Raw genomic sequence first — 144179 nt, forward strand, 5'->3', positions numbered from 1 at the left:
CTGCTATGGTGATCTACTACTACTTCTGCTACTACTGCTGCTACATTCATGGAAATCGTTTTTCTGCAGGGTGGGCGACCCGCTCGGATTGCACCAAGGGGGATAGTGGGCGAGCAAATTGTTTTGTTCACCCATGGTTTTTTTGTTTGTTTTTGGCTATAGCTACTCTGCAGGAAACCTTTACAATCTCTGGGTTGCTCTTATTCAACAACTGCTATCCATATAATGTCTGTGTCTTCCAACCTAAAACCGAACAGGGTTTCACTACTAAGGATGGGGCTCAAACATGTGCATGATGACAAAGCAATGCTCCAGCAATGATGATATCTGACTCATATTCTTACTCAGATGATAAAGTTGGGAGTTTTTTTCCCCCACATTTCTATTACTGTTGGTTCTTTTCTTTTTTTTTTGCAGTTGTTGAGTCTAAATATCATCAAGGGTGTTGGTTTAACTGCTGGATACAGTCAAAGGCTTTATAAGGATTCTGTGCAGTCAAACTAAGTACACCACATGATTAAGTAGCTTAGAATCACCTTTAGCAGTAATAACTTGAAGTAACTTTATCAGTGACTTTTTGGCCCACTATTATTTACAAGGTTGCTTAAGGTCATTGAGCTGTGTGGGATTCATTTATGTGCAGCCCTCTTCAGGTCCCACCTGAGTATTTCAATCAGATTGAGGTCTGGACTGTGACTGGGCCCATGCAGCACCTGGATTATTTCCTTTTTCAGTCATGCTGTTGTAGTTTTGCTGCTGTAATCCTGATTTTTGTCTTGTTGCATGATCATGGTCCAGTTTGGCCCCAACTGTTGGCTGTTGGCAGATGGCCTCACATATGACTCTAGAACTACATGGTCGACTAAAGTGACTGCAAGGTACCAAGAGCTTGTGGCTAGAAAACAAGCCAAAATCATCACCCCTCCACCACCGTGCTGGACTCAGTATGAGGTGTTTGTGCAGTGCATTATAGCCAAACATCTCCAATTTTCTCCCATTTGTAAAATGACATTGTTTCTGAACTCTCATGTCCTTTCAAACCCTTTTGAGACTAGTCATACTTGTCTTTTTCTGATCTAACATGCTATCTGAGAACGAACAAATTTGCTGGGGCATCCACTTCTAGGGAGATTTTAGCACTGAGTTAACACACAAACCAAAGGGCTCCAGATCAGAAAAGTGCAATAATACTTCTGCTTTTGCTGATCATCAATTAATCAGCATCCTCAGAATTTGTGTGGAAGCAGTACGGATGTGTTTAATTTTCCTAGGACTGCATAAAGTGCTGTGAAAGCTCTTCTTTCACATGACTGTATATTATTTTGGAGTACATTAGTTAGTGTTAGAGATATGGTTAGTGATAATAATTAAGTGTAGTCGGTAAAAATTGTGACCAGAAATTCCAAAAAGTGGAAACAGAAAGGGGATGTGGTTATCAGTTTTTGTTGCCTCAGCAAATGGCAGTATGACGCAAAGTGGAGATATGGTCAACTAACGAAGACGTTCAAACTGTAGTTCATATGTGAAAACACCAGAGAAGGATACAAAAGTAACTAATCTGACTATGCCCATAGGTTAAAAAAAAAATAAGAAAAAGAAAGTTTAAGCCACAGAAGCACGCGGCTTTATGTCTACGTCAGCACTGACCACAGCTCAGTCATCACCATCACTCAGCTGGTCACTTGGGAGTGGCTGGGTCTCAGTAGTCTGCTGTCACTGTGACTAATAAGAAGCATCTGCACATCCATAAATATAAACAGACACACAGACTATTTTATACTGCACACAGAGTGACTGGTGCACATAAAACCTCCTAATAGTAGGGGTTACACAGTACATCCACATATGTGTGCAGGAAAAAATCATATCCAGAATGCAGCTGAGATTTGTGTGAAGACTCCAGTAGTTATTGGACCCAGAAACCAGGAGAATAGTGAATCACATAAGCTGGATTGAATTGAGAGTTAGAGCAATCCATGAGAAGCTTGAATAGTCAGAGGGCCCGGTGGCGCCAGTGTCCGGCAGCCTCGCCTCTGTCAGTGCCCCACAGGGTGGCTGTGGCTACAATGTAGCTTGCCATCACCAGTGTGTGAATGTGTGTGTGAATGGGTGGATGACTGAATGTGTAAAGCGCTTTGGGGTCCTTGGGGACTAGTAAAGCGCTATATAAATACAGGCCATTTACCATTTATTTGTAACTTTATTATATTTATAGCACGATCATTTCTTTTTAGGCCAGAGAAGAGAAGAAGAAAAATCAGCTTGTGCATCGGATATTTGGGGGAACATAAACTGAAATGTAGAACATAAACATTGTATGTATTACAGTTATGTAATTAATGTGTATTCCTTTATTTTCACAGTGAAGGAAGAGTCACGTTGTTAAACATGTAGCTGCATGAAGGAGAAGGCAAGCTAATTATAATATTAACACTGCAAACAGTGGCTAACAGCTAGCTTGGCTTTCTCCAAAGGTTAAAATAAAAAACTCACTCTGTAGTGACAGAGTGAATATAATACTGTTTTAAATAAATAAATAAAACTGTAAGAATGAAGTAAAGAACATATAGCGTGCTAAAATTTGAGTGTAGCCAGGTTAGCTTTTTCTACTTTTTACAGTGTTTATGCTAGGCTAACTAAGCTAGCCCTTTTAACTGGACAGTGTGTGTGTTTGTGTGTGTGTGTGTGTGTTGCACAAAGTGCTTTTTCAGCAGGTTAATACCATTTCGGTGAGCATTGTTGCTGGGAGCTATAAAAAGGTAAGTTCTGTCACCTTGTCATGACTTGCTGGGTTTTTCCTGGCAATCAAGCTAGAACCCAAAGTTAACTTACCTAAATTTAACAGTAATACTTTAACTATTATTAGTATTCTTAACCTCCTAGGACCTGGTGTCCAAATATGTGGATATCACATTTTGGGTTGTCTAGACCAAAATACACAATTTTGCCCTACAAGGGCCTGATATCCACTTTCGAGGACATTATACTGCCACTGTTCTATCGAAATTTGAAACAAATGTCCTCATATGTCTCTCATTTGTCTCAGAAAAATAAATCAGGGAAAAAAAATCTGTTAATTCTTTGTTTTTACATTCATCAGGTCCCAATCAGCCCAACTAGCAAAGAGAAATTAAAAATGCATGCCATGAAAAAGTTCAGGTCTTAGGAGGTTTTAAAGCAGAGTAGAGTCAATTCTTTAACTAACCTTTTTAAGAACTTGCGTTATTTTTAATAAGTGTGCTACTGCTGCTAGACTACTGGAACTACTGGACAGATGTGGCGGTTTTCGTTTAGGACAGTTATTATAGTTGTTTCTACTCTACATTCATTTTATTGTTGATCTAACTGCATCGTATGGATCATTTTAGAAGACTGAAGTCCTAGACTCCACCTTTGTCTAGGGCACTGTTATTCTATGTGTGTGCAGGCAACGAGTCAAGGTCCCCCATCAAAGAGGAAATGACTTCAGAAGACCCGAGGGCCTCTGCAGGGCCAGGAGGGAGGCTGGTATGCACACACAAACACACATGAACTCACATGCACACCTGCAAGCCCATGCAAGAATGTGCACAACAGCTTCACACATACTAAAAGGTACTTGCTGGACAGCACACACATACACACACACTGTAAGCCACACATATATGTACTTTAAATACACTAACCCCAGCCTGTCATCTCCTGGGTCTGTTGGGTCTGACTGTGTTATTTGTTTTAGCTAGCCTGTGTGAGAGTTAAAAATGGAATGTTTCAGCTACATAAAGCACTTCCTGTTTTGATGACTCCCTCACTGAGCTGTTCCTCCAAGCTAAACAGTCCCAGAGCAACACGTAATGATGGTCGCAGGAAAAATTGTGCTTATTTTCATCTAAATAAACTAGACTTTCACTCATGGTTTTCCGCTTCCATCAGTGTGTCAAAGCACCTTCTCCCCATTGGTCTGCTTGCTTGCGGTGATGGAGGTCTTGTTCTTGTTTGTGTTGCACGGGGTCTTGTCTGTCTGCACTTTGAGAGTGTTATCACAAGAACAGGAAGTAAGCTCTGTGTTTTATTTGAAATCTACCTCAGGACAGATACTTTTATGGTACTGCACAGGGATGGCACAGGGGGTATGTTATCATCACAGTTTGTCTGTTTGCAAAAGAAACCCTACCAGGCCTAAACACAGTACTTTATACGCTGTGTTTAAATATTTGAAATAATGCATAATGTCCTTGGACGAGGACATTTTCTCTGATATATCTTTTCCACTAACTCCCATTATGATACTGCTGTGAAAGTTCTGGCGTGGTGTCTTTTGGGACTGGGCCCACATTTTAGGAATGGGCAGGTTTGAAAACTGACCTAATACAGTGGTACAAGGCAAAAGTTGGGGTAACTGGTAAGATGTGGTAAAGGGGTATAACTTCCCTTCTAGCTGTCACCATATTTAAGTTAGAAAAGCTAAATTAATGATTGTAGTTTCATTAGTATTTTCAGTACAGGTGGGATACAGTTAGACTCTTGCTAAAATCCCAAGTGTTTCTCTTTAGTCAGCAATGCTGCAGTCAAACTAGAGAAAAAAATAGACTGCAGTACAACCAAAAATATTGCAACCTTGTGCAATGAACTTACCATTTTGTTGCCTTTGAAATGGTTGCTTTAAATATGGAGACGGGGCTGCAACCATTAGTCAGTTGCCATCTTCAAAACTACTTTGGTGCATCAAGACAGGAATAAAACAACAATAAAATGGACTCAGTCTAATCAGTTTGTGATTAAATTAGGTCCCAGATGACAAATACATGCAATTTGTTTGTGATAATTCAGCTATTAACTCTGATAAACTTGCCGTCTGCAACGTGTTGCTACAATATGACCATTTAACTGTGAAATGGCATAGGTGCAATGGAACTCTGCTTTTATATAGCAATATAACCAGAATACAACCAGCTGGCAACCAGGTGAGTCGAGTTCCTTACAGCAACGAGATTGCAGAGTTACACTCATTGATGCAGACTGACTCAGATTGATTGATTGTTGTCTGCATGCATAAATTGCACAGCATTTATTTGCAAACCTTAACCACTTTGTCTAAGAGTGACTGCAGTGAATCCAAGTGGGACCATGATTGCTTGGAGACAGGCAACCTGTGCAATAGACTGGATCAACAATGGTCAAGTGTTGCATGCTCAACCTCTGGGCGACCAGCTGTGTGTCATCTGTCCCCAAATATGAAAAAACATTCAGTGCAATCACCAAGCAACCACAATTTTTTCCTAATCACAAGGAGGCTGCTGTCCTATTTTTACTCTAGTGTGAGTGAGGTAAGAGGCACTTATCATATTTCTATGTGATCTATCAGATTTTTCACATTTGTAAGGAAAATGCATTTGTGGGTTGAGCAGCAGAGTTGAGTATGTGAGTTGTGCCCATGAAAAACTTCCCAGATCTTCTCTGCTAATGCTTAACAGCTTATTCTGCTGTTGATTCTTGTTCAACATTTGTTGGATTGGATGATTGAAGTTTGAAGATTTAACAGTTTATTTATTTGACAATCAGGGGCCTCTGTTGTAATATGTGGATCAGAATTCATCACAATGAGTGTGATTGTCGCTCTGGCACAAAGAGCACACCCAAGCTGATCCTACAGTATTCAATGGGGTTGAGGTCAGAACTGCAGGCAGGCCATCCCAAAGTCTGGAGGTAGTCTCTGATAATCCCAACTCTGTGGGGGTGAGCATTTTCATGTTTGAAGACCGAGTTTGTTCCCAGGCTGTGGAGATATGAAATTGCCAATGGTTGCAGAATCTCTTCCAGTAATGCTTCCAGTGATGACAAGCCTTTTCCACTGCTGCCCTGTACCATTAAAACGGTCTCCACCGAGAGCTGCTACCCTATTGGTGCAGCAATCAGCATAGCATGCTCAGTGTTTTCTCCACACTTTGACCCTACGATCCAACTACCATAGACTGAATCTGGACGCATCACTGAACACAATGATTCTCTACATGTTCAGGTTCCAGCGCAAACGGGCCTGACAATGAGAGGCAGCTATTGCAGGCCTCCTGGCAACCCTTTGGGACCGACCGGTCATTGGCTGCGTCTAGTCTGTTGTGGATTGTCTGGGCAGAGAGCCGTTGGCATTATCATTCTGCAAACATTGACTGCAGTCTATGGTTCCTAGGTGCTGACAGAGTGATGAAACTGTCGTCTTGTGGATCTCATCTTCTTGGGACTCCCACTTCATGGCTTGTCTCTGACATCCCCTGTTATGTTAAAAGTTGGTCTTCAATTTGGAAATGGTATGAAGGCTCAGACCAGGATATGCTGCAGCTGGGTTTTGCAGAACACCAGCTTGAAGTCACCCTATGGCACTGGCCCTATCCAGATCAGTGAACATGCCATACTTGTAGCAAACACCAGCTGACCGCTGTAGCAGGCTCCATGCTCCGAGGTGCTGCTAATCAGGCACCTGATTGTCAGCACTAGAAGCTCAAAACAAGAGTCAATATTTTGTGCTAACATTATCTTTGGTGGCGACACGACGTCATGTTTTCCATGCACTGAGAGAAGCCACTTAACTTCTACACAGATAGGACCTTATCATAGCTTGTGCAAATAGCCTTTGTGGTTGTTTTCTCACATTTACCTATGCTCATTTTAGAATCATCTATTAGTCTGACATGCATATTTCTGGACTGTGGGAGGAAACCTGAGAGCCTGAAGGGAAACCCACACAGGAACAGAGAGAATATGCTCACTCCACACAGAAAGACCCCACCACACTGAGCTGAAGAAGAAGTAATCCAACAGAAAGCCTAAAATAATGAAAAGCAAGACATAAGCAGATTGCAAACATAAAAAAAATTTCACCTAGAGCTAATAATTAGCTCACTCATTAGGGGAGTTTCAAAGTGATGCTTGTCTTTGTGGTATTAAACAAAATAGCTTTAGAGTTGAATAAAACAAGGCCAAATAAAACAAACATCTTAGGTTGTGGAAAATTAGACACTTTTAACAGATTTTGAGCGATTTCATTTATTGTGTTTGTCCAGTTGTCATGGAATCGCATTTTTCTCCGATAACTTCAAGACTACAAGTACCAGTTTCACCTCTGAGTAAGGAATCCTATCAGTGGACCTTTTGGTGACTTTAGGTGAACATAACCAAACAAAAGCTCCAGTTTCCAGTTTCACTAAATTCAAGAAATCATCGCACTCTGTATCAGACTCATTAAACATGCAAACGTCCGCTGAGTAACATTTGTAGCCGTTATCCCCACTCCCCTCGCAGTTATGATTAAAAACAGAAAATCGTCTAATGGCAGAAATCCACGCTCCAGATGTTTATTCGTGATTTTTGGCAAAATACCAGCTGTTCTGTATTCTCATCACACCCAGGTTTTTCTTTCTTTTTTTTCTGACGTTCTCCTGACAAACACAAACTTCTGCAGAGAGAAGTGAGCTGCTGCAGACGAGAGCTGATTACATCTCTGCGCTGCGACATTGTTGATGTTTGGCTGAGTGAAATTACAGGTGTTTCCAGCAACAAAGTACATGCTTTCACACATACACACACATCTCCCACTCACTGCTCACTAAACCACAAACCCTCCCCCAGCTGAAACAAACCATTATATAGGTGCTTGCTATAGATCTGTGAGATGTACAGGGTCTGTGGTGGAGCTGCTAACACACACACACACACACACACACACACACACACACACACACACACACACACACACATATTTGAATTAACACACAAGTTTGTTCGTTCTCTTTTCTGTTGTCTTTCTCACCCACAACCACTTTTTTGTATTTTCCCTTGCACACACACACTTATAAATTCACACACACCCCACTTTGAAACATTTTCTCTTGTCCAGACTCTACACACACACACACACACACACACACACACACACACACACACACTCCCACTCCCTCTTCCTTTTCCCTCCCTTGTTTCTAATCCCTGCAGCTGTTGCTCTTACTCACATTGCTGCCTCCTCCAGACAAAACCTCATCTGTGTGTGTGTGTGCAGATGTGTATGTGTATGTATGTATGTGTGTGTGTTAGTTTGTGTCTTAGAGATAAGGAAAGTTACGTGTTAAATCAAGGAGGAGGGACAGAAAGAGCAAGGCTGCAATGAGAATGAGAGGATGGGAGATGGAGAGGTGAAGGAAAATCCCCCTCCCCACAACACACACACACACACACAAATCCCCCCTCCCTCACAGTCTCGGGAGAGCCTCCGTCTTCCCCTTCTCCCAAACCCATTGTGTTCCCCCTTCACCTCCTTCCTCCGTCCATCCATCTCCACATCCTCGGGGTTCTGCTTTCGGATATCACAAATCTATCAGCCGCATCTGGCTCCATCATGAATGTCAAGTGGAGAGTTGGCAGTGTGCAAATAGTAGCTAAATATATAACAGGGATATTACATCTCAGAAAGACGGCTGTGGTTTGGACAGGGTTCATTTCAGTTGTGTCAGAAGTGAACAGTCTGATGAAGGAGATTTGTTTCCGCACTGAAGTTACAGTGACACGAGAAAAATATTTTTATTCTGCTCTATTTGTCTTCAGGCTGAGAAATATACTAGAAAGTAACCCTATTTCTATCATTCTGGCCACATTATACTTTTAGAAGCACGTCCGTCTGACCATAGCCACTGTGGTTGCAAGGGATATAGTAGATAGTCACCACTAAAGGGACAGTCAACCAATTTTCACATGTCACGCTAATAGTCGAGTCATGAGAAGTGCCGCTCAGTCTGTGAAAACAGTTAAGCATCTACATCTTAACGGTTCTGCAGGAGCTTTGCCACATTTGAGAAAATAACCCCTGACGATGACATCAAAGTTCTCCTGGTTTGAGTACTTGATACGACAAATGTGTAACAGAAAGCTTGGGTTACAAACTTGCAGCATGAGGGTTGGAAACATGTAGGATTATCAGTGTAATGACCCAGAAGTGTCTGAGTGGCATCAACGATGCACTCAAAAAAAATGAAATTGGGTGGTTGTTGCATGTACAAGATTCAAACTTGTAATTTGAACTAAATAATTTCATGTTTCTATGGTGAACGTAATTAAATCATGTAGCATCTGCATGAAATTCAGAAACTTAATTTGTTCTTGTTGAGATGACATGATACAATCTAGTAAGAGTGGTTAGTTGCCTGGACTCACGAAATTCGCAAGATCACATTAGATGTCAAATTGGAGAAAAATCACTGGAGTTTTAAGAGGCTGACAACTACACCCACACCACGTGTATGCTATCGCTATTTATTGTGGTTTAACCTGTCAAGGACAAAAACGTACAGAAAATTCTGCATCAAGCCTTGTAATCATAGCTTTTCTACTTTTGGTAAGCCTGGATTGACAGCTTGGTGGTGTGATGGTTAGTGCTGTTACCTCACAGCAAGAAGGGCCTGGGTTCAAATCCACAATCTGGCTGGTTTGCAGTGTGTAATTAGAGTTGGGTTAATTGGTGATTCTAAATTACCCATGAATGTAAGTGCAAATGGTTGTTTTTCTCTATGAAATCATCAACCCCCATATTGGTTCATTAAGCAAGACTAGCAGTAAATGCCTTGATTAACAAAGTAGTTGTTCAAACAACAAGATTTCATTGCATTTTCCTAAAGTTTTTAACTTGTGTAGAATGAATTAAAACAAATTTCACTCTACATACTTAAATAAATCACTTCAAGTTAATGCAAGTATACTACGTTGATTCAGCATAATCTGATTACATTAAACCACCAAATGCCAAATGTGTTGGTTTGACATGGTCAAAAATGGGTTATTGTACTTGGTTAAATCACGTGGAAAAAGGTGCCATGATTAAATTGTGTTTATCCAACAACAGATTTTTTTGAGTGTGGAAGTCCGTCAAATTCTCTGAATGCTTTAAATACTCGTTGGGGCTTCCTCCTTCCTCCTTTAGTCTGGACAGATCAGAGTGTGTGCATTCAACATAACACAGCATTGTAGTGTTTGAATAGCGTACAGTGTCTAGGTTTTACTGAAACTTGGATGACTTGTAAGCATATGGTGGAAGATTTCTAAACCAAACACTTGCCTATTTATTTTTCATACATGTAACAATTGCTTTCAGAAAATTATATTAAATGGCAGGATGCGCAATGAGCATGAGAGTTGGTTTGTGACCGGTAATTCCGATGTTGGTAATGAAGTCACATTTCTCACCAGGTTACCGTCTTTATGACCTGCTTAAAACACCGCAGTGTGCACAGGGTGAAGTATCTGAGCGGTGCTTTTAGGTTCACCGCTCTCGAGCCACATCAAGAACACCTGCCGCAGCATAATTATGTAGCCTAGTGCATGAGCAGTCAAATTTTCTGAGCAGATTTTTGTTTTCTTTTAGTCTTCTTTGACTTCACAGTCACATTTCGTTTGTCTTGACTTTTCCATCAAGCTCGAGAGAAGTGTTTAGAAAAGAGACAGGATTGTGGGAGTGGGACTGACTGTAACTCTAATGTATTAGAATTATTTCTAATATTATTCAAACTCACTACACAGTGTTCTGAAATGTGAAAGTACATATATGGTGTTATTACTATATATTATTATAAGTCTATCAACTGCAATTGTCCCCTCAATGGTCACTCAGATCTCATTTACACATTTTATCACAAACTTTTTGTGTTTGAATAACTTATCTAGACAAAGGAAACCCCATGCCAAGTATAAATGTAAATGCATCTGAGCATAGGAACCTCTACAGTGTGTCTCACAGGTGTTATATGGCTGAACGAGCGACTCTGTTCTCTCTGATGCCTCCCTTGCAATTACATTGATAAGCAAGGAAACAACAAAATACAACATCAGCCGTTGCATAATGCCAATACGTTTGTGGCAGTGTGATGAGTAAGGATTTCACTGTAGTAACCAAGAAGATCTTCGATGTTGCAGTTATTTTTGTTAGAGGGTGGATTCTTACCAAAAACCAAAGATCGTTCAAACTTTGAAAGTTGTGTTTTTTTTTGCTACTGAGTAAAAATAAAAATGTATGCAAATAAGAAAAGAGCAAATGTGACCCATTCCTCTATGACTAATCTTCAGTGTGATCTTCAGGTGTTCATTACTCAAAAAAAGTAATGCATTACACATAGGCTACCGTTTTACACACCAACACAAATACATATCCTAATGAGCACACACATGTGATCTTTCTGTAAGCTTTTAAGTTACAACACAAAATCGACAACACGAAGATGAAGATGAAAACCAGCGTAAAGAGGCTTCAAAACGATCTCGGTCTGCATTCACTTAACTTCATTATCATTTTGAGTTCTTGGCTAGCTTTGTGTTAGCATGCTGTCTGCACAGATGCTATCAAAGAGCTTAAGTTATGTTAGCTGTACAATGCAGCTGTTTCTGAGGTGAATGCAGTTTGCACTTTAGTTTGAAATGCATTACCCCCAACACTGCTCATCTTTGAAAGGTGGGCTTTCTTACTCCTTATCCTACCTCTACCTACTTTCTTTTTGGCAGAAACATAGCCATCCAATAGAGGGTCTTGGACAGCAAATCTGCAAAGAGTCACATATGTTGCCACTCTTTTGACATTTAGGTACAGCAGCAAGTTGGAAAAAATAGCAATGAATGCGGGTCTGCAACTCCTTTTGTGCGCTCTCTTGGCAATTCATCGAGCAAATTTAAATCCAGTCACAGTGTGGACAGGTGCTGAGCATGTGAACAAATATCTGACAGATAATATTCAAATAATAGATGTACAGATTACATGATATAATCTGTAAATGCACTTTTATAAGGTTATGACAGGTTATGTCATGCAGTTTTGCATCTGTCACTTTAAGTATTTGAACCTTATGGAGGTTATAATGCTAATGAACAGATGTTCATGGGCCACTCATCTGGAAATAAATAAATCCTTCCTCAGCTTTTGAGTGTTACACACTCTGAAACGACAATCAACATCAAAATCTATTTAAAATCCATCTGGGAAAAAATATTAACTACCATCCTAAACTGTTCCGTAGTGGCAAAAACTATTTTTAAAAAAAAGGCTGTGAGCCTCAAAATATCACTTCATAATTTTGGGTCTCAGTTAAAATCACCCACACCCACACAGGTGTTACCAGTGTAAACACAAATTATAGCCATGTGTCACTTTAATGGGCTTAATCAAATGTTCACGTCATACCCAGATGTCCATTGCACACATGATCTTGTGCTGCGTCTAAAAATACACAAACACACATCAGCCTGTCCGTGTGCAGCTGCTTGCAACTGTGGTTTATGAATACTCAGGGTAACACAGCTGTTAGTTGTCCTAAATTGGTAATTGTTGACATTATGGTGACCATGTGCCATTTTATTTATACTTGTGATTTTGCAAAAAAAAAGAAGCTTCCTGTTATTTTAGAAAGGTTTCCACAGCCATTGTTAATGAGGATTTTGAAGGTATCAATTTTAATGTTGATTCAGTAATTTTGAGTATGCTTCATCTCTCAGTGTCTGTTATAAACAGTTTTAATGAGGTGGACAGAATGAACTATCCACACAGCCTCTGTCAAGCTTGTATACATCTCTGGCAGCATCATGTACACACTGATGTTTGGATAAAACTAGGGTTTATTTATATTCACTTTAGGCCATAACAACAAGCTGTTAAATACACTGAAATATGGCTGTTGACGCAGACTGTGGACTCTTAACAATGAGGTTCATTCTGTTCTCCAATCAGCTGATCACAATTTCTTCATTCTAGCTGGCACACATTTGGAAGACTGCAAAGAATAGCAAAGAGATGGACTGCACTGTTTTAAAAAGTTAGCCTATCACATGCAACTGAGAGCTTAACTGCAAACAAAATTCTATGAACTTCCTAAAAACATTAGATCTGATGTTGCCAAAGAACTATACAAGCACCCCGTATCTAGTTAGCTTTTACAAAGCTAACGGTAGCTATACTTCACTTTCAGTTTACTCTACTTAGCTAGGCACGTCCCAAAAACTACTCATAAGTCGGAATTATCCTAATTCTGTCATAAAACACTGTATAAAAAATGCTTTAGCATAAATTAACACCTTAATAAAATTAACAACAGGTGCACTGGAGGGGCAACAAAGACCCTGTCATCAAAACAGAAATGATGTTACAGTTGGAGGACACTGACATTTTATCTCTCCTTATGTTTTCTCACTGTTTTTTCACCAGCTTTGCATTTTGCTGTGTTCAGTGTGACTACTGGTTGCAGGAGCTGATGCCTCAGCTGTACAGAGGTCACACAGGTAGTTCATCTACTCCACGATGGCACATCAGTACCCGGCCTCATTTGGCAAGAGTATGCTCGCAGTTCCTGAAAGATAAAGGATCGATACCATTGCATGACCTCCACACTCACCTGACCAGCAGAACACCTCTGGGACATCATGTTTCAGTCCATCTGACATCGTCAGGTTGCACCTCAAACTGTCCAGGAGCTCATCTGGGAGAAGATCGCCCCGAACATTATGATTAGGAGCATACCCTGATGTTGTCAGGCATGCACACAAACACGTGGGGGCTATGCAAGCTAATGAGTACCATTTTTAGTTGCTGCAGTGAAATGGACTAGCCTGCTGCATCATTTTTTCACTTCAGCCCTTTCATTTTCATTAAACCATGTAGCATCCTTTTGTTCATAACACATTGCCTAGTCCATATCAGTATAGATATCCAGCATGATTTCTTTACTCACTGACATATGATGTGCTTTCAAAGTGGGTTTTTTTTTTTCAGAAGTAGTAGCCTAATACCTCTCGTTTTATTCTTTTCACTTGTTGCCACTACTGACTTTTCATGGTCTAAAAAGCTTATTTTTTTGGTAAAGCACTCCATCCATCCATGTTCTTCCACTTATCCGGGGCCGGATCGCTGGGGCAGCAGCCCAAGCAGAGAAGCCCAGATCTCCCTATTCCCAGCCACCTCCTCCAGCTTGTCCGAGGGAACACCCAGGCGTTCCCAGGGCAGCCGAGAGATATAATCTCTCCAGCGTGTCCTTGCTCTGCCCCGGGGCCTCCTCCCGGTGGAACATGCCTAGATCACCTCACCCAGGAGGCATCTTCGTCAGATGCCTGAACCACCTCAACTCTCTCCTTTTGATGTGGAGGATGAGTAGCTCTACTCTGAGCCCCTCCCAGATGGCCGAACTTCTCACCCTATCTCTAAGGGAGAGGCCAGCCACCCTTCCACTTGTATCCGCTTGTATCTCGTTCGTTCTGTCACTACCCACAGTTCATGACCATAGGTGAGGGTAGGGACGTAGATTGACCGGTAAATTGAGAGCTTCACTTTTACACTCAGCTCTCTCTTCACCACAACAGACCGCACAGCGTCCGCATCACTGCAGCACCAATCCGTCTGTCGATTTCCTGCTCCCTTCTCCCATCACTCGTGAACAAGATCCCGAGATACTTAAATTCTTCAACTTGGGGCAAGAACTCATCCCTGACCCTGAGTGGGCACTCCACTATAGCACTCCACTAAAGCACTTCAGCAATAGCTTATTCTGGGTTCCTTAGATTTTTAGTACCCCAACATATAAAAGCATATAGGCATTTATTAGTCTCTTCTTAGCAGATGTTCATGGAGAGCTCTGAATCTCCTCCAGTTTGGGCTGAATACACTCTGTCCTTGTGCTGGCCGTTTTATGTGGCACATTTCAATCTGGATTTGTGAATACCAACAAAGTTTCCTGAGAGACAAATCTTTCATCATGATGTCATCAGGAAATTAAATGCTGGATACGGCTAATTTGAAGTGTATGAACAAGTGCATGGCAGCTTTGTTGCCACAGTGACAGCACACATGCATAATTTGGACACAAATTTGGACGGGGCGATTGTGGCTCAAGAGTTGGCAGTTCGTCTTGTAATCGGAAGGTTGCCGGCTCGAGCCCCGGCTCCGATAGTCTCGGTCGTTGTGTCCTTGGGCAAGACACTAACCCCGTTGCCTACTGGTGGTGGTCAGAGGGCCCGGTGGCGCCAGTGTCCGGCAGCCTCGCCTCTGTCAGTGCGCCCCAGGGTGGCTGTGGCTACAATGTAGCTTGCCATCACCAGTGTGTGAATGGGTGGATGACTGAATGTGTAAAGCGCTTTGGGGTCCTTAGGGACTAGAAAAGCGCTATACAAATACAGGCCATTACCATTACATCCTTTGATTCATAACTCATACTGTCAGTCCAACATTTACTCTCAGGCCAGCTCTACATTCTTCATGATCTCATATGTGCTATATGTTCAGAACTGAAGATCTGTGTGTGTGTATGCCCAATGTGGTTTAAGGTGAAGAAAAAGACATGACCCATGTTGGAAAGCTGCTGCGTGAGAGGCCAGAACCATACCACTTAACCTCTGCATGACACACACACACACACACCCAGAGTCCTCACCACATCCATTCACTGTAAAATCCCCCAACATATGGATGCTATAAATTCAGCCAGACCTATAAATTCTTGCAAAATGCATTTGAGTTCAAACTATTCAGACTCTTTTGGGTTTGTCACTGTTTTTTATAAGATGTTAAAACCGTAATTCTTTGCAAAAAGACAGCTGGCATGTTAAATTGACCGTGATCGCGACGAGCTCTGACACCCGGGGCTCCAACAGCCCTGCCACTCTTTGAATAAGAGGTGAAAAGCGTGGGCTGCATTTTTCTTCTAGCGCTTTGTCGAAAATAAACAGTAAACTTCTGAAATGTTACTTTTATGAATGAATGCATGAGGTTCTAGAAACTGTATTTCATTCTTTGCTAATAACAACCTCAATGAACTGTGCAGATACTTTACCGAAGCCCCAGCTGGCAAAAATTATTAGTAAAATAATCACGAACGTAAAACTAATCAGAAAGGGTTTGAAAATTCAAAACAATCCCTCTAGCCAACGTTTTCCTTCCAGAACTTCAGTTAGTCAAAACCATTTTAAGGTCCTGCTTCCTAAATTATGTGGTCTTTCAGCAAATGCTAATAAAACAAGATGACAAAACAGCGTGTGTCGCTTTGCATTGGATAGGAAGTGAGTGAGTGAGTGCTGGGAAGCCGGGGGAGTATTGTATGTCATCTAACACTAACATTCTTTAAGTAGGTCAAGTAGAGAAGTGATGCTCAGCCTTTTCCATAAACCTACTGATGTAATGCTGACCTACAAAACAACAGCAGCTGCTGGGATCAGCGGTCTGGACCCCATCCTTTCCTTTCCTTTCCTTTCGTTTCCTTTCCTTTCCCTTTTTTAAACTTATATGCAGCTTAGTCATCCATATCATTACATCACTCTGTCATCACAGCATTAAGCATCCCAACCTTAACAGTATTGTTTTAGCTGCCTAATCTTTACCATAACCACAGCAGCTCATTTGTCTTTTTCTTCAGTTTGAACTTCATAGCTGTCCTGTCCAAACAAACACGGATTACTTTTCCATCACGGTTCTGCTTATGCATATATTTTGATTGAACTGATGTAAATACCTGTAAAGATGTTGTACAAATCTTCATTTCTAGGTATATGGGACTGAGCCACGTTGTTTACATCTGGGTTTCATTGCTGTTGCTCTGAGAGGAAGCTCTTATCCTTTCACTTAATAACAGCCAGAGTCACAGATGCTCCCAATAACAGCAGTAGCGAGAACACTGAGCAGCAACGGGATGCTTTATTGTCCTTGCAGGTGATTAAACAGACTTTTTAAAAAATCCATTTTAGGGCCATACGGCAAGTTTTAAGATGATAGTGGCATGCTAACACACCGTGTTCACCTACTTTTAGTTTTGAAACTGGTCTCCACCAATTTCTAAACTAATAAATTGGTCTCTGCCTTTCAGCAAGCTTTGTCTTTTTCATGTGCATCCATCTAATAGTCATAACATTAGTCTCTAAGTTATCATTTTTATCGGTCTTTTAAAGGCAAAACACAAAAAAAAGGCCAACACAGCACTGAAACAAACACAAAGAGCTTATGCAATTAACATGATGATATATTCAGCACTATATAAGAGACTATTTTTGCATCAATAAGGTGATACCTTGTTCTTTGCGATTCCTTGGTGAGAACTAATAGCTAAAAACTTTAAGAAATTAAAAAGCATAAGTGGAAGGCCGAAAAATACCTACTGCAGATGAACAGTATCTGAAATGTATGTTGTTAAATAGGAGAAAAAAATCCAGCAAAGGCCTGAGAGATTCATCTGGGACTAGTTGCTCCATCTACTCTTTGTTTAAGGCTCATCAGAAATGGCCTCAGTGGAGGGATAACTGTTAAGAAACCATTCTTAAGAAGATAAACAGGGAGAAAAGAGTGAGGTATACCAAGTTACACAAGAACTGGGTGATTAATCCAATGATGAATCCAAAATGTGAAATGCAAATCACCCTGAGTGTCCAAGGAGAAGGTCAGGAGAGTGGTACAACAGTGAATGTCAATAAATACTTCATTGTGTAGTATAAAGACAGCATTGACGGTATACTGTCAGTGCAGAGGACGGAAATCAGAAAAGGTAGCTTGTGAAGCATCTGCTTACATTTTATTTAATTCAGTTGTGTAAATCCACAAGGAGCAGCAAACCTTAGAGCAGCATCAGCAGCACGGGTCAGCTGATTATAACCTGTACACAAACAAAAACTACTGCAGTTCTTAATACAAATTACTGTGAGATGTGATTCCAAACACAGTGCCAGAGAAGAAAATGTAAAAGTGGTCACATCAAATTCTGACTGACTCAAGCCTGCCCATATTTTAATAAACTCCTGCCCTTATTTCTTATTTTCCTTGCAAAGTATAAAGGAATGGGGGGTTTCTCATGACTTTTGCACACTGTACATGCAACAATAGTGGTAATTGTTTGAGTTAATTACTGTCGTTCACACTGCACACTTACTGTGCCCTGCTCACAAAAAAAGATCGGTGCTTTATTGTCATTTTTTTTTTGTTCATTTTATATGCAAACCTGTATTTCCTGAACAGAACAAATTCCAAGGTACGAATGAATAGCAGACAACATGTTGAACTTGAGGCTTCCATATGCTCTCATTTAATACATTTATGTTGAAATTAGGCCCTGACCTCAGCTCATTTTGTCTCTCTCGTCCCAGTTTTCACCAGATCTGATTTCTCTTTCCCAGAATATTTTTAGCAGCGTTTGAGAGAGTACAGTTTTCTCCAGGAGTTACAGCACCATACGATCAACTGCCAGTCAATATGGGCTGCTCATGAATATCTTGCTTAATACCTACTAAGCATGAGCTCAAAGAGCTTACTGCATATGATTTTTGTTTCTGTAATGTCTTTGTTCTTTTGTATGCTGAACAGCAGCTTATTTAGACTGGAAATTTACTGTATGAAGACTGACAATATGGAGTGAGGACAATGCTCCGAGTCACAAGCAAGTTCACTGTATATGATATGTTCAGGTCTTGTGTTTCTTCTCTGGACCCCAGAACTGCTTAGTGAGGCTTAGCAGACCAGGCTGGTAACCAAAACAGAGGAGGGGAGCTGAAAACATACAACACAGTGTGCTTGGTCACTAATCACTGTGTACTAGCATCACACCCACATCTGAAGACATCTTTCCACGCGCGTGTGAGCGAAAGGCAGAGTGTGAACAGGAGTTTAGTCAGACAATGACAGAAAAGGTGTGTAACGGTCTGAGCGTGTGCGCTTTTGTAATTGTTAAGTCTGTGGTTAGAACAAAGAGTTGTTTGTCTGAGGTTTCAGAGAGAAGTTAGAGAGGACGCTGGTTTGATTCCCAGGAGAGATGTAGTCAAAGGTAGATGAGGCAACATCGGCGTGAGGCGCTGGAAAGTAACATCAGCTAAAACCCCAGGTTTGTGCATATGTGTGTGTCTATGCTCCAGATAGACACACACACCCCTCCAAAGGGACCTCGCCCTCATATTCAGTCATTTTAATGACAACCATATTCTCTGCTTTTGGACACACACACACACACACACACAGTCCTAGTCACGCACTTGCACATGCACACACACTCACACCCTTATGTTTGCCATGCATTTGACAGTGAAGCACAGCATTGTTTTATTTGGTCAAAATGGGACTCAGATGTTTTGAGCGCGTCTCATAAACAACCTGCAGCAAGCCAGCCGTCTCATCAGGCTGCATTACCCAAATCATTGGAGGAGCCCAACAGATCTGACCACTCGCTTCAAATTAAAGCAAGGATTTTTTATTAAAATCTCATATCCTCCGTCTTACTGTGGGACCCAGGATTACATGTTGCTAGCTTGTGTTCTGCTGGGAAGCCTGCAACCTATTTGGGCCCCTATCCCAGGTTTAAAATATAAATTAATAAAAAATAAAAACCTGGGAGGGGAACACAAAAGGCCAAAGAGCATTTGAGGCTTTCATGAAAAAGTCAGACCAACGGCTGATATAGCTCTGCATTCTGCATCTCCACCCTCATTTTAGTGATTTTGACTCATTGTAGCATTTTCTGTGGAGGCTGTAATAGAGACCTCCGCAGAGCTTTAATTAGTGTTTAGTGCTCTTACAGCTGGACTGTAAAGGTATAAATTAGAAGTGTGGATGTAAATACATAAATATGGTTGCCCGCTCCTTAGTTTGTGGCTATTTTATACTTTTCGTTTAGTTTGTCACAGAGCTTGCAATAAACAAGCAGCAAATCTAGATGTCAGAATCTTGCACACAGCTCTGCAATCCAACCTGTAATGTACTGTGGTGTGGTTTAAATACAGTTTTATCTTAAACAATCTGCTAAATACAGAATCTGCAGCTGACAATGCTTCCCCTCGCTGAGCATCATCTGAAAGAATTACTAACTTGCAGTGTTACTGTATTGCACAGCTTGCATTACTTTGATAATGAAGATCCAGTTCTTAACCAAAATTGGTGACACTGACTGTATAAAAAAGACAGACATAGCCACTGTGATGTCACCTACTGTTTTAAACCTCTGTTTTAATGTGAGAAAGAGGACGAGGAGAGGAGGTTGAGGTACAGATTTTAGTTTTGGATAAAGGTAGGAGAGGAAGAAGAGCAGTGGAGTAAAACATGGAGAGCCAAAGTCAGAAAGTAAAGGTTTATTTAGGTCTAGAATATTAAGTGTAATACAGCAGCCAGGGTGAGCATGAGCTAAAACATTACAAAGATTACTGGATACGTTTCTATGAAGTTCATCTCCAAAGTGCTGAATCCTATTACCACTGGTGATCCCACATAGCTTTACCTCAAATCTCACCATAGGTGATGAATGACCCAGTTTAGGCCAAGTTTTAGCTGTCAGACCTCACGTTTCACTCCAGAATACTTGACCTGGACAAGTTCATGGTCAGGTGCCCTTGCCCTAGTCCTGCGGCTGCAAAACAAGCCTGGATCATCACCACTTCATCACCGTACGTGACAGTTGGTATGAAGTGTTTTTGCTGATGTTCTGTGTTTGCTTTTCACTAAATTTGGGACTGTGCATTAAAGCCAAACATCTCCACTCTGGCCTCATTTGACATGCTACCTCAGGGGTGGCTGTAGCTCAGGTGGCAGAGCAGGTCAGCCACTAATCAGAAGGTCGGTGGTTCGATCCCAGGCTGCCTCCTGGCTGCATGCCAAATATCCTTGGGCAAGATACTAACCCCGTGTTTGCCTACTGGTGGTGGTCAGAGGGCGCCAGTGTCCGGCAGCCTCGCCTCTGTCAGTGCACCCCAGGGCAGCTGTGGCTACAATGTAGCTTGCCATCACCAGTGGGTGAATGACTGAATGTAGTGTGAAGCGCTTTGGGGTCCTTAGGGACTAGAAAAGCGCTATACAAATGCAGGCCATTTACCTCTGCTTTTACAGAGGGGCGGCTTACATTTTGTGTGTACTTACTGTGTAAATTAGGATGTGCTTAATTTTTCTAAGGACTGTGAAAACTTTCTTTTTCACTTGGATGTATCTTTAATTTTGGAGGTATGAAGTGAATGATTTCTATAGCTTTTTCTTGTGACGTGCTATTCTACATCTGATTTCTTTTTCTGTGTTATTGCACTACTGGAAAAAAAGTAAAAATGTCCACATTATAGCAGCAATGGATCCAACTGGTTCCAAAAAAAAAGCATGTACTTTAGTTAAGTACTTCTATATAACACAGTATCACTTGTTGCTTTTAGAACAAGACTTACCTGACTCCATTAAATATTTGCTGTGGCGACTGGGCCATCGTATTACAGCACATGGAAACAGTGAGCAGCAATCTGTGAGTGCTTTAGGATCCCAGTGAACTGGGATATTTTTTTTCCAGCACAGAACAGCTTTAAGTGTATTGTTTGAAATGCAAAATTGCAATAAGTGGATGAAGAACACGCACACACAGTTTGGATCTTGGTCTCTTCATCAGGTTCTTAATCAGTTCCTCCTTATGGACTCACATACACACATAAACTCACACAAAGGTTGACCCCGAGGGGAGGAAATTGAATTAGCAGTGTGTAATGCAGCTCCTTGTGTGTGTAATCAGCGCAGGCTTAGAATACAGGACCATTGTAAGACACTGTGGTCGGTGCCTGGAGAACCAGTAACCGCTGGGGGAAGCTGCTCGTATCACCAGATATGATTATAGCTGAGGGAATGTGTGTGTGTGTGTGTGTGTGTGTGTGTGTGTGTGTGTGTGTGTGTGTGTGTGTGTGTGTGTGTGGGAGTGGTGGTGAGATTTGTGTGGGAGTCATGACTGCGTGGGGAATGTGTGTCTACATGCCTGTGATGGTGCACAAGTACACAACTTTTAAAATGATGCAAATAAAAAAGAAGAAGAAGCTGAGAACTGTCATCCCCCCCCCCCCCCCCATGAGACCCAGCAATGCACTTTTTTATAATTTTTGCATCCAATGTTGCGCCAACAAAAATAATAGCGGCATTTTTTTACATTCGTTACAGCTAATGCTTTTGATCTGTGTACATTTTTTCTTTTGTTTTTTTTCTTATAGTGTTTTTATATCCTGTGGTTAGAATAACAAAAATACATTCGTTTTTTTTTTGTTTCCACTATCATTGTTCGAAGCAGGCTGCAGGCTGTGTTTTCCACTGTGGATGTCATTGTTTTTCAATGTCTGTTAATTATTTTTGTGCTGGTATTTTGCCTCCTGATATAGTGTTTCCTGCTATTGTCTTTTTCTACCAGGCTAGCTGCCTCTGGACTTGAGCCAGCCAGTCCCTCCTACCTTAAAATACACAAGCACACATACACACACATCATGACCATGAGTGTGCGCACACACACACACACACACACACACACACACACACACACACACACACACACACACACACACACACATTCTCTGTCTCTGCCCTCCCTCTGCTCTCCCTTCCTCCTCTTGGCACTTGAGAGAAAACACAAGAAGTCAGTGATACGGCAAAACCAACTCTGTGTGTGTGTGTGTGTGTGTGTGTGTGTGTGTGTGTGTGTGTGTGTGTGTGTGTGTGTGTGTGTGCGCACACTCATGGTCATGATGTGTGTGTATGTGTGCTTGTGTATTTTAAGGTAGGGAGGGAGGGAGGGAGGGAGAGAGTCCACCAGTCAGCTCAGAGGGGTTAATCTCTCTCTCTCTTTCTCGCTCTCTCTCCCTCAGTCTCTCCCTCCCTCTGTTGCCTTTTGTTGCGGCCCCTCACTTTCTCAACTCTTGGACAGAGGGAACTGATACTGTGCCTTTGCATGTGTGTGTTTGTGTGTGTGTGTGATGTTGGAGAATCCTCACCACTTTCTGGAACTGTACATGAACATGACTGATGGGACTTTGTGAAGCACTCCTCGCGCTGAATGTTTACAAGGCAGACTGGTAAGGCAGTCCTGTTCTTGGGAAAGCTGTCTGATTTCATGCAAATGCAAAAGTGTCCGTGTGTGTCTATATGTGCGTGTATGTGTGTGTGTTTTTGGGTCTGCGTGTGGGGAAATGCTGTCAGCAATCCAGCAGATTATTTGCAAATGTGTGGTGTGTTTCTGCGTTTTTTGAGCTTTGCGAACTTTTTTTTTTAATGTTTTCAAGATATAAAAACGCTTGCAGAAGGTTCCTCTGTCTTTTTGCTTTCCTTTCATTCCACCTCCTCTCCGTATCCCCCTCTTTCTGCCCGGCCCAACTTACTCATGTTACCGGCTTCCTCCTGTTGTTATGAGCCCCGTGGTTTCTCTGCAGTACTCTGAGGGCGCTCCCACGCTCTCTTAAAGAGAAAGAAAGGAAGGGAAACGGCGATAACTATTTCAGAGCCACAAAAGAAGTGGGAGAAGCATGGTACGGTTTCGCTCCACGTCTCTCTCTCTGCACCTCCGTGCAAGTTTTTGTCCCTTTTAGCACTGAGCAATTTGGAAAAATGGATCTTCCTTTTGCACTGGTTGCTTACTTTTTTTTCTGGACAAAAGTTTTCTCTTTTCTTCCAAGGTGGTGGGGTAGTGAGAAAATTGGAAACAGAGCCACCCACAGTGGAAGTGAGTCAGCCCGGCATTTAGTGGTGTGTTGACTTTGGAAATGGCAGGGATTGGGGGCGGTGGTGGTGCTAGTGCAGGGGGACAGAAGAAGTTGTCAGAAAAAGAGAAAGAGAAGAAAAACAAAAAGTGTCAATTTGTTCATATTTTCTGGTGAGGGTCCCAGAATCTGTGCAAAGTGGGAGCTGAGTTGTGGATAACAGGCATTATAGGAGAGGAGAGGAGAGGAGAGGAGAGGAGAGGAGAGGAGAGGAGGCTGTTTATAAAGGGAGGGAGCGGCTTGTGTCCATCTGGGACAATCCCAAGTGCTGAAAGCTTCCCCACCCTGATCCCAAACATCTCTCTCCCCCTTCACTCCCTCTGTCTTTCTCATTGTCTCTCTCCTGCTCCTTCACCATAAAATGCAAGTGGATACATTTTGATTTCAGTCTGTGGAAGGCATCCAACTTGTTGCATTTACAGACACATGCCACTATTATTTTCCTTCTGCCTTTTCTTTCTTTAAATATCCTTTGTCACGTCCTGCCTCTGTTTTCCCCTCTGCTTCCCTGTGGATAAACTGCCAGCATGTTAGATGTAACATGACAACATAAAACTAAGAGAATGGGGAAGCCCTGCTGCATTTTTGAATTGCATGTTGCATAATATAAAACAGTATCAATGCATTGTGGAAGAAGCACAGGCAAAGCACAGACTGTGCAACATTGTGATTCAGTCACAGCAAGTCACAGCCAAAGGCTATTGTTTTGTCCCATGGGAGAGATTATGGCTGATGGTTAACAAAACAGGCAAAAAGCTGATATCACAAAAAAAAAAAAAAGAAAGAAATTTGATTTGTCCATCAGCAGCGCCTTACAAGCCAGTAACAGACATTTTACACATGTTCTCCTCTTTCTCATCACTCACCACCTTTAAATATTTACTGCTTTCTAAGTAATTTAATGCCAGAATGTAACCCTGTAGAACATAAGCCACAACCCAGTCAGTCTCTTCAGTCCTCTCCCTTTGTTTAGCCTGCATGACCTTCCTCCAGCTCCTCTACTTCCTCCTCTTCCTCTTCCCTCCCTGCTCTGCCTTCCTCCCTCTGCTCTGCCTGGATACCCAGCGATAAGGGGACAGCGACGGTAGCACTTCCTCTCGCCACAGGAAGCAGGAAGTGTTGATTTCCACCACAGCCTCCCTGGGCAAACTCTGCACTGAGTCCACTGGGATCCTCATTCGCACTCTCAGCCGTATAGCAGCGAGCCTGGGATACAGGCAAAGAAGCGCATGTGTTGTGATTGGAAGCTGTCTGCTCACAATGACCCCAGTATGCATTTGCTTCGCAGCTGTGCCTCCTGACTGATTTTCATGGGAAAGCACCTGGGAAGCAGCCTGGTTTGCGTCTCTTTGACCTCAGGCTTGGCTTGCAGGTCACAGGATGATTGGCTAATTATTTCCCTAATCACGCTGCATGTTTTGTTATCACCCTCTGTGGCCACTGATGTGGATGGAGGCGCTGTTGAGCTTAAAAAAACACAAACAACCATTCATCAGCTAATGGATTCCAGTTACGCTGGTGGGTGGGAGGGCTGGGTGTGAGCCAGAGAGAGAGAGAGGGAGAAAGAGGTGACATAAAGAGAAGATGGGGAAGACAAAAAGTTGTGCATTAGGGCAGAAACGATACCTGAAGGGTTATTTTTCCGTTTTCTTACTTGTTTTTGTTCTGATTATGTTAAGATTATTATGATGTTATGATATCTTTGTGTGTGCGTGTTTTAAATTTGCACTGCCAAGTGAGGTCATGACTTCTTTTTTTAAAGGTTGCTTGAACAACATCTTCATTAACTGAAAACAAGGTAAAGAGGGAAAGACAGATGGACACAGCAGCAATACTGAGAAAATTATATTTGATTTGGGAAAGTATTGGCATCAAATAATCCTAGACCCACTCAGTTGGGTTTTTTAAAAACTTGTTCCAAGATAGTATTAGGAGGATATTATTTTTCAGCGAGTGACGCACATGGCCAGAAAAACAAGTGGAATTATTTTGAATTCTGAATCAAGGATTTGTAAGAGAAAGCAGGAACACAGCGGGCGGAGGGAGGTTTGGAGTCTTCACACACCCCCGTTCTCTGCTGCCTGTTGGAGCGGGGGGGCTAGGAGGAGGAATTGGCCGTCCGATTGGGGTCTGGAAAGTGGGGCCTCCCTGCTGCTGCCGAGTCGGGGCGGTCTGCTTCTCTCCACCCCAGGGAAAAGGGTAACACTACCTGGGTCTGGGTGCAGTTTCCCCCCTCCAGGGGCAAGGGTACCTAGACCCAGTTCGTTGGGGAGTGTGATTGTGTGTACAGTGTCTATTTATGTCTGTCTCCACGTTGGGTGAGTGTTGAGTAATTGCATATGAGAGCATGAGGGTGAGAATGGATGTCTGTATCTGTGTGTGCCTGTATGTCTGTGTCTATATGTCAGGTTGGGTATCAGACGCCACCTCTGTAGGGACATCTCAGGCCCTCCAAGGTATGGAGGCCTATCTCCCCCCACCACTTCCCCTGCCAGTGGCAGACACCCTCAGGTGTCGGTGCATTGGTGGTTCTTTGTGTCCGGGGGTGGGCGTCCAGGTACACACCGGCTCACTCCTGGTGGCTGCTTGTCGGGGCCTGGAGCCTGGGGCTCGCTCGGGCCACTTCGGGGGTGGGGTGCCCCCGGCCTCTCGGCCTGGGGCTCGGTCACTCTGGCACAGCTGACTGCCGGCGGAGCTCACGGACACGTCACTGCAACCCCCCTGGCTTCTGCTCCGCGGCTGCTGAGTGACCCCTTATCTGGGGCTCTCCTCAGCTCTTTCTGGGACAGTGGCACGGCTGCCCCTCTTTTGGTCTTCCTTGGTCTCTTGTGTTCTGAGGGTCTCTGGATGTCTGGAGTTCTGATCTCCTCCATACCTGCTTCATGCCCTGGAGGACGGGGCTGTGGCCCCCCCACACCCTCTAGCAGATCATTACATGAAGGAACCTTTTAAATACAAGCGCGTCCATGCTCACAGGTGTACACACAGGTGATCACACCCACAAACTACACCCTTTTTGGCTCCTACCTCAAAGCACACTGTGCGCTGTCGATCTTACGTGCTGCACAATAATGTTTAATATTTAGTATTTACTGTTATATTCCCATAGATCATCGCAATGATGTTGTTTATTATATTGCTCTTTTTTTTCTTCTGCTTGTTTTCTCTTTTTTCTTTCTCAACAGGTGATCCAGGTGATTGATATATGTATTTTTTGTCTGCTTATTTTGTTGATTTTTGCCCTTTATCCCCGTCCCTCTTCCCCACTGTTTTTCTTTCCCTCTTTCTTTCTCCACTTTCTTTTCCCCAGTCAAGTCTGTCCCGTATTTAGCAAGTGAAAATAAAATAAAATAAAATAAACAATAAAAGGTGAATCAAATAGACCATTATGGCAAGGCTGGGATGGTCCATTTGGTAAAGTAAATCCGTTGGGCATCTTTCTTTGCCTTTAGACAACAATTCTGAAGAGCCAAACGGGACAGGCAAAAAAAAGAAAAGAAAAGAAAAAAGAGAGAAAGCAGGAACTGTGAAAGTCAGAGCGACTAAGTATGAAACACCACACACACAGAGTTTTTATAGTGCTGCTCTTATTATTATTATTTTCCAGTGTTTTCTGTGTGTGTGTGTGTGTGTGTGTGTGTGTGTGTGTGTGTGTCTGTGTGTGTGTCTATATATCTATGAAAATCATTCATCATCTCTCACGCAAAACCCTTGCATGGTGGAAAATGAGTTGCCTAAGTGACAGAAGTGGATGAGGTCTCATGTTACTAAACTTTACGAGCTAGAAATTTGCATAATGAGAAAAGGACACATCTACTTTTTAAATTAATTCAATTAAATTCAATTTTATTTATATAGCACCAAATCACATCAACAGTCAAGCAGCTTTATATTGTAAGGCAAAGACCCTACAATGATACAGAGAAAACCCTGTCAATCGGATAACCTTGTAGCAGTCCGAGCAAGCACATGGAGAAAGTGGGATGCAAAAACTCCCTTTTAAGAGGAAGAAAGCTCAGATGGATTCAGGCTCAGGGAGGAGCAGCCATCTGCCATATACTATGACTGTCTGCACTTTCCAGATGGTGAAAAAAAAGATAATTTGCACCTGGGATGTGGATTGATGCTAAAGGTTGTGGCCCTTGTCATTAAATGTTATGGATATTGAATTTAAAGCCTAGCATTATAACTTGGTTTTTCTCGTAATTAACCACACAAGTCAGAAGGGGGAAAAAACATTAATGAAATAAACAGAAGAGTGGCAAAGGCAGCTACTTGTGAGTTTGACTAAGCAGCTGAGTAGAAGAGAAAGCAACAATGCCATAGCAAAGGATGCTGAGACATTTGGGCGATTAGGAAACAGCGGAGATATGAACCTAAATTGCGGTCGGGTTAAGGGTCAAGAGGGGTGAGGAGGTCAGATAGAGCCCGGCTAGCTCAACTTATAACAGGATATCCTGCAAGGAAAAGCCATCTGGTTCTCCTTCTCCCTCTCCTTCTCTGTCTTAAATTCCCACAAAAGGCACAGCAGTAAGCAGAGGTATAACCTTTCCATGAAAACCCCTGAGAAAACACAAGTTCATCAGTCATCGGTGGCAGACAGCTGATGTATGTGCCTACTTCATGTTCTTCTTCTTCAGCAGAACTCGGAGCACACTGAGTGTTTTATATAAGTGTGCGATGACAGCTGTATGATGTTTTTATCCACTTGTTTCAGGGGCTTCAGCAGCTAGAGGGAATTTTCCTACAGGGGTAGCAAAGTTGATCTTATCTTAACCAGACAGTGTCTAAAAAACACAATGAATCATCCCTCTTCTGTTTCAGTCAGTCATGCCTTAAACTGATATCAACAACTTACTACTCAGAAAGAACTGTTATTCAGTCGCAGTTAAGCCCCATTTATGGAAGAGGAAAATGAATTAATGGAAATTTGTCATATATTAAAGGTATTTGTATCAGACGGCACTTGGCACTTTTATACATGTTTTCCTTCATTTGAACCGGTGTGAACAATGACTTACAAGCACAATCAATGCCAGAAATTGTGAGGCAATTCTAAGAAAACCAGTACTGTGGTTTGTCAAGACATCTAATAGCAGGAAACTACCGAGAGCACAAGATTTTTGGTTTTGTTGCTTCAAAGGTGTCACCATCTCATTTGCTTCTTTGCCACGTGTTGTTGTGAAACCAATGAAGGGAGAACGTCTGAAGCGCATTTGTGATAGTAAAGTATGGTATACCCTCACGGCCACTTTATTAGGCACACCTGTTCAACTCAGACATGCTCACACGGCAGCACCACAATGCATTGAGGCATGTAGACGTTGGCCAAGCCGAATTTCAAACTGAGCATCAGAATGGGGAAGAAAGGTGATTTAAGTGTGTGAATGTGAGTGTGAATGGGTGAATGACTGAATGTAGTGTGAAGCACTTTGGGGTCCTTAGGGACTAGAAAAGCGCTATACAAATGCAGGCCATTTAAGTGACTTTGAATGTGGTGGTTGTTACCAGGCAGGCTGGTGTAAGTGTTCCAAAGACTGGGCTTTTCCCACATGACCATCTCTAGGTTATACAGAGAATCGCCTGAACAAGCGAAAATATCAACTGAGCAGGAGTTCTGTGGGAGAAAATGCATCGCTGATATCAGAGGGTTAAACTTGTTCAAGCTGATAGGAAAGCAACAGTAACTCAAACTGCATCCAAGGTTTGCAGAAGAGCATCTCTGAACACACAACATGTCAAACTTTGAAGCAGATGGGCTACAGCAGCAGAAGACCACACCGGGTGCCACTTCTGTCAGCTAAGAACAGGAAACTGAGGATACAAGCAGGTTCACCAAAACCGGACCAGAAAAGATGGTCCGATGAGTCTCTGTGTAATTCAAATGATACAGTCAGAATCTGGTGTAAACAACACCAAAGCACGTGTCCAATGTGCCTTCAAAGATTCAGGCTGCTGCCATAATGGTGTGGATATTTTAGTACCAACTTTGAATGCTACAGACTCTCTGGTTATTGTTGTTGACCATGTCCATCAATTTATGACCACAATGTACTCGTCTTTTAATGGCGGCACATCTGTCTAGCCATTTTCTTATCCAGATATCCAACTTTGTCCCATCTGGCACGGGGCAGCACAGCGGTGCAGTGGTTAGTACGCTCACCTCAAAGCAAGGATACTGGCTCAAACCTGCTCTGTGTGGAGTTTGCATCTTCTCTCTGTGCAGCTAAAAGGAATGCATGATTCTGTGTCTGGAGATCACACTATCAATATCAGTATATGGTAAAGGCATATAGTCAATCTTAACATTAGCTTCTCACAGATGATTTTTATGTAGATGAGAGGTCTAAATGGTACATACCCCAGCCGTCTAAAAATGGATGTGACCAGACAACCACATATGTTCTCGGGGACATTGATCTGTATCTGCATGTAAATGATGTTACTGTCTCGTTCTGTGCTGCACGATGAGCTTATAGTTATGGGCCTTAGGATCTTCGAAGCTTCTTGTTCCAGATTAGACAAGTTGTAAACATTCAAAGACTTTTTTCTTTCTTTTTTTTTTTCTTTTTTTTTTTACCTTGAACTGAAGTGGTTCAAATAACCAGGTTAAACTCTGGCTTGTTTACAACCCATTCTGTTGTTGGAGCTCCCTTTTGTTTTCACATATTTACTGTAAGTGAGGAGGATTCTACTATAACAGAAAGCAAGACCCTAATAATTCAAAATGATGCTTTAAGCATACACACAGCTGGCTTAACAAAGCCCAGGCTGACACTGCCCGAGAAACAAAACGATGCCAGCCTGTTTTGCTTATTTAACAAGGACTGCAATTATATTTGTTTAAAAAAAAAATCAGTAACAACGCAGGATGACAGGTTACTAAAACTGTCCGGTAAACACCTCGTGAGTCCATGTGACTTTTGTTTACAGGGGCTGCTTCACTTGTAATTGGGTATACTAAATCTAAACAAACTGACAAAGTTGCCACAATGCTTTGGACCCCGGTTAAATATCCGTGAGCGTGACAGCACTGTGAAAAAGATGCAGGAAAACACAGGCCAATCATAATTTACTGTATGTGCATGGCCAGAGTGTGCCAGCAGCTATTTTAGTCTATCCTGGATTGTTTTATTTTGACAGGAATTTAGAGGGGAAAAAAAGATAAATACTACTTTATGATCTTCTACAGTTTCTTCAGAGAACTGCCTCATTTGCTCAACGTGTCAGACAGACTTCAACCAACTAATTCTTCCCATTTTGTGAAAACCTTCATGTTTCCCCTTATGCAACAGTTATGCCAAAGTATAGTCATTGTTCTCTCCGTTCGCTGAATCACATACTCAGCCTGATATTCTCACATTCGAGTGCGCTCTTTAAGAGGGTGACATTTTCCATATGGAAAAATTAACTTATTTTTTTCCTACCCGTGGTTAATCATGACACAAACAAGACACACAGAGAAACACAGAGGGACAGACGGAGAGTGAAACGAATGAGCGAAGGATTGAAAGCGAGAGAGGGGGAACAAGAGTAGAGCTATTTTTGGCCTGTCTGGGTGTTTCCTACACACACACGCTCACGCTTCTCAGGCTTGTTGTTGTTCAGAACGGTGGGTGTTATAAGGCTGAGTTTTGATTTGATTTGACTTTACGTTTTGAGGCTTTGTATATGTGTGTGTGTGTGTGTGTGTGCGTATGTGCTTGTGTGTGTGTGTGTGTGTGTGTGTGTGTGAGCTGGCTGCTGACATCCCTGGGATTTTCTTGTGGTAGCTATGGTTTCTTGTGGTGTTTTGAATAACTTACCATAACTCCAAACGTCCTCGGGGTGTTAAGGGATCCTCGGTCCTTCATCATATACTCCTCTTGTGCCGTCACCGGAGCTGACCTCAGTTCACTTTCAATCAAACCAGATCAAACGTCCAAAAGAGAGGCTGTAATTCATTTAGTCAAAACCGTCTTTGTGTTCAAGTACTTACCGCCATCTTTTGTTGCTCTGCATTAAACCTCTCACAGATCTCTTAGTTTTTTTAATGGCTTTGGTAGCGCTCGGATTTTTAAAATGCTGATAAAAGTTTCTCTGCAGTTTAAAGATGCTATATGTATAGTTTGTATAGATAAATAATGCTATACGACTGGTGTGTGTGGTAATGCCTCTTAGACCGAAGTGGATGATGAGATATTGCACATAAAGCTGGAAAAAAAGTAACACTGTTTCTTTGTTTTACCTTTCAGTGGTGGTTAGTGATGACTGCACAAATGACACTGTTGCTATTTTGCGGAAAATGCCTGTCAGCGATCCATTGTGTTTCTGTGGACTGCATATGTCACCGAAGCTTTCCATGCACTGAGTCCTTTCAGACACTGGTTCAGCCTCAGTCTTTTCACACATATCTGTAATTTGAAAGTAGAAAGATGTATATTAATTTCCTGGAACTTCCCTCACTTTGATCTTAATCAAAGGGTTTTTTTTAACTAACAAAAAATGCAAGTCCCCAGAACAAAGACATCCTATAATGTGACTGGATAAATACAGTCCACACAACATGAATAAAACCTGAAAGACTTTCAAAGGTCTGTACTGTATATAATGTATGTGCTTAGCTTATTTATGTATTAGGATTCTGCTTGAAGATGCTAACAGTCTCATGTAAAACAACGGGACTAACAAACTGATGCTGGAAAAAACGTAAATATTTAAGACTCACAGCAAAATTAAGTAAATTAAGAGTAAACCTAAAATAGACTTTATAAAATAAAAACATAAATCTTTAGTAAATGATAATATATAAAGGTAACAATCTTCACAAGGGAATGTGTTCAGGATTCTTGTTTTGCCCAACTCTTAATACCCAAAGACAACCTAATTAACTAACAATAAAGAGGAAGCAAACTTCTCATGTTTATATTTATTTCTAAATATCTCTATATTTATCTCTTATCTCTATATCTATATTTATGTTTTTTTACGCATTTTATTCTCATATCATTAAGAGTTCTTTCAATTAAGAATGATTTTGCAATCAACGCTGTGCTATCGACCTACAGCTTGGATTTCCTAATACATGGTTTCCCATGCAGCTCATTGTTACTCACTCCTCATATGAATTGGTCCACAGCACAACAGCTAGACCGCTAACAAAAATCTGCAAAACCTGCCACTCCATATCAGCCTTGATCCCTGCTTCCCATCTCTGCTTCCAGTGAAATTCAGAATTCATATCAAAATTTTATTAGTGCACATGCCTTTTCATGGCCTTATCCCCGCTTATACAGGAGAACTGCCAAAAGCTTATTACAGCAGTCGCGCTTTCCGTTTATCAGATCAAGGTCTTTCAGCTGTTCCCCATTCTGCAACCACACTTTTTAGGTTGTAGCTCCTAAAATGTGGAACAGTCTTCCTCGGTGCATTAAGTCGGCTGAGTCTGTGGTTTCTTTCACATCTGCTGACATTTTTTATAGGTTTTGCTTTTTAACATTGTGTCCTTTTTTGTTTTAGTCTAGTCATACTGCCTTTGTGTGCAGGTATGTACAGTATGTTGGGCTAGGCAGACCCATTATGACGACTGCAACATTTGTGTCTGCTCCTCCTTAACTCCTCCTAGACAGGTAATCAATCTGGATTAAACTTATATTATATACATTGCCCAGGTTACCAGCACTGTCGACATCTAAATAGCTTTTTAAAATTAATTTTATAATTTATATAATTTGAGCTTTTCAAATTATATAAATTTGACATTCACATATATATATTATGTGAATGGTGGCTTAAAACATTAGATCTACATTATACGTATATTGTGTACATTATGTGTACTCTGTTTCTAAACTCATGTTGATAAAGTACTTTTAGTACAGTGAAACTTTGGGGTCTGAGAATTGTGTTGTCATCTGTAAATAAGTGTGGAAAAAGTGGCGCTAATAATGCCTGTACCCTGATTACCAATGAATATGTAGCTTGGAAGAAGAAGAACAATAAATATATAAATCAATTATTTAGTTATTTAGTATTTATGCACAGCCATTTTTGCCACCTCATATACCTATATATAGTGATACAATGAACATAAAAAGAATAACATCGTAAATCAACGTACATGTCCGTGTTTTAATACATGAGCGAAATGAGGAAACAGTGAAAGCTCATTGTTCTAATTTCCACATCCATATTTTTACTCTTGTCCTTTACTAAAATAGCTTTATATGGTTTAGAGTTCAAAATAATCCTTATGTGTCATGAATGGGTCTCAGTTTATCATCTGTCTTGAAAACAACTACTTTAAGCATCTTTTCTCTGATTGGTTGCCCCTCACAAGCTTAAATAGTAGGTGGGCGGGGCTTCTGTTTGCCTGAGAAGACCATATTAAGCAGCGGTCCCCAACCCCTGTGGTCCCGTGGCCCATGGACCCGGGCCATATATCTGGCCCAGATATCGGGCTGCGAGAGTTGAGGCTCGGGTGTGAAATGTATGGTTTTCAGGGTTTTTATTGGTTTTTAGCATTTTTTTTTTTTTTAGCATTTTTATCATTAACTTGGTTTCCCCGGGTCTTTTTCTGTGTGTTATGAATAAATCTTCTTTTTTTGGTACCGGTATTGGTTTTATTTTGTTTATTTATCCACAATACCTTAAAGGCCGGTCCGTGAAAATATAATCGGACATAAACCGGTCCGTGGCACAAAAAAGGTTGGTGACCGCTGATTTTAAGGACATCTCATCCCTCTAAAATTAGGACATCTGGACAACTGGAGCAGTTTGATGTCTGAGTTTTCAAATCATAGGGATTACTTACATATACATTGACCTTTTATAAAAGCTTCTTGTTTTATGCTTTGAATGTGTGGCTAATGCATTTTTTTGTGTGGGTGTGGGTGGGGTATTGGCAGTTTCTGGTATAACTCAGAATGCAGGCTCTGAGCTTAAATTTGTGAAGAAATGCATTTCTTCTGTGTGCTCAGTTTGGTGGAACTTTAAAAAGCATGTCTGAAGGTTTCTGTCTTTATATCATGATTAGAAACTGATGATCACCAGACTAAGGCAGACTCAAACATGGTGGGGGGAAGCATTTTCAGTATGTTACACATATATAATTTTAGCTGCTTAAATTACTAGCAAAGAGAATTCTGAAATGAAAATATGTAAACGCACACAAACACATGGCTGTGTGCATACATCTATGTCCGCAATATTCACAAAAATAAAATCCCAGTGCTTTTCCTACCAAATATTTTCCAGCCTTATTATTTTTATCCTCTTTGTTCTTGTGTTTACACAGCCCCACTAAAGATAATACATCTTTTCCTCCCCGTCTGCCCCTCCTCCTCCTCCTCTTATTACCCTCCCTCTTCTGCATCTTCCCATCTCCCTCTTTCCGTCTTCATCTGGATACCTTTCTTTGCTTCCTCCTCCTTGGCTTTTCTTCATTCCCATCATCCTCTTCTGTTTTCTCTCCCTCAGCTCCTTCCCTCTTCTCATGCAGCATTCCTCACATTCTTGTTGGCTTCATAAGGGGAAGGACCCCGCTGGCAGACCAAGGCCAAACATTATTACAGTGCTCCCAGCCTCTCTCTCTGTCGCTCTCTCCGTTTCTCTCATCCTATCTGTCTTATTTTTTTCCCCTCGCTTATCTCCTAAACCACACTGCTCAGGTCCTCTTATCCTCTTCCTGACTTTCCTTTAACTTTTTAATCCCTTCCCTTCAACATTCACTCCTTTATTCGTTTTCTCTTAAGCCTCCACTAATTCCATTTTACTGATAGTATCTGTAAGCTCGGACTTTAACTATGTTAAACCAGTTTACTGAGACTGCTGTCTCTCATAATTAGTGGAAATAAGGGTCATACCATTCCCTCTTACGCACAACAGACTCATTTGTGTTTATACCAGAGCATGTGCTGTTTTTTAACGACACACTGTCTGCACATGGTAGATCAAGTATCAGACACAGATGCTCACAGCAAAGGCTCCCCCAAGTTACCCAACGCACACATACACACAGACAGACATCCACTTTACCTGTAAAGTAGATGACATTTAAAGCATCCTAAATGAATTTAATCAGTTGCCTTTTATTTTGTGAGGACTCCAGTTTAGTTTTGCACATTCTTTATTTTTTTATTGTTGTTTTTGTGAAGAATCACTTCTTGTGTCAAATGTTGTTGCTTTAGCAGTAGCACATCCCTGCAGGTGGGAGGCAACTTTGTAGCACACATTTGACCACATCCTGCCCCATATACTAAACTGACAAAAAAAAGAGCCGTACGTCAAACTTTTCTATGTCATTTCAAATTAATTTACATCTTAAAGGATGACTGATCATGTTTCTAAAAAAAAAAAAAACCTGATGTGCATTGCATCATTTTTCTGCACTGTCTTCATAGCTGTGTTATCCCCTGTTGTATCTTAAGAAGATAACATGGATTATTTGATTTCTTACAAAAGCGTTAATACATGCGATGAGTTTTACAAAAATGTGAAATCATTTTGATTTGAAAATCTCAGGAATCAAAGCATAGCACACTGAAATAGACGCCAGTTCCTATTATTGTTTGTGAAAAATACCAAGTGACCAATGCTGGACAGAGTGTGTATGCATATGTATCTATTCCTCTCTCCCTGTGGGCGGTTGCCTGCTGCGCTGCTTTTCTGTCACCCTGTGGTTTGGTTATTTTCAGCTCGAAACCGGATGTGATTCAGACTGCATGCTAGATTGTGTAATTGAATGGACTAACCACATACACACACACACACACTTTTTGAACGCGCACAATCGCATAAACGATGCAAACACAAACACACAGGACACAACCCTCTCTCACACACACCGTTATATCGTTAGATACACCCACACACTGAGGGTTTCTGGGAACAGTGCTGGGTTCCCCCCGTTCAAAGAGCCACCCGAGGGTGAGCGAGCGGACGATGAAGCACCACCAGCAGCAGACAGAGCGCTCGTTTCTTGGTTTCAATATTGGTCTTAAACATCAGTTGTTGACCTGGCTTACGCTGAGATCGGAAAAAGGATAAAACGCTTGCACACGCTCGTGCTCTGTGGAAACAAAAAGGACGGTTAAAAGTGGGGAAAAACATTGTGAAGTGCTTGTGAAACTTATTATAAATGTCAGTTTCTGACTCAAAAAAAAAAAATTTAAACGGTACTCTACAGATGGTGCTGAATTAAGAAGAGTGAGAAAAACAGGGAGTAGATAGCGTCTCCAAGCACCTCCGCCATGCATGAAGACATTCCCTGCGGCCTTATTTAAAAATAATAATAATAATAATTCAAACTAATTTCTAGCAGTTTGGTGTATTAGTTTATGTTTTAAAATGTCTTCTAAATGTGAATGTTTGACAGGAAGTTCTGGGAGGAAGTTTGTTTTGCAGGTACAAACAGAGGTTTGATTTTTATGGTGCTACCCTGGAGAAATTACAGATTTGCAAATTATTGTAGAAAAGGGCCAGAGAGGTTTACTGAATCATGCAGACCACAGTGGAGTGGTTGTGACGCGAGGATGTGTGCGATTCACTGTCAGTGGCCTCTACCAGAAAACTGCCTCTTGATTCTAGGAAGACTTTGGGCTATAAGATTTGACAAGGCAATGTTCCTGCGTCACGCAGGCTTCCACAGCAGCGTGTTGTACTGCAAGTGTGTGCGCTTGAAAACTGACAGGATGCTCTACTTCCTTGGTGGTCTGAAAATGTCAAGAAAAAAATGTGTATCTGCACATCTGAACATTGCACAGAACTTAGTGTCTTTAATCTCTGAAAAAAAAAAAGTAGTCTGCATTACCGCAGGAGAGAATTACAAACATTCAGTCCTTCGTTATTATGAGGGAAAATAAAGATAGCTAGACATCGAGAGCATCTATTTGGATAGTTTTACCCTGATTTTAACTGTTTCAACTGTAAAAGTCTATTATGACTCAACTTTGTTAAGGATTATGTCAGCCTGCTTTATTTACTGCCACATCCCTTGTTTAACCGTAACTGCTCTTAATTACCCCCGTTTTCTTTTGATATTAGCAGTATCTGCTGTATCAAGGCAAGGTGTGCACCGATTACAGTGGAGTTATTTTTACTGTTATGCCTGTAATACTTAAAAGTTCATCAAAAACAGCTGACAAATGATGACTGAAAGCAAAGTTCTTCGTGAAAATTAAGCATTTTAAAGAGAGGATTATGGATAAAGTCTTTTCCCATAAATAGCAGGACTGATCACGTCAAGCCACCAGCAACCATGATCTCTCTTTCTGCACAACATACTTGAAAGCACAATAGGAAGCTTGTTCACACTTAATACTCAATTAGCGTGAACAAGCTATTGAAAAACTACACAAAATGTCCATGTTTCTACATGACTGCATTTTCTTTCATAACAGACTTCCTGCTTGCTCTACCACACGAGTGAATCGGGTGCAGTTTTAAACACACAGATTTACATTCTTCACGTACAGGAGCAAGTAAAGTCATTTGTATTTGTAGAATCGAGACTACAGTATATGGCATTGGTAATTTGGCACATAGAAACTATCTGAGACATTTTTTATGAGGGCCCCTTTAAACAGCCTTACTTTGTTTTTCCTGCTGTTCTTTGGGACAGCAATGAATGTTATTCAGCTTCAGCTCCAACTGCAGATTAATTTCCAAAGATTAATGTAAAGTTATTTCCTGCGCTCCCACAGTTCAGTTTTGTTAGGAAATATCTCTAATACTTACCTTTGTGATTCTATATAATACTGTGATAGTGGTCTATATAAGTTATTTAGGAAACAAATCTGAAATAGCTTCATAACTGAGCACTGCAGGCAGGAAATCAGAATAAAAAAGGAAACCAAACCAGGTTCAAAAATTGTTTTTGTTTCCTGAGAAAATACTTGCAGCTTTTATGGTTTTGTGCAGAAACTCACACAGACTCGAGTTTTAATGTGCACCCAAACAAGCTAATTTGTTCGGTGCTATAATGGTTTTCATTGCACATTAGCTCAATGGTGTATGACTGTAATCAGAGATTTTCTTGTCCACACCTACACCACAGACAGACAAAGTTAATGGAGTGGGGGGTATGAGGCGTTTGATAACGCTATTCAACAGTATGTAATTTACTGTAAGTACAAGCTCAGGAATCAATATGCAGGACAACTATTTATATTCACTGTACTATAAATAAAGTGAGCGCTAAGAAAGGTATTGCACAGCAGATCTGTGCAAGTCAGTGCTGTAGTGATGGAAGTTCCATTTTGACCAACATCTGTCTCATCTTGGAGGGTCACATGTTGCCGTATCCTGACATGAATAACACTGTGTGGGTTGTTTGTTGTTTTGGAAACATTTAAGCATTTATGACAAATAGTAAATGTTCGCAAAAAGAGCCTAATTTTGTTTTGGTTTTTTTTCTGGGGGCCTCCAAAAGAACCCTGGAGATCCCAGAGCCGAGTCACTCTGCTTGCTGCTGGAAGTTCTTGACAGCAGATGGAGCCACAGAGAGGGAGCTATTATTTTATGTGGCACAAAATCCCCATCTTATTTGTAAGAAAAAGTAAGAAAAAAAAGAAAAAAAAAGAAAAGAAAAAGAAATAAAGTTAAGAACGCCATACAAGTTACGAGCAGTCAAACGCGGAGCGTGCACTTAAAGGGAGTGAGTCGGTGCGGGAAAACAATAGTCAAGAAGGTCCTGTGTGAAGTCAAGGCTATTTTTGGTGGGGCCCGCCTCGCCTGCTATTTCTGTCAGCAGGAGAGCGAAGGGGAGGGAGCAGGGCTTCGAGGGGGCCGGACTTACTTCTCTGTAACTTGCCTCCGATAAGTTCCTGTTTCGGCTCCTCAGTCAGTACAGGCTTCACTGACAATACCAGCGGACCTCTCCATCTCGCTTCCATCACGTTCCGTCAGCTTTTTGGCTCTTTTTACTTGTTCAACGTTTCAAAAACAGACTCCGATACAAGTTGGATTATCTTCAAGTGTGACTGGACGCTTTGAAGGGGCGGTTAGGTGTAAACGGGCTCCAGTTTACAAGGTAGGCAAGCGCTGGTGGTGACACGGTCCGAGCAGCTGAAAGTTTGATAAATGTTCTTAAATTTCGGGCTGTTTTGAGTCGGGCTTTCGACTCGTCGGGCAGGTGCAGTATGGCGTTAAGCTACGTGCGCAGGTGCACTCTTTTAATTGCTCGCGAGCGCTTGGAAAAGTGTCACGCGCGCGCATCTTTGCCGAAAACTTAAAAAAAAAATGTGGTACTTTTCTCGAGCTTTAATTTATTTCATTAGTCTTTTGTACATATATGTTACATAAAGTCACCATCAACTCCAACAGTCGTTTTAAAACATGATTTGCATTACAGCTCAAGTCATTATGAAGCAAGAAAGTGACTTTAAAGCAAAGTGCCGTTGACAAGCTGTAAATCGCGTAAATAATGTCTGCCTTCCTAAACAGAGTAAGGAGTGCTTTGTTGAAACTGCCGGAGGTGTGTTAACCACAAACCTACGTTTCTTATCAGTCATTTCTTAAGATAAGATTCAAATATTATTTACTTTTGGCCCCAGTGAGGTTGAGCAGATGTCGGCCAGCATCACAGTTTAGCAGCAGCACCTCCGCAACCCAGTTTAAAGTGCAGGTGCACTGTTCGCGTACTTTTCTACGACTGGGATTATCGCGCGCGTGTGTGTGTGTGTGTGTGTGTGTGTGTGTGTGTGTGTGTGAGTGTGTGTGTGCGCGCGCGCGTGCTTGCGTGGTACAGCCCAGACCACCACACACTTTTCTCATCTTTTCTATCCACATGTGGGTCAAAATAGTGCACTAGACCTGTGGTTGATACATCACATGAGCAGCTCACATTGTGCCAAGTGCCAGCACATGGCAGTGGTGAAATCTATTAACACACACCTGCAAGAAACGTTGTCACCTCTCTCTTTAAGGCTGGTATTAAAACTGCTTTGTTTATTGTGACATTTTTAGGAAAGGTTCAGAGGTGAAAGCTGCCAGTTATCAACTGTGTTTGTTTTGTTGTTGTTGTTGTTGTTTTGTTCATTGTTGTTAGATATTGTGAATATGAGCTCCAGTTCAGTGATATACTTTTGTCTTTGTCCCCACAGATGGAATCGGCACCTCTGGGAACATCGTAAAGACTGACAGACAGGACAGCGTACTTCCCACAGTGGCAGGTTAGACCTTAAATCTCTGCTGAAAATGTTCAGAATGCAGTTCTGATTTAATAAGTAGTTGGGTTTTTTGGTAATATTTTACTTGAACCTCTTAAAGTTAGGCAAAAGCCATTAGCGCTGAAACGCTCTTGTGGAAAAAGATGCTGCTGCTCTCCAGGCAGTCCCTGCTCACGACTACATCTTGTTTTCTTTACATCATTTTCTTTTTAACATGTGCGCGTGCGCGCGCGCACACACACACACACACACACACACACACACACATTGTATGCAATTTGGGTGACAGCAGTTTTTCCACAATGATCTAAGCTGCAGTAAAAGTAGAGAACAGGTGCTGGCCTAGTTGGAAAGACGCAGCCTCCTCGGCTGTGTTTTTCATGTGGGTTTAGAAGTTAGTTTTGCTGCAGGTCATGCAGAAGTTTAATTGAACATGCGTCACGCAGTCCTACAAAAATGTGTGAATGTAAATTTACCACATGAGCTATTTATTGTTTAGTAAACGTCCAATAGCATCCAGTTTTAGTTAGTTTCCTACTAAAACAAAAGACTTAGTTCTGTGTTCGAATTAATATTAGGAAATCACTGGTACCAGTGTATAGTACAGTAGAGGGATTCACTTCACTTTTTTATATTTTCACTTCCAGGATTGTGTAAGAGTCATCAGTAAGGATTCTGACGGTCATTCTTCTTGGCACAAAAGCTTCTCACATAAACATCTGGAGATATCAAAACATATTTCCTCCTAATTATGGCTGATTGCAACTGTTTCTTTCACAATGTGGTCATGGTTAGATAATGAAAATGTTCGCTCTGACTACTAGTGTGATGCAGGACGTGAACTTAGGTTAACCCTTTAGCACTCATTTCAAGATGCCACCATCTTTCCAGTAAAATAAGAGCTGGCTTGTTACTTTTCTTTGTAATCGTGTCAAATTTTCAACAATTTTCAGCAACCCTTCCTGTCATGTATTCATCTGTTGTGCCTCTCTTTAACAAAAAGCCTAGTTGATGCTTTTGTTCTTAAACCTGAGCTCAAAAAGTATTTGATCTGCTGCTCCAAGCATCAGAAACAAGTGACCCAGGCTGGCACTTTTAGTCCTGCATTTTTAGTTTAGATTAGCATTCTCTGCTGTGAAGCATGCCTGTGTGATCACGCTGTGTAGGATTACAATGCATGACTCTCTGAATGAAAGCCGGCTCTCGCTGTGCCAGGCTCTGCTGACTGCATGCTAACCAAGGACCCACTATGGGCTTTGTGTGTCTGCGTGCATGTCTCTGGAAAAAAAACTAAACAAAAAAAACCCCATTGAGGTCATGGCCGTAACTGCAGAGTCTGGTTACATGCGTGTTGTCCACACAGGGCAACTGGCACTGGCTCTCTATCCTTTGTCTTCCTCTCTCTAATTTCTCCATCTCAAACATGCACACCTCGCTTTAAATCATTTGGCCTGTGGAGTGCATTGCCCTTACGCCAGACGTCTGAAGTCGGAGATTGGTTAGCGATCTAAGGTGGCGGCGGTCTGCGCCAGATGTGCATAACATGTGAAACCACCATTTTAAAAGCCTCTGGAGCTCAAACAGCCCTTTAAACTACACAGAGTGCTATAATAGACCTGCAGGGTTACGTCCCACTTGTCCTGCTGTGTCTGTAATAGCCTTGAACCCTAATTTTCCACATACGTGAAACAGAAAACACGCAGAAGTGCTGTTCACTTAAAGAATAGCTTGTAATACTTGGCTCCTGTAGCAGTTACCAGAAGTGAGAGCATACAGGTATAATGATGATTTCGGACAAGTTTCACAATGGCTTTCAAAAGCTATGTCTATTAATAAAAAGACCTTCACCTCATATTCAACTTCTTCCTCCAGCAGCCTTTTCCTCTACACGCCCTAGAAATGAAAAAAGACACAACTCTTAATCCTGCAAACAGAGATATTTCAAAATAGTTCAGTTTTTTTTTGTTTTTTTGATTGACCATAGTAATGTTATTTTTCAATAATTGTTTTCCTAATAAGGAGTGAAAAAACTGCCTTTTTCAGGGCTGTCAGTGAAATCAACAAAAATTCCTTACAAATTTCTTCATAGAAAATACGACTTATTGCAGTTTGCATGTGTACTCTGCTCATTTTCTCAGGCCTTTACTCTATGGATCGCTAAATGGAGTAACTCCAACAGTCATGCAGTGGAGATCACATATCCTAGTTGTGGTTTCCAGCCACATTGGTCAGCTGATCTGGGCACTGTGTTTCTTTTAGTTACCGGTTCCTGTTGAATTAAAGACTCAACTGGAGGAAAGTTGATAAGCAACAATCAATCAATCATTACCTCTAATGCTGGTAATCGTTCTCACTTATTTGTATATCTAAGTAACATGATTCCTATTGAAACATTTAATCAGCAGGTTTAGCCTTTTATTGAGTTGATATATCACTAGAAGACTGTAATGTTGCAGCTGCTAGACTGTTTATTTAGAGCTTAATTGTGCTCCTTCTTGAATTTCCAGTTTGCGCTTTGGCACCCAAATAGCATTAGGTCATTCATCCTCTGCACCTGAAAATTCAAAAACATACTGACATTTTGTACTAATGAACAACATATACATTAAGGTGATTTTGAACTCTAATACCCGTTAAAGCCAAATGGGAGTGCAGACACAAGCTGTTCAGTAGTCGAGGTAGTAATGGTTGTAACAGTAGACGGCGTTGGAGGTTTGGCGGCTATTTTTGACCTGCTGAACAAATGGCTCAATTGTCCTGCCTCGAGGTGCATGAAATCACTTGATATGTCAGGGGTAATGTTATATAATACTCTCCAAGGGGGGCTCACAGGACTGTGTTTGTGTGTGGTGCAGTTGTCTACTTTTTATTTCATTTTAGAGCGTGTGTGTGTGAGTTTTTCTGTGTCTGTGTGACAGGCTGCACATATTTAAAATATTTTCTTGCAAGGGGACTGAGAGACTGTAAGAGTGTGCGCTGTGGCTTGAGGTAAGAGTGTCCTCAACATTTTATTACTGTGTCAAATCAATTCACGTTGCATTAACCTTTGAGCTAAAATCTTTTTGCTGTGGTCTGCTGGGTAACTGGTCTCTTATTGGCCTCCAGCCTCACTCTGATACCTCCCCCTCCCATTTCTCTCTCACTTCCATGCACACAGCCGTGTACATGCCGAGGCACGTAATTCGGATTAAATTTACTGAAGTCAATGGAATTCTTTCTTCTAAGGATTTATTCCTGTGGCATTCAGGGTATAAAAAATCCCGAAACACTCAATTTTCACCTCAGTTACAGCAACTGTGCCAGACGAGAAGCCCTGGATCTAAATCTGTTTCTGAGTTCCAAACTTTAAGGAAGCTGGGGTTGTTCCCGTTTCCCACTATTGGTGAGAAACAAATACACGGAAAGTAAGATGTCCTAGCTTTAATTAGTATCCTCTTCTTTTTTTGTTTTATCTTTCCCTCACCACCAGTGGCTGGGTTTTGCTGGAGATTTCTTCCTGGTAAAAGGGAGTTTTTTCTTCCCACTGTTGCCTAGTGATTGTTTCTAGGGGATCATCTGATTGTTGGTGTTTTCTCCAGCTACTGTAGGCTCTTCACCTTGCAGTATAAAGCACCTTGAGGTGACTGTTGTTATGATTTGGTTCTATATACATGAACTTTCATTGAAATAAACTTGAATCAAAGGACACATTTTACTATTTGTGTACCATTTATTTTAAAGCTAATTTGCTTTTGTTTATACAATTAATACTTAAGTCACCGATCCTAAAATATTCAGGATCAGTGACCTTGTCTTTGTTCTTTTTTCTTTGAAATGGTTAGTTGCTGACTAAACATTACATATGTAGAAATAAAAATCAAGAACATTCATGTAACAGCCCTGAACAAAAAATAAATTTAGATGTTAACTGAAGCATTAAAGTTCTTTGGAGATACAGGTCCATCATTAATGCTAATCATCTTGCTCATAGATAATAAGTTAGCCTGATTCCTGATACTGTAGAAGCCACATATCAGTCACAAGTTCTCCGAACCAGATGATACCGTCTGACCTAAACAGCTCAACCAAGTCATGATTCAGCTCACACCGACTGATGCTGACCTCGGATCAGATGGCTTGTTGTAGGTGCGGATGTAATAGGATCTGACCGGACTCCTGACTTTACATGTGACTCCGTGTGTGTGTGTGTGTGTGTGTGTCTTGATTATCTTCAGTGACGTTTACAGCTTCAGGCTGATTTCTTTGTAATTGAATAGGAGAACCACACGATACAGGTTTATACAATGCCCATCTGTGGTCAGTGTGTCTGTCTGGGTGTGTGTTTCAGTATATGTAAGACAAGTTTCTGTGAGACACCCCTTTTCACCGAGGATGATGAAAACAAATAGTACTGCAACAGAGGTGAGAAGAGCTGCTGTGTAGTTTGAAATCTCCAGTAAACTAAAACCCGACACGTACAGGAGTTTTGGGCCCGAGGCAGATGCCTATTTTTAGAGAGTAAAACATTCCGATATTGAAGGGTAAAGTGAGGTTGTGCTGGAATTGCATTGAAAGGGGAAAACAATGGTGTTGCTGTTTGTTGACTTTCCAGAAATGTATTTCCCGAACTAGTTAGCAACTTAGGGCAAAGATGCCACTTGACTCCATACCACCATTTGCTCAGCTGTGATGCTTGCAGCTACATGTCCTGCAGGAAGTGCTGAGAGCCAGAGCTGCTCTGTGGCAAAAAGTATGGGATGGCTTTCTGCATTATGTAGTGACGTTTTTATATTGCACACCATAGACGTTACTGCTGTTATGTCTGTCATACCATCCAACAGCCAAAGAGGCAGGCGTCACATGTTACCAATCTCACAAAAATGAGTACAAAATCATCTACAAGTATTAGCTTTTTTTTCTTTTTTCTTTTTTTTTTTGTCCAATGGGCAGAACAAACATCTGTTTATTTAAAGAAATCAAATGAAACCAGAAAATTTCCACATTTGATCTACTAAAATTAGAAAAAACAAAACAAAGAGACTTTCTTTTAAAAATATGATCAACCCTTGATTACCAAACAATTTCTCTTTTTGAACATCATCAACTTAATGTTTGGCCTCCATCTTTGTGTACGATTGAGAATGGAATTGGGTTTTTCCAGAATCAATGTTTTTTTTTCCTTTGTTAGATACGCGCATGTGTGTTTGTGTGTTCATCCCTGACCAGAGTGCAGAGCATGTGCAGGAATGTTAATGCCTTCTTCCTTTGTTATCTGTGCAGACGGCAGAGTGTGATGGTGCATATTCATGAAGCTGCTTTCCTGGAACATGTTAACTACTCCCATGAAATGAAGAGATTTAAATTTAAGAGAAGCAGATAGAGCGATACTGTAGATTCTCTCTCTTCTCATTTTGTTTCTTTTCAGTTTTTTCCCAAATCCTATTTCACACATGTACTTTATTGTAGTTCATTAATGTTTTGCAGTTGCAACAGGCACCAAAGCTGGGTGCTCTGGCAGTCAGCCACTCCAGCATGTTATCACCGTTCCAAAAAATCTCCATGTGAACAGGTCACGCAGTCAAGCTTTGCATCTTGAAACCTGTTATAAAACAAGTAGAGGGGGAAACCAAAGTTGCGCCGATGTACACAGCATTTCAGCAGCGTTCATCAAGTAATTAAATTGGGAGTCTTTCTTTATCCTTCAGGAACGCTCATCAAACTTGTTTACGCTGAACTGGATGTTGATGTAAGTTTTGTCCGATTTTGCTGAGTTAAGTCAAACTACGTCTTCCATGCAAGACGGGCTGAGGCTTCAGCCAGATAAGCAGATATATTGTGTTGTTCTTATCAGCCAAAGGCCTTTGCTGCAGATTGTAGCCACCAATCTCACTACCACAGGCTTTTTTTCCCCCCAGATATGGCAACAGCCACAGGCTATCAGCATATCAGTCACCACTGTCATTTTGATGACTCACTGTTTTCACTTACAACCAGCAATATTAGTTTATTTTAAATAATCGTGCTTACAGTATCACACAATATTTGAGAGAAGAGATATGAGCAAGACACTTAAGGCATTATTATTTATTTCCCTTACCTGGCTCTGTGTTTAAGAAATGTGTGAATTCTGTGTTTTGTTTTGTTTTCCCCTTTTCTTCTGGCTTTTTATGGTGTGTGTGTGTGTGTGTGTGTGTGTGTGTGTGTGTGTGTGTGTGTGTGTGTGTGTGTGTGTGTGTGTGTGTGTGTGTGTGTGTGTGTGTGTGTGAAACGTGTATTATAAAAGATAAAGAGGGAGATCCCGTCGAGTGTGGTGTTTTTTTTTTGTTTTTTTTGTTTTTTTTTTTGTTGGGAAATGTGAAGAATGTGTTTGATGTGAAGGACAGCAGGAGTGTGAAGGAGAAAAGGAAAATGTATACAGATGTGCAACAGAACTGAAGTTGGATTGATCTCTAAAGTAGAGTTTGTGAAGATTAGTGCAATGAATTCTTAAAATTCTGTGAGAAATTACAGAAAAAAATGATTTAAAAAAAAAAAAAAAAAGCAATTTGCTGTTCTCGTACTGTAAATGCAGATGGCATTGAGGGGAAAAATACTGGCCACAGTTGAGTAATCATTCAGGCTGCAAGGGAGTGTCATCCATTTATAGTTCACAACAGTTTGTGTTGGTGTGATGTAGGAACACTAAAACAGCAGTATAATGGCAATCAAACAGTTATTGTAGTGTAAAGTTTATATTTTATACCACATATTGCTGTGTTTTTTTTTTTTGTTTTTTTTGGGTTTTTTTTATAGTAGAGAAACTGTAAAATAGCAGCTTAAAGACTAGAAATGCAGCTGCCGGTACTTTACTGTAATTTTACAGGAAATGTTATTCCTGTGTGGCTCAGCACACAACTTTTAAATGTAATCGTATTTTTTCGATGGTGAATAGTTTCCTCATGTTACACTGGGAACAGGAACATGCCCAACACAACCAGTGCTGCTTTTGGAAGGTGAGCAGCTGTATTTCATCAGCTGGAGAAGTGCCATTCAGCAAATAAACGGTCCTATTCCTGTCAAAGAAGGAACTCAGTTTCTTAAGTCTCCACATTACCCCAGTCTCGGAGTATAAGGATTTATTTATTTTTCGTTTGTTTCATAGTTTAACCTCTGGTCTCCTGAAAAGTATGACACAAGGAAAAACCAAAGTGCCTGTATTGAGCAATGAAGGTGTCCGATGTCATACAAACAAAAACTCAAAGAATCTGAGTTCGTGCAACACAAAGAGAACCTTTCCTCACCTGTGTTATGATTAACATGTTGCAATACCAACTTGGGCCTTAAGAACATTTGTCAGTCAGTCATAGTACTCATTTCCCAAGTTACAGTTCTTCTGTTTGTTGCAAAACAAAGCAAACACAAAAAGTATCACTTTCCCCGTGCTAGAAGAGTGTTTGGAGTAATATCTTAACCGACAGTATGTAAAACAGCAATGGGGAAAAATGGCAGACGATCTGGTGTCTTTTAATGTGTCACTGAGCTAGTGTGTGGCATTCAGCGGAATACAGGAAACGGAGATAATGTGGCTCTCTGAACCACGTCTGTGTCGACTGTTATTTGTCAAACAGGAGAGCACACCTGGTGTCACCTCTGTGACAGACGGAGGCATTCAGATGAGTGAGTTGTTTCCACCTTCAAGCAAATTATAATACTGGGTTAAGATAATTAAAAACAAAAAAACAAAAAAAAAAAAAACCCCAAAGTGACAGAGATGCACTCTGTCAGAGTTTTTCTATCTGTGTGACCTGTATGTGAGTTATGTAAATGGGTGTATTGCTGGTATGCTGAGCTGGTGGAATCCCAAAGCACCTGTTTAGATGAATTGGAACAGGATGTAATGACTTAGATTCCTCACACGATGTTCATAAATCTCCTGATGGAAAAAGTGAAATGAGACAAATTTTAAAAACGTGTAATTAAAAATAAAGTGGCTTTTGTTTCAAATACCTTGCCCTTGACTCAGATTTGGAAATACTCGGTAATGACTCTGTTATGTCCTTAACTTTAAAACTGTTTCCATCTTCACTGTGATTCAGGAGGTGGAGCTCTTTCTGTCTGTTTGTCGAAGTCCCTTTTTCTAAAGACTGTCCCAGATGTATCATCATGTGAATGTAAAAGAAAGAATTACCATGTGTGTGGTATAAGAAAAATGCCATGTGGCAGATTAGGCTACTGAAATATATAAATTCAGTCAGGTTTAGGGCTAATTGGCGAACACAATATTGCTATGGTGAAAGTGGTAAACGCTGTAGCTGTATAACGTCATTGTAACTGTTGTTAGCTTGTGGTTGGTCCTGTCGAAGCTGCTAGTATAGTTTATTTGTAGACTTATTATTTCAGTGGCAGCTGGCTCTTATCTTATTTTTGGAAAAAAAATATAAAAATTGTGATGTTGCATAAACACGCTGATTACAGAGGCAATGAAAACTTCATTTTTGAACGATCAATAAATTATTCATCAGGCTGGTTTTTGTTTATATAAATAGAAGTCAAACCTCACACACTGAACCATTATCATCTCATTTTAATCCCACGCCAACTGTACGGGGGCTGGCAAACAGGATTCTTAGGTAACCTGCAATCTAAGTATCAAAGCGGGAAGAAAATCATGAATTATTTATTGATTTATTACAAAGTAGTTATGTATTGAGCTTGGCAAATGTTTTGGAGGAGGGTGAAACGAATCCAAGTGTGGATTTTTCCTGTCGTTCTCACATGAAGGCCTGCAGCCAGATATCTTTCAGAGGCTTGTGGATGATTTAGGTGCCTCTGGTGTCCTCACTTAACACTCGGTGATGTTTTCACTTCAGAGGGTCGTCCTCATTTTTGCTGTAACACATGCATACGGACACACACACTTGCATACACATAGCAGAGGGTAGTTCCTAAACTTGTTGACAGCCACACACACTAGCATTTACACTTGGATACTCCAACTATGCACCAGCAGAGCGAGATCATAAATATAGAAATATTTTGGCGACAGTTGTAGGCAGGGAGGCCCACACCCATACACGCGCACTTGTGCACACACGCACACACAAACCACAGCCTGGCCAGCTGCTCTGGGAAGACGAGGTTTTGAATGGGAGTGACAGCTGTGGATTCCTCTGGATGAAGGAGGGAGATAGTAGATAGGAAATGTGAGCAAGGAAGGGGGATCAGTTGCTGAAGGAATGAGCGAGTGAGAAGAAGTGGTGGAAAAGGAGAGCGGGAATGACAAAGAAAAACACAGATGAATGAAAACCCGTGGGGTGCATCAGAATTCCTTTTTCCTCAACGAACTCCCTGCAAATTGAACCGCACTCTATGGAGCAGAGTAATATCAAAGCTGATCAATATAACCTACCCATGGCCCTAAAAAGTATCCTAGTATCAATATGTGTCTCATTTTAAAATAAATGTATTATTTCAGGTTTGAAAAAGATTAAATAATGAGATGTAAACATGTCCTGGCAGCAGTTAACTTTTTGATGTAGCACACAGTTGAGTTGGTACTCTTAGAGAGAACAAAGAAACACAGAGCGTTCCCAGAGTAAAGAGCATGTGATTCTAACTGTCAGTACCAGACTATTTATAAAGATCCTGTGTTGCACAAGGCTGATTTAGCAACTTCGTGGATTTTTCTTTTTTTGTGAATACACCCCCATGTCTTGTGCTTTTTACTCTGTTTGATTAGCTGTTACTATTGTTGCTCTGTACTAAATGCTAAATGACAAAATCTGTATTTGCAATAGGTTTTCTGAGTCCCTCCCCCAGTGACTTGGATCTTTCCTTGTAAGACGCTTCGTAAGAACCTAAAAGTCAAGATGAACAAATCATTCTTCTTTTCTTCCTTTCCAAAAATGGAAAAGAAGAAAAAATTAACAGTGTAATCAGGTGTCGCCATGGCCGACAGACAAAACAAACAGCTCCACCTGTGGAAACCAGGATCCATTGAAAAAGATGTCGAATTGCTGTGACCAGTTTGCCCCATAGTGGCACTTCTCCCCCGCAAAAAAAAAAGTTATAGTAAGCTTTACAGCTGAGATTTTTTTTTTTTTTTAATATGCTGTTTAAAAAATTTGTTTTAGTCATTCCTGTAACATGTGTTTTGTTAACATGTACTGACAACAGTGGAAAAAATTTCTTGCACCACTCCTGCTTCCTAAAAATTAGCTGAGATAATGTCCTAAAAAGCCAAAGTATTCCTTGAGTAGTGGAAAAACTAAATGTCCTGGTCAAGTAGCACTGCAAAGTTCTTGAACTCTTTAAGCTGTGTCTGAGCCTATTTAGTACTACAAACAATTGAAATGGATGAAACACAACTTATCTGGGCTGTCAATAGCTGACTTAGTAGTTTTCCATGTGCCTATAACGTGTGTGTTCATTACATTAGTCTGTTGCCTTCAGGGCCAGTGTTAGTCATTAATCTGAGTCGTTAATGGATGTCAGACTCTCGGCTCATCGTGAACAGAAATGGCGATTTGAACCGATCGGGCGATAGTGTCCGACAAAGAGGCCTTCAGAGAAAGCAGTGTTATTCTAATGAGAAACTTTCCAGCTGTAGGGCTCAAGGGCACTGTGGCAGCGTCAGCGTCACAACAACAGCAGGGGGAGGAGGAGAGGGGAGGAAATGGGAGTCTAAACTGAGCTCTTAAACAGGAAGCCACCCTGGTTCTCTCATTGTTGTGTTTTTATAGACTCGACTTCCTGCTGACATGACCGCCCCCGTTACCATGGTTGCAATCCATGTTGTTTATGGGATGGACTTCAAAGATCCCCTGGTGGCAAGACACTAACGGTCACTGCTGTGTCAAGAGTGTGATGCGGAAAATGTGTAGTGTGTTTGTGGGGCTGAAATATGCTTTTAGTTGTACAGAGGTGTGTGCTCGTGAGGATTTAGAACGCTTCCTTTAGTGTTACTACAGATGTGAGTTATCACTTAATTTATGTAGTTCAGATTTTATTTGTTATACTTACTATACTAATTATGATATTCTTAGGACTGTTTTGCTCCAGGTGAGTGAGGGAGTGTGAGCAAAATGATGAAATGAACAGTCTGGTGTCAGAGAGATTCGCCAAATAGAGGCAGAGAGAGGGAGGGAGGAAAGAAAGAGAAGGAGTTAAAGAAAAAAAAAAGAGGATGTGGCCGACAGTAAAAGATGACTGGAGGGGAGTGGAGCTCTCTGTCTAATTATAGATCCTGCTGTGAGTTGGCTGAGGCAGAAGTGCTACTGGGGCTTTCACATTGCCGGATATTTACAAGACAAACACGGGTATGTGCCACTGACTTTTTTATTGTTACTTCCATGTGTGTACTTGTGCATGCGACAGTTTGGGTTTTTTTTAAGAGAGAGTACGGTGAGGGAAAACTTGTACGAAATTCACTGGATACCGCGCACTAGAACCCTGCTGTGATGTGTGCGTCTGAGAGTGTGATGACTGACCTCAATCAGCCCAGCTTGTGTATTAAAGAGAGCGGTGCAGAAAGTTAAAGAGCTTCTTTCTTGCGTTGTTTAATTCTCAGCCCTGTGTCTCACTTTTCTTTGATACTGCACTACTGTGCTTCGACAGTTACTACTAAACTTTTTTTAACAGCGGCAGCACAGTGTGTGTGTGTGTGTGTGTGTGTGTGTGTGTGTGTGTGCTCTTGCTGATCTCACACACAGCAGCACTGGATGTTTATGGAAACTCGTTGAGGACTTGGGAAACTGGACCCTCAGTGCATTATACATCAACCTTCTTCTATTACACACACACACACGTATACTGACATAACCACACACTTGCAGTCCCATCTGTTTGTTACACACACACACATGCACACACACCTTTTATACACTTAAATGGTTTTGGGATGACTGCTCTGGTTGTTTGCACGTGCCAGCGGTTCCTGTGAGGGAATGGTGGCAATATTAATCGAATGAAATCAATCAACATGTGAGATTTTTAGCGTTTACTTCAACTTCCATGTGCCCGCAATACTATGCAGTAAAACCTGCCTTTGACATAGTTTTCTGCTGCTATTATCGATGGATGGTTCTGGTTGAGTCAGCAACATAGAGGAAGGTTTAAAATGCACTTCCAGCATAAAGTTCAGATTTTTGGTTTGGCAAATAAGGAAGTGAGAAGTAGTAGAATTTCAGGAATATACGTTGCACGAGTGTGCAATTTAGCATCGAGGGAATTTCTAGTAGTAGCCTAGTATAGATCAAAAGTCACGCTGCTAAGTGCTGTCATTTGCCAGATTTACATTGCATCAGAAAATGGTGACATAAAGTTTCATAAAGCCACTTCTATTTGTGTCAACATGTGGCTTCAAGAGCTGACCATTTCTCATCCTGCTTCCGATAACTGCTGCAGTGTGTTATTTTAGTTTAGTTTTTGCAGATTATAAGAAGCTGCTTACTTAAGAAGAGCCAGGCTTAAACCCCATGGGTCTGATCGTGCATTTGTTTGCTTTGGATGAAACTGGAACTGTTTTCCTTGGCAAAGCGCTCCAAAGACATGCTGCAGGCTTGGATCAGGAATTCTATGGAGCAAGTATTCACGCGCACATCCTCAAATACCATCACACTAAGCGCACAATGGTTTGACAGGTGTTCAGAGTGTGTGCGCGATCATATTTGACTCCACATTATAAACACAGGTGGATTCTTCTATTACATAAGCTTGAAAAAGCACTGTAATAACATGGATGAATGCCGTCTCAGGCTTAAAGAGAAAGACTCGAAAATCGGAGTCAAAAGGCAGCCTTCTTTCAGATTTGATTTGATTTGATCTCTGAATGTCGTTGAACCTCTGTTAACTGTGCTTATTCTTTCCTTCATCTGAAAGGTCCTAATTTGCATTGGAGTCTTTTTTTGTGCCTGCAGCTCAACAGATACCTTGCGGTAATGACATTTTTATCTTCTGAAATTAGCTGGTGCCTCTAAAAGGTGTAGTGTGATTTAGACACACACGCATGCAGCAGAGAGAAAAGAGAAGGAGTTCTAACTATATTTGGATGTGTGACAAGACACAAAGTGGTTGATTGTTGACTTTATAGTGAGTGGTTCTCACTTGTGGCACTATTCTGGCTGTCAGCTCTCAGTGAGTGAGAATAACTCGCCTTATCTACACGGTGTTAAAGAGAGGGGACCTCTTCACCTTTCTTGTCTGCTTGTACTTTTTTCGTTTTGTTTTGGGGTTGTTTTTTTTTCTTTCCAGTGTTCCTCAGTTTTATTGCAGCGGCTTTTTCTCTCTCGCCCCATTTTCCACTCCACAAGATGGTTTTGAGGAAGAAAGGGAGAGAGGAAAATACCAAGCGAGGGAGAGAACGAGAGAGAGGCCTTTGCATATCCTTGTCTTACCTGTAAAACCAGTCCAGACTGAGCTGTACACCAGTACAGAATAAAAGAATAGAAGAAGGGAGGACTCAGATGTAAGGGATTACCCAAAATCACTTGCTGTGGGAAGGACTCCTTGTCTCTCTCTATCAGTCACACACATCTGGACGCACCCATTTGAATTTCATGTTGTCTTCATTGAGGACATGCACCTAATCTACATAATCTGCCTGATAATTCAGCACATTCCCAACGGTTTCTGCAACTAGGCGAGCAGTATCGTACTGCACCCTTGGTAATTTTCATAATGACACACTGACACTCCCACACGTTCTCACTCGCACAAACACACTCACTGAATGTAAACCTCTCAGTTGAATTTGTCTGTCTTTGTTTCACAAAGAGCTTAGCTGTGTGTCACCGTTAAATCCAAATTTCAAAATAAAACGTAACCTATTACAGTGTTAGGTATGTTGAAGTTTTAATCTTGGCAACAAGAAGTCTTGGAGTTCTGTGCACATTTAAACACACAGAGTAGTTACTTTGTTACCCTTGACTGGAAGATGTGGGCACCGTTTTGTTTTAGTATAAAAGTCTGCCGATGCTGAATGCACGACCACGTTGTTTTCTGAATGTTGGTCTCAGATTTAGTGTAAGGCTAAAAAAAACACATTAACAAGAAGCACAGCTCACTCTCTGGGCAGTATTTACTGTTAAGGAAACAGTACTATCGTTTATATATGTGTGTGTGTGTGTGTGTGTGTGTGTGTGTGTGTGTGTGTGTGTGTGTGTCACTGGACATAAATAACTTGACCTTATTATATAGTATTTTACTACTTCAGTATATTTCCAAATAATTAGACAGCACATTCTCTCTCTTGACTGTACTTCCTTTAGTGATATAACATATTTTTGGGGTCAGCTATTAAAAATCATAGTTATCAGGCTTTCAGTAAACATTTTTCTCAAATAAATCATTAAGTCGACCTTGAAGACTTTGATGGATGAAAGTCATATTTTAATGGATAGTTAAGATGACCCCGCCCTACACCCCAGAATTCTTTCCAAACTGTCATGTTTACACACAGAAAGAATGGCACACACACAATTACCACGCATTACCAAAAACATAACCTCTTTGGTACTCCTCCGGAACTTTGGGACAAATAAATACATAAAACCCATCAAGTTCCAAATGCAGTGGGGGTTTTAAAATAAATTTAAAATTAGTTTCTCAACTTTCTTTGGCTTTCATGAGTATCATGTTACTAATGCTCGAAAAAGGACCTATTGCTTAAATGTATGTGTGCATGATATGCATGTTATTTTAGCACATGCATTCCCAGCTCTATTTGCAGAAAATAGCTGTGCTTTTTAAATAAAATCAACATGCAATCATAAGCACAAGGCCAAGATTTGTTATTTCTATCTGAGTGCAACATGCAGATGTAATGAAGTGTAACATAATGCCATTCTTTAAGGGAACTGAAAACACCAGAGCCTCGTATTACTGGGAGAGGCCCCAGAGAGAGAGACTTTGAATGATTTAAATGTGCCTGCAGAAGTTAAACCACTACATGGTGTCTAGCCTTAAAGTCATGTTGGCTTCATGGGCAGCTCATGAGGCATTCAACCAGGATGACTACTGAGTCCTATCCGGTTGTTCAGTCTGACGTCACTAGCCGTGTCTGGGTCTAAACTCCGCTGCAGGTCCATATATCAAACGATCACTGTGGCATTACTGAGAGTTGAAAAACTGTCTAAAGTCTTTCATCTTTAATAAAATGATCAGCGTTCTGCTCTACCAGGTGTAACAATTGAGTTTAACATCCAGGCATCCATGAAAACGGAATTTATGACATTTAACGGAGTTAGAAGTTAGCAGGGAGTTAGCTCGCTAGCTTCTATCTAAATACAATATAGCATGTCCTGACTGCGGGGTTTTGGAAACAAATTAAAACGTACAGCTCTGTTATCACTTCCAGCATAAATGAAGACAGAAAACTAAACAGCAGTAACGTTTGTAGGGTTACTGAAGTTGGGCTAGCTGGTATATAATGATGTGCTGCGTGACCGCTAGCGACACAGCTACGTTAGCATAATATAAACAAGCTAACTTTTTTTTCCACTCGATAAAAGTTACCGTGAGTGTTCTCGGTGGTCAGGAACAAATGTAATCGCATGGCAGGATGCTGTAAACAGACCAAACTTCAGCCAGGAGAACAACTGAGATAATCCATCCACAATACGAGGTTAGTCATTCATATACTGCTGCATGGGCTGGGCTGTAGTTACATCCTAAGGTTTTAAAAACTGAGCTTAAATAAATGATTAGCGGTAATAAAAGCCGAGGGAGGTCAACAGGGATCACTGACTGTTTTAGGAGCTTTTTGAGATCAAATAGAAGAAAATACATAAAATTAAACATGTTAACAACACAAAAGCCATATTAAACGCAGACTACTTTAGACCCGGAAGTAGGATTCGTCGCGTCATCACTGAACAACCGGATACTCCAATGTAAGCACATCACAATACTAGAAATGCAGTAGTTTGTACCAAAACCAGTATAATTACACGATTTTCAACCCCCCGAAATACAAAAACAAAATGATTGTCCTGTGTTTAAATAATTACTGGCAAATGTTTATATCTTGTTAAAGGACAAAGACCAGATATTAGGATGGTTGCGTTTACTTTGGGTCTTCATTCACAGTGAGGTTCCACGCTAACGGCATGTCAGTGCGAGGCTGTGAGTGTGTGTGTCCTGCACTCCCGTTCACATGGGCTTACCGGACAATGTCTGGTCAGGGTCAAGAGTGCTGGAAATCAACTGATTCCAGTCCCCTGGTCAGTCTAGTTTGAATGCAGAGTAACATGTAACAGACGTTCCTTAGAGGTCTGCTGGATATCAACAGTGTCAAATAAAGTTATAGCTTGGTACACAGATTACACATCAGGGAGTAACAAGTTTATAAAAAACTTTTTTACATTGTATTCTGCTGAGATAATTGCGCTCTACTGCCAAGTGATTTCATGTTTTGTAAGTTCTTCATAAAGACAAGCAAGTTTAGCAACATTTGGCAGTAATGAGGATTTTTCCAAACTCTTGAAATTAATAAGAGAAAGCTGTTTTGTGTGTGTGTGTGTGTGTGTGTGTGTGTGTAGGTCAGCATTTCATGGACATCTTCGTTGTGTTTTTTTTAATTTATTTTTTTGTTTTTAATTTATTTTTTTTGACAACTAACTAGAAGCTGCAGGTGACATCACTGGGTTACTCTAGAAGAGAGATTGTGGTTTCCCTGTAGAAACAAAGACGTCTATGTAGGTAAATGTTGGAATAGAGTGCCATTTGCTATTTATAACTCAGGAGAGCAGGGTGACAGACACTGGTGTGTGTGTGTGTGTGTGTGTGTGTGTGTGTGTGTGTGTGTACTGTGCCAGCCTTTGTTTCCTTGCACGAGCATGTTCTCCTCTACATTTCCTCAGAATAATGACGTTATTATTCTGTGTTGTCATTAAAGAAAATATGTGTGCATAGCCGCCTGTGTCTTTGTGAATGTGTGTGTTTGCCAAGGGATTTCTATTATTCCAGCCACGGCCGGCATTCGGGATGTCTTTCTGCATTTGTAGCCTAATATGGAGGAAGAGTACTGACGATCTAATACAGTAGGTGAGGTTTAATGTTTGTTCTAGGAGACACAGCACTACTGACATCATCTGTCTTCTGTACTGTTGTGTTCATGCCCAGCCTTGTCGCAGATTGTAAAAATAGTCACCTTCTGAAGAAGTCCATGCACATTATGTAATTATTCACAATGAATAAATCATCCATTTACAAAGCGAATGATGATCAGCGTGAGATGCACAATGTCAACATGGTGCTTTAAATTTCCATCTTCAGTCATTCTGCGGTCACTGTAATAAACTTTAAAAAAGCATCAGCACAGCTTCTTGGCTTAACCAGATAGTTTTGTTGTAAAACTTTAGACTTCTGGCTCGGACGGAATTAAAAGTTCAGACAAAAAAAACAAGAAAAATCTTCCCTCCTTTATTTAAATCTTTTACATTTTCCAAGGCCAACTAAAGGGGCTGGATTGGCTGCTTTTAAAGGTGAGTTTCTGGCCCTCAGGCAGTTTGCTTGACGTTATGTGGTGCACATAAACATGAATGGTCCTGTATTTCATGAAGGGCAGCAAGATTTTGAAACTGAAAGTGTGTTTTCTGACTACATTGAGTATTTTTTTTTCTTTCTTTAAACTCCTCTGTTAGCACTCGTGACTGAGGTAACCTACAAAATGTAGTAGCTGTCAGACATGCGGTAAAGGACTTCTTTTAACCTAAACCACAATCTTTTCTCAAACCTAACCAAACAGTGAGAGAAAAGGCAGCTTAAGTGTAAAAATATTTATTTTTATGATAGTGTGGGATTTGAGCTGCAGTCTCCTTGGTGAAAGCTGTTTGACTTACCTGACCACCACCGGCTCCTGGCTCGTAAGGTGGTCTTGTTTTTCAGACTGGAAGCAGATCGTTTTGTTTGCACGAATACAAATAAGATTAATTTTGGCGATTACTTTACAAATTCCCCTGAGACTGCGGCGTCTATTCATTTCCCTTCATGCCCATATCCAGTCAAGTGCTGCTATTGGCATCAGGCCAGGCCACGCTGTGAGTGACATTTACTTCACACTCTGCAGCCCGACATCTGAGCGGCACCCAAGATGATGTCATATGAAGTTATTTCATTGTGCTGTGTGTGTGTGCGTGCACGCGTGCGCGTGTTTGTGCACACATGCAAGTTTAAGCATTAGGCAGGTTTGTGCAATCGGTATTTACTCAAGCCTATTTTGTGTGCAGCTCGTGATTGTGTGTAAATGTTTTTTACTGTACGTGTGCCTGCTTGCTTTCGGAAAGCTTGTTTATGCGTGGGTGGTTATTCAAATGTGTGAATAAATAAACCGACATATGCAGGTGAATGTGTGTCACCTGCTGCAGCATTATCCACATGTGTGGTGAGATATATTTGAATACCTATATGTGCTTACAGCTCTGTCTCTTTTTTGGTTTGAGCCACTGTATATTATTTTATTTATTTATTTATTTATTTTTAGTCATGTGTAGACATTTGTGTCTGTGTGTGCCTCATGGACGGAAACCCCCCACCCCCAAGCTGTTCCCAAGCTGTTCCCTCCCTGGATCTTGTTTTTAGCACTGGGTGAGGCAATCTTTCCCATTGACTCAGCTGTGCGATGCAGATAATCCCAACAGCAAAAAGCATGGAAGTGTGTGTGTGTGTGTGTGTGTGTGTGTGTGTTGGTAATGAAAGACCTACACAGATGCCATAAATGCTTCAGGAATGCTGTTTCTACTTGTTGTGTTTACATAAACCCAACTTTCTTGATTCCTGTGTCAGTTTCTTATTATTCCTTCACTTTGGGTCTTGGTGTACTGCATTGGGCATCAGCTTAGGTAGTTGCTGAAGAGCCTTTCATGCTTTCACTGCTGTAGTTTCAAATCCTGTTGTAATTTGTCCCAAGGTTCCTGAAAGCTATTTCAAGCACAGATCTAGAAGGCCCAAATAATTTTGTGCTTTTCCGTTTTTATTGTAAAGCAATTTATATAAAGCCTGCTTCATAGCGACTCCCATGTGCTCCTTGAAATCCTAAATGTTTGTTTTTTCAGCACTTCCCACAGAGCATCAACTGTTCCTCATTGAGGATTGGGCAAACTGTCTCTCTCTCTTCACTTTATCCTTGCCTTTTCCCAGATTCCTCAGTGGCAGTGGCAGTGTCGCGCACATCCTTGCTGTTTCCCATGGATCTCAGGGTGGGAGAGCGGGGGATGCGCCCTGGTTCGGACACGGTGCTCCTCACCCCGCTGCACCCGCCTTTACACCTTTCACCATTCTCCCCACAACCTCGCAGCTCCTTCTCCCAACAACAGCTTCACCAGCAAATCCGGGTAAGGGGGAAAAAACTGAGTAAAACCATAAAAGACTTCTTGGGAAAACTTGTGTACAATATATTTATTACACTGCAGTCTTACCTGACTTTTTGCTTTATAAATGTTGCTAATCTGTGTATGTGTTTGGTGGGGTAGTTTAATATGGAACAAAGGAGGCGAGAGCACGAACATCACGAGAAACAACAAGAGTTGCAGCAGCTAAAGCACAAAGACAAGAGTCAACAGAGTGAGTCCACACACACACACACACACACACACCCACACACAAAATTGGAAATTAAACTCTAACTTTGCTACTCTACAGGTCTCTACAAGACTCCAGCTAATATTTATTTATTTTTTTCACTTTTCATAAAACCATTTCCACAAATTTAAGAATAATTATGGCCCAGAGTACTAATCATGGCCAGAGAGGAAAGTCCCTGCAAGAGATCATCTTCATCTTTGCTACACAGTGTTTCTTCAATTGCAAAGCTGCTTTCTTTGAAGTGAGATCTAAATATAACCTGAAAAAGTGGAGATAAATATAGTTTTGCATCCAGGCACATAAAGTCCCTGGGTCAATATTGACTTGATCACTCCTAGCACCAGCTGCCACCTCGGTGTGCACACTTACACACAAGAATGGAAGCAAACATAGTCTCAGGCCTAACCGGTGACTTCACAGTGCATTGCACACAAATGCATCGACACTCGGAAGCATACATGCATGTATAGTATTTGCGTTTTATTTATGTATTTATTTCCTGCACAACTATGCAAATAATGTCTAGCTGTGAACACTGTGCTTTAGGCAGGGCTTGCTCCTCCCTTCATGCTGATACAGCTGGTAAATGTTTCTGTGGATTTGATTGGTTGCTGTGGCTGATTGACAGGCGCGGTGGCAAGTTCCTTAGTGAAACAGAAACTCCAGGAGGTGATTCTTAAGAAGCAGAAAAAGGCTGAGCTGGAAAGAACAAACGCTAACTCTCTGACTGCACCTCCTGTCCAATACAGGTAACGCAGCATGTGTGAACAAGCAGAACACAAAACACTAAGTGTACAACACAGTCACATCATAATAATAGTGTTATTCTTTAAATGCACTTTATATCGTGAATTTGAAGTAAAGCTGTACCAGGTGTTTACATGAATGGCTTGATGTGTAATTGTTGTTATGTTGTGTTTTTTGCAGAAAGCTGGGCCCTGACCCTAGCATACCCACTCTTGTTTCCTCTTCAACGCAGCCCCCTCATGAGGGTCCAGAGGGCACGCCGCTGCGCAGAGCAGGTGAAACATTTGACGCAAAATCCTATTAAGGAGAAATCTGACGAATACATATCATGGCGGAAGCTATGAATTGACACTATAGGGAAGTGAAAGTGAGTTATGACGTGAAAGACCCGAAGACAGCCTGGTCATTTATCATTTATCATTCAAATAGCAAAGTGAAATATTTACTTCAGTTAGTTCTTTCAGAAGGGAAGAAATATTGCACTGCTCCTGACTTCATGCCAAAACCGGAGGAATCAAAATCTGTTTAAAAAAATAAAATAAAATATATATATATATATATATATATATATATATATGTTTATTTTGAAAGGTTGTCTCCAACCTTTCTATCAAAAACTACTGAATAATCTTTACTCAGTCCAGAGAGTAAGAGTTCCTGTGGATTAAGTATTTGGTAACACTAACATTTTCCTGTTATGACACATTGTGAACATTTGGGATTTCATTACATGGAAATTGATTCATTTTCAGCTTTTGCAGTCAGCAAACAGCATGAAGTAATATTCCTTTGTTCATCTCTTATTCACTAGCGTCGGAGCCTAATCTGAAGGTGAAAAACAAGCTGAAGAAACACCTGAATACCCGCAAGAGTCCGCTCACCCGCAAAGACAGTGCCCCACCCACTGTCAAGCACAGAGTTCCTGATACACTGGGTAACCTTACAGACACACAAATGCAGCAATACATAAGAGCGCTGCATTATTGTAGCCGTAAGCTGTTCTCAATTATTACCGATGCGAGCAACGTTTTTCATTTGTTCATTTTTGTTTTTTTGCCTTGTTTGTTTGTTTTGTACATGATTGTTTGATTGATCTGCTGTGATGTGATTGAAACACAATCGAGCTTCATAGTCAAATATCAAACTCACCTTCTGTCTGTCTGTCTGCAGACTCGTCCCCGAGCAGCAGCAGCACTCCAGTCTCTGGCTGTAGCTCTCCTAACGACAGTCTGCCTAATGAGAATGGACTGCTGCCATCTGCAGGCGGCCTCTCACATGAGGTTTGACAAGAAACACACACACACAGTGCTGTTGAGTCCTCTCAGTTTTACTGTATTAACTCTATCTAAGTTGACGTAATGATATTAAGTTATTTTCACACTTGTTTTAGTAAAATAGTAAAACAGGCATTTTGAGCAGGGTTAAAAAGTTGTTTTCCATGCATTGGCTGCTGCTGAGATGCTGGGTAATGATATGTTTAAATCCATAAGAGTATGGGAACACTGTTTGTCAGCTGTTTATACATAATTCATTTAATCATCAAAGTCAAAACAAAGCAACCTCTGTCACACCTGCTGCGAATGTCTGACTCATGATTTCCCAGTGTAGAGGCAGCTAGAGACAAAACATTAGCTTAGGTTTCATTAGACCATGCTGGTGTAGAGTAGCTCAAAACAGACTGAAATTATTCTAAATAATAACATTTTCAGTTATTATTAACAGTAGAAAATGTTAGACAGTATACCAGCTTTGGTTTAAAATGTGAAAATCAGTTTGTTTGTTTTTTTCACATATGGTGTAGATTAGGAAAGTTTATTTTCATCAGCACAGTTTCAGTTGGATTTCAATTTTACATCATGTTTATGTTTGGTATTCTCAGGCCCAGAAACTGCTGCTCAGAGATGGTACTCTAGCTAACTTCACCATCCAGAGTCCCTCCACCCTGCCCACCATCACACTGGGACTACCGGCTAACTCGAGGGTAAAAACTGAACTCATTTCTTACCTCTGCCAAGAAGGTTATGTTTCTGGTAGCGTTTATGTGTGTGTGTGCGTGTCATTTTGTCATTCTGTCTGTAAACGCGACATCTCGAAAGGTTTTGGATGAATTCTGACTGAACTTTTTAGGGGTGTAGAGCAGTTTCATGTTAAACATCTGTTCAAGGTCAACTTGATTATTTGTTAATCAAAAAGTGACAAAAAGCCTTATAACATAGAAACTGTGATTGAAGTTTTAAATATCGTGACACATTTGACCTCTGACCTCACAATAGATTGATGTGAAGGTGAAAAGTCATAATGCGATATAGAGCTATTTAAAACTATGTTTCTTAATTTCCTTGTGTGGGTGGGTTAGGGTTGGCTGTAGCTCAGGCGATGGAACTAATCTACTACTGGTAAGGTTCATGCTTTGATCCCTGGCTGCTCCAGACTGCTTGCCAAAGTATCCTTGGGCAAAATACTGAACCACATGTTGCTCTCTGATGCATCCATCAGAGTGTCGATGTGTGTGACTGTTAGCTAGAAAGCATAGAAAAAAAGTGGTTTTATGATTGGATGTGAAGGGGTGACTAAGTCATGTTGTAGGTAGGAGTAGAAAAGCACTACATGAGAACCACTCCAGTTACCAGTTTGTATTGACAACATACAGGCATACAGGGAATGTTATATAAGGATTCTAAATATCATATTAATTATTATGACTTTGTTATGTACATTAAGGTAAAAAAAATTAATGTACACTGTTTCTGAATAAGGTTTTTTTTCCTTTGCTATTTATTGCTAAACATAAAAAAAAAAACTTAACAGTAAAATGAATGCTATATATTTACTATATCCCAATATATTATAAACCGTATATTAAAAAGGATTTCAGCAAGGCAAATAACAAAAGCCTGTACTTTGTATTTGTTCTTATGGCACTCCAAACTTCTGAATGTAAAGAGAACAAAGAAAACAAAACAGATATATACAAAATACTTCACTGTGTCCTTGAAAGTAAAGGCTGCGCAGAGAGTGAGCTGATTTGGCGGAGGTTTGCACTATTAAATTTGTGTTATAATAAATTATCTAGACTCAAATCTGAGTGTTGAGATGACTGTGCAGTGCAGTCTGTAGTGTTACAATTAACCTAAGTCACATCACAGTGACTTCAAAATCTCTCTGAAGTGAATGAAATAATCTCTGTTTCACATATCCTGTTTTACAAAGGAAGTAAGTCAATTAAAGGAAGCTTGATTCTCAGGAGTTGCTGTTTCACTATGACCTGAAACTCTGGCTTTCTGACATTACAGCGTGATGAAATTAAAAGACACTTTAGGCGGTTATGTCACTTCCGCTTTACATCAGTGTCGTCAGAACTGATCAACACAGAAATGTTTGTCACAATGAAATGTGTGTTGTTATTTGTTGTCCTGTGAATTCATCCGTGTTGAACGTAAACTAGTGTGTTTGCTGTGACTACAAAGTTTTTTTCAACTGTGTGTGCAGACTGAAGGAGAGCTGTCCTCGCTGAAGGTCAGCCGAGTACCCGTGGTCACTGCCGGCGGCTCTTCAGTGTTCCTCCCCCTCAGCAGAGAAGATCAGGCAGGGCAGATGAACCCACACCTACCTGTCATCATCCTGGAGCCATCTGGACTGGTCCGCACTCCGCTACTCACCGGTGAGACTCTGCACTCATCCACAGGGTTGAGGCAAAAGCTCTGCAGTTCACAGTTGAAAAGTTTTCATTTTAATGTTATGTGTGATTTATTTGCTAAACTACATCAGCATTAAAACAGAAGCACAACGCTGCAAAATATGCACATCCATGGTATTGACAGTTGTGTAACCCTGTTATTAGTTTTAGTGAATGAAATGTTACAGCACCACCTGGTGGTTACATTGGGAATGCACTTTTGTTGACTTTCAGACTATTTTTAATCTCTCACCTTTTTTGTGTGCTTCATTTGAGTAACTTTTCTTTCTTTTCATTTTGTTTGAACGTATGTCTTTGCTTTCACGCAAGTGAATTTCCTCTTTATCACCCTGTCTCTTGGCAGTTCAAGGCCTAGACTCCGTTCCGCTTCAGTTTGCGCAGCCGTTGGACCACCTGTCTGCTGGAGGTGCTCAATCACACAAGCCCCTGAGCAGAGCACGCTCAGAACCCCTTCCTCAGAGTCCCCACGCGCTTCACACACATCTCCTACAACAACAGCACAACACACAACTACTGGAGAGGCTCAAACAGCAGACACACCTGGGCAAGGTAGGAATACATGTGCACCTTTCATTGCTGTTTGAGATCATACATGATCTCCTCTTTGCCACATTTGCATCAAGACTGATAAAACTGGCTGCCTGTAACCTTTTAAACATGATTAAAGGTACACCCAGGTTTGTCATTAAGGGGGGTGTGGGGGAGGCTGAGCCTTTCTTGAGATTGTTTTATTAAGCCTCTTGTCACAGCTCATTGCCCTTCACTCGTTAAATTCACTTTACCTGCGACATCAGCCATTCTGAGCCGTTCTTTTTTTTTCTTCTCTCTTTTTAATGGATTAAAGTGAACTGAACACAGATTCACAAACATTTTTTACTTTTAAATCCATCTTTAACGTGTGTATGTCCATGTACAGCTGATGTCCAAGTCCAGTGAGAAGCCCAGATTGCATCAGATACCTTCTGAGGATATGGACTCAGAGGACGGTGGCGGGACGTCACCCACGGAGCCAGCCTATCACAGCAGAGGGCGGTCAGAGTCGCTGAGGGAAGTGGAGCCATCAGCATCCAAGACACAAGAGGAGCAGATGAACCTGCAGCATGCCCTCATACTTAATCAGGTTTGGAAACACAGACTACCTTCAAACACACACACACTCTTGTACAAACACAAACAGGTAGTTGGGTAAAACACAACTGTGGAAATTTTTTCTTCATCATCCAGTCCTGTAGATGGCAGCCTAACACTGGCATCTGCATATTTCATATTAGTAGCAACTGAACATTTTTCTTTGTGTAATTTAACTTTTTCTCCTTTTTATTCTTTTATTATTGATAACTATAGACTGTATATCTGATTTATCTATGTTCCCTATCAATTTCTCCCACTAGTCGTTGCTATGGGAACAGCAGAAGCAGCTGCAGCAGCTCCACCGACAAATGGAGACCCTGGCAGTACCTGTGTTGCGTGGAGGCGGCGGGGCCGTTGGTGGCTTGGGCGTCCATCGCCCCGTGTTCCGTACGCAGTCTTCCCCAGCCTCCACCTCTCTCACTCTGCCAGAGAAAACCCTCAGTCTGCCTGCACAAGACACCAGCAGCAAGCCACGCTTCACCACTGGTGAGTCACAGTGTTCTAATGCATATAGCACCTTCTGTGTACAAATTTTTATTATTTTTAGGCTGGGGCTGTATAACATGTCAGATCTATCAAACAGTTGACAGGGTTTTTCCAGATGGTTTCACAAATTATGTGCTGTAATAGCTGGTCTACTCACGAGAGTTAGTTGTGTTTTATTAAATGTAAATCTTTATATTGATATGTTGACAAAAATCATAAGTGAGGAGCATGCTCAGTTAATAGTGGTTAATCTGCAACAGTGGGTGTGTGATTACTGGTGGCAGTTCTTATCAAAATGGCCATCTCGACTAACATGTTGTTATTAATCCTTTTTTTGTACACAGGCCTCGTCTATGACTCTCAAATGCTGAAACACCAGTGTACCTGTGGAGATAACAGCAGTCACCCAGAGCATGCTGGGAGGATACAGAGCATCTGGTCCCGACTACAGGAGAGAGGCCTGAAGGGACAGTGCGAGGTATGACACAGGACGGACGGACGGACACACACACACACACACACACACACACACACACACACACACACACACACACACACACACACACACACAGGATATGGTTAGTCAGGTATCATTATTGTTATTAATAAGATATTGATTTCGAATGTATCATCATTTTATGCATGTTATGCTCGTCTTGCAGAGTATCCGCGGCCGTAAAGCCACTCTGGAGGAGCTGCAGTCCGTCCACACGGAGCGTCACGTGTTGCTATATGGCACCAACCCGCTCAACAGGCTCAAACTGGATAACCGCAAACTGGCTGGTACGCTTCACCTCATATTGATTGTGTTTAGAATCATCAAAGAGTAATTTCAAGGGTTTTAGAGTCCTTTGAATTCAATCCCTGCCAAATGAGTTCATGCAGTGCTGATTATGCCTATCAGAACCAGTCAGATCTCTCTGTATTTGGCAGCGTACTTGGGTTTTAAATCGAGTGATGACAAAATGGATTAATTTTATTCAAACCAGTAAAGGCTGGTTTGACAGAGCTGAAGAGAGATGATCAACAATAGCAGTGAAGACAGAGTTTGTTAGGAGCTGCTTGGAGGCATCAGCAGTGGAAAAATGGTGGAAAGATTTTAAAGAAATTAAGAATATTAAATGAAGATCAGGCATGTATAAGTCTTTTGAGGGATTAAACTGTTAAAAATCTAATGGCAGGGACAAAAACAGTTTATCATCAAAAACAAGTTTTCAGTTCTGCAGTTATTCTCACTGCCAGATGGGGGAGACAAACACTCTGCACTTCTCTTTAAATATTTATATGAAATAAATGTGTTTTGGAAGCGTGTATTTGTGTATGCTGTCTTATACACAAAAATGACATTTATGGCATTATGATAGCTTAATCACAATATGCCTGATTCCTCATGACATAAAAGGATTATACAAGCTTAAAAAACAAAACAATTACTTCTAATAAATGTATGAATGCACAATAAAAATGTATATTTCTCTTTGATTTTCAGGGATCCTGTCTCAAAGGATGTTTGTGATGTTACCATGCGGCGGTGTAGGGGTAAGAAAAACCAACAATACACACCAAGACTTAATGAATGCCGTAGAAAATGCCACAATCGCTGAAATAATGAAAGTCAACACTGTTTCAAAGAAAAGCAGCAAAGACACGAATATTACAAAACAGACAGAAATAAAGAGAATATATTAGAGTGGAAAAGAGACCTGGCTCAGCCCTGCGCTAACATTTGCCTGACAGTCCAAGTCGAACCATGACAACTCAGACTAATGAGAACAACATGTCCAGGACCCGGGATGAAAGGAATGCCTTAGATTTCATCGTCTGAGCCAAATGCAGTTATGCCAGGTTGCGAACAAACAGAGGAGAGAGAAAAAAGCCAATGGAAAGAAAAATGACTTGTAAATATAGATCTGTGTTAACATGGGAGAGAAAAGTGACATGTTTACTCTCGAGTCACATTAGTGCAGGAGATTCTGTTTTAAAAAATGAGATTATTTCAGCAGCAGCGACATAAAATGTGTAGTTTTTAATGCTTCCTTCAATGCATACTGATCATTTGTATTTTTGGATCGGCAGGTTGATAATGACACCATTTGGAATGAGTCGCACACCTCCACGGCGTCACGTCTGGCAGCAGGAAGTGTCGTGGAGCTGGCGTTCAGAGTGGCCAAAGGAGAACTAAAGGTGAGACTCAAAACTCTGCAGTCATCTAACGCTGTGTGAAAGAGACAGACCACAGATGGACAGGCTAGTTTCAGACATGTAGTTTTGCAAACAAAACTACATGTCGGAAACTAGTAGTTTTCGACATGTAGTCACCTGCGGCAATTGCAGTAAAGCACTTTATTTGGAACCACTGAGCTACTGAATGGACCGAGTTTAAAGTTGGCATTCAACGTTAGCTGTCGGTGGTAACGATCAATAAAGTTGACGTTTCTAAGCAGCTATAATATGATGTAATGTGTAGCTGTCATGATGTCAGTAAGTTGAACAACTGCTTCACCAAAAACTGCACAGCACCTTCTGAGAAACAGTATTTTAAAAACATGTAGTACAGTAAGTGTATTTATGACTTATTTAATGCTCCTCAGGCTCTGAGCTGTGGGCCAAAACAAATTAGAGAAACTAACTTGTTTTCGAGGAGGTTATATCCACCATGGCGGTGCTTTGTTTCTACGAGTAAACTAGTAGACTAGAACTGAGCAGAGAAGCGTTTCTCAGCAGAAGCCACTTCAAAGGTGATGGGTTTCAAAAAAGGGCTTTTCTGTTATATTATGGCCTTAATTGTCTTTCTTTTCCTCGTTGCACTCAAAATTTGGGATGAAAGACTTTTTTTGTTGTAAAAACATGATTGGTTTAATAAAAAAAGATGAAATAGCAGGTTGACCTAAAAGGTTTTTTGTTAAAAACCCAACCAAACGAGCATGAAACAAATGTGTGAAACGAGCAGGTCAAGTACAGTGTTAAAAACAGTAAAGCAGCATCCTGGCGTTCAGCTCCATAAACTGTGCATGCTACATTCAGTGCATATTATGCATGCGCTTTACACACATAATTAGTATTAATATAATAATGTTGTTCTTATGCCTGCACCTGTGCTTATGTTCTAATATACCGCATCAGTGTATTACACTGGTATAGTAGAGCTAGCTAACAAAGCTAGATGTTACACTTAAATAGTACAAACTGCCAAAATTATAACATTTGTTGGGATTAAAAATGATCTATTAAGAGATCAGAAAGCTACTTCACTCCTATAAATGCAAAGAGCACTGATGTAAACCATCCTTCCTTACGTGACCTCTATCAGTTAGCTTGAGCCTAGCAGGGTTTTTGACAGTAGCATTGTACCTTTTTGGGCACGCGTGAGTCTTTAGTCTTGTGTGCCAAAGATCGTAGGTTCTGAACAGCTCTGTTAAAGTTTACCATGTCACAATGCTAATTAGTGGCATCTATCTCTTCTTTGCAGAATGGCTTTGCTGTTGTCAGACCACCAGGGCATCATGCAGACCCCTCCAATCCCATGTAAGTGTGTGTTTGTGTGTGAGTCATAGTTGGTTTTCCTGTTCTTACTGCGCTGTCAGCACGTCCTCTGTGGATGATTGTGAAAGAGGAAAAAAAACTGACAGAATATAATATTTTTGTGGTGGGGGTTTGTTTACACGATGTTCTTTTCTTTTTTTAATTTAATTTTTTAAGCAATATTTGTGCATCAATAACTTTTGCAGGACTCTTTACCCTGTTAAAGAGTAAATATAGTTTGTCTGATTGTATGCTAGGGACAATTTTCATGGTTCAGAATGATTTGGAGACCAGTCGGATACCTTCTTTTAAACATTTGTATTAGTACTGAACACCTTGCATGTCTCTGAAACCAAGAATAAGGAAATGGCAAAAGTCAAAATCACACAGGTCTTTTCATTAACCAATTACCTTTACTTTTTTGTCAGTTAAAGATTAAAGTCTTTATATTCTTTGTCTTTAAACATTGGCTCTGTCTCTGTCTTTCAGGGGTTTCTGTTACTTCAATTCTGTAGCTATAGCTGCTAAACAGCTCCAACACAAGCTCAGCGTCAGCAAGATCCTCATTGTCGACTGGGTAAGACTTCCTGTTAACTGTGGCCTCATTTTACTGTGTGATACCCATCCCCTTAGAACATGACTGTGGCAACTATTGTGCTAAAGTAATCTCTCCTCATCGCCGTGGCTAGGACGTTCACCATGGTAATGGCACGGAGGAAGTATTTTACAACGACCCCAGTGTTCTCTACATCTCACTTCATCGTTATGACGACGGAAACTTCTTCCCCGGCAGTGGGTCTCCCGCTGAGGTAGGTGACATCCAGGACTGTTTGCTTCCCTTTTGAGAGAGTAATGCTATCAGAGAAGAATGACATCAATTGTCTTTGTTATTTGGCGTTTAGGTTGGATCTGGAGCTGGTGAGGGCTTTAATGTGAATGTGGCGTGGACAGGAGGACTGGACCCACCCATGGGAGATGCTGAATACCTCGCTGCATTCAGGTAGAGCCAACTCTGGCTGCGTTTACAGCACAGTGCAGCTAAATGGGTGACAAATTAAAATATAGTGATGGAAACCTCCCTGAAATATTTCTCTTAAATGTTCAGTTGGGTTGAATGAAGGTTGCCTTGTTGAATAAGATACATGATTCACATCATTACTTTCCATTGGCCTCTTGCGCCATCCATGGAAATATCTGCATTCGCCATGCTTTATTACACAGAGTTCTTTATTCGTTAGCTTTTTCATGGAGACTGGAAATATATCAAAGTGTAGAAAGAATGAACATTTATAGGTATTTTCTCTTTTCCTGTATGACAGTAGTTTTGATTGATAAGGACAGTGTCATTTAGCACAAGTGTAATCAGTAGATTTCTCCCATTTCCTCTAAACTGAGCCACAACTGAAACACTGAAGTCGATCAGAGACTCAGCTCCCCGCTACCTCTGACGTACTTCTTGCGTAATTAATAATCCTTGTCATTTGGAGAGCATGTGTCTAGCCCTCCCTGTTTCCAATAACTTCAGATGGTTTACAGTAAATGGTCTCCAGGTCTTGTCTTTGACAGATTGCAAACCGTTACTTCCTGCTGGTGGGTTGGATAATTGTCATCGGTGGGAGTTTAGCACCAATAAAGTTTCAGTCTTGTGGGCTCTTTGGTTGTCTGGTGCTTCCAAGCCCCAAGGAAACACTGGCAACCATGTGGTTACTGGAAAAGAGGCACAGTGGTGAGCTCAAAGACATAAGTGGGGGAACTCTGCATATATGCATGTCCACAAATGTTTAAACCCAAACACGTAAGATCAAACATATTCAAGTACGTATCAGGTGGATCGGTCATAATCCGGAAACTCAGGAAATGACAAAATAGCCGTGCGCCTTCAACAGTGATCTGCCAAAATATTTAGTTCTGACTGTTTACTCCCCATAATACACAAGCTCACTCTGTGTGAGTTTTATTTATGCAGTGCTCCTTTAGTTCTAGAGCATTTCTAAAAGTGCTTGTTTTAGGACTGGCTCTTAGTTTTATTTGGATTTTTGGGTTTATCCGCACATTGATAGTCAGAGCATGTCTTATATTCCAAGGGCATATGGTGACAAAAATACTTCTGTGTCGAGTGTGAAGAGAAACATTACTGTAAGTTCAGTTTGAAATTTTGTTCCCTTTAAAGCCGGTGGATCTATTTTCTGATCATTTGTATTGAGGTTTGGTCCCTTGACTTCAGTGTTTTAATGCCGTCCCTAACATTCAGGACGCTTTTGATTATCTGGGATGTTTGTACCTTCTAGAGTAACATGATTAAAATACTGATCTCTTTTTTTCAGATTTAAAACAGACTTAGTTCTTTAAAAAAATATGATCACTAACAAAATTAAATTGAAAGGGTCTCTAAAGTAATCAGATCTTACTTGAGAGGAGCGCGCTGACTCATCTGCAGTGGACACAGTGAAATTGCTTCAGAGTATCATCTTTAGTACATAACACAGATCTGGACCTAATAGAACTTCTAAGTAATTTTCTGTTTTTCACTCTGCCTGGAGCCCCATGAGGACAAAAGATCACGACATCAAAGCTTTCTCAGATAATTGCCTTCTCAGTTATTCAAAATAATACTGATGCTAATATGTGAGCTTTTCGTATATAAGTTGCAAAACTTCAGAAACTCACATTTCTTCCACGTGCAGTGAAGTATGGTGCACCGATTTTGAGACCCACCCATTCAACACCACTGTAGATTTACTACATATTTGAATTATTCTTGTTGTGAAAAAAGTAGATCTTTATTTAGAACGTCAGGCTAATCGAATCAGCCTGCACGTCTTAAATGTAGCCGTGAGCTCATTTTTCTGACAGTGTTCAGAATAAATAAATAACTGTGCTGGATTTCCTGATGAGGATTAGCTGGAAGTATTTTTTTAGCTATTTTGAAAGCAAATGTTTATAATTCTATTATGGTTAGCCTGTAGGTCAACATAATCCCTGTTTAAGCCCTAATGGGGAGGTGCTTTGCCTGAAAAACTTTTTAAAAACCCCAACTCCCTCACCACTCAGCCACCCAGCATTTAAAGCGCTATGAATGCGCTTTGTAATTAATAAAGTTTTTTTTGAAAGCATCGAAGGGTTTGTGGAAAAACACAAAGTGCCGGCGCTGTTTAATAGAATCCATTTTATGAGTTAAGTTTGCAAGCGCTTAGCTGCAGAGGGGGAGCTTTGTTGTATTTTCACCTTATCCCTCACTCACCCTCCCCACCCTTAAGTTTTCCATCACCCCAACCCTCACCCACCACCACCCAGCACACATTCTCGCCCTCTTCCTGTCCTGCCTTGATTGATCTTTAATAACCGTCCCCTCCTCTCCCCAATCCTGCCCTCCCCTCCTTTCTTCCATCTTTCCATTAGTTTGTCTGCAATCTCTCTCTCTGGGGGGACCGTGGCAGCTTTAATGGCTCTACAGGGGAGGTGGGGTTGGGTTTTGCGGTCAGGCGTGTGGGGATGAGTGAGGAGTGTGCGCACGCTTTTGATTCATATCTGCATCGGTGTGATAAAGCTGAGGCCTGCTTTATGAATTACAATTTTTGGACGAATCAAAGCACCGCTGATGTGCGTTTGCATCAGTGCACGTGCGTGTTTGCACGTGCACGCTCATTTTGGAATGTGTTTGTTTTATCTCGGCGACCTTATTTCTCTCTATGAGCTCATGTTGTCCATCTGCACGCAGTCATGTCAGCAGTATGCATTTGGATATGTGCGCCTCTGTGTCTGTGTGTGCGTGTGCTTGAAGGGGGAAGGAGGGGAGGTCTCCAAAGTCCCCAGGCAGAATAATGAAGGTAAATGGATCCCAGATGGACTGTTTTTCCTCTTTTTCCCTGTGTTGTCAATGACGTGAGGAGAGTGACAAGCCTCTAATGGGAAACAGACTCGCACGCTGCAGCTTTGAACTTCTCGCCGACAGCATCGAGTCGAGCTTCTCCCCGTCTCCGGACAGTACTACTTTCTTCCCTAACAACAAGAGCATTAAGGACAATTTCATCTATTGGAAATCCACAAAGAAGTTAGCGAGTATAAGAGCTGACAAAACAACAATATGACTTTGTTGAGCTGGCTTGTGTTCCTCGAGCTCTGCAGCTTCTCCCACAGAGGAAACAATAGTTCTTTGTCAGCTGTGCTCGGGCTGCTGAGTCTGGGATCAGCCAGTACGTCGTTTCACTTGTCATGTTAATGACTTCTTTAGATTTAATGGTAAATATTTGTCTTGTGTCCAGTTTGGACATGCCCACTTGTGTTTGAAAACGGCTATATTTCACTGAATGCTAGGGCCGGTCTTCATAAGCACCCTAATGAAATGAATCCACACCGAAGTGCTTCTGTCAGCAGTTTATTTAAACATTGAATCAACAGAGATGGAGACTACAGCTGGTTCTTCTTTGCTTTTCATCACTTTGTGTCCTGTTAGTGCAACTTAACTTCCCCCACGATGTTTCAGTGGTGATGTCAATATATCGTTAGCTTCATAGCATAATTGCCTAAGTCATTTGACTAAGTCAATGACTTAGGCACTTATGCTATGAAGCTAACTATATCCTTTTTTTTGTTTTGTTTTTCACGTTCATTTTGTGTTAATTTTGTCAATGGTGTTGATTTTTCAAATCAATCAGTGACTCAGTTTCCTGTTGAACTTTATAATTAAGGCTCAAATGTGCACATCAGAATCTATTGTCCTATTCCTCGACAGCAATGTGTTTCTAACAACTGTAGGCGCATGTTACAGCCAGGAAAATGACACAAAAGTACAAAACACACAAGATATTTGAGTAAAATTACACACTCCTTTGAAGACTGTATTGGAAACCAGCAGAGTCCCCTACAACCATCCCTTCCCAGTCCCTTGAAGTCATTATGAACTCTGTGTGTTCATACAGGTCTGTGGTGATGCCCATCGCTCAGGAGTTCTCTCCGGATGTAGTTCTGGTGTCAGCCGGGTTTGACGCCGCCGAGGGAAACCCCGCTCCTCTAGGAGGCTACAAGGTCTCGGCCAAATGTAAGAACAGTTTCCCACCGCAGACTGCACTTGGCCTTAACTTTTGTCTTATTTGTAGCAGGAGACAGTGAAACTTTCTGTTAAGACCCTGAGTGTCTCAAGATATTTGAGTTTCTTGAAGCTCATGTTTAGCATGAACAAAAGAGCAGGATTCAAGTTCCTTCTACTGTGTCTTGCTTCACTGCTGATATTACCATAATTACAGTAATTAGTAATTGGTATGTTGCTGTGGGAGGATCTACGGATGAAAATATGCATTTGTTTTTGGAGACTATTGGAAATTGCAACAGTTCACCTGCTAAGCTTTGTTGTCATTTAATGTTAACAACTCTGTGTGCGTGTTTGTGTTCGCCGCAGGTTTTGGTTTCCTGACCCGTCAGCTGATGTCTCTAGCAGGAGGCCGTCTGGTTTTGGCCCTTGAGGGAGGTCACGACCTCACAGCAATCTGTGACGCATCTGAAGCCTGTGTCAGTTCACTCTTGGGCATACAGGTATGACTAATGGAGTTCTTTACTAGTGTTTGTTTGTTTTTTTGGGGTTTTTTTACAGTTAGCTGGAGCACAGTGTCCCATTTTTTTACTACAGTTAGAGGGACTTGGTAGGGACAGTGTATCTCGGAGTTCGTTATTCTTTCATTTTGTACAAGTGTCACTCGTCACATCATGGATCAGCTACCACAATGTGCTCACTGAAGTGGTGCTTCCATTTCAATAAACATAGTGCCAAGTTTTGACAGAATTGATCACAGTCCTACTTTACCAGCAGATGATCAGTGCTGAAATTCTTTCCAGGGTCAGTTGAATTCTGGTTTATTGTCAGGATGTTAAGACTATTTTTAAAGGTCTTGCAAAACAGGCAGGCTAATGAAACATTCTCTGTTTAACCAGTTTGTGCATGTGTAAGCTTCAAATGAAAAATAAATAATGTCTTTTCAATTTGTAGAAATTAAATGATACTGTCGTAGCCATTTTGGTTCTAAAGATGGTGTTTTGTTGTGTGTTTGTCCTGTAGGAACCGCTGCCGGAAGATGTCCTCCTCCAGAAGCCCAACGCTAACGCAGTCCGCTCCCTACAAACTGTCATACAGATACAAAGTGAGCAGCGCTTATGTTTCATCCTCTTCTCTGCATTTTTATTTCAGTTGTAATCAACACTTAACCAGTGGATATGATGTCAAAACTACAACGTCTAAATTCGCTTGACATTTTTGTTACGTCTTGTGTGTTTGCAGGTCAGTACTGGCAGAGTGTGAAGGCCTACAGTGGATCAGTGGGTCTGTCATACATGGCTGCTCAGAGCAGAGACTGTGAGGAAACGGATGCTGTCAAGGCTTTGGCCTCGCTCTCTGTTGGAGTTCTTTCAAGCAAGAGGTACAGTGCATGGATACAAACACACACAGTCAAAAATCCCACTTCCTTCCTTTATATTGATGCAAACTCTCCCAGGTCTCTGCTCACATGTGCTTTTCACACTTCCCTCCAGCCTCCCTGATGAGCCAATGGAACATGACAGCGACTCCATGTAGGAAAACCCAACCAATCACCTCGCAGAACGTTCAGAAGCCTCAGATCTCCCGTGTTGTCATATGAACATGAAGGGGACACATATTTTCAAAGCCACTGAGCCCCGACCTTCTTCACACATACGCAGGCCAACTGAGACACAATGCTGAACCTCTACAGACCCGCCGTTTTGAGCACCTCAACCACTCAGCTGAAGCCAGCAGCTGAGTAACCTTCTGAAACCTCACCAAAGAGCAATACAAGTTGATTTCAATAGTCTTCTCATGTCTTCTTACTGACATTGGACCGTGTGTGTGTGCGTATTGTCAGGGCCACAGCCCTGTTACCACAAACCTTTGAGGATCAGACCAAAAATCAGAAGTGGACTTGAGCTCTGATTCCTCTTTGAGCACCAGCAGCTGTTTTTGTTGCCTTACCTTTGCCTTAATACCAACATCAGAGGGAAACTTCAGATCATAAATTCTTTCTGCCACATTGCTTCTCATATCAGACTCGAACTGAGTGGGATGAAAAACAATGCAGAACAAAACTACTGTATACCATCAGGTAAAGGCGTATATGCTTGATGGACACGATGCAAACATAGCACCATGAAGAAGTGGCCCCATCATTAAGAAACAAGATTTAAAAAAAAGAGAGACCTAGTTGCTGCGTCTGCTATAATGATGTCATTACCTACAATTTCACCACTAGAAGAAGACGACTAAGCAAAGAAGAGGAAACAAAGACACAAAACAAAGAAAGAACGGGCAGTTCTTCATTGTTTTATTGCACTGTTCATTCCATAATGTGAACCATGAGAAATTCCAAAGCTCTGGGAAAGAAAAAAACAAACTTCTCCTCTCTGTAGATAATTGAAAGGTTTTTTGAAGATTTGGATGAAATGTTGTTTGCTATCTTTTTCCCACTCTTCATCTGAGATGTCTTAAATGTTCTCTGACTGACTGTGGACACGTCTGGGCTGAAATACTGTAGAGTTTAATTCATCTGAAAGTAGGCAATATTTTCAAAGCAGAATTATTATTTACTGCTGTTCAGTGTCTTACATTCATGTGCATTTAAAAGCCCACACACACACACACACACACACACACACACACACACACACACACACACACACACACACACACACACACACACACACACACACAGCAATGACAAACTATCGATGTACCACTAGTATTCAATACTGTGTATTATTGTTTATATTTGAGACTAAAGGAGTGTTCATTCCACCGTGGCACCACTGAGGACCACTGTATTGTTCTATTGTAGTAGCAATACTGTTAATGCACTTAAAGGACATCACCCAAAGAAAATTGCCTTAAAACAGCCTGCACTTGGTGATGGGACTGTGTTGAAGCACTGCAAAGGACCAGTATGGATACTGCTCCCGCAGCGACTTGACTTTTGTAAAACAACGTTTAAACCTGTGGATTTAGATGAACATCACATATGCAGTCTTTTTGTAAATTGTTTGATTTGGTTAATGAGTACAGTGACTTGTTTTTTTATTTTTTTTATTTTGTTGAATATTTAGGTCATTATCTATAATCCATCACAGCCTAATTAAGGAAATGAATGCTATGTTGAAGTGAACTTCATTGTGAGAATCTTTTCATTCAAACTGTTATCATGCAATCAGCCTAGACAACGCTACAACACGTCAGTCCATCATCTAAGCTGATGTTTGTAATTTAATTGACATGTTGTCAATCATTTGACGTTTGTTTTTTTGGGGGGGTTGGACCACCCTCTTAAAGAAGCATATAAAGGGCTCGGCATTCCAAACAGTCAAAGTCCAAGACTGTATTTCTTCGTTTTTCTTCTAGGTTATTTTGTAGCAAAATCTAGTTTGTTAAAGTATTTTTTTTTCCCATCATATGAGGTTTGACCAGTTTCACATTTTGATGACCAGTACTAATGTTTTTAGTTGAGCTTTTGAAGGTAAAGTGTAAAGTTCAGACCTCTGTTAACAGCGAATAACTACTAGAATTCTTAACTGATCAGTGCAGTCACTCTTTAGCTTTGTCTAAAAGTTTTCTTTGGTTTTTTTTACATCCATGATTTGATTGATTGAGCAGCACAATTAGATTTTTTGTATTCCATGATTTTGATGTTTATAAATAACAAAGAATCATTTTTTTAAATCCGGGTAAAATAAACTTTAAGCATTTGTTTTAATCAGACCCTGGGTACACTCTGCCCGACAGGAGGCCTCGGAGCTTTTACCTTAAACAAAAATTACAGTGGACACCAAAATGTATTTTTTTTTCCTTTTTTAAATTTTTTTATTATCCCAATGTTGCTGCAGTACACGTGTATCTCAACAGGAATTATTGAGAAAATGTTGCACGGAGGATCGTTGTTCTCCGATAAATGCAGCTGGTATGTCTTTCTTGTAGAGTACCAGAGTTTTCTCGACAGCAAAGTGGCAGCATTGAAACGCGATGCTGCGTCTTTCTTAAAAGAAAGTAAAGTATGAAGTCAACGTTATCTGACGTGTGTGCGTGTGTGAGAGAGAGAGAGTGTGTTGTTATTGCATGCACACTAGTACATAATGTGCATGGATTTGCAAGTGTTAAACTGCTTGTCTGTGATTCTGTAAATGACCTCTCTTGTATTATACTCGTGTTTTTGGTCTTATGTAGAGGCCAGTATTGCCTCAGCTCTTAATTCCCTTTATTACTTATGTAATTTGTACCTTCTTCTTAAAGAAAGACACTGTAAATAGTAACTCAAAGACCAAAATACACGTTGCACATGTGCCTTGATGCATTCAGTAGTATGTGTATTGGTAACTCTTAACTAACTGGACGTACAGTAACTCTGTATCTCTAAACATGACATTGAAATCTTTATTTCATACTATTCTTTATTATTTACTTATGTTATTTTCTTACATTTCCTACCATTTGTATGTATAGAAAGATTATCTATTTTGTACTTTTGTCTTTTCCTCTTGATTAAAAAATAATTTCCAGTATAAGCCCTTGATTTTTTTCCGTGTCATTTTTTTCAGAAAGTTATTTTTTCTGCAGAAATTAACACTAATAGTATACACTAGACTGTGAAAACGAAAAGACCCATCGTAAGAAAGGAAAATACACCTATGACAAACAGAAATTATGAACATAATGGACTCATTTAGTCTGAGATCTGCTAGAACTGTTTATCCATTTAATACAAGTTTTAATAAGTGTATACATGCAATATCACTTTTGATAATATATATACTTTTGATAATAAAAGTAGCGTTTAGCTGACGGACCTGATTGCCCCCACTCAATCTGATGATTGCATTTCTAAAAGAAGTGCAGTAAATCTGAAATACTGTATATAAAAGGTGGACATTTCTAAGTCAGAAAAGTAAAAAGATAATGGAAGTACCTTAAATTTGCTTTCTTTCTAACAGTCTAACAAAAGGCTCTTTTGTCTGCTAGCTCAGTAAACACTTTCCTTTAATTACAAAGGAAATGACAAACTACAGCATTCTGTTTGTTTTGTAACTTATTGTTTCCATTAGCGAGAAAAATGGGAGGATAAGTCAGGCTCTGCTATGCCATGTCAGTGTCGCTAACCTGTGAGGATGTAGTGTCGTAGCTGACAGCGAAAACGTGTCACTTGATAAGAGACATTTAAAAATACTAAATCACTTAGTTTCAAGTCCCACCTTTCAGATGGTTGTTATGGTTGGTAATTGATTGCTAATCAAACTTGCTAGCACTAGCTTAAAACTTAGGACTTCATCTGTTATCTGAATATCGTCACTTTTGCATCTATAAATCCAGCACGATGGCTGCTAACAAGCTAACACTAAAGATTAAAGTTGCTGGTGAGTGTATTTATGTTGTGTCAAAATCATTTGGGTTTATATTTTTCTGTAAACCACAGCACATCAGAAGCTGTAAATCGGGGAGCTACATATCTTAGCAGACAGATATCACAAGTCTTAAGATCACGTTATTCTTGTTTTATTTGGGAGCTTTGTCATCACTGGATAGTTTGCAGTTCAGGGTTTTTGTACCGAAATTCTTCACTTAGTTTTATACTGTATGTTCCCTTGCGATCATAAAAATGAAAATAAAATACTCTTACATTGTGGTGCAAAAGCTTTATTCATTTAGTGTTTGTTAAATCATCAAGTTTCAAAACAGTAGCACAACTGAGATGATAAAGCTATAAGTTATTATTTAGGTCTAAACATACTATAAATATTTCCTGAGCACTTAATTGCACTTTAACATGTTTCTTTTGGGAAGAATTAAGTGTTCCTGACCGGGCAAAGGCACACAGACCTCGTTAAAAAACAGAAAGCAGGGGGAGGAAGGGAAAGGAAAGGAGACAGTTTAACAAGAGAGACAGGAGACAAGGAAGGCGTGGTGAGAGTATAAATCTGTGCACCAATCACTGAAAATAAGAACTTCAAGAAAGTTTTGCAGATAGTTTTATTTTTCAGGAGTTTTCTGCTTAGGATGCTTTACGAAGTCATACTGTGTCAGTATGTAAAGCATCACACTGTACACATTTCAAGTAATAAGTCATAAAAACAAAGCCTGATTTTAAAGTCTGAGAAGTGCACAAGAGATGGATACGCTAATGCTCTCTGAAATGAAAGCCTGGCTTCGACTACACAATCTTTTACAGCGACAGCTATAATATCAGCTTCTTTAAGGTACTACAGAAGGAAAGTGGTCAAAAAATGTTCTCGGTAAATGACGGCACTTTGTATGTATAGCTGATCCTCGTTTTCCCACATTACTCTGAAGCATGACATACAAAGTGCATACGCAGAAAGAAGAACAAGGAGCAGAACAGAGATTCAAAAGAAAGATCACAGTCACTTTATTCAGCAGCTGGTCAGACAAAGAAAGACATATTACTACTGTAACCACTTATACACATCAGCATTGGATGTTGCGTATATAAAGATAATTCAAAATTCCTGTTTCCAAGTAAGAATGGCAAAAGGCAGGATATAACTATATGTTATTCTTAGGCATCTCAAGCGAGAGATGAGTCACTTCCAGTTTCAATTTGATCCATAAATGAAAATTTAGAATACAACTTGAATTACATGACAACATAGAGAATAGGCAAGGCCATGCACTCATTTTAATGTTTGCATTTCACATAGAAATGCACAGGAGCTGCTTTTTCTCTGTTGGCCCACAACTGGATTCTTTCTAAATGTCAAGTGTCTTCTAACATGTCAGTGAAGTCTAGCCTTCAGAGACCGCACTGTGCTGACTGTGGGGCTCGGTAAACATCTCCATAAGTCTTTAAAAGAGCTGGAAACATTAGCTACCTCCCTGGGACGTTCTAATGATAGGTTGCCGGTCTTCATGTATTTTGGCAGTGAGGGGAGAAATGGATTGTCATGGATGTGCTTTGAAGCCAAACAGCATGTCAGTCCTGTTGTCTTGAAATAACTGTAAACCTTACACTTAATGTTCATTGCGTCTCACAAAACAAAAGCCTACAATATTAGAAAGAAAGGTATATCATTTGGTAATGATGTGGACTCCAATAGCATTTCCCTAGTGGAGCCAATGTATTGAAAAAAGTGTATTTTTGCATGTGTGCACCTCTACATTTGTGTGTATAAATCAGCTCTCACCTCCTCCATCACTACCAGTGGTTTATGGGAGCCCAGCAGGGAGCCACATCAGCCTTCCCCTTTGATGGTGACACACATGATTCATGGCTTTCCGAGATCGTTTGTTTTCATTACGCCTCCTCGTCAGCTCGCTAGCTGTATCGCGGTTTCGTGCAACGCAAGCAAATTCGGGCCAGAACGAGAGGAAAGAACGTCAAGGGGAGAGGTTTTTTTGGCACTGAAAGAAACAAAGGGGCTAGGTTTTGGGATGGACAAGAAACTTAAGGCAGAGTGACGGACGGCCGTGGCTGCTTTTTTTTTTTTCTTCCAACTTTTGCTAAGGTTCAGAGGTAGTCAGGGATTCCTTAAATGTCAATGTTGGAAAACCAGGAGCTGAAAGCCCACGGAAAAGTCAAAATCCTGACAACTCTTGCAACATTCAGTATGGTGTTCGCAGTTCTTTCTTTCTTTTAAGTCCTCTGCTCTATAGATATTACACAAACCTTTATACACTTTCTACCTCAAGAAAGAAAGAAAGTTAAATAAAAAATGGCTCATTGTATGTAGACCTATGGTGATGATTATGTTACTGATAATAGTGATAATACTGATTTTATTTAAGGTGATAAAATCAGGGGTGATGGCAATGATGATGAAACCAGCTGTCATGCTTCAGTACCTGAGAGAGCTGGTGGGTCAGGGGGCTCCAGCAGAATTAGCTGTGCTGCTATGAAGCGTCAAAGACGATCGAGTCCTTAACCATCAGCTTGATGAAGCGAATGCATGTTGAATGAAAGCTTCCATTGTGATTCATGTAAACAAAATACACATGTTAAAAGAAAAAAAGAGAGAAAACAATCCCTAAATAAGCTAGCAGTCCCTGCTTGAACTCATTGCATTTGCATTCGTGAGCAGTGATAGCTGCTTTGGTAAAAGCAGATAAGTGGAATGACAATAATCCACGGTTACATCTCATAAGTTCATAACCAATCAAACAAATGCTCATGTGAAAGCTTCCTCTCATGAAGTGTTACGCTGTCTTTTCATTGAGGCAACCAGATCGCAACCGAGGTGTCAAGTAGTGTGAATCCACTAGTGAGCAGACACAGTTTGGACATCTCCTCAGCCCCTTTGCATCATACTTTTTAGGCTTCCAGACAAGGCTAGTGACCAGCAGACATGGTTGACCAGGCTCCCTCCATCCTCCAGACAGAGAAAGCATAGCTCAGTCTCTCATGGGCCAGGTAGTTACATCCTGCCAGCTTGGTGTCCATCTCATCACTCTGCAGAACCTGGTACAGAAAGTCAATGTAGCGTGACGCCAACTTAAGTGTCTGGATCTTGCTCAGTTTGTCAGACGGGAGCGTTGGGATTATTTTGCGCAACGAGGCAAAGGCTTCATTCAGAGATCGCGTCCGCTGGCGCTCCCGGATGTTGGCGATGACCCGCTGGCCGTGTGGGTCCTCGAGGCCGCTTGAAAGACCTTCAGGGCTGGGACCGGGCGCAGGAGAAAGGGAAAGCGGGTGATGCTGAGGACTCTTCTTGAGCTTTTTGGGGCCAGTAGGATTGTAGCTCTGAATGTCATCTACTGGCTTGACCTTGCCGTCGTCTGCCGACATGGTGGGTGTAATTGCGGAAATGTGATCCTCCATTTGGGCACCCATCTGCCGCTTACGCCCGGTGATCCCCGCCGTCGCAACCACAACAGGACAGGCGTTAGAAAGTGGTCGTTTGTTGTTCTCCTTGCTGGACACCACCCCTCCCTCAGGATGGTCATTTGAGTGTTCCTCCTCTCGCATGCTTGGCCACGTTCTTCTTCTATCTCCTGTCTTCTTTATTTCACTGTATCCTTCACTCTTATTTTGTCCAGTTTCCTTTAATGTCTCTCTCCACTCCTCCACCCGTAACAGCAGTTTCCCTCCCTTCCGATTGCTGTCGGGAACTCCCTCAGTACAGCCGCGGGTTTCTCTGATCTTCTGCTGGGTTCTTCTTCTTCGCCAACCAACTTTTCACATTGTCATATCCAGACATGCCAAACCAAAACACGTAAGTAATGAGTTCAGTTTTTCTGATCAGCTCTGTCGCGTTACATGTTAAAAATCTCTTCCCATACTCGCTGAGAGAACGCTGCATCAGCAAAGCTAGAACGTTCTCATGTCCCACTCCCACTGCAGCATGTGAAACAACAGCAAATCGAATCAGACTTTTTAAAGCGAAGGGAGCATGAAGCTTTCAGCTGCCCACCCATCTGACTCACTGATTGGTCCAAAGGTTTCTTTTTCTGGGGGACAGCTGAGCACAAGACAACAGAAAAAAATGAATTCTGACTGATTGGTCGGATCAAAGGATGAGGCGGAGACAAAGGTGTGCCATACAACCAAGTGAAACGAATCGCTCTGACGTTTCTGGTCCCAGAAGTTGCCCGAGTTTATAGGTTCCAGATTTCCTCTAAAGCAAGCCATTACCATCCCCCGCCTCTCGCAGACCGTTCTCTGTCGTCTCCTCTATAACAGTTCAGCACAGTCAACCATTGCCTTCAATATAATTAAAAACAAAAAAATTCATTAAAAAGAAGCTCCACCAATGTTTGTCTCTGATTATAAAGTTGAGCAAAGTTCAACTTAGATTTTTCTGCCCCTAGGTTGTTTTTTGTGCTTTACAAATAATGAAATGTGGTGATTTTTTAAACACATTCCAAGCAGATGGAGTAATAATTAAAACTTGGAGAAAAGAAAATTCAGCTAGTGTTGCGATTTTGGATGTATGCAATGATTAAAGGTGTGGGATTAACAGGAACTGCTGTATATAATACTTATTAAATTACATGAAATACAATGAACATGGTAGTCTATTACCACAACACTTGGCCACCAATGAGGCACCATTATTTTCCATATGTAGTAAATGCAAAAATAAATAAATAATGATCTCTTGTATAAAGAGTTGATACATTTCCTTACAATCCTAAAAGAATGAAGACAGAAGGTTCTTGTTTTGGAAACAATACTGTTTTATTTTACTGGCAATGCCTTAGCTGTAGTTACTAAACACAGACCTGGAGGGAGGAAGGAGCTGGCATTCAGTCAGCACTGAGGTCTAATCACAGCATTAAGGAAAGAATGAGTACTGTGAATCAGAGGCAGGCCTGTGGGACATTTTGTTACTTTCATCCACTGTGCTTCAGCATGCACTGGTCCAGATCCAACGTGGGCTTTAGCTCTCCAAATTTCTGGGTCAGCCTCCAGTACAGCATGGCCCACAGCCACACCCTGACAAGAGAAGAGTCTATTGTTAGCATTTTGCATTTCATAGGAAAGATGCTTCCCTCTGATGAAAACACCCGGTTCATGATGCATTTCTTTGACACTCGCAGTTAGGACACAGAGCTGGAAATTCTCAAACTCTCCCCACTGAGTTAATAATAATAATGGATACTTTATTGATCCCCATGGGGAAATTACTTGTTTTTCTCGGCATTTGACCCATTCACTCAGTGAAGCAGTGGGCAGCCCACTAAGCAGGCGCCCGGGGAGCAGTGTGTAGGGACGGTACCTTGCTCAGGGGTACCTCAGGGTAGCCGTTAAGTGGATTCGAACCGCCGACCTTCCGATCATGGGGCGACCACTTTACCTACTGAGCTATCCCTGCCCCGTAAGTTATAAGTCAAGTCCACAGTTAGAAGAGAAACCTCTATTTTCCTGATAATAAATGATGTCATTTCTCTTGTGCACACACCACTGCTCAGCATCAAAGTGCTCTTTTTGCCACAGATTTTTGTTCTAGTGAATAAATACTGCTAAAACAGTTTTTAATCAGAGTATAGGATGAAGTCAATTAAACGTCTGGGATATTGATATGCTGAGTTAAGTAGCAGAGGGTTTTTTTTTTTATCTGTTTCTGTTGCTCTGCTGTTAATTAAATTAACGGCAGCTACACTAGAAGGGCAACAATGAGACAATCCCCATCTGCTTTTAAAGTAGAGGCCTTTTTTTTTTTCTCTCCTCGCATTTTCTTTTTTTCCCCCTTCACTTTAGGATCAGAATACCACAGAATACCAAAATTGAAAGATCCACCACTGGTGCCCTGTGGTTTTCACAGATGAGAGGAGGTTCACCCTGAGCACATGTAACAAATGATAAAGGATCTGGAGAAGGTCCACAGCAATGCCCGGGCTCATGCAGCAGGAGTATGCAGACAGTTCCTGGAGGATGAAGGATTGATACCATTGACTGGCCCCCATGCTACCTAAAATTCAACAGAACACCTCTAGGAGATGATGTTTTGGTCCATCTGAAATCCCCAGATCACATCTCACACTATCAAAGCCCTGATCCAGATCTGGGGGGAAATCCCCCAGGAGACATCTCATTAGGAGAATGCCCCGATATCAGGCACGCATACAAGCACGTGGGGTCATACAAACTACTGAGTACCAAATATGGTGTCTTTGAATTCACCTAGGTTGATCATTTTCACTTCCATCAAACGGCTTGGTTGTATTAACTTGAAAAAAGAAAGCAACTGGACAAAATAAAACAAAATAATTATTACTAACTAACAAAAAAACATCTGAGCAGAAACGTCATGGACATTGTCCAGCTGCAGTGAGAGAAAGACACGTCTCCGTATTACTATCTAGTTGCAGTTGTATCAGATTGCAGACATTGTCAAACCCAGTCCACCTTTTCCACAGTGGATTTAAAAAAAACCCAAACAATTTATAACAAATTAGTCTACAATTCATCTTTGTGATGCACAATATAAGTTATTTGTCCTGGTAGGCTCAAATAAATAAGGCTACCAGCCATTATGAAGACATGATCTGAATCCTTTGATATGATTTAAAATTAAATACATATAAATCATTTAAATGACTTAATTTAAATGACTCTGTTAAGACTATTCTCCTCAGTCATAGCCTCTTCATGCTTGTCAAGATCATCAGTGTAGGATGGACATATCTGCTGCTCTGTAGCTACAAGAATATTATTCAGTATTACACAGATCATACAGAAATTAAAGCAACTGTAAATATAAAAAAGTTGATGATGTGGTTCTGTGCTGTTTTGGTCTGGTTAGTTAAAGAGAATGTAACAACCACAAAAGTTTCTCTTCTGAATGTATGGTTTTTTAACAAGATTTGCACTCCTGAGTATTTATTTAATGAAGAGCAGCTTGCTGCGTTTAAGGAGCATGATTTAAATCACTATTAGAAGACTCAACTTACAGAAAAAAACATGAACCTGACTGATGAGATTCAAATGCCCATCTGACAAGAACAACTGTTTACCCAGCTTTACACACCCAGGGATGGAGCATTCAAGGCCTGCTTTGTAATTTCCCACTAAATCACAAAAAGCAGTAAGCCACTCTCTGATGGGGAGTTTAGCAATGAGGGCTTGGTCGACACTACCTTGCTAATATGTCCTAAGAAAAAAGAAGTCTTCAAAAATGTGCCCGTCTCTGGACAACCTGTAACAAAAGGGATCGATGGCACAGCCAGAAACACAGAGCTTCAATTGCAATACCGACAATTAATCAACTTTGCAGTTCAGATAACACCAGAGAATGGTCTGTTACTGGAGTTAAGTACATATCAAAGTTATTATAGTTTTGTATTCTCTTATTAGTTTTTTTTTTTTTACTTTTCTCTTTTTAATTCCATTTTATTTTAGTTAGTTTCCAGAGCAGGTTTGCCCATTTCACTCGAGTTTTTATTGTTTGAAAATGTCTCTTAAGTATTATTGTATTTATGGCAAATGCTTGATGCAAGATTTAGGAAAATCAGTATGAATATTACAGTGTAAACAGAACTTTTTGAACTCACAGTCTTTTCAACATCCAGGTCTACATTACTAAATTAACAATGGCTTTTTATATGTGTAAATAATACAGTTAACATCAACCGAACTTTGCACAAAAACTGACTTTCAAAGCTCAGGTTCAATATCTAGTTAAAGACTAGATTTCGCACACTGAACAAGGAAAAGGTGGAAAACTGTACATGAAGTCATTAAACAGCAAGAAAAATAGCAAAATCACTTTTTTATAAAGTCTTTTAAATTTTGTAAAAATGGGCATTTTGAGGGGGGATGATGATTAAATATACAGCAGGTCATCTGCTAATTGGAAGGTTGGTGGTTAGATCCCTCCCGTTTGTGCAAGATGCTCAAGTCAAGTTGCTCTGGGATGCATCCGAGTATGAATGGGTGTGCATGTTAGATCGAAAGAACAGAGAATGAGACAAGTTGTGCGAAGCGCTTTGAGTCCCCAGATAGAAAAGTGCTATATATATATATATATATATATATATATATATATATATATATATATATATATATATATATATATATATATATATATATATATCTAACAAGCTAATCTACAATACGGCAGCAGTGATCAGTGAGATGCTTGGCTACAAGTTGAACAGCCACAAGGGGCAGTACCCTCCATGGAGAAGGAGGCTAGAGGGCAAGATCAAAGTAGCACGGAGGGAGGTTAGCCAACTAACGGAGTTGCAGAAAGGTGCGACAAAGAAGGTGCATAAGAAATACAGCAAGCTGTCCATACCTGAGGCCTTGGAAACTGCCAAGCAAAGACTCATAGCCTTGGCCAGCCGCTTGAGGAGGTACACCAGAGAGAATAAAAGTGAGAATAAACCAGCTGTTCTCCACAGAACCAGCAAAGGTGTACTCTCAGTGGCAAGGGAACAATAATAATAAGAGAACAGCACCACCAAGGCTGGAGACAGAGCAATACTGGAAGAGCATATGGGAGAAGGACGCAACCCATAACGGCAATGCTCAGTGGCTAGTGGATCTGAGGGCAGACCACAGCGACCTCCCTGAACAGGGTCCAGTAACCATCACAGTGGCAGATATCCAAGAAAGGGTCTCCAGTATGAAGAGTTGGACAGCACCAGGGCCCGACATGGTTCACGCCTACTGGCTAAAGAAGCTGACTGCACTCCACGAGCGTCTGGCAGCACAAATGAACCAGCTGCTAGTTAACGAGAGACACCCGGAATGGCTAACCGAAGGTCGGATGGTCCTGATCCCCAAGGACCCCAAGAAGGGACCGGTCCCCTCCAACTACCAACCAATAACCTGCCTCAGTAGGGGAGAGCGGGGTAAGTTGTCACACTTTTCACACTGACTAACTCTTACTGAGCACCATACATCACAACGTAATAAATGTTTCACCAAATGAAAGAAGGAAGTCTCGGGCACATATGATGTATTCATTACATTTTCATATCTTATCTCATTACGGAGTTGTAGACTGTTGAATGGAGAATGTGTACTTGTGACAATTTGCCCCATCGGCAGGTAAGTTGTCACACTAGATTATCTTAAAATAAGAACACAAATACTTAATTGTGATTATTGATTTTAATTGTTAAATTCAAACCAAAACTGGAAATTTGAACAATTATGCCAAGAGAATTTGGAAAAAAAACAATTATTTCAATCCAATACACATTTTAATCAAAACATTAAGTAGAAAGAAAACTTTAGTTTGAACTTTAAACTCAAATGTTCTCTGGCTTGCACATAAATCCATCATAAATGAATGGAATGCTGCAAATAACTTGCTTTACTTAACATGTTTATCCTCTGAACAAAACAGATGCCCTATTTCTGATTAATCAGACTCAACTTCAGAGTCACAATTCTGGCACACATAAATTGCCTGGCCTGAGGTGCAAGCATCATGGGCCCATTAGTTGCATTTTACGCATTTTACCCAGGTCTCTTTTGGACAACTGTTTGAAAATGGCTCCACACAGACAAGGCAGAAGCACTCTTCATCATCTGATGATGACTCTTGAATTATTTTTCTTCTTTTAGCTGCGTTGTTCTTCATAGGTCCAGATGTTTCCCCCCCTCGCGTCCCTCTCTTTTGAAACAGCTTTTTGCTAGATTCAGCCTTATTCTTTTCTTTTTCTAGTTGCTGCTTCACTGGCGTGTCGGTTAGAATTGCTGATTTGCGTTGTTTTCTTCCTTTGCTGGATGGTTTTCGGCGGCCAGCTTTTGGATATGGCCGGATGTCCTCTGGAGTTGGTAGTCTGCTGTCAGTAATTGCAGTGCTGGGTAAGGGTGAGCTCGTGATAGAGATGGTGCTGGAGCTTGGCAGTTCAGAGTTGGTGCTGGGGCCTAGCAGTGCAGAGTTGGTGCTGGGGCCTGGCAGTGCAGAGGTAGTGCTGGGGCCTGGCAGTGCAGAGGTAGTGCTGGGGCCTGGCAGGTCAGAGTTGGTGCTGGGGCCTGGCAGTGCAGAGTTGGTGCTGGAGCCTGGCAGGGCAGGGTCCGGAATAGGGCGATCTGTGATGTAGGATGGTGCAAACTCGGCTTCCAGAAATACATTTCTGTTGTAAGGTTGAATCCCAGCCACCCTAAAACCAGCCTGAATGTTCAATGGGGTTGCAGCCAGAGGATATGCAATTGCCACAATCCCAGGAATGTCATAAATAGACATTGTCTTCCCAGGGTTGTTCCTCATCCAGGCATCACACGTGCTGTTGATGTGCCTCTTTAGTGGCCCGTAGACAGACCTGTCTAATGGTTGGAGCCGATGTGAGCAGTGCGGTGGGAATGACAGCATGATTATGCCATTTTCTTTGGCATAATTGAGTCCATCAATGGACAGATGAGACTCGTGGTTGTCCAAAAGGAGTAAACAGGGCTTCTCCTTTGAACACTTTGTATGTTCATTGAAATGTTGCAGGAAGTCAACAAAGTGTGTGTCTTTCATCCATCCAGAGGAATTTGCCCCTCCTTTGCTGCCGGGTGGCCCGTTGATCAGGAAATGGTCATGGAAGTGGACACGTGGGAAAATAAAGTATGGAGGTAAACTATTCCCTATGGCTGAGACAGCACAGGCCAGTGTGACAAGGGTTCCCCTTTCAGCAGAGGTCAATGACCCTACTTGTTTGAATCCACGTCTGGCCAACACTTTGTCTGGTTTATGTACAGTGGTGACCCCAGTTTCATCAACATTCCAAATGTCTCCTGGTCCAAACTCATATTTGCATAACACTTTCTCTAAGTTGTCAAAGAAAGCATTGACATTCTCTCTGTTGAAGCTACTTGCCCTGGCAAGGCTAGTTGCTTCTGGCTTTCTCAGTGACAATGTTGTATGCTGCTTTAAAAAGCCTGTAAACCACTCTTTGCTGGCCTTTTCTTTTTCTGCCCACAAAGGCACAAACTTCAGTTCGTGTGCCACAGCAAACTGGTAGGCAAGCTTTCTGACCTCACTTGGTGACAGACCAAAATAAATGTCAGCTGACCTAGTAATATATTCAACAAGCTGCTTTTCCAAATCAGGGGAAAAAATCTTCCTTGGCGTTGTATAACCAACCATTGTTGTTGGCATGGCTGTCTGACTTTCAATTTCTTCTCTGGTAATCTTTTGACAATACCGAGTTAGAGTACGGTAATTTATGTCAAAATCCTTTGCTGTACTTCTGATTGATTTGTTCTGCATCTTTACCTGCCTGACTGCCTTTAACATAATGTCAGGTGGTGTTCTGCCACGCTCTGTCTTTCGTTGATAATTTCGAACCATCTTACTTTCTTCCTTCCTTCCTTAATTCCTGCCTCTCCTTCCTTTCTTCAAAAACCTTATTACAAATACAAATGAATTACAATATCATTTTTTTGGAGCATTTATTTGTACTGGGGCAAGTTGTCACATGTGACGACTTGCCCCAAAGTTAATGAGACAACTTGCCCCAAACTGACATTTATGCTAATTTTGGCTAAATGTCAGGGTTAGCTCAACATAGCACATCAGCTGAAGTATCAAAAGACACGTTAATGTCTCCTCTATTTTGTGTAAAATAATAATTTGTAACATCTATACCTAACAAAGTTGTACTGACGAAAATTTAAAGTGATTTATTTTTCCTTTTAGGTCAAAAAAATAAAAAAGATGTGCTCACCTCAGATTAGAGCAGTCTTGACTACATGTGAACAGGAGGTTGACTATAGAAGAAGAAGTCACACAAAGTGGCTATTTCATTTTTGAGATAGAGCCTCTAGTGTTGGAGTTATGAACAGTGTGACAACTTACCCGTGTGACAACTTACCCGTGTGACAACTTACCCCGCTCTCCCCTACTACATGGAAGCTCCTGTCAGGCATCATATCGGCTAAGATGAACAGGCACATGGGTCAATACATGAGCGGGACACAGAAAGGGATTGGCAAGAATACCAGAGGCGCAAAACACCAGCTACTGGTAGACAGAACAATCAGCCGAGACTGCAAGACCAGACTGACCAACCTGTGCACTGCCTGGATTGATTACAAGAAGGCCTATGACTCAATGCCCCACAGCTGGATACTGGAATGCTTAGAATTGTACAAGATCAATGGGACCCTAAGAGCCTTCATCAGGAACTCAATGGGGATGTGGCGTACAACACTAGAGGCCAACTCCAAGCCCATAGCACAAGTCACCATCAAGTGCGGGATCTACCAAGGAGATGCTCTGTCCCCACTGCTGTTCTGCATAGGCCTGAACCCCCTCAGTGAGATCATTAACAAGACTGGCTACGGATACCGACTACGGAACGGAGCAGTTGTCAGCCACCTCCTGTACATGGATGACATCAAGCTGTATGCCAAGAGTGAACGAGACATCGATTCACTGATCCACACTACCAGGCTATACAGCAATGACATTGGAATGTCGTTCGGACTGGAGAAGTGTAGTCGGATGGTAACAAAGAGAGGGAAGGTAGTCAGAACTGAGGGGATTGAACTACCAGAAGGCAACATTGCAGACATAGAGGACAGGTACAAGTACCTGGGGATCCCGCAGGCGAATGGGAACCATGAAGAGGCCGCTAGAAAAGCTGCAACCACCAAGTACCTGCAGAGGGTCAGGCAAGTCCTGAGGAGTCAGCTGAATGGTAAGAACAAGATCCGGGCCATCAACACGTACGCCCTGCCCGTGATCAGGTACCCTGCTGGGGTAATAGGCTGGCCAAAGGAGGAAATAGAAGCCACTGACATAAAGACAAGAAAGCTCCTTACCATGCATGGAGGGTTTCACCCCAAGTCCAGCACCCTGAGGCTGTACGCTAAGCGCAAGGAAGGGGGCCGGGGACTGGTGAGTGTCAGCACCACAGTCCAGGATGAGACAACGAACATCCAAGAATACATTGGGAAGATGGCCCCAACTGACCGAGTGCTCAGTGAATACCTCAGGCAGCAGAAACCCAAGAAAGAGGAGGGAGACGAGGAACCATCATGGAAGGACAGGCCCCTGCACGGTATGTACCACCGGCAGACAGAGGAGGTGGCTGATATCCAGAAATCCTACCAGTGGCTGGACAAAGCTGGACTGAAAGACAGCACAGAGGCACTAATCATGGCAGCACAAGAACAAGCTCTGAGCACAAGATCCATAGAGGCTGGGGTCTATCACACCAGGCAAGACCCCAGGTGCAGGCTGTGTAAAGATGCCCCAGAGACAATCCAGCACATAACAGCAGGGTGCAAGATGCTAGCAGGCAAGGCATACATGGAACGCCATAACCAAGTGGCCGGCATAGTGTACAGGAACATCTGTGCCGAGTATAATCTGGAAGTCCCGAGGTCAAAATGGGAGATGCCCCCAAGGGTGGTGGAGAATGACCGAGCTAAGATCCTGTGGGACTTCCAGATACAGACGGACAAAATGGTGGTGGCTAACCAACCGGACATAGTGGTGGTAGACAAACAGAAGAAGACGGCCGTAGTGATCGATGTAGCGGTTCCGAATGACAGCAATATCAGGAAGAAGGAACACGAGAAGCTGGAGAAATACCAAGGGCTCAGAGAAGAGCTCGAGAGGATGTGGAGGGTGAAGGTAACGGTGGTCCCCGTGGTAATCGGAGCACTAGGTGCGGTGACTCCCAAGCTAGGCGAGTGGCTCCAGCAGATCCCGGGAATAACATCGGAGATCTCTGTCCAGAAGAGCGCAGTCCTGGGAACAGCTAAGATACTGCGCAGGACCCTCAAGCTCCCAGGCCTCTGGTAGAGGACCCGAGCTTGAAGGATAAACCGCCCGCAGGGGCGTGCTGGGTGTTTTTTTTTATTTTTTATATTTATATTTATATATATATATATATATATATATATATATATATATATATATATATGTCCATTTAATATGCCCATTTCACTTTTCCATTGCTAAACTGTAACATCTACAGTTACCGGTAGCAGTTTTAGAAAGATATAAAATTAGTATTTAGCAGAATTGAGTTTAGCTTATCGGTGTGCCCCTCCACAACAGTCCCAGTTTCCCTTTGGGGTAAATTAAATTCCCACCCCTGCTCTTGACTGAAGGTGGCACTTGGTTTTTCCACTTTATGCAAAGAATGGATCAAATTGCTAAAACTGTCTTCATGAAGCTCTGACTGGGGTTTATCCCAGCTAACAAAAAAAGAAAAAGAAAAAAAGAAAGAAAACCCTTGGCTGTGCTAAACTTGCTTTGCAGTCTGGTGTGGTGACAAGAAATATTTATATCAAAACTTGAATTACCTCCAGCTCTGATACATTGTTATCAAATTTAGCTTCCATAAACACTCGTGTGCACAGATTTCTGCCAAACTGGCTGAACCCTTTTCATCTTCTTCTCTCTAAACATCAGACCATGTGTCCCGTGTGTGGGCGCTGAGACACCTGTAATGGATCACAACAATTTACATATCACAGCTCACTTCAAGCTGCTCCTTGCTGTCTAAAAATAAATAACTCCAAGCTATGGTGGTGATGGAAATTAATATCAGGCCTAAATATAAACATATAAATTGGGGCAGGGTATAGGGGAGAGGCAGATCGTGCGTGCACGGGGAGGCCTCCCAGATCCTGTGTTTAGAAAGAGAAAAACGTGCCGTACCTTGTCCGTCTGAGCTTCATGCTCAAATGAGGACTTACCATAAATATTTCCGACAACAGAAATGGGAGAATGTTATCAAACGCAAAGGTTGAATGCACACACATGGCACACGCATGTTCAAAATACATGGGTCTTTAATGTGGCATGTACAGTCTTAAAAATAAATAAAGACAAGCTTTAAAATGTTACATGTCACAGCTATGCTTTCCTCCACTGGGACACTTTGACTGTTTATCTAAAAATAACAGTCTTCACAATTCGCACGGCAATAGTAGCCAAGCTCACACGGGAAACATTTTTCTTCTGTTTTCCTCACAGAAATGATCACAAATCTTAAACCCACAGAATCTGTGATCTAAACATTTTAGGGAGTTGTTCTAAATGTTGAACAACCCAGAGGACATTTTAGATTCTTTCAGCTAATTGTTTTGGTTTCACCTCATCTTCACTCTCACTTTGCTTATCAATTTCCAGCAGCTGAGCATGTTTGGTAAATTCAGCATATACAGTAGTATACCTACCCAGCTCCAAAAAGAGTTAGCATTATACTTTTTAAAAGAGAAAGTGTGCACACAATGTCTCACTTCATGCTTGCTCTTCACCAACCTTTGGTGTCACTTTGTCATCACTCGTGTTGTTGTTATTGTCTTATTTGTTACGATTTAGGGTCTGTGAGCATAAGCAGAGGTTTTTGCTCAGGTAGTAACTGTGACCTCTTTTTCAGAGGCTTCTCTAACATTTAATGGTTGTAAAATATGTCAAACTTTTTGATAAGGGGTTGCACTGAGGATTTTGGACGATGGTGTTTAAGTGTTGTCACTGCCCAGGATTCGTGGACACAGATTCTTGTTCACTTAGCCGCTGTTTACAGTTTAAAAGTCTCCATCAGAACAAACACTTCTAACTGTACTTTGCTCCTCATTGTCTTTGAAAAGCAAGAGCTGATAAAACAGTTAATGCCCTTTTATCTTTAAGTTTGGTATAGTATTCTGTCTTAATCTATTTTGTGTTTTATTTACTATATGGGGAAAAGTCCTGTCAGCCCTGTGCTGAGAGGGCTGTGGTCATCAATCCATCCTGTTCTAATAAAGCCAAATTTCCGGAAGACTTTTAGATGTGTTCAGTTTTATTCATATAGCACCACTGTCAACAAATCTTTTATCAAGGCACGTCATATTGTAAGGTAAAGACCCTACAGTGTTAATCTAGGACAAATGTTCACTCTGATTCATTGATGAAGCGAATGCAAGTCAGTAATCAAAGGAGAGTTTTTAGCCATAACTAACTACATATGTATAGTATATCATGAGTGGACAGACATGGATGTAAAGCACACCTTAACTGTTTGGCTGAGCCAAAACAAGCACAGCAGTGGTCTGGATATTGTTAAATGTGCAAATATTGTTTCACTTTTTTGTATGTCAGGTGTCATGTTTGAAGAAAGCACTTTGAAGCCACTTGAATGTATATGAACACATTTACATGAGCACAAACTGACAAAAAGGTTATGCTGTCATTATGTTTTAGTATAGTTTATGAGTTGCGGACAATAAAAGAATATTAAAAATCAAATGTATCAATGCTCTTGTGTACTACTTGTGCACAGATAATTTTAAGTCGTTTTGGGGGCATAAAGTGTAGGAAATACACGTGTAAAAGTTCAGGTATCCCTTTAACAAGGCTTTTTCTATTGCTTGTGCCTTGATGTGGTAGAGATATCTCATTATAATTAAAAAAGAGAAAGCTTTTAATCACTGTAAAATCTGAAATTTCTATAGTTGTGAAATAACAGGAAGATTTCTATCATTTAATCATTTATTTATTACTTTGGTATAATTTAAATAGCTGTGAGGAAGGTCTTTATCAGCAGAGGAAAATGCAAAACTTATAAAACACAGTTAAATGTCCAACATTTGTGTTCTCCCTCACATTTTCCTTTGGGCCGGATTAGTCCTTGCTTGGCCCCTGGGCCTTACACCCCTGCACACACACACCTTTTTTTTTTTCTTGCTGTGTACCAACCAACTGATGTTATTTTAGCCAAAGGGACTAGTTTTTATTTGCCACTATTTTTCAACATTTATCTCATTTTCACAATAAAAACTTAAACAGTGAACTTGCAAACTAATCCTATGAAGACTAAGAGGAAAAAAACAAAAAGGTCTTGGCACATGCTATTTTAAGACTTATTTCCTGCCACTAGAGGGAGACAACACTACATATTTGTTACCTTTCTTGATCGCTGTACTGGACTGTATGACAGCCCTCTGTCATATTACACATAATCATTGTTAGGGTGATGGAAGACATGTCCTAACAAGCCAGGTTTAGAGGAGTATTAGGTATTAAAGCAACATACTGTGATAATCTGTTTATTGGAGGCTGGATTTTATTACTCTGTAATGTTCAATAACTGGTATTGTAACTGGTATGTGGCTTACTGCTGTCATTCTGTTGTGTCATGAATTGATGTGCACAACAGTTCATGTTCAATAACTGGTATTGTATATATTCTATATTACATACAACACTTCGGTGTAAGCAAAACAATTGTCAAAAATTGAAAGCGAGGAGATAAGAGCTAAGATGGTTATCGTTAGCAAGAGTTTGGATGTTTGTTTGTTTTTTTATGTACAAAGGCAAAGTAAGTAAGTAAAAGTAAAGTAAAATCTATTTATATAGCACGCTTCACAGATAAAAATCACAAAGTGATTCACAATACAGAGAATGAAAATGAATAAGAATGAAAATATAAGAAATAACAATGTAAAACAACATAAAAACAACTAATTAGTTGACAACTTGTGTATATAAAAATGTCTTTAGCTGCTTTTTAAAAGAAACAATGGAGTCAGTGCAGTGTAAAAACAGTGGAAGAGAATTCCACAACCGTGGTGCCACTGCCTGAAAGGCCCGATCACCACGAGCTAGCAGACTCTGACCTGATGACCTTAGAGCTCGGGAAGATGAATGAGGTTTCAGCAGGTCAGACATATACTGAGGAGCCTGACCATGTAGGGCCCTAAAGGTTAAAACTAAAATTTATGTAATCAGCAAACAGCTTCATGTAATGTCAGTGTAGGTTCTCAGTCATCCAGGTCACAGTAGTCTAAGAGCATGAAAAAAACAACAACTGGACTCCTCTATGTTTCACCTGGTTCAGAAGGCTTCTTCTCTTCTAAGACCAAATGGTGCAGAGTCCCGTGTATTTAAACGCTAGTGGGGATGGTCACTTAAGAGGGTCTTTAACCCACTATTCAAACTCTAGTTGCTTTCTTTTCAAAGCTCCTTAGACAACTTCATGTGATCTTCAACTGTACTTATTTGATTATTCTGATTTTTAATTATAATGTGATAAGACATTATTTTACCATTAAAGGCTCTGTCTTTATTTCCACGTGTTGTATTTTGTCCCCATTTATCCTTTGTCAGGCATCCAATAGCTTCACATCAGTGTTTGTAATCATTTTCAAGTAATGGTTTTACCTGTGTAAAATTATTACTTGAAACAGTAAAGAAAGAAAAAAAAAGCCACCTCTTTCCTATTGGTGGAAAAATGTACCATGTTGAGCAATAAAAAAAATGGCAACACGTGAGATTTGGTTGTTTAGGAAGAGGGGAAAGTTTTGGGAGTGATGGCAGCGAGAGTTTTGAGATGTGAAAGATTTGTGACGTTTAGCGTGGAGCTTATAGTTAGTGTGTTGTGTGTTCGTTGCTTTGTTTTGAGTGTCGGTGAGGGTACTAATGAATGTCACAAAAGCAGATTGCAATGTAAACACTGTCTCCAAATGGAAAACTGGATCCCTGTGGTAGGGCTGCTCAATTAATCGAATTTTAATCACGATTACGATCTGGGCTTTCAACGATCATTAAAAATGACTGAGCCGATTATTAGCCCCTCCCTCATTTATCCACGACACCTTAAAGGCCGGTCCGTGAAAATATTGTCGGGCATAAACCGGTCCGTGGCGCAAAAAAGGTTGGAGACCGCTGATTAAGAGGACCCGAGGGAAGCTCGGAAAGCTAAGCAGAAGTTATTTGGAGAGTGACTGCCGTTGGTTGAAAAGAGAGTTTAAAAAAAAACTTCAGTGGTGTTGCACACTTTTATATTATTTTTTTAAAGTCATTGTTAACCCTTTAAAGCCGGTCAGAGCAGCACGCTCCGTTTTGCGTAACTATTGTTAAATCCCTGTAGAACCTGAACCGTGTAAGCTAGCGCAATAATTTGTTTTGCATATGAAACCAGAGGAGTTGTACTTACATCTGATGCCATCAGCTTGTCCTCGGTCACGGTTTCGTTCCACATATAGCTTTGCAAAAATTGTATAAAAAGCGCTTGCAGGAACAAAAACATAATATTCCAGAAACACGCTTTGCCGTTCCTATCAGCTGTTCGTAACACTTCCTACAGTGAAATGATGCACATGCTGTTTTCTTTGCAAATTTGCATCATAGGATTGTTTTTTGTTTTTCCTGCAGTATATAAAAATTGCTGTATCTCCAAAATAAAACTATGAAGACACTCAAAATAAATTTCCTGTGGTGGGAAACTATTTTTTGCAACTTTATTGTATTTAAAGTTTTGAGGGATAAACCTCTTAAATTTCTCCAAGTAGAAATATATGTAAACAAAACAAAAGCGATTTTCAATTTTTTTTGTAGTTTATTGCACTTTTTTGCAATTAATGTAGTTACTATGGACTTAATGCATACATATTATTAAAATATGGGCTATAACAGTTGTATTGATGTATAGCAACTTGAAATGCTCCCACAAATGGCACTACAGCATGTAAAAAAATAATATAAGCTCTGGTGGACTTGGTTCTATAGTAGGTCTTAAAGGGTTAAATAAATATCGTCAAATAATCGTGATCTCAATTTCAGTGAAAATAATCGTGATTATCATTTTTGCCATAATCGAGCAGCCCTACCCTGTGGAGTTCTCTTCTGTCTTGTAGCGGACAAACTATTTTTTTATTTTTTTACAGGCACAAATAATTTGTGTGGCATCTTATTGTGACACTTGATCGTTCTCTCATTTTAGCTATCGTAGTACTTTTTAATGGTTGTCCAAAAAAACCCCACTACATGCACTGGCTGCATTTTTAGATAAATAGTTGTATATAACTTTATTGTTTACAAAGTTTGTGCACAAGTTTTCAAAATTTACAATTTATATTTGCATTTCAAGTTATGAAAATAATTCACTAAACGTGTCTGTGGTACTACTAACTACTACTCGGATTTTTTGTTTTTCTGTGATTTCAGATCAGTTGTGTTAATACACTGCGCAGGTGACCAAAAATTACACAAGCAGCTCATAATTGCATAATTGGGAATGTAATGGCAGAAGCCTGCAGGCCTTGAATATTTTCAACATGCTAATGGGAGTATGATGAGCACAAAGTAAACAAAAACAACAACAACAACTTCTCTGATCTTATCAATTAAACGGCCTCCTTCGCTGTCACCTCATGATTCGCTGATTGAACAATCACGTTTCTCAGTTGGGTATAAGAAGAGCTGCTTGCAGTCGTAGCTGTGTGTGCAGTTTGGACCTGAGCAGCATCCTGCTGGCACAGCTGGCTGTGGTCCGTATCATCAAAGTCATGGTTAACATATGTTGAATGACAGAGCTGCCACAGTGAAGAGGCATTTTTAGTAATAACATCACCGTCATGCATTTAGGATGTCAAACTGTTTCACAGTTTAAGGTTTTTATAATAAAACCGAGATGCCCTGACGATGATACCAATGGTTGATTTTCATTGTTATACAAGACTGCCACCTGGTGGTGAAAGAGTTTCAATGAGTTCTTTGACTTTTTTGGCTTTTTCTGACGACGCATCTCCCCACACACAGCTTTAATGTCAAATCAGGCTAACAACCTAATTGTTAACCTTAGTATAGAGACGTCTTCATCTCTGTACTAATGTACAGACACAAACTTGTATTGCTGTTGTCTCAATCACAGGAAGAAAGCTGACTATAACTCATTCATTTAAGAAGAACCATTAAGTTTATTCCTACAAGAAAGTTACAGCCGTGTAATCAAATAGGCTTTGATAAGATAAGATAAGATAAGATAAGATAAGATAAGATAAGATAAGATAAGATAAGATAAGAGGTAATCTATCTTCAATGTGGTTTTACATAAATGGGCTTCTTGTTGCACCAATCTCCATAAAGTGAGGCGTCATACTAAGAATAGTTGTCTTGCTCTGATTTGTCCATGTTGTGGCTGCTTTGATCATTGCCAGAGCCCAGGTACAGTTCTCCTCACAAAGTCCCCACATCTTTCACCCAGCACAAACAGCACCTGGCATGTAATGTACAAAAATGTAATGTACAAAAGCAGCAAGCTGTCAAAATTCAATAAAACTTTACCGTTGTATACTCCTGGATGAATTGTAGTATTTACAAAACTCGTATATATCCAAAAGCTGATGAAACAATTTCCCAGCAGCAGCTCTGAGTGAATAAATGACTGTTTACAGACTTAACGTGTCTGTATTTGTCAGTTCATCAATGAAAATATGAATAACGAATTTAAAAATATTCCAGCTGATGACAGGAGCTGACGAGTAGCCTAATTTACACCGACTAGTTGAATCAGCTGACACTTGCACCAAAGATCACAAAAAACTATCAGCTTCATTTATCACAAAGTCCTACTTTGTGATTCTCTGAGACAGTTTGAAAAGCAGCCTCTAAGAAGGCATCCACACAGTGATCTTTCTGTGCTGATAGAAGAAATGTTAGTTTAAAGAGTCTTCACATTACAACCCAAAAAAGAAAATAACAGAACTATTTCTGAATGAAATAAGCCTGTTGTTGGGCACCATCTTTCATTTTTTGACTACTAAGTAGTGATGTGACGTTCTGTATCGAGGCTTCGAAGCTTGTGTCGAGTAATGGAGGGGGCGTTTCCGCGATGCGCGTATCGAGGCTTGCTTCATTTATGGGAGGAGCTGAAAATGATGACGTCCGAAGCCTCGCTGCCCGGCTGTACCACGTGACTGGTTCATGAAGTGGTTCGAACTTTGCCGCGAGCTATGACAGCGATATAAACCCCTCAGACTTCATTCAAAATGTGGGTGTTTGATGGAGAGTTGCGGTTAGTGAGAGTTTGGAGGTTTAGAGAGAAAGTCAGGAGAGAATGGAGCCAGCTAAGAAGAGGAGGATGTCCTCCGCTGTGTGGGAACATTTTGATTTTATTCCTCCCAACAAGGTATGTAAATTTCCACAGAAGATGTATTTTCATAATACTGATGGTGCAATACAATTTATGTTAAGCTGTCTGTACTTTTGTACAAGGTGAAGTGTTTGCTATGTGCCAGGGAGCTGGGATATAACAACAACACCTCATCCATGCTTAGGCATTACAGAGCTTTGAATGAGAATAAGGGGAACACCGATTGTGGAGCAAGACCAGGTGAGCCATCAAATGTCATGATAATATAGCATGCAGTAATGTTACTAAATGATATAACAATATTATACAACTGTAATAAGTTACGTGTGTGATATTTATATTTGTGCTTTGTCTTTATTGTCTTTCCTCAGCAGAACAATCTCAAATAGATGAAGACCTGGTTAGCATGGTGATTGAGGACTCCCAGCCATTTAGCATTGTGGAGGACAAAGGATTCAAAAGATTTGTGAAATCATTAAATCCTAGCTATGTTCTCCCCACTAAAAGGTCATAAAAGCAGTGAAAATTTAGTTTTTACAGAATAAAATGTGAACAGGCAGGACTGAGGCTCAAAGCCTCAGTGTGTAGCTGTCCATACCTCAACGTTACAAAAGCACAACCACTGTCCACACCCCCAACCACACCTCACCTCACAGTAAATGATCATTTCCATTTTAACCATTTCCAAATAATCATTTTCCATACTGCCAGTATAAATATACACAGTATGCTGCCATCACTACAATATAGATGTTTTACACACTCCTTTAGTTGTTGACATTTACAGGCTGTGTGCAAAAGGCCACACTCTTCAAATTCATGCCAACTAATATTTTTACGTCCAGTAGGTGTCCTGCTAGAGCAAATGAAGCTTCAAGAAGCTTTGCACTGGGGTGAACCAATTGGATGAAAAGCTTCAGTGCTTCATGAAGCTTCATCTGCCCATCACTACTACTAAGAGTTTAAAACTAAAGACGACTTGAATAATTTTGACTCACGTAATGAAAAGAGAGGTTTGTTTTACTTACCCTGAAGGCTCTGAGGACTGCTAATGGGTCATCAGCTGTGAGTCTCTGCAGGAGTGCTGGCCAGCAGTGATGAGCCACAGGCAGCAGTTCATTTTCCCTGTCATTCAGCACCTGAACGCACAACTCCAGCACGTCCAGTACCTAAGGACAAAGAAACACAACACACCTAACAATTATCTCTGTTTTGATCCTGATTATATGTGAGCTGAAACTAATTATTGAGGTCTTCATTGAGAGCCCAAACTCCTGAGCAGGCACGACTTCAGCACAGACTTATTTCTGTTTCACTCCTGGACCAGACTGAATGTTTTTCCTTGATGAGCATTACACCACTGAACAGTCATCCACACAGTTCTGACAGGATGAATTGTACCAACGCTGGCGGTCCTACCTTCACAAGAATGATTATTTTTGTTATTAGTCCAACAGTTGACTCTACATAAAACTACTGATACAGTACCTTGAGTCGGAGCCTGAGGCTGGGATCAGACAGCAGATGAATGCAGCGCTCCATAACATCCTTAGTGATGCTGAGGTGGGAGGGAAGCTCTGCTTTCACATCAGGACTACCAGTATCTTCAACATCCTCACACTCAGTGGGAGGGACTTCTGCAATGGAGCACATGTACAGTTAGACCGCCAGTTTTGCAGTGAGGTTCAGATTTCTATGACTCTTAATTACAATGATCCATCTCCTCTACACTCTGAATCTAAAATAGGGCTGCCGCAAACGATTATTTTGATAGTCGACTAGTCACCGATTATTTTTGCGATTAGTCGACTAATCAGATCATGCATCCATTGGACGTAAAACGTACAGCTTATTGCACCAGCAGCATCTGCTCTTATATAACTATCTTTAGCTTACAGCTTTAAGTGTTTAAGGTATGTGCTAACTAAAAATAAAGACAAGATGATAGTTTATTAAATTTTAATGAAATTTGCAGATTGTTTCGGTGAAGTTTAATAAACTCAGCCGTCTGCTCCTTGCTATCTAAAATATAACAGGACACTGGAGTATATTCTCGAGCATCTCACACTTCTGATAATCAGTTGTCTGCTTGACGTTTATTCAGCTGTGTAAAAACTATAACTTTAATCTCAGCCAAACCGATTTACTCAGGAATAAATAAAATTATCAAAAAAAGCCAAACAATAACATGTTTAAGTTATCTAAGTGACTTATATATCATGTTTAACCTGAGTAGCGAAAGGGTTTGAAAACGATTTGCAGGAGTCCGGTGTTCTCACAGGCTCTAGGCTGTAGTGATGTGCGGATCAATCCTGAAATATCGATTCCTCCGATACCAGTCATTTATGTTCTAGAATCGATTCTCACATTAAAATATCGATATTTTTTAGTAATTTAGGGTAAATTTGTAGTTTATCATTAACAGCAACACAGTGGAAAGAAACTATAACATTCAGATTGTCTACATTCAAAGGAACTACTTCCTCTTCCGCCTTTCATAGTCATGTGCGAAATACGGCTGTATAAATGTCTCGCAGCCCCTTGGCGCGCGCACTCACAACAATGGCAGAGCGTAATTGTGCGGACGTATTTTACCTCCACAAACAGCTGAGACATGGTTTGCAATACATGTGGCAAAAAATTGCTCCAACAGTGAGGTGTGGTGGCTATACTTTCCCAACCTTGAGACCTCAGAATTAGGGAGACATTCAAAAGGGCTGTTGGGGGGGTGATAAATACATTTTACAGGGTTTATTTATCAGATAAAATACGTTAAATGTCACCGTTATTATTAGCCGGCCCGGAAACAGCGGGGGTGTCGAAATTCAGAGGCTGCTTCCACCTGAGGACCCGCCCTTCGCGGTCTAAAGAAAGCCGGGTAGTACGTCATGAGTTCCCTCGGTGGAGTGAAACTGCCGTCTGCTCCTTGCTATCTAAAATATAACCGGGCGCTGGCGTAAACTCTCGACCGTCTCACACTTTGTTTAATTAGTTTTCTGTTTGATGTTTATTCAGCTGTGTGAAAACCCCGGAGGAACCCTCCCGAGGGATTAATAAAGTTAAATTTAATTTGATCTAATCTAATAACTTTAATCTCAGCCAAACCGATTTACTCACGAACAAATAAAACACTGAAAAAGCCAAACAATAACATTTTTAAGTTATCAAAGTGACTTATATATCATGTTTAACCCGAGTGGTGAAAGATCGCGGGGGTTTGAAGACGATGTGTCGATCGGCTCAGATATTTGAAGTTTACACAGCTACATTCTCACCTGAAAATATGTTAAAAGTTTTGTTTTTGTTTTTTGCGACCCAGAAAGAGAAATAAGAGTAATATTAAAACTAAGTTGCTGCCGCCATTGTTGTAAACTGGAATTGGCTGGGCCGTGCTATGAATTCTGCAATATGGTGGAAATTTGGGAGAATGGTGGCTCCGGGATTCTCCCGGAAAAATCGGGAGGGTTGGCATGTATGGTTGTGGCAACATCACTAACCTTGTCAAACACCTCAGAGTAAATCATACCACAGAATATGAGGCGCGTATGTTGAGACGAACTGAAGAGGAGGAGAGGGACAGGTGCTGCTAGGGCGAGACAGACCTCTCTCATGGAGTCCTTTAGTGCTGCAGGCAGGCAAGGTGTTCAAATAGCGCACAACTTCAGTTTTTTTTATTTCTACATGATAATTCTGCATTATTAAGTGATAAGAACAAGTAATCTGATATCCTGTAATCATTATGATGCTATAATTTGAGATACAATAAATAAAATACGTTTTTGTATAAAGTATCGGTATCGGATCAGTATCGTCGATACCACCCTGAATATTACTTGGTATTGGATCGGAAAGGAAATCAGTGGTATCGCACATCACTACTAGGCTGTATCCCAATTCAGGGTCTGCAGCCTTAAAGGCCGCATTTTAAGGCCGATTACGTCACCGCGACGCGACGAAGGCTGTCCCAATTCGAAGGCTGCTCGAAATGCGGCCCTCAAATGCGTCCTTCATTTCCCTGAATTTTAAGGACGTGGCGGTGTAGACTTCGTTGGCCCAACATATCCCAGAATGCATAGCGCGGCGGTGGGTGTGGATAATTTTGCCGAAAAAAACAGCGGATGAGGGGCGCCCGAAGAGTAAACTTTAAGTACTGAATATTATGTCACTTATTTATGTGCAAATGTTTAATAACGAAGAACATTAAAACATTACTGTTGGCCACATGTCGGCAAAGTTATGTGACATTAGTGACGTTTGTACTAACTTGGTTTTAAAGCCTTTACTTTAAAATATACGCCGTTCAATAGCTGAGCTTAATCTTACAGAGAATGATCAAAGCTCATGTAGAAACAAACAAACAAATGAACAAAAGATTTTCTCCTTCATTTCTGTCAAACAAAGCTGTATGAAACGTTTCCAGCTGTTAGTATCATGGTTGCTAGGAAACCTGGGCTAGACCGTCCCATTTCACAAGCCTCGCACTTCCGGCCTTAGCAGTCTTTAAGTACGCGGCCCTTGAGGATCGTTGAGGCTGCGTACTTTGGCTGCAGACCCTGAATTGGGATACAGCCCTAGTGAGCCTTGCCCCCAGTTAGCTATCGAACTAGTGGGTAACAGACGTCTCCGAAAACGTGTGGTGTCTTGATAAACTGAGCAAATATTTGAGGTTTACACAGCTACATTCTCGCCTGAAAATATTTTAATCGTTTATTTTGTGACCCAGAAAGAATAATAAGAGTAATATTAAAACTAACTAGCTGCCGCCATTGTTGTAAACTGAGCTGCGCTGCGCTATGAATTCTGGGATACAGCTTCTTCTTCTTTGGGGTTTAACGGCAGCTGGCATCCTTGTACATACAGTGCTGCCATCTTCTATTTCAGTCCGTTATTACACTCTTAAATCCTACTACTTATTCCTGCGTCTTTTGTGATGCTTCAAACGAGGCGTCGACTATTAAATCAGTCGTCGACGATTTTGATAGTCGACGTAATCGTGACTAGTCGACTAATCGTGGCAGCCCTAATCTAAAATAATCACCACTACAACATATAGCTTATATTCCACTGGCCCTTAGACAGACCTATTACCTTGGTCTTCAGTGTTATAATCATCCTCTATTCCAATGCCCTCTGTCAGTTCTTTCTGTTTGCGGTAATTCAGCAGGAATTGGTGAATGCTGAGGTCTTCCTGGTCACTGGAGCTCTACCTGGAGCTGGCAGACGTACTGGTACTGCTACAATTGGAAGGAAACCACCTCGCTAAAGGAAAAACAAGACAACAATATCAAAATAGGTTTGATTACAATAAAATAAGTCAGTTAATCAAAATCAGTGTGACACAGACGCTGATTTTTTTGAGAAGAGCCCATTAGTGACATTTAATTCCATATTTTTACCGTGAGGGCTTGTAAAACTGCAAAAACTGCCAACACCTATAGTGCCGCTGTCTAAATATTATTATGAATATGAATTCTACAAGAGAAAACGACTGAGCATTTAAACCATCACAATGTATTAAATGTTTCCAGAGATACTGATAATTTGATAACGAGCAAAGTTATTTCTCCTCAAAATGCGCCTGACTAAAAGTGGGATCAACCAGTACATATAATATTCATCCTGCTACATTTAGAAAGTGGCAACAACAGTAAACATGAGTAACTTCACCGTGTGTCTATCCGGTCTTTAAGTGATGACGTGATCAATCCTACTTCTGGGCCCAAACTACTCTGCGTTTAATAAGGCTGTTGTGTTTTTAACATGTTTTAATGCTTTGTAACTTGTTCTATTTAATCTCAACAAGCCCCTTACAAAAAGTAAGCGATCACTGTCGGCCTCTCTCAGTTTTCTAGCGCATCTGTGGCTGTGTACCATTCGTGGTGCGTTGGCTCCCTCTACTGGTATGCGCCTCATTCAAATGTCGCCACACATTTAAAATTGCAGGGTGTCTTTACACTGTCATAGCTCCTAGATAGATTTCTTCAGAGACCTGAAAATCGCTGTGATTATTCACCATAGCCTGCTGAGTCTTACAGTGAAAGAACGATGTCAACGTATAGCATCGTTGGTTACTTTAATTATGTTTGGTTTTTTTTAATCAAATCCTCCAAAACAGGACCATTGTGACACAAAACCTCTCACACACTAACACAAACTCTTTATACAGATACAGAGCTTTACATGTATAAATAAGGCAGACAAAAATGCATAAAACACAAGCTATCCACAGACTGTCGGTGGACGCCACGTCACTTTATTTTGTTTTTATCTTGTTTCTTTTTGGTGTAGCCTCATTAAACAAAATGTTTATAAAAATGACCACTTTTATTATGAATTATTATGAAATTAATAATTCATTATTAATTATTTATTATGAACACACCTGCCACCCTCAAGTAGAGGTGGCAGAGAAAGTGTCCGTGTGACTGAGTCCTGTCCCAGCTCTGCTTCAAGGTCTGTCGGTCCAGCTTGTTGAGGGTCTGAGAGCAAAGACGGATATCCTGGACCAGCTCTGACAAACTGTCCAGGTCTTGACTCTCACACACGCACACCTCGCCAAGGTAGCTACACTGCTGTCTGTCAGCCCATTTGCAGCCAGGCTGAGGTGGGTCAGAGAGCACTCGTCCTGCAAAAACACAAAAGTCTTAACCTGATTGCACAATTATATCTTTCGACAATAAATGACATTGCATGATTTTTGCATGCACACCTGTGACAGGACTTTGGCGAGGTGTTCCAGTGCCGGGTAATCAGCAGGCCCTCTGCAGACAGCTGACAGGTCCACGTGTGGGAGGCAGTGGAGGGGCAGTCTTTTTAACACCAGCTCAAAGCCGGTGGAGCCTAGGGGATTGAGGGACAGGCACACTGCTTTCAAAGGGCCTGTGCCTGAACGTTCAGAAGATGTAAAGTTAGTTGCAGTTTTGCTTATGGGTGGGAGTTCAGTGAAGCTTAAGGCTTCAGTCAGCTGCTTGTTAGAGTCACCTGTGAGCGCGCTGGCTAGCAGCAGTCGATGCTGCTGAAGGAAACTAGCAGTGAGGCCGCAGGCCTGCAGAGACCGCTTGGCTAGCACAGGGCAGCAGGACAGCAGACAGGACAGAGACTCAGACACGCCGTCCCCCAGTGGGTTCATACTGAGGTCCAGCTCCTCCAGGCACTTTGAGTGGAAACGAGCAGAAAAAGCAAATGATCACGAGAGCCAATTCTCTCTGACAGATATCATTGATATGAATCAGGTTAGCTTGTTATTAAGATCTAAGGTAGTTATTAAGACCAGAGGTACTTAAATACAGGTTAGATGGTAAACCTGGAGCTGCCACTATTGGCTAGCTGAGGCCCTTACCGGGAATGCAGGTGCACTCTGTCCCTTTAAAGCATTTACAGCCTTCTCCAGGCCGTCCCCTGTAATGCAGTTGGCAGAAATGTCCAGCAGCTGCAGACGAGGCATGTGAGCGTTGTGGCAATCAGCTCAGGGAGAAGGTCGTCAGACATACGGTTTCCAGAAATTCGCAGCTCCGTGAGGCTGGCCTGAAGTTTTAGGGCACGGAGGAGCGGGCCGAGGGAAGAGGCGGCCAAACCGAGACACTTGGAGTCCTGACACGGAGGAACCCCGGTCCCGAACCTCACATAGCCGGGAGACACGCTTGTTCTCATCTACAGGTAGAAAGAGATGGTACTTCATAACAGAATACAAAAATGCACTTGTGTCTGTGTTGCTCACCCACTGCCAGACTTTGACAGGCCTTCTTGTATCGCTCAGGGAGAGGAGGGAGATCCCCACACTCTCAGAAATAGGGGTACCAAAGTGTACCAAAAAGGGTACAAATGCTTGTCGCTGGGGGTGTTCCTTTTTGAAGGACATTTTTGTACCTTATGAAGTTGTACCATCTGAAGTACAATCATGTACTTTCCTAAGACATAAATGTACCTTGAAACTATAGTACAGAAATGTTCCCTTGAAAAGGGTACAGTAGGGTACCTATGAGGGTACCCCCCCAGCGACAACCTATTTCGTACCTAAAGAGACAAAAATGTACCCCCAATATTCCAAAATATTTGGTTATTTAACCATTTATTCTCGATAATAGAATCACATCAAAGCATTTAAACAACCACAGGAATACATCCTTGATTACTTTCGTATATTGCCATAGGACATGTCAAGAAAAATACATTCATTTAAAAAAAAAAAAAAAAAAAGTAAACAATCACATAAAGACATTAAACACCTGAACACAATGGAAAATGTGCTTGCAATCACGTCACACAGAATACCTCAAGGACACAAACAGCCTATCATCTACTAAATACGTGTCTAGAGCTTGAAAGTCTAATTCATTTCCTGGATTGAACAGGATCCAGTCATTGTCAACTGAACTTGGTAAGCATGGAAATGACATTCATAAGTGCAAGGAAGTAACAGTTTCCCACACAATACCCAACAAGTATCAACATTCAAAATATACTTGATTTTAAGGAATATAGGTATGGCTTCAGTGTGTGTATGGCCAACTACAAAAACATCCTCAAGTTCATATTTGACACTGCTGACTAGGGCTGGGCGATATATCGAGTTTTTTAAAAATATCGATATATTTTCATGCGAGATATAAGATGCGACAATATCGTTTATATCGATATAGTCTATGTTACGTTATAATTATACTTGTGGAGCCGCAGGTTTGCCTCTCTTTCGTCCACTTTTGTCTCTACGCTGCGTTACTCGGCCTCGCCTCTCCTTCACTGAACACAACTGCCCCTCCGCCATAGCTTCATCTGCAGGCAATGACAAGATGAAAGCGGAAAATCTCCATTAGCGAGTTACCGCGGATCGCCCCGTGCGTGGGGCTGGACGGCGTCAACGTGTTAGCGAGCTAACCGCGCTAACCGGGCTGCACGGCCTAAAATCCTTTCATTTTCTCAAAACTCGACAGTGCGCCCTATGTATGAATTCTGGTTGTGCTTACTGACCGCGAACCGATTTTATGTGGTACACAGCGCTCAGCAATCTGTCAAAAAATGTTTTAATATGACTTTGCTAAGCTACGGAGCTGCACCGCTTGATGGATTGTCGGATGATTACGGCTACCGAGGAGGAGCCTCGCGGAGTGATACATACTGTGCTTCAACGTAATATTACCGTACTGTGTGTATAAGGACCACAAATGGCACCTGTTCAGAGACGTGGTGCAGCTGTGAAATCTGTCTCTTTGTTATTATGCTCAGCGTCTGTTAGTTTACATTTTGACTGCACAATTGTGAGCTTTTTGTTATGCACAAAAAGAACATAGTTTTCTTTTATTTATGGACCATGATTATTTAATAAATGCTGAGAATTTATTTTTGAGTAATTTTTTCATGTACATCTACGCTGTATGTAAATAAAAGTGCCCGTGTGACATCTGGGACACAGTGTGACTAAGAAATCTCTTTTTGTTCTTAACTTATGGCTTTAAAAAAAAAATAAAAATTGAGATATATATCTTATATCGCCATCCAGCTAAAAAATATCGAGATATGAATTTTGGGTCATATCGCCCAGCCCTACTGCTGACAGATATAGCAGACACACACTGAAGCACTTTATCCTGAAAATGCACATCTGTAAAACTTTTGTTCATTTCCAGAGCATTCTGTAAGTCACCTGGCAGAGATGAAAATGGCACACTGACACTTGTGCTGAGTGAATGTTCAAAGTCAACAAGCAACTTATCTGAAGAAAACTCCCAGCACTGTTTCATTTGATGACGATTGTTAAGAGTTGCAGTGATGTTTACAAAGTTTTTGCATTTACTCGCTAGATTTTTGAAATATTGATGCTTGCTTTCATATCCCATACACCACAAAGGGCGAAGAGGACCATACATCAAAATCAGCCTTGGGTAGTGAATAAGGTAGTGACACTTGGGTGGGGGCATATTTAATAGAGTTGGTTAAGTACCCTGGTGACACTTACTGGCAGGGGTTTGTCTCCCTGGTCTCCTATGTTGACAATGCAGTTCTGAAGAAAGACAAGTGTTTTCTTGAAGTATGCAGGGTAGGTCATGTTGAACACGAAGAAGGTGGAGAATGCTGAGATGTAGGCCTCATCCAGCGAGCGGCACGAGCAAACATCCACTCCTTCAACTGTCACAACACAGCGAAACTGTCTTAAGAGGGCAGTTGTCCAACTCTTATCCTTCATTCGAATGGTTGGGTATGGACTCGTGGGAGTATTCTGCAGAAGAGGAAGAAAAACATTAGTATACAGTATGTTTAAGCAATATGTGCCAAGTGGATTTTCAACAGATTCCTCAAATTACCTTCTTTATTTGCAGCAAAACAAAACTGTCTATTCTGATAACCTGTAAACATGGCCCCTACTCCAAACAAAAAGCTTCTTGACCAATGACTGTCGTGGTAGTGTTTGATAAGCTGCTAAAGTTTGACATAATATTCAAGGGCAAAAGCAATCACCCCTGACAGTGACAGTACCTGTGAAGAAGAATTTCCCTAAGGGGACAATAAAGGTTTATCTATCTATATAAACACCAGACAAAACCCAAGAGCACAGCAGCACTGTGGATTAACAGCAGTGTTTCCCCTACATTAGCTTAGCTGTGATGCTGAACCGCAGCTGAATTCAGCTCCATGCCAACAAAACACTGAGAATGAAACTTGTGGCCAAAGGCTATGCATTGCATCATGCATTTACCTCTCCAAGGATGATGAAATCTTCTATCTTCTCCTTGAAGATGGATGGCAAGAGAAGTACCCCCTTGAAGTCAATTCCTAGGTCATACAGATGCAAATGCACTTCATTAGATTTTGATAGCATGCAAATTCCCATTAACATGCTCTTCACATGACACTATGGTACATCAATTATCTTTGGAAGAGAGAGCAAATGAATTGTCACAAAATTTACTATTTGTATGCGGTCAAATTAGCACCTGTAATGTCTTCAGCCAGTGCATTCTCCCTCCATGTAGACCTTCTTCAGTGGCAAATCCTTGGTCATTTGAAGAACAGCAGTGAAGTTTTTGCTAAAGCGGCGACAGATGTTGTCTTGGCAGGGATGCATTAAATCAACCTCATCACACAACTGGAAATGAAAAGAGCAGAATAGACAAAAGAATGACATTTTACATTGAGGATTTAAACTTTTGACATGTTTAAAGACACAGACTGGAGATAAATGTAAAGTACTTTAACCCTTGATCAAAAAATTCTAAAGCTAATAAACAGATTGATTAATCAGCTAGTACAGAAAATAATAATAATAATCAGATTTAGAGACAAAAAAAAAATCATTAGCTGTTTCCCCAATCATCTTAACAATTCTTGGGTTGCAGACAGTGTCCCTGCGCAGAGCTTACAGCTCTCAGATTCGAAACTCCCAAATCCCACTAAATAGGTGGAATGGTGCAAATGTGTACCTTCCATTGTTTAAAATCCCTTTGAGCGGGAAACAAGTTAGATGCGATAAATTTTGCTTAGAAAACGTTTTTGTTAATAGCTATATTTACATACAAGCATGTTTTGAGAAATTATTGATTTTTTTACATTGTTGTACAAGGTTAGTGACTATTTATTGATAAAGCACTGGAATACGGCGGGAAGACAGACGTTGACGATTCCACCAACAGTCTAAATAGTCCACATTTGTACCTTTCTTTGTTTAAAACTTAGCTAACTGCTAGCATTCACCCATGTTAAAGCTAGCTCTTCGGACTTTTGCTAACTCTACTGTAAAATTACACGTTGTAATTTTTATAACAACACAAAATCACACCCGACTTACCTCTAAACCTTTGCGCCTCGTCGTCTGACACATCAATGCCTTCTTCCATCAACTTTATAAGGAGCTCCTCCATCGATAACCCCCTGAGAGTCATTTTCAGCGTCAACGCTAGTCAGCGCGGAGGCGGAGCACTCATCGCTGCTGGCTTTTCAGCCTTTGGGATTAATGCGCGTTGCGAACTTGATACATGGAAATACAACATTGTGGTATTAATGCGCAGTTGTTTAGAAACCGTTATGCTGTCTTGGTGAACTATATTTGTAACTTACAAAATGTAGTCACCGTAACATAAAAATCTGCTTGACATTTTAACTTCCAAAGAACCTCGGTTTAACTTGATGTTGCAAATTCCATAAAAACCTCCCAATTAATGAACAATTCTAGGATGTAGTAAAAGCGAAAAGTAAATGGCCAAACATAACAGTAATATGATTTCACGTTTTTGAAGGCTACAACCAAGATTTAAAACATTAAAAATTATAACTGGAACTTAATAAAATGGAAATGGACCAGTTTTTTTAACATCATTTGGTTGTGCCTGCATGTCATTGTGTGTTTTTTTTAAAATATAATTTAACATAACTTACACAAAGGTAGGTTACAGATATTCTTTGCATCATAGGATAATTTACGTACAGAGGAGAGGACCAACAGATTTGATTATAACATGTAGCTTTTATGAGCACACTCACATCTCATATGAATTTTACAATTAACCAGGCCCATCCAGATTTTCCCATGCTGACCCATTACCACATTCTGCCACTGTCACTGCAGTACAGGTCAAAATGGTACAGATTTGTACTTTAAATTGTACCTTTAAAGGGGCATTTCTGGACTTTTAAAGGCCAGTATTGTACTTTTAAGGGAACATTTTAAAAAAATGTACCTATAGGTACAAAAATGTTCTTCTCTCATACCTCTATTTCTGAGAGTGCACGAGCAAACTTCAGCCAGAACCTGCAATACAAACCCATCAGTTATCCTGCACTGGTGCAGGAAAGTGAAGCCAAGGATTCAATCCCAAAAACTGTGATTCCTTCAGTGTCTTCTGGAAGCTGGCTCCAAAAGCAAGTCAGCATCCAGTCTGGTAATAGAAATGGTTCTAATCTTTACAGTTTCTCAGATTGTAGTTTCTCAGGCAGCTTGTTAACATAACCAGCCCTTCACCTTCTTACCAGAATCATACAGTCTAAAACCTGCACGCCTCATCTGGGTAATGAAAGATGAAGTCATTGTGGAAGGACCTAGAACCTCCATTCCTTCTATCAGTGATTTAAAAAAGACCTCTGTGTCTATGAGAAAGTCTATTTTATGAATTTGGGTCATACTTTGCCTAAGAAAAGGAGTATGCTCACTGGCTGACATGCAAGCTGTTTCACAGTCATAGCCATCCTCTTGTCACTGTGGGGTTTTTTTTTTTAAATCCAAGATAGCAACGGTGACAACATTTGTCTTAAACACTCGTGATCAGACTTCATCAACCAATCATGGTAGTCTTCAGCATCTTTTAAATTGTCTGTGGTCCAAGTATGGTCACTTCTGGCTCTCCTCAGTGTCACCTCACCTCTTCATTTGTGTGCAGGACGGCCAGTAGCTGGTCCTGCGGGGAGAGCAGAGCGCCTTCTTTCTGCAGAGAGAGACAAGGCAGGAGGCCACATTTCTGGTAACGCTGAGCTGCCTGCTCACACAGCCACGACACAGAGCAGGAGTTGGCCTCACTGGGATGCAGAGCAATGACCGGCGATTAAACAGAAATTAAAAACAAAACAACAACAACAACAAAAAAACACTATACCAATCAGATTGGGATTTATTTTTATATACTGCTCAAACTTAAAAGTTTTCACCGACCTTTGTGGAACTGGGATCAGGAAGACGTCTTCCTGAACCCGGACCCTCATTCTGATTGGTGGAGGAAGTGACGTGGGCATAGGAGCAACCAAAGTTTGAGTTGGAGGCTAGAGTAAACAAAATAAAACATTCAAGCACTGTTAAAACATCTGTATTTAATGTCATCAACTCTTTGTAGAAAGACAAAGCAGAGTCTGTACTAGAGAAATCAGGAGACCTGACGAGGGCAGTATTACGCCTTTTATACCTCCAGCCTACCGTAAAGTCAGTAGAAGAAGAATAGCAGCAATGGCGCCATTGAGAGATCCCATCGCGATCCTGAATTAAGTTTGAAGATGTTGGTTTGGCCGTGTCGGTTGTTGTTGCAATAATGTCTTCAGTTCAGAATCTTAGAGAGTTTATCAAGGAGAGATTAACTTCTGCTGCAGAAGAAATCTTCTCAGAGTTTGAAAAAACGATCGTCCGGTATGAGGAAGAGATCCGTCAGCTAAGACTGCTTGATATCAGACCCGGGATAAAGTCACACAATACAGGTGTGGAGGTGTGAGGGTTGCGGGATCATCGTGTGATTCACGTGGGCATGATCTAAATGCATTGAACTAGTAATACACCACAGTAAAGTGTATGAAGTTATATCTGTGCAGTGTTGAGAAGGTTACTTTTAAAATGTTTTCCACGAAAGATTACAGAATACATGGCCCAAATGGAGTTTGTAACTATTCCATTAAGTTACTCAATGTGAATAACGTATTCTGAATACTTTGGTCCGGATTACTTTATTACTTTATTACTTGCTTGTTACAACTACTTGAATGTACTATTGCTGTGTGAATTATTGCTATAACTGAAGGCTACTAGCCACCGAGCTAACATTGTTAGCTGGCTTTAGCTAAAGTTATTTCATAGACTAAAGACTGTTAGACTTGATTCATAGCATTAACATCCTGCTAGCTACAAACAATCATGTGCAGTTCTGAAAGCAATCTCAAGTAAATTTTTAAATCGTGATGTAAAATGAGTAACAGTAGGGTGGACATTAGGCAAGGCTGCAGTTTTTGCAGCGATCTCGTATAGAACACAATTTCTGTATCAGTAATAGGTTTTCTTTCTGTTTGCTTTCAGAACTGCACATAATTATTTGCAAGTAGCAGGTTGTAATGCAGCCTTCAGTAATAGTAATGAGTCACACAGCAATAGTACATCGAAGATTCTGAAGTGAGACATAACCTAGATAGCTACATAAACTAATACAAGGTAGTTGTAGTAGGCTTACGTTAGGGCTGTACAATCAATAAAGATGAGGCAGAACCTGGTAGCTCCAAACAGAAGGACCAGTCAAAACAAATTGAGGATGTTATTCCTAAATGAGGGGCTCCCCCTGTTGCATGGACATGGTTTGGTTATGAAAAGTCTGACACGGATCAGAAAACTGTACTATGGAAATTATGCCCAGACTGGTTCCCACCACGGACTCAAACACGACAAACCTCTTCGACCACCTACGCATGAATCATGTGAAAGTTTGTGGAGAGAGTTTATAGATGAGAAGCAAAAAAGAGCCATCAGGTGCTCAAAATAAACCTTAGACTCATACGTTAGAACAGGCTTTTCCCCCACGTGTAATAAATACTCAGAAAGAAAATGGCGGCCGTTACAACATATATCTAAAAATATATAGTGCATTGGTCAAAATACTCGACTCCAGGTACACGACACCCAGCTGAAAACACTTCATGAAAGTCAAGTTGCCCGATATTCACAGAATTTACAGAAAAAGCACTATTTTGTCATATATATCATTATCGGGATGAGAAACGTCTTATATTGGGATATGAGATTTTGGTCATGTCGCACAGCCCTAGCTAATGTTAGTCTTTAAAAAAAGAATGTACTTCCAGATGTTTCTTTCGGGTGGAGTCTTTATAGTTGAGAGCAGCTCGGTTTCTGGGTCCATTGTATAACTGACACCACCAACATTACCAAGACACTTACACTAGAGCTTCTTGTTGCGTGTTTTGTTTGGGTTTCCGGTAATGCGTGAAATCAACAAAATTAGAGAGGGTATAGCCTGACATATGAAACAGGAAAAGACCATCGTGTAATCCATTTATTTAGAAGTAACTGTATTCTAATTATTACCAAATTATCGGTAACTATCGGCAGCACGGTGGTTAGCACTGTTGCCTCACAGCAAGAAAGTCCTGAGTTCAATTCCACCATCAGGCCGGGGTCTTTCTGTGTGGAGTTTGCATGTTCTCCCCGTGTTTGCGTGGGTTCTCTCCGGGTACTCCGGCTTCCTCCCACCGTCCAAAGACATGCAGCTTGTGGGGATAGGTTAATTGGATAATCCAAATTGCCACTAGGTGTGAATGTGAGTGTGAATGGTTGTCTGTCTCTATGTGTTAGCCCTGCGACAGACTGGCGACCTGTCCAGGGTGTACCCCACCTTTCGCCCTATAACAGCTGGGATAGGCTCCAGCGCCCCCCGCGACCCTGAAAAGGATAAGCGAATGGATGGATGGATATCGGAATACAGTTACTCATGTTTTGTATTTTAAATGCATAACGCCGGTACATGTATGCCGTTACTCCCTAACACTGCATCTATGTAAACATACTTACGGCCACTTTGTTAACTACACCCGTTCAACTACTCTTTAATCCAAAATGTAATCAGCCAATCAGATGGCAGCAGTCCATGCATTTCAGCATATAGCGATCAGTGACGGTGATTGAAATCACTTTGATCATGGTGTGGGTGTTGGTGCCACATTGGCTGATCTGAGTATTTCAGAAACTGCTGATCTGTTTAAATTTCCAGCACAAACATCTCCAAAAAAGAGAAAATATGCAGTTCCCTTAAAATGACATTGAGTTCTCTGTACTCGGGTCTCCAGAGTTACCAGCTCTCAACCCAACAGAGCATCTTTGGAATGTAGTGGACCATGAGATTTGCATCATATTTATTAGTAAAATGTTAAAAGATTAGCATTAACAGCATATCTTACCTGCCGTCGTAAAATACTTTAAGCTTTCATGATCATATTCAGATCATGCTGCTGTTCATTTGTTTGTTTATTCACGTAAACATGAAGCAAAGACAGCGCTTTGTAACATCTTTTAGTTTTCATATTATAATTTATATTTAATTGTGTTGTGGTTTGCAGTGTTTTGTGTTCTTTTCACTTTAAATTTGTGAAAGGAAAAAGCTGAAAATTTAAATAGTTAAAACTTGAAATGTGAATAGTTGATTTTTGTATTATATGATTTATTTATTAAATTTTATGTGGAGTGAATAAATAAAAGTATATTTACGGTGGCCCCTAGAGACAAAGCACATACAAACTTCAAATCACGTACGAACTCTGAAGCATGTACAAACTCCAAAACACGTAAAAACACGTACAAACTCCAAAACACGTAAAAACTCCAAAACACGTAAAAACACGTACAAACTCCGAAGCACGTAAAAACTCAGAAGCACATAAAAACTGAAAACACGTACAAAAGACAACAGAAGTGCTCCAGGATGCTGGGCACAGTGTTGAGCCTTTGTTATCTTGTGGCTACACAAGCCAGCAAGTACCAACGACCGGATTTGGTGTGTGGTAATAACAGGTAAATGAACTTTTTTTTAAATTATTTGAATATATATATGAGTGCCTGTGTATAAATACACAAACAATACACACATGCTTTCAATTGTGTGATTTAAGTGATCTAGTAGCTCTGCTTTGGAAGTTCAGTTCATGCTAGAAATGTGTTTTGGAGTTTATACGTGTTTTGTCTCTAGGGGCCACCGCATATATTTATATATAAACATATATAAATAAAACCACTTGTTTTTACGTTAGTAATTCCTTTTGTGCATAATTTTATATTATTGTTAATAATAAATTAATTAAAGCAACAAAACAACCTGAAGAGCCGGTTCGGAGCCGAAAGAGCCGGCTCTTTTTAGTGAGCCAAACCGAAAGAGCCGGATCTCTAAAAAGAGCCGGAAATCCCATCACTACAGTCCAGTGTTCCTTCAGTGGGCTGGTTTCAGTGTGTGAATGTGTGAATGTGTGGATGACTGGATATGTAAAGCGCTTTGGGGTCCTTAGGGACTAGTAAAGCGCTATATAAATACAGGCCATTTACCATTATGCAAATTTACTGTTTATAAGATTTGGGGAAACCTGCAGTCAGCTGAGACTGAAGAAGTCACTTGGATGAGTGACGAAACGTTTCTCCCACAAAACGCTACGTCCAGATGAACAGAATCAACTTTTGGAGATTTACTTTCCTGGATGATTGAGAATGCATCAAGACATAAACAAATAGAGAATGGTAAATTTACATGAACCTCACTCTAAATGGCTTTATATAAATATCATACGTACTATTAGGGCTGCTCGATTATGGCAAAAATGATAATCACGATTATTTTCACTGAAATTGAGATCACGATTATTTGACGATATTTATTTAACCCTTTAAGACCTACTATAGAACCAAGTCCACCAGAGCTTATATTATTTTTTTTACATGCTGTAGTGCCATTTGTGGGAGCATTTCAAGTTGCTATACATCAATACAACTGTTATAGCCCATATTTTAATAATATGTATGCATTAAGTGCATAGTAATTACATAAATTGCAAAAAAGTGCAATAAACTACAAAAAAAATTGAAAATCGCTTTTGTTTTGTTTACATATATTTCTACTTGGAGAAATTTAAGAGGCTTATCCCTCAAAACTTTAAATACAATAAAGTTGCAAAAAATAGTTTCCCACCACAGGAAATTTATTTTGAGTGTCTTCATAGTTTTATTTTGGAGATACAGCAATTTTTATATACTGCAGGAAAAACAAAAAACAATCCTATGATGCAAATTTGCAAAGAAAACAGCATGTGCATCATTTCACTGTGGGAAGTGTTACGAACAGCTGATAGGAACGGCAAAGCGTGTTTCTGGAATATTATGTTTTTGTTCCTGCAAGCGCTTTTTATGCAATTTTTGCAAAGCTATATGTGGAACGAAACCGTGACCGAGGACAAGCTGATGGCATAAGATGTAAGTACAACTCCTCCGGTTTCATATGCAAAACAAATTATTGCGCTAGCTTACACGGTTCAGGTTCTACAGGGATTTAAAAATAGTTACGCAAAACGGAGCGTGCTGCTCTGACCGGCTTTAAAGGGTTAACAATGACTTTAAAAAAATAATATAAAATAGTGTGCAACACCACTGAAGTTTGTTTTTTTTTAAACTCTCTTTTCAACCAACAGCAGTCACTCTCCAAATAACTTCTGCTTAGCTTTCCGAGCTTCCCTCGGGTCCTCTTAATCAGCGGTCTCCAACCTTTTTTGCGCCACGGACCAGTTTATGCCCGACAATATTTTCACGGACCGGCCTTTAAGGTGTCGCGGATAAATTAGGGAGGGGCTAATAATCGGCTCAGTCATTTTTAATGATCGTTGAAAGCCCAGATCGTAATCATGATTAAAATTCGATTAATTGAGCAGCCCTACGTACTATGGCAATGACAGACCTTAGCAGACTCTGTGGGTCCAGCACGAGTGAAGCACGAGCGATTTGCTACTGCACTGGGCATTCCAATATCCTCCTCTACCCACACAGTGCCGTCTTTTGCCGTGTGGCTCAGACTGGGCTTCCCAGTACCACGGTGCCTCTTCCATGGAGGCATGTTGGGTTCTTGTTCCGTCTCCTTTTTAGATTCTTCTGAGGAGGTATCAGTGGCCTGCTGGACAAATGAAACCTCTCCTCCATCAGAGTCTGCTTCATCCATTTCCTGAAGCAAGGAAATGGATGCGCGCCTGTTGCGCGCAGATGTTCTTCCTGTGAGGCAGTGATACAGAGGCCATCCTGATGTGCGTTGTCAGAAATGCGAAGAAGAAATGATTCTCCAGCCTGGGCTGTCTGCTTTTATGCACAGCACTGTGCTGAAGTAATGCAATGCCACTCCCTCACATACACAGTCACAATGGAAGATCTGTGGTGAGAGTCAAGGAACTGCATTGCTGAATGCTGCAAACAGACTATGACACAGACAGACAGACTGTGTGGGAGAGTAACCTAAGACAAAAGGCAGAAAGATGAAGAGATGAACCAACCTGGAACTGAGGGACAGAATTAATTTTTTATGTTTTGCTATTTTTACATGAACAGGCAAAGGAGAGAACATGCAACGCTGGGGAGATCACACATGTCACTCATGTCATTGTATTAGCAACTTTTCATTCTGTTTTCACACAATTTTTTATAAATAAAACAGACTTGTGTTTCCATATATTGTGAATGTGTCTTACACATTTGCAGGTCAGTCAATGTGTGGGATATTTTGTATAGATACGGCAGGCATTTCTGAAGGTTGTAACACAGAGGTTTGGCCTGCCTTGGATCTGAGCTACTCTGAGTAAACGTGCCAGGCCTCAAAGATAATGGGTGGTTTGCACAACAAAAGCAGGAGAATTGAGCTGACGACCTTTGAAAATCTCAGTAGGGGTGAATAACACCTTGGGTTAGTAAATTTAGTGTAAAAAAAAGTAAGAAAAAATAAACAACATCATTTTAAAAAATGTTTGAAACTCAAGAGGTCAGAAATTTCACCAAGCTGTGTTACGGCTATTCTTCCCATCCCATGCAAGGACACCTGGATTGGCTGGAGGACTGTTTACTTAGCCTGATAGGCCGAAGGACACTGTCTCAGCTAAACTATGGACACGCAGACACACACACTTACACTGATAAGCACTCACTCATCCCCTCTCCCTTTCCAACGCCTTCGATGCTTGTGCCCTACTGGGGAAGATAGCAGTCAACTGGACCAGCACAGATGCTGCAGGACCGGATGCGCTGTCTACACCGGCTCTCTCTTACCCTTTACCCGCCCCTGTTGCTTGTCTTGTGTTTCTATGGTGTATTGATAGTCATGTGCTTTTGTGCTGAGGTGTTTTTTCTGTTATCAAACTGTTCTCCCACTAGGAGCTCAGTCTGAGTGGAGTTTTTTTTCTCCTCCTCTTACCTCATGTAGTGTATTTTCGTTGTTTTTTCCTATCAGCCTACCTTTCTGACATGTTAGATTAGATTAGATTAGATTAGATTAGATTAGATAGAACTTTATTAATCCCTCGGGTGGGTTCCTCTGGGAAATTCGATTTCCAAAAAAGCACAGCACCGACAGAAGTTACAGAGTCACAGAATATTATATATATATATATACACACACACACACACACATATATAAATACAGAGACAATATAAATAAAATATACGAAGGGGATAAATAGAATAAATAGGAATAAAAATAAAAATACAAGTGAATTGCACATTTCAAGTATTGAGTCTATTGCACCGTTGACTATTTACAAAAGTATTGCACAAAAGGTATTGCACAGTGAGGTGAAGAGGCACTACAGCTTAGTTGTTCCCTCCTTTGTCCTCCTGTTTCCCCTCCCTCTCCCCTCCAGGGAGGAGTTAAACAGTCTGATGGCGTGTGGGACAAAGGAGTTTTTAAGTCTGTTAGTTCTTGTCTTTGGGAGAAGCAACCTGTCACTGAACAGACTCTTCTGGTTGTTAATGGCCGTGTGCAGAGGATGCCCAGCATTGTCCATAATGTCCATGTCTGCCCAATGTGATGTTTGTGTAAAGTTGGTCAGAAGGTTCCTTTGTAAGTGCGCATGCGCCATTAGCGTGCTGCCTGCTGTAACCCTAATTTCCCTCGGGATGAATAAAGTATTCTGATTCTGATTCTGAAGCTGAGCATTTTTAAAATCAGGGTCACACCTATACTTCTCTATAGCTCGTAAACATGAAGCAAAGACAGCGCTTTGTATGTTGCAGACATTCATCAGCAGCTGCTTAAAACAAATCCTCCGTATCCAGTGGCCAGAGAGGATTACAAACTGTGGACAAGTACAAACCAGAAACCAATAGCAATACAGTTCTGAGAGAAAGTGGTGCTGGATTGGCCACACAATCAGGAAGTCCACCAATAACATCACTACACAGGCCTTGTGCTGGAATCCAAAGGGAAAGAAGAAGAAAGACCCAGAAACACATGGCACAAGGACACACCTATCATAGTGTTGTGTGGTTTGCTAAAAGCTTAGTTTCAAATCGATATATTTTATTTTTAAATTGATCGTTCAGTCCTCATGGGGATTGTTATGTTATCCACAAAAGGTTTAGTGGATGTACTCAGTCATAATGTACAGGGGCGGCTCCAGAATTTTTTCATATGGGTGGCCATATGGGGGCCACTGAAAACATTGAGATGGCACACCAAAAACATAATTTAAAGTTCTTTTTTTTGTTTTATTTTTTTATATGCTGTTGTCAAATATAGGTCACTTGAAAAATGTGGCCAAAAAAAGAAAGAAAAGTACATGCCTAGTTAATTTCCTGTTATTAAATTTGATATTCACTGTAAGTGTGCCTGCAGGTGCAGGGGCGCAGCACAGGCGAAGGAGTGACGACTGCAATTTGGAGGGACAAACAAAGTGACCATATGAATGACAAATATGAATATGGAGGAATAAATAACAAGCTGACGTTTCAACTCATTGTAGGGTGTCTTCCTCTCTCTTGTACTCAATTATTTTCAACATAAGACAGTCCTGACAGGGGCGACACTGGGAGGGCTAGACATTTTGGCTCTTAGAATATTACGTCAGTTTCCTTATTGCAGTCGGTCTTTAAATTCTTCATGTGCCTCTATAAAGTATATTGGAGGTCTGATTAGGACCCAACATGAGTTAGATTTCTTAATACAAAACTGAATCTATCTATTAAAGTTTTGCATACCTATTCTGTGCAACTTTACTTCAGGGTTCCACATGATGCCCAGCTCCTGCCCGGTCCAGATGATGATGCCTTTGGTTTCCTGCTTCAGTGCAAGCTGCTCTCCTTCCTGATTGGTGGAGATTTCCTCCTGTTCCTCTTTAGTCTGTGGAGGATCTGTGTTCTGCTGGTCCAGACTGGAGTTCCTTTCCTGGCTACAGACCTGCGGGTCATCCAGATCCTCATTTTCCTTACAATCATGTTGCTGTGGGAGGTCTTGATGGACAGAACACACAAGAAAAAAGTCACACTGTGAGCAGGTCTCTCAGATATGTGAGCGATATTTAAATATTCTCTCTCATGCAGCGAACAGAGAAGAATTCTGTTTACATGCAGAAAGTCATCATTTATGAGGCGTACAGCTCACTACTCCAACTTGGTCCTTGTGGCCAATAATCCACAGTTTTCATTGTCTCAACATTTTTCTACATTCTGTGTACAGTTCTGGGCTAACATGACTTAAATCTGAAACAGAAAACATGTCTCCAGTGAGGCAGTATCCCAGGCGGTAATGCACGCCATGTGTCTTTGTGACATTTTGTTATAAGTCATATTCATTTCTATATTATGAAATCTGCTTATTACACTTTTACATACCAAATCTGGTCAGCCGTGATCCAGGTTTCCACAACAAATCCAGCTGTTCTCCGGTCCAGACATTAATCCCTTCATCCTCCTGCTTCAGTGCAAGCTGCTCTCCTTCCTGATTGGTGGAGATTTCCTCCTGTTCCTCTTTAGTCTGTAGAGGCTCTGGGTCCTCCTGGTTGAGACTGGAGCTCCTCTCATGGTCACAGAACTGCTGATCATCCAGACCTTCGTGTTCAACAAAAGGACACAAGAAAATAGTGACTAATGTGATGATAAGAAAGCTCAAGAAGGATGAAAACGGTCACCTATTGAGAATTTAGCTTGCGTTTTATGTTGCCACAGAAACATTCACTGATAGTCATTTGTTCACTGGATGATGTTGATAACCTTACAGCTGTCTGGGGTCTGATTTTTAGATGTGACTGCCAGTGATCATCACACACTGTGAATAGAGAGTGATATTATACCCCTTTCGTCAAAAAAAGTGACAGGTTACTTCCGGAGCTCCGGAAGTAATTAAATTATTCATGAGCTCCGGAAGTCCGGAAGTAATTAAATTATTCATGAGCTCCGGAAGTAGGAAGTAATTAAGTAATAAAAATATGATATTCATAAAAATATGATATTCATAAAAATATGATATTCATAAAAATATAATTGATTATTTAGAAAGTTTCTTATATATCAAAATAGCATTCTTTTATTTCTTTAAGCAATTAAATTTTTTTTTTATTTTTTTTTATGCTCAAAAAACGCCATCTGGTGGCGGGTCAGTGTGTGTGGGCACGCGGGGGCGCGCCCGTGTCTCCGGACCATGCTCTCTCGGGCTCCGTGCTCATGTGTTTAAAAATGTATTAAACCATATTAAAATTGTTTAGTTAAACTTGTGCTTTTGTAACGTTCAGTATGGCCACAAACACATGCTGCATGCCTTGGGGGAAAACTTTATTTAGATTTATATGCATTTGTAGATTTAGAATAAAACTCATACTCAGAAAAAACTCGCGATCCCCTAACCCTCCATAGATACATAAGCAGGGAAAACTCCTTAAAAAACCCTCCGCGATTTCTCCAAAACCCTACAATAACTTGTTAGGGTACCCCCTCTATTCCCAAAACCTTATATTCGATAACAGGGAAAATCCTGAAAAAATCCTTAGTCTTTTTTCTCAAATTCAGCGCCCCGCGGCTCCCTTCATGCTCAGCCAAACAAAGCCAAAACTCCTTTTAAAAATTTCTCCGCGATTTCTCCAAAACCCCTAGAATAACTTGTTAGCTACCCCTCTATTCCCAAAAACCTTATATTCGATAACAGGGAAAATCCTTATTCTTTTTTCCTTCAAAAACTTCTCTCTTACTAGCAAGCTCTAAAATTCAACCCACACTCTAAGTTCTACCTCGCTCTTAATCTCCGATCCACAACTTCTTGCAGAGCACAATTTTTTCCTGCTTGTTCGCTCCCCGCTCTGCTCCCTAATGCGCTGCTTACCTCGTTTGAAAATTCCCCCCTTAGACCAACTCCGCCTCACTGCGCCCCGCTGCCAATCACATAACCCTTGCACCGCTCCCTTCGCACCCCGGTTAGCCAATCCGCTCCAGGTCTGATTTTACGATCTCCCGCTGATGTTAAGACTATCTTCGAACCCCCAGAAGACATCTGACTTCAGACGTATCAACAACTGGAACCGCTCAGACTGCTTGCGAGCTCAACAGCCATGAAACCAGGGATCAACAACTACCTTCGCGTGCCCTATGTGCATATCACTCGGTAAGTGTTAATCTTCCTCTCTAACTACATTTTCGCATTTTCCTTTTTACCATTCTGTCAATCCTTTCATCTTCAAAAAAGCCATGCAAATAGGCTCTGTAACACTTGGAATACACTTTTTAAAACATATATAAGCTCCCCTCTAACACTCAGAGCTAAAAAGTGCGTTTGTAAGTTAAACTATAGCAGCGATCATGGCCTCATCAGGTACCTCATTTTTTCTCACTCTTGTTCATATAATGTTTATATTTTTACTGTTTTTTCCCCGTTTGTAAATACTCGATGTTATTTCTTTTCAGACTCTGAGATAAACCTGCTCAACTCCTCTTTTTTTGAGTCTCTCGATCGAATTGGTAGGTTTGGTTCATTCTTGTTCCCCTTCTTAACAGCTAATTGTACAAGAAAAAACAAAACATTTACCCTCTTTTTTCATTTTTATCAAACTTTCTAGATATCTCTGACTTGGACACCTTTATTGGTACGAGTTCCCCGAATTCTTCACCACCAGTGCTTGTGCGATCCACAGGAAAGAATATTCGTCTCTCCACACGGGACAGACAGCATTTGCTCTCTACGCTAGGTCTGGCCCCAGTTCCATTCCCGTCGGAGCTTGTTCTCTCCCGCAACCCTCTGGGAAAAACTTGCGCCTGTCCGCCGGGGACAGGCAAGATTTGCTCTCCGAGCTCACTCCCGATGCTCCGGCCGATCGGAGCCCCAGAAACGCTTCTTATTCTCCGCCATCAGACACACGAAATGCACAGCGCCTGCCTTTGAGACCCAATCACGGTCAGTCTCTCTAGGTTCTCGCTTTTTTCTCATTTCTTTTTTAAAATAAAAACTAACCCTTTTCTATTTAACTTTACTAACTGTTTGTATCTTACCCTCAAATTCTCAGGGCGTCTCAGAAGGAGGAGTAGCAGGACCCGCAGGATCGCAAGGACAACGAGGACAACGCGAACACGCACCCGAAGGCAGCTGGCTTCAATCGCTCTTCGCGCGGTATCTCTGTTCGCTGAATTAGTTCAGCTCATCTTATAAAAACTTTGTTTTTGATTTTTTTTTCATTTTGCTTTTCAAACATACTCTCTTTTGTGGTTTTTTGTTCTTTTAATATATTCCTGTTAAACAATAATAATAAAATAAATGGATAACCAGGAACAAGATATTACAGACCCATTTCTTGCTTTAGAAACAGCGTTAGCTAGGTTAAATGAAAATATACACCATTCTCAGATTACATATTCACAAAACAGTGAGCAACCTGAGGTGATCAATAATAATGATCCTTTAGAATTGCTTAATTTAGCTCTTGCCCGATTAGCACCCAATGAAAGTGCCTTTCAAAATAATTCTTTGAGTTTGGGATTGGATCATGATGAGATCCAAACAGAGTCAGACGCGGTTCATTCACAAATGAGTCTGACACAAAACATCTCCTCTTCTGATCCGTTTTTAGCAATTAATAGAGCTTTAGAAGCTTTGGCCCAAATACAAAATGAGGTTCAAATACCGTCAGAGTTATTGAGTCAAATAAACAGGCTAAATCAAAATCGTTTCATTGATTCTCAAAGCCAGCATTCGCTAGTCTTTTCCCCAGAAAATGCGTGTCCCAACGAACCGCTCAGCCGCAGCCCCCCGATACAGCTGTCAACCACTTTCAATGACTCTAATCCTCATCAATCACTCAGCTCTCCCGCAGACATTGTCTCTGCGAACGAGCCACTTAACCCAGTAAACCATGATCACTCCTTTCAACAAGGGGGTAATCCAGACCAGAGTTGCGCCAGTAATTCAGCACAACCCTCTATAGTTGTTAGAAATAAATTTAATAACGTTGAAATTAGAGAAATTTTGAATTTTCCTCCTCCAAACGATATACCCGACTATGCGCATTATTATCAAGGCGTAATGTCTAGTGCACGTGAAATATTAAACAGGGTTTTCTCTCACGCACGTCCAGGTGATTATATCCAGTTAGAATTGATAGGCCAGCAGTTACAAAATAATGTTTCAGTGATTTTACGTGATAATCATGATTTATCTGAATTTGAAAATTTATTCTTGAGAGCGGTACAGTCAAACTGGTCAGTAATGTGTGATGGCTCGTTGGAGGTTGTAGCTCAGATTGTTACACCCCCAAATGGCAGTGGGAAAAGATTGCTTAAACACATACTCGACAGCGAAATTGTGAAAAAGAAAAGACGTTTTTTATACGTGGTCCATAACCCCTCGAATAAGTTGTGTTTTGCTACAAGTGTTGCCCACCTTCTGCAACCCGATTTTAATGACTATCAAGCACAAACATTAGCTAGAGAAATTCAACAAAAAGCTGGTCTAAATGATCAAACGCCTGTTGGGTTTAATCAAATAATTACATTTGAAAGGTTACTAGGATGTAAAATTATAGTATTTTACCGTAACGAGCATGATCGCACCCTTTGTAAATTTCAGACTAGTACAGTGAATAGCGCAAAAGCCTTGTGTTTATTTTTATTTGACAATCATTACTACGCTATCAAAAATCTTAAAGGATTTTTGGGCACAGCGTATTTGTGTACTCATTGTTACATAGGCTTTAACCATGTGTTATCCCATTTCTGCCCTGCTCGTTGCTCAGTCTGTATGCAGCCTGACTGCAACGATCATTTCCTCTCCCCTATTGTATGTACCGATTGTAATCGCACCTGTAGATCTCGTTATTGTTTTGAGAGCCATAAAAAACTCGTTGAGAGGCGTGAAAGGTCTGCCAGCAACTGTGACCTCTACAGGAAATGTATCAAGTGCTCAAGGCTATATTACTTAGCAGCACATGAAAAACCTCACAAATGCCAAAAGAGAAAATGCCAAATCTGTCGTCAGGAAATCTCTAGTGATCATCAAACACATCAGTGCTATATGCAGGTTTTACAACGCGAAACAAAACATAATAACAAGTTGATTTTTTATGATTTTGAAACTTTTGTTAACGAACACGGTGAGCACAGCCCTTTTCTGGTGTGTACAAAAACATCAGATGGTAAATCTTGGAGCTCTCAGGGCGAGCATTGCGTTGAAAACTTTCTTGCTCATTTTAGACGCCCCCTCTTCAAGGGCTCAATCTTTATCACAATATTCACAGACTATGTACATCATTTCCTGCGCAAAAAACAAGAAGCTTCAGGCTACCCATCAGATGCTGTAACTGAGGAGGCTAAACAGCTTTACATTAAAGACTACCAGGCTAAGCAAGGAATAACTTTAGACCCTGAAAACATAAAACTAAACCCTGCTAAAAGACAAATGGCCAAACTGTGTTTAAACTCTTTTTGGGGAAAATTTGGTCAGAGAAATAATCTCACACAGAGCAAACTGGTGAGTGACCCCGAGGAATTCTTTAACCTCATGTTCTCTCCAAAATACAAAGTGAGCTATTTCTCTTTTGTCAGTGATGATGTGGCTCTTATTCAATGGTGTTATGGTGACCTCTGCACTCCGCTCCCAAACTCCACAGATAACATCTTCATTGCGGCCTTCACTACTTCATATGGGCGTATGAAACTCTACAGTTACTTGGATCAGCTGCAGGAAAGAGCTATTTACTATGACACTGATAGCGTAGTGTATCTCACTAAAGAAAATCAATCTGAACTAGAAACAGGCAGGTATTTAGGCGAGCTAACAAATGAGTTAGACCAGGATGATTTCATTACAGAGTTTGTTGCAGCAGGACCTAAGAGTTATGGTTACATGACCAGAAAAGGTAAAGTTGTTTTGAAAGCAAAAGGAATCACACAAACACATGATGTCTGCGAGAAGGTCAACTTTGAATCTGTAAAGACTCTTGTTGACAATTACATTGATAACTGTGAAGGAGGGTCTACACTTGAGGCCCCTCAGCACAGTATCGTTCGTAATAAATCAGCCTTTTCACTACAAAATTCATCATTTCCCAAAAAATTCCGTGTTGTTTATGACAAGCGTAGATTGCTGCCAGGAGGTCTGACTTTACCCTTTGGTTATTGATTTTTTGTTATTCGTTTTTGTTTGTTTTTTAAAAAATGTTTCAGCCTGCTTTAATCGAGTTTGACCCCAGACTTCATGTGCCATTTTCCTGTATGGTTGTCGGGCCAAGTGGCTCTGGAAAGACCTTTTTTGTGAAATCTGTATTGGAAAACTGTGTACATGTTTTGAACAAGCTTATTGACAATGTTGTGTGGGTTTATACATCCTTTCAACCTCTGTATTCTGAGCTTCAAGAGAAAAATAAAAACATTAAATTCATCGAGGGCATTCCTGAATCATTTCAAGATGAGACCTTGTTTCCCTCACACCAAAGTCATCTCATTGTACTGGACGATGTTATTTTTCAAGCAGCTAATCATCCGGAAGTGGTCCGGATTTTCACTCAATACAGACACCATAAAAATATGAGTGTGATGATTTTGAGCCAGAACGTGTTTTTACAAGGTAAACACAGCAGGACGATCAGTCTGAACAGTACTTACATGGTGTTGTTTAAAAACCCTCGTGATAAATTACAAGTTAATACACTAGCTAGACAAATATACCCAGGACGTGTGCAATACTTTTTGGAAAGTTTTGAAGAAGCTACGAGAGAGCCACATGGATATTTATTGATAGATTTAACCCCCACCTGTCCAGAGCAACTAAGACTGAGAACAGGGATACTACCCTCTGAAAAGCTGTGTGTTTTCTTGCCCAGGAAAAAATAATAGAAACAATGTCTGTAAGATTGAGAAGAAACTTTGCTTTACTGAAAACACTAACCAGAAGTTCCCCTAAAATCCGTAAGGTTATTTTACAACAATGCTCACCCGATTTTATTCAGTCTGTTTGTGAGATTTGTATGAATCTTTTAAAAGGAAATATTCCAGTCACAGAATGTCAGCATAAGAAGCTGAAACGGTATAGAGAGAAAATCAGACAGATGGCCAGCAGACGAGAGGGTGTTAGAAAGAAAAGAAAGTTAATCACTCAAAAGGGGGGTTTCCTGTTACCTTTGCTCACAACGGTTCTACCCATTGTTGCAGATCTGGCAATTGGGGCAATTCGCAAATAAAGATGCAGAAAATGTATCTGATCTCACCTGAGCAGATCAAACGCTTAAATGAAACACATGCAAATGCTTCTCGAGTGAATATCAGAGAGAAGGCGGAGGATGATCTGGATAGTAAAATGAGACAAGTACTGGAGACTCAAGGTCTAGCCCCCGTGAGAAAATCAACTATGTCGACGTGACCTCCCTGTATCCATATGTAAATAGTACATGTAGTTACCCCTTAGGTCATCCTCAAATAATCTTTCGAAATTTTCAGCACCCTAAAAACTACTTTGGGTTTATCAAAGCCACCGTTTACCCACCACGACGGCTCTATTTTTCCTCACTCCATCCGATGTGACCTTTTGATGCTAATATTCTACGCATTAGATATTCAGTGTTTCTCTTTGAACGTGGATTTATGTGGGTTAAAACATCGTGTAAAACCTTATTCACACTTCCCGTCTTTCCCCCCTCTGCGCTTTCTTCCTGATGATATTCATCGGATCTCTCACTCTCACTCCCTTTATGCTCTCTGGGGAGTCTCAGTGTTATATGTCTGCTTTCATCTGATTTCTGTCTCTCAAGCACCAGATACCTTTGTAAAAGCATATTATACTTTTTAATTTTCTCATTGGGGGCTAGACCTTGAGTCTCCAGTACTTGTCTCATTTTACTATCCAGATCATCCTCCGCCTTCTCTCTGATATTCACTCGAGAAGCATTTGCATGTGTTTCATTTAAGCGTTTGATCTGCTCAGGTGAGATCAGATACATTTTCTGCATCTTTATTTGCGAATTGCCCCAATTGCCAGATCTGCAACAATGGGTAGAACCGTTGTGAGCAAAGGTAACAGGAAACCCCCCTTTTGAGTGATTAACTTTCTTTTCTTTCTAACACCCTCTCGTCTGCTGGCCATCTGTCTGATTTTCTCTCTATACCGTTTCAGCTTCTTATGCTGACATTCTGTGACTGGAATATTTCCTTTTAAAAGATTCATACAAATCTCACAAACAGACTGAATAAAATCGGGTGAGCATTGTTGTAAAATAACCTTACGGATTTTAGGGGAACTTCTGGTTAGTGTTTTCAGTAAAGCAAAGTTTCTTCTCAATCTTACAGACATTGTTTCTATTATTTTTTCCTGGGCAAGAAAACACACAGCTTTTCAGAGGGTAGTATCCCTGTTCTCAGTCTTAGTTGCTCTGGACAGGTGGGGGTTAAATCTATCAATAAATATCCATGTGGCTCTCTCGTAGCTTCTTCAAAACTTTCCAAAAAGTATTGCACACGTCCTGGGTATATTTGTCTAGCTAGTGTATTAACTTGTAATTTATCACGAGGGTTTTTAAACAACACCATGTAAGTACTGTTCAGACTGATCGTCCTGCTGTGTTTACCTTGTAAAAACACGTTCTGGCTCAAAATCATCACACTCATATTTTTATGGTGTCTGTATTGAGTGAAAATCCGGACCACTTCCGGATGATTAGCTGCTTGAAAAATAACATCGTCCAGTACAATGAGATGACTTTGGTGTGAGGGAAACAAGGTCTCATCTTGAAATGATTCAGGAATGCCCTCGATGAATTTAATGTTTTTATTTTTCTCTTGAAGCTCAGAATACAGAGGTTGAAAGGATGTATAAACCCACACAACATTGTCAATAAGCTTGTTCAAAACATGTACACAGTTTTCCAATACAGATTTCACAAAAAAGGTCTTTCCAGAGCCACTTGGCCCGACAACCATACAGGAAAATGGCACATGAAGTCTGGGGTCAAACTCGATTAAAGCAGGCTGAAACATTTTTTAAAAAACAAACAAAAACGAATAACAAAAAATCAATAACCAAAGGGTAAAGTCAGACCTCCTGGCAGCAATCTACGCTTGTCATAAACAACACGGAATTTTTTGGGAAATGATGAATTTTGTAGTGAAAAGGCTGATTTATTACGAACGATACTGTGCTGAGGGGCCTCAAGTGTAGACCCTCCTTCACAGTTATCAATGTAATTGTCAACAAGAGTCTTTACAGATTCAAAGTTGACCTTCTCGCAGACATCATGTGTTTGTGTGATTCCTTTTGCTTTCAAAACAACTTTACCTTTTCTGGTCATGTAACCATAACTCTTAGGTCCTGCTGCAACAAACTCTGTAATGAAATCATCCTGGTCTAACTCATTTGTTAGCTCGCCTAAATACCTGCCTGTTTCTAGTTCAGATTGATTTTCTTTAGTGAGATACACTACGCTATCAGTGTCATAGTAAATAGCTCTTTCCTGCAGCTGATCCAAGTAACTGTAGAGTTTCATACGCCCATATGAAGTAGTGAAGGCCGCAATGAAGATGTTATCTGTGGAGTTTGGGAGCGGAGTGCAGAGGTCACCATAACACCATTGAATAAGAGCCACATCATCACTGACAAAAGAGAAATAGCTCACTTTGTATTTTGGAGAGAACATGAGGTTAAAGAATTCCTCGGGGTCACTCACCAGTTTGCTCTGTGTGAGATTATTTCTCTGACCAAATTTTCCCCAAAAAGAGTTTAAACACAGTTTGGCCATTTGTCTTTTAGCAGGGTTTAGTTTTATGTTTTCAGGGTCTAAAGTTATTCCTTGCTTAGCCTGGTAGTCTTTAATGTAAAGCTGTTTAGCCTCCTCAGTTACAGCATCTGATGGGTAGCCTGAAGCTTCTTGTTTTTTGCGCAGGAAATGATGTACATAGTCTGTGAATATTGTGATAAAGATTGAGCCCTTGAAGAGGGGGCGTCTAAAATGAGCAAGAAAGTTTTCAACGCAATGCTCGCCCTGAGAGCTCCAAGATTTACCATCTGATGTTTTTGTACACACCAGAAAAGGGCTGTGCTCACCGTGTTCGTTAACAAAAGTTTCAAAATCATAAAAAATCAACTTGTTATTATGTTTTGTTTCGCGTTGTAAAACCTGCATATAGCACTGATGTGTTTGATGATCACTAGAGATTTCCTGACGACAGATTTGGCATTTTCTCTTTTGGCATTTGTGAGGTTTTTCATGTGCTGCTAAGTAATATAGCCTTGAGCACTTGATACATTTCCTGTAGAGGTCACAGTTGCTGGCAGACCTTTCACGCCTCTCAACGAGTTTTTTATGGCTCTCAAAACAATAACGAGATCTACAGGTGCGATTACAATCGGTACATACAATAGGGGAGAGGAAATGATCGTTGCAGTCAGGCTGCATACAGACTGAGCAACGAGCAGGGCAGAAATGGGATAACACATGGTTAAAGCCTATGTAACAATGAGTACACAAATACGCTGTGCCCAAAAATCCTTTAAGATTTTTGATAGCGTAGTAATGATTGTCAAATAAAAATAAACACAAGGCTTTTGCGCTATTCACTGTACTAGTCTGAAATTTACAAAGGGTGCGATCATGCTCGTTACGGTAAAATACTATAATTTTACATCCTAGTAACCTTTCAAATGTAATTATTTGATTAAACCCAACAGGCGTTTGATCATTTAGACCAGCTTTTTGTTGAATTTCTCTAGCTAATGTTTGTGCTTGATAGTCATTAAAATCGGGTTGCAGAAGGTGGGCAACACTTGTAGCAAAACACAACTTATTCGAGGGGTTATGGACCACGTATAAAAAACGTCTTTTCTTTTTCACAATTTCGCTGTCGAGTATGTGTTTAAGCAATCTTTTCCCACTGCCATTTGGGGGTGTAACAATCTGAGCTACAACCTCCAACGAGCCATCACACATTACTGACCAGTTTGACTGTACCGCTCTCAAGAATAAATTTTCAAATTCAGATAAATCATGATTATCACGTAAAATCACTGAAACATTATTTTGTAACTGCTGGCCTATCAATTCTAACTGGATATAATCACCTGGACGTGCGTGAGAGAAAACCCTGTTTAATATTTCACGTGCACTAGACATTACGCCTTGATAATAATGCGCATAGTCGGGTATATCGTTTGGAGGAGGAAAATTCAAAATTTCTCTAATTTCAACGTTATTAAATTTATTTCTAACAACTATAGAGGGTTGTGCTGAATTACTGGCGCAACTCTGGTCTGGATTACCCCCTTGTTGAAAGGAGTGATCATGGTTTACTGGGTTAAGTGGCTCGTTCGCAGAGACAATGTCTGCGGGAGAGCTGAGTGATTGATGAGGATTAGAGTCATTGAAAGTGGTTGACAGCTGTATCGGGGGGCTGCGGCTGAGCGGTTCGTTGGGACACGCATTTTCTGGGGAAAAGACTAGCGAATGCTGGCTTTGAGAATCAATGAAACGATTTTGATTTAGCCTGTTTATTTGACTCAATAACTCTGACGGTATTTGAACCTCATTTTGTATTTGGGCCAAAGCTTCTAAAGCTCTATTAATTGCTAAAAACGGATCAGAAGAGGAGATGTTTTGTGTCAGACTCATTTGTGAATGAACCGCGTCTGACTCTGTTTGGATCTCATCATGATCCAATCCCAAACTCAAAGAATTATTTTGAAAGGCACTTTCATTGGGTGCTAATCGGGCAAGAGCTAAATTAAGCAATTCTAAAGGATCATTATTATTGATCACCTCAGGTTGCTCACTGTTTTGTGAATATGTAATCTGAGAATGGTGTATATTTTCATTTAACCTAGCTAACGCTGTTTCTAAAGCAAGAAATGGGTCTGTAATATCTTGTTCCTGGTTATCCATTTATTTTATTATTATTGTTTAACAGGAATATATTAAAAGAACAAAAAACCACAAAAGAGAGTATGTTTGAAAAGCAAAATGAAAAAAAAATCAAAAACAAAGTTTTTATAAGATGAGCTGAACTAATTCAGCGAACAGAGATACCGCGCGAAGAGCGATTGAAGCCAGCTGCCTTCGGGTGCGTGTTCGCGTTGTCCTCGTTGTCCTTGCGATCCTGCGGGTCCTGCTACTCCTCCTTCTGAGACGCCCTGAGAATTTGAGGGTAAGATACAAACAGTTAGTAAAGTTAAATAGAAAAGGGTTAGTTTTTATTTTAAAAAAGAAATGAGAAAAAAGCGAGAACCTAGAGAGACTGACCGTGATTGGGTCTCAAAGGCAGGCGCTGTGCATTTCGTGTGTCTGATGGCGGAGAATAAGAAGCGTTTCTGGGGCTCCGATCGGCCGGAGCATCGGGAGTGAGCTCGGAGAGCAAATCTTGCCTGTCCCCGGCGGACAGGCGCAAGTTTTTCCCAGAGGGTTGCGGGAGAGAACAAGCTCCGACGGGAATGGAACTGGGGCCAGACCTAGCGTAGAGAGCAAATGCTGTCTGTCCCGTGTGGAGAGACGAATATTCTTTCCTGTGGATCGCACAAGCACTGGTGGTGAAGAATTCGGGGAACTCGTACCAATAAAGGTGTCCAAGTCAGAGATATCTAGAAAGTTTGATAAAAATGAAAAAAGAGGGTAAATGTTTTGTTTTTTCTTGTACAATTAGCTGTTAAGAAGGGGAACAAGAATGAACCAAACCTACCAATTCGATCGAGAGACTCAAAAAAAGAGGAGTTGAGCAGGTTTATCTCAGAGTCTGAAAAGAAATAACATCGAGTATTTACAAACGGGGAAAAAACAGTAAAAATATAAACATTATATGAACAAGAGTGAGAAAAAATGAGGTACCTGATGAGGCCATGATCGCTGCTATAGTTTAACTTACAAACGCACTTTTTAGCTCTGAGTGTTAGAGGGGAGCTTATATATGTTTTAAAAAGTGTATTCCAAGTGTTACAGAGCCTATTTGCATGGCTTTTTTGAAGATGAAAGGATTGACAGAATGGTAAAAAGGAAAATGCGAAAATGTAGTTAGAGAGGAAGATTAACACTTACCGAGTGATATGCACATAGGGCACGCGAAGGTAGTTGTTGATCCCTGGTTTCATGGCTGTTGAGCTCGCAAGCAGTCTGAGCGGTTCCAGTTGTTGATACGTCTGAAGTCAGATGTCTTCTGGGGGTTCGAAGATAGTCTTAACATCAGCGGGAGATCGTAAAATCAGACCTGGAGCGGATTGGCTAACCGGGGTGCGAAGGGAGCGGTGCAAGGGTTATGTGATTGGCAGCGGGGCGCAGTGAGGCGGAGTTGGTCTAAGGGGGGAATTTTCAAACGAGGTAAGCAGCGCATTAGGGAGCAGAGCGGGGAGCGAACAAGCAGGAAAAAATTGTGCTCTGCAAGAAGTTGTGGATCGGAGATTAAGAGCGAGGTAGAACTTAGAGTGTGGGTTGAATTTTAGAGCTTGCTAGTAAGAGAGAAGTTTTTGAAGGAAAAAAGAATAAGGATTTTCCCTGTTATCGAATATAAGGTTTTTGGGAATAGAGGGGTAGCTAACAAGTTATTCTAGGGGTTTTGGAGAAATCGCGGAGAAATTTTTAAAAGGAGTTTTGGCTTTGTTTGGCTGAGCATGAAGGGAGCCGCGGGGCGCTGAATTTGAGAAAAAAGACTAAGGATTTTTTCAGGATTTTCCCTGTTATCGAATATAAGGTTTTGGGAATAGAGGGGGTACCCTAACAAGTTATTGTAGGGTTTTGGAGAAATCGCGGAGGGTTTTTTAAGGAGTTTTCCCTGCTTATGTATCTATGGAGGGTTAGGGGATCGCGAGTTTTTTCTGAGTATGAGTTTTATTCTAAATCTACAAATGCATATAAATCTAAATAAAGTTTTCCCCCAAGGCATGCAGCATGTGTTTGTGGCCATACTGAACGTTACAAAAGCACAAGTTTAACTAAACAATTTTAATATGGTTTAATACATTTTTAAACACATGAGCACGGAGCCCGAGAGAGCATGGTCCGGAGACACGGGCGCGCCCCCGCGTGCCCACACACACTGACCCGCCACCAGATGGCGTTTTTTGAGCATAAAAAAAAATAAAAAAAAAATTTAATTGCTTAAAGAAATAAAAGAATGCTATTTTGATATATAAGAAACTTTCTAAATAATCAATTATATTTTTATGAATATCATATTTTTATGAATATCATATTTTTATGAATATCATATTTTTATTACTTAATTACTTCCTACTTCCGGAGCTCATGAATAATTTAATTACTTCCGGACTTCCGGAGCTCATGAATAATTTAATTACTTCCGGAGCTCCGGAAGTAACCTGTCACTTTTTTTGACGAAAGGGGTATAATATCACTCTCTATTCACAGTGTGTGATGATCACTGGCAGTCACATCTAAAAATCAGACCCCAGACAGCTGTAAGGTTATCAACATCATCCAGTGAACAAATGACTATCAGTGAATGTTTCTGTGGCAACATAAAACGCAAGCTAAATTCTCAATAGGTGACCGTTTTCATCCTTCTTGAGCTTTCTTATCATCACATTAGTCACTATTTTCTTGTGTCCTTTTGTTGAACACGAAGGTCTGGATGATCAGCAGTTCTGTGACCATGAGAGGAGCTCCAGTCTCAACCAGGAGGACCCAGAGCCTCTACAGACTAAAGAGGAACAGGAGGAAATCTCCACCAATCAGGAAGGAGAGCAGCTTGCACTGAAGCAGGAGGATGAAGGGATTAATGTCTGGACCGGAGAACAGCTGGATTTGTTGTGGAAACCTGGATCACGGCTGACCAGATTTGGTATGTAAAAGTGTAATAAGCAGATTTCATAATATAGAAATGAATATGACTTATAACAAAATGTCACAAAGACACATGGCGTGCATTACCGCCTGGGATACTGCCTCACTGGAGACATGTTTTCTGTTTCAGATTTAAGTCATGTTAGCCCAGAACTGTACACAGAATGTAGAAAAATGTTGAGACAATGAAAACTGTGGATTATTGGCCACAAGGACCAAGTTGGAGTAGTGAGCTGTACGCCTCATAAATGATGACTTTCTGCATGTAAACAGAATTCTTCTCTGTTCGCTGCATGAGAGAGAATATTTAAATATCGCTCACATATCTGAGAGACCTGCTCACAGTGTGACTTTTTTCTTGTGTGTTCTGTCCATCAAGACCTCCCACAGCAACATGATTGTAAGGAAAATGAGGATCTGGATGACCCGCAGGTCTGTAGCCAGGAAAGGAACTCCAGTCTGGACCAGCAGAACACAGATCCTCCACAGACTAAAGAGGAACAGGAGGAAATCTCCACCAATCAGGAAGGAGAGCAGCTTGCACTGAAGCAGGAAACCAAAGGCATCATCATCTGGACCGGGCAGGAGCTGGGCATCATGTGGAACCCTGAAGTAAAGTTGCACAGAATAGGTATGCAAAACTTTAATAGATAGATTCAGTTTTGTATTAAGAAATCTAACTCATGTTGGGTCCTAATCAGACCTCCAATATACTTTATAGAGGCACATGAAGAATTTAAAGACCGACTGCAATAAGGAAACTGACGTAATATTCTAAGAGCCAAAATGTCTAGCCCTCCCAGTGTCGCCCCTGTCAGGACTGTCTTATGTTGAAAATAATTGAGTACAAGAGAGAGGAAGACACCCTACAATGAGTTGAAACGTCAGCTTGTTATTTATTCCTCCATATTCATATTTGTCATTCATATGGTCACTTTGTTTGTCCCTCCAAATTGCAGTCGTCACTCCTTCGCCTGTGCTGCGCCCCTGCACCTGCAGGCACACTTACAGTGAATATCAAATTTAATAACAGGAAATTAACTAGGCATGTACTTTTCTTTCTTTTTTTGGCCACATTTTTCAAGTGACCTATATTTGACAACAGCATATAAAAAAATAAAACAAAAAAAAGAACTTTAAATTATGTTTTTGGTGTGCCATCTCAATGTTTTCAGTGGCCCCCATATGGCCACCCATATGAAAAAATTCTGGAGCCGCCCCTGTACATTATGACTGAGTACATCCACTAAACCTTTTGTGGATAACATAACAATCCCCATGAGGACTGAACGATCAATTTAAAAATAAAATATATCGATTTGAAACTAAGCTTTTAGCAAACCACACAACACTATGATAGGTGTGTCCTTGTGCCATGTGTTTCTGGGTCTTTCTTCTTCTTTCCCTTTGGATTCCAGCACAAGGCCTGTGTAGTGATGTTATTGGTGGACTTCCTGATTGTGTGGCCAATCCAGCACCACTTTCTCTCAGAACTGTATTGCTATTGGTTTCTGGTTTGTACTTGTCCACAGTTTGTAATCCTCTCTGGCCACTGGATACGGAGGATTTGTTTTAAGCAGCTGCTGATGAATGTCTGCAACATACAAAGCGCTGTCTTTGCTTCATGTTTACGAGCTATAGAGAAGTATAGGTGTGACCCTGATTTTAAAAATGCTCAGCTTCAGAATCAGAATCAGAATACTTTATTCATCCCGAGGGAAATTAGGGTTACAGCAGGCAGCACGCTAATGGCGCATGCGCACTTACAAAGGAACCTTCTGACCAACTTTACACAAACATCACATTGGGCAGACATGGACATTATGGACAATGCTGGGCATCCTCTGCACACGGCCATTAACAACCAGAAGAGTCTGTTCAGTGACAGGTTGCTTCTCCCAAAGACAAGAACTAACAGACTTAAAAACTCCTTTGTCCCACACGCCATCAGACTGTTTAACTCCTCCCTGGAGGGGAGAGGGAGGGGAAACAGGAGGACAAAGGAGGGAACAACTAAGCTGTAGTGCCTCTTCACCTCACTGTGCAATACCTTTTGTGCAATACTTTTGTAAATAGTCAACGGTGCAATAGACTCAATACTTGAAATGTGCAATTCACTTGTATTTTTATTTTTATTCCTATTTATTCTATTTATCCCCTTCGTATATTTTATTTATATTGTCTCTGTATTTATATATGTGTGTGTGTGTGTGTGTATATATATATATATAATATTCTGTGACTCTGTAACTTCTGTCGGTGCTGTGCTTTTTTGGAAATCGAATTTCCCAGAGGAACCCACCCGAGGGATTAATAAAGTTCTATCTAATCTAATCTAATCTAATCTAATCTAATCTAACATGTCAGAAAGGTAGGCTGATAGGAAAAAACAACGAAAATACACTACATGAGGTAAGAGGAGGAGAAAAAAAACTCCACTCAGACTGAGCTCCTAGTGGGAGAACAGTTTGATAACAGAAAAAACACCTCAGCACAAAAGCACATGACTATCAATACACCATAGAAACACAAGACAAGCAACAGGGGCGGGTAAAGGGTAAGAGAGAGCCGGTGTAGACAGCGCATCCGGTCCTGCAGCATCTGTGCTGGTCCAGTTGACTGCTATCTTCCCCAGTAGGGCACAAGCATCGAAGGCGTTGGAAAGGGAGAGGGGATGAGTGAGTGCTTATCAGTGTAAGTGTGTGTGTCTGCGTGTCCATAGTTTAGCTGAGACAGTGTCCTTCGGCCTATCAGGCTAAGTAAACAGTCCTCCAGCCAATCCAGGTGTCCTTGCATGGGATGGGAAGAATAGCCGTAACACAGCTTGGTGAAATTTCTGACCTCTTGAGTTTCAAACATTTTTTAAAATGATGTTGTTTATTTTTTCTTACTTTTTTTTACACTAAATTTACTAACCCAAGGTGTTATTCACCCCTACTGAGATTTTCAAAGGTCGTCAGCTCAATTCTCCTGCTTTTGTTGTGCAAACCACCCATTATCTTTGAGGCCTGGCACGTTTACTCAGAGTAGCTCAGATCCAAGGCAGGCCAAACCTCTGTGTTACAACCTTCAGAAATGCCTGCCGTATCTATACAAAATATCCCACACATTGACTGACCTGCAAATGTGTAAGACACATTCACAATATATGGAAACACAAGTCTGTTTTATTTATAAAAAATTGTGTGAAAACAGAATGAAAAGTTGCTAATACAATGACATGAGTGACATGTGTGATCTCCCCAGCGTTGCATGTTCTCTCCTTTGCCTGTTCATGTAAAAATAGCAAAACATAAAAAATTAATTCTGTCCCTCAGTTCCAGGTTGGTTCATCTCTTCATCTTTCTGCCTTTTGTCTTAGGTTACTCTCCCACACAGTCTGTCTGTCTGTGTCATAGTCTGTTTGCAGCATTCAGCAATGCAGTTCCTTGACTCTCACCACAGATCTTCCATTGTGACTGTGTATGTGAGGGAGTGGCATTGCATTACTTCAGCACAGTGCTGTGCATAAAAGCAGACAGCCCAGGCTGGAGAATCATTTCTTCTTCGCATTTCTGACAACGCACATCAGGATGGCCTCTGTATCACTGCCTCACAGGAAGAACATCTGCGCGCAACAGGCGCGCATCCATTTCCTTGCTTCAGGAAATGGATGAAGCAGACTCTGATGGAGGAGAGGTTTCATTTGTCCAGCAGGCCACTGATACCTCCTCAGAAGAATCTAAAAAGGAGACGGAACAAGAACCCAACATGCCTCCATGGAAGAGGCACCGTGGTACTGGGAAGCCCAGTCTGAGCCACACGGCAAAAGACGGCACTGTGTGGGTAGAGGAGGACATTGGAATGCCCAGTGCAGTAGCAAATCGCTCGTGCTTCACTCGTGCTGGACCCACAGAGTCTGCTAAGGTCTGTCATTGCCATAGTACGTAGGGCTGCTCAATTAATCGAATTTTAATCATGATTACGATCTGGGCTTTCAACGATCATTAAAAATGACTGAGCCGATTATTAGCCCCTCCCTAATTTATCCGCGACACCTTAAAGGCCGGTCCGTGAAAATATTGTCGGGCATAAACTGGTCCGTGGCGCAAAAAAGGTTGGAGACCGCTGATTAAGAGGACCCGAGGGAAGCTCGGAAAGCTAAGCAGAAGTTATTTGGAGAGTGACTGCTGTTGGTTGAAAAGAGAGTTTAAAAAAAAACAAACTTCAGTGGTGTTGCACACTATTTTATATTATTTTTTTAAAGTCATTGTTAACCCTTTAAAGCCGGTCAGAGCAGCACGCTCCGTTTTGCGTAACTATTTTTAAATCCCTGTAGAACCTGAACCGTGTAAGCTAGCGCAATAATTTGTTTTGCATATGAAACCGGAGGAGTTGTACTTACATCTTATGCCATCAGCTTGTCCTCGGTCACGGTTTCGTTCCACATATAGCTTTGCAAAAATTGCATAAAAAGCGCTTGCAGGAACAAAAACATAATATTCCAGAAACACGCTTTGCCGTTCCTATCAGCTGTTCGTAACACTTCCCACAGTGAAATGATGCACATGCTGTTTTCTTTGCAAATTTGCATCATAGGATTGTTTTTTGTTTTTCCTGCAGTATATAAAAATTGCTGTATCTCCAAAATAAAACTATGAAGACACTCAAAATAAATTTCCTGTGGTGGGAAACTATTTTTTGCAACTTT

At 40.9% G+C, this 144179-nt stretch overlaps 4 protein-coding genes and 3 long non-coding RNA genes across 12 annotated transcripts; 2 read left to right on the top strand and 5 right to left on the bottom strand.

Moving 5' to 3' along the window:
* Window positions 1-3452: 3452 nt before the first annotated feature.
* Window positions 3453-79310, top strand: hdac7a (histone deacetylase 7a). 3 transcript variants are annotated; one of them, XM_082518856.1, is made up of 26 exons: window positions 3453-3507; window positions 40566-40634; window positions 59727-59920; window positions 60059-60149; window positions 60799-60919; window positions 61098-61192; window positions 61729-61851; window positions 62088-62197; window positions 62797-62898; window positions 64407-64578; window positions 64958-65163; window positions 65531-65734; window positions 66006-66231; window positions 66576-66709; window positions 66894-67014; window positions 67721-67770; window positions 68308-68415; window positions 69701-69756; window positions 70243-70330; window positions 70443-70562; window positions 70656-70753; window positions 74673-74791; window positions 75149-75282; window positions 75803-75884; window positions 76022-76160; window positions 76273-79310. In XM_082518856.1, the coding sequence occupies exons 3-26, from the start codon at window positions 59774-59776 to the stop codon at window positions 76313-76315; spliced, it is 2889 nt and encodes a 962-aa protein (XP_082374982.1). In that variant the 5' UTR covers window positions 3453-3507; window positions 40566-40634; window positions 59727-59773; the 3' UTR covers window positions 76316-79310. The 3 variants fall into 3 exon arrangements, with proteins under 3 accessions (XP_082374982.1, XP_082374980.1, XP_082374981.1); XM_082518854.1 differs by lacking the exon at window positions 3453-3507 and adding an exon at window positions 22597-22803; XM_082518855.1 differs by lacking the exon at window positions 3453-3507 and adding an exon at window positions 39032-39493.
* On the bottom strand, window positions 30672-39344 carry LOC309697165. The gene is made up of 3 exons (XR_014273760.1): window positions 39260-39344; window positions 31712-31877; window positions 30672-31380 (listed from the first exon to the last, which is right to left on the bottom strand). It is a non-coding gene; the product is annotated as an uncharacterized lncRNA (long non-coding RNA).
* A 2567-nt stretch (window positions 79311-81877) lies between the features above and the next one.
* On the bottom strand, window positions 81878-84076 carry LOC309697245 (twist-related protein 2-like). Its single transcript, XM_082519004.1, has one exon. The coding sequence runs from the start codon at window positions 83709-83711 to the stop codon at window positions 83076-83078; it is 636 nt and encodes a 211-aa protein (XP_082375130.1). The 5' UTR covers window positions 83712-84076; the 3' UTR covers window positions 81878-83075.
* A 938-nt stretch (window positions 84077-85014) lies between these two features.
* On the bottom strand, window positions 85015-107832 carry LOC309697341 (TELO2-interacting protein 1 homolog). 3 transcript variants are annotated; one of them, XR_014273796.1, is made up of 5 exons: window positions 107672-107832; window positions 107093-107263; window positions 103493-103641; window positions 103033-103173; window positions 85015-85181 (listed from the first exon to the last, which is right to left on the bottom strand). XR_014273796.1 is itself a non-coding variant. In XM_082519198.1 (5 exons), the coding sequence occupies exons 3-5, from the start codon at window positions 103544-103546 to the stop codon at window positions 94554-94556; spliced, it is 231 nt and encodes a 76-aa protein (XP_082375324.1). In that variant the 5' UTR covers window positions 103547-103641; window positions 107093-107263; window positions 107672-107832; the 3' UTR covers window positions 94356-94553. The 3 variants fall into 3 exon arrangements, 1 of the variants encoding a protein (XP_082375324.1); XR_014273797.1 differs by lacking the exon at window positions 107672-107832 and adding an exon at window positions 107401-107430; XM_082519198.1 differs by lacking the exon at window positions 85015-85181 and adding an exon at window positions 94356-94589.
* A 620-nt stretch (window positions 107833-108452) lies between these two features.
* LOC309697681 (tonsoku-like protein) lies at window positions 108453-109448 on the bottom strand (the record flags this gene model as incomplete). The annotated part of the gene is made up of 4 exons (XM_082519796.1): window positions 108453-108629; window positions 108714-108844; window positions 108986-109157; window positions 109344-109448. The coding sequence occupies 4 exons, from the start codon at window positions 109446-109448 to the stop codon at window positions 108453-108455; spliced, it is 585 nt and encodes a 194-aa protein (XP_082375922.1).
* Window positions 109449-109538: 90 nt separating this feature from the next.
* LOC309697343 lies at window positions 109539-114180 on the bottom strand. Of its 2 annotated transcripts, XR_014273799.1 has the most exons (5): window positions 113784-114180; window positions 112933-113084; window positions 112695-112771; window positions 111957-112217; window positions 109539-109654 (listed from the first exon to the last, which is right to left on the bottom strand). It is a non-coding gene; the product is annotated as an uncharacterized lncRNA (long non-coding RNA). The 2 variants fall into 2 exon arrangements; XR_014273800.1 differs by lacking the exon at window positions 109539-109654 and having other exon boundaries at window positions 110841-112217.
* Window positions 114181-124719: 10539 nt separating this feature from the next.
* On the top strand, window positions 124720-131944 carry LOC309697345. Its single transcript, XR_014273803.1, has 3 exons — window positions 124720-127196; window positions 127295-127629; window positions 127739-131944. It is a non-coding gene; the product is annotated as an uncharacterized lncRNA (long non-coding RNA).
* The last annotated feature ends 12235 nt before the right edge of the window (window positions 131945-144179 follow it).

This window comes from Aulonocara stuartgranti (genome assembly GCF_965226115.1).
Source record: "Aulonocara stuartgranti genome assembly, chromosome: 20".
Classification (NCBI taxonomy): Eukaryota; Metazoa; Chordata; class Actinopteri; order Cichliformes; family Cichlidae; genus Aulonocara; species Aulonocara stuartgranti.

Excerpts from the sequence above, each read along its gene's own strand:
- LOC309697341 (XM_082519198.1), bottom strand. The coding sequence starts at position 103,546 with ATGGAGCGCTGCATTCATCTGCTGTCTGATCCCAGCCTCAGGCTCCGA. Across the intron at positions 103,174-103,492 it reads GCCTCAGGCTCCGACTCAAG|GTACTGGACGTGCTGGAGTT; the intron begins GTACTGTATCAG and ends CTTTGTCCTTAG. Across the intron at positions 94,590-103,032 it reads CAGTCCTCAGAGCCTTCAGG|GTGTCTCAGCGCCCACACAC; the intron begins GTAAGTAAAACA and ends GATCCATTACAG.
- LOC309697245 (XM_082519004.1), bottom strand. The coding sequence starts at position 83,711 with ATGCGAGAGGAGGAACACTCAAATGACCATCCTGAGGGAGGGGTGGTG.
- hdac7a (XM_082518854.1), top strand. Across the intron at positions 60,150-60,798 it reads CAAAGACAAGAGTCAACAGA|GCGCGGTGGCAAGTTCCTTA; the intron begins GTGAGTCCACAC and ends GCTGATTGACAG. Across the intron at positions 70,563-70,655 it reads GCAGTGGGTCTCCCGCTGAG|GTTGGATCTGGAGCTGGTGA; the intron begins GTAGGTGACATC and ends TTTGGCGTTTAG.